The 110,644-nt window shown below is 41.1% G+C and overlaps 8 protein-coding genes, 2 long non-coding RNA genes and 1 pseudogene across 13 annotated transcripts in view; 9 read left to right on the top strand and 2 right to left on the bottom strand.

Moving 5' to 3' along the window:
* The first annotated feature begins 31,776 nt into the window (after nt 1-31,776).
* On the top strand, nt 31,777-37,869 carry LOC311251230 (annotated as a pseudogene). The gene is made up of 4 exons: nt 31,777-31,905; nt 36,827-36,938; nt 37,421-37,482; nt 37,641-37,869. The product of its transcript is annotated as an uncharacterized misc_RNA (transcript).
* Nucleotides 37,870-38,683: 814 nt separating this feature from the next.
* Nucleotides 38,684-55,689, top strand: LOC311251229 (uncharacterized protein). The gene is made up of 16 exons (XM_084343599.1): nt 38,684-38,764; nt 40,921-41,393; nt 41,519-41,710; nt 41,856-41,951; nt 44,714-44,947; nt 46,446-46,593; nt 48,340-48,366; nt 48,815-49,348; nt 50,803-50,863; nt 50,998-51,030; nt 51,914-52,892; nt 53,409-53,504; nt 53,596-53,853; nt 54,655-54,802; nt 54,914-54,940; nt 55,044-55,689. Exons 1-16 carry the CDS (start codon nt 38,758-38,760, stop codon nt 55,595-55,597), a joined length of 3,867 nt encoding a protein of 1,288 aa, XP_084199725.1. The 5' UTR covers nt 38,684-38,757; the 3' UTR covers nt 55,598-55,689.
* A 1,511-nt stretch (nt 55,690-57,200) lies between these two features.
* On the top strand, nt 57,201-60,925 carry LOC311251081 (E3 ubiquitin-protein ligase TRIM39-like). The gene is made up of 7 exons (XM_084343359.1): nt 57,201-57,273; nt 57,607-58,195; nt 58,274-58,369; nt 58,456-58,689; nt 59,060-59,207; nt 59,304-59,330; nt 59,423-60,925. Exons 2-7 carry the CDS (start codon nt 57,617-57,619, stop codon nt 59,971-59,973), a joined length of 1,635 nt encoding a protein of 544 aa, XP_084199485.1. The 5' UTR covers nt 57,201-57,273; nt 57,607-57,616; the 3' UTR covers nt 59,974-60,925.
* A 340-nt stretch (nt 60,926-61,265) lies between these two features.
* On the top strand, nt 61,266-65,448 carry LOC311251090 (E3 ubiquitin-protein ligase TRIM47-like). Its single transcript, XM_084343370.1, has 4 exons — nt 61,266-61,355; nt 62,588-63,163; nt 63,914-64,144; nt 64,268-65,448. Exons 2-4 carry the CDS (start codon nt 62,636-62,638, stop codon nt 64,295-64,297), a joined length of 789 nt encoding a protein of 262 aa, XP_084199496.1. The 5' UTR covers nt 61,266-61,355; nt 62,588-62,635; the 3' UTR covers nt 64,298-65,448.
* A 665-nt stretch (nt 65,449-66,113) lies between these two features.
* Nucleotides 66,114-70,417, top strand: LOC311251080 (E3 ubiquitin-protein ligase TRIM21-like). Its single transcript, XM_084343358.1, has 7 exons — nt 66,114-66,174; nt 67,366-67,934; nt 68,135-68,230; nt 68,457-68,690; nt 68,785-68,932; nt 69,180-69,206; nt 69,301-70,417. The coding sequence occupies exons 2-7, from the start codon at nt 67,368-67,370 to the stop codon at nt 69,864-69,866; spliced, it is 1,638 nt and encodes a 545-aa protein (XP_084199484.1). The 5' UTR covers nt 66,114-66,174; nt 67,366-67,367; the 3' UTR covers nt 69,867-70,417.
* A 649-nt stretch (nt 70,418-71,066) lies between these two features.
* Nucleotides 71,067-76,137, top strand: LOC311251089 (uncharacterized protein). The gene is made up of 5 exons (XM_084343369.1): nt 71,067-71,341; nt 73,250-73,419; nt 73,576-73,779; nt 73,937-74,215; nt 74,871-76,137. Exons 2-5 carry the CDS (start codon nt 73,263-73,265, stop codon nt 75,101-75,103), a joined length of 873 nt encoding a protein of 290 aa, XP_084199495.1. The 5' UTR covers nt 71,067-71,341; nt 73,250-73,262; the 3' UTR covers nt 75,104-76,137.
* A 2,602-nt stretch (nt 76,138-78,739) lies between these two features.
* On the top strand, nt 78,740-84,538 carry LOC311251076 (uncharacterized protein). The gene is made up of 12 exons (XM_084343354.1): nt 78,740-78,926; nt 79,488-79,725; nt 80,368-80,456; nt 80,824-80,896; nt 80,998-81,086; nt 81,315-81,419; nt 82,210-82,305; nt 82,392-82,495; nt 82,608-82,716; nt 82,784-82,928; nt 83,011-83,037; nt 83,644-84,538. The coding sequence occupies exons 1-12, from the start codon at nt 78,750-78,752 to the stop codon at nt 84,219-84,221; spliced, it is 1,830 nt and encodes a 609-aa protein (XP_084199480.1). The 5' UTR covers nt 78,740-78,749; the 3' UTR covers nt 84,222-84,538.
* A 3,261-nt stretch (nt 84,539-87,799) lies between these two features.
* On the top strand, nt 87,800-91,760 carry LOC311251197. Its single transcript, XR_014621368.1, has 3 exons — nt 87,800-87,877; nt 89,063-89,291; nt 90,825-91,760. It is a non-coding gene; the product is annotated as an uncharacterized lncRNA (long non-coding RNA).
* A 3,369-nt stretch (nt 91,761-95,129) lies between these two features.
* Nucleotides 95,130-97,612, top strand: LOC311251136 (B-type lectin plumieribetin-like). 3 transcript variants are annotated; one of them, XM_084343458.1, is made up of 3 exons: nt 95,130-95,210; nt 97,088-97,181; nt 97,298-97,612. In XM_084343458.1, the coding sequence occupies exons 2-3, from the start codon at nt 97,092-97,094 to the stop codon at nt 97,556-97,558; spliced, it is 351 nt and encodes a 116-aa protein (XP_084199584.1). In that variant the 5' UTR covers nt 95,130-95,210; nt 97,088-97,091; the 3' UTR covers nt 97,559-97,612. The 3 variants fall into 3 exon arrangements, with proteins under 3 accessions (XP_084199584.1, XP_084199585.1, XP_084199583.1); XM_084343459.1 differs by lacking the exon at nt 95,130-95,210 and adding an exon at nt 96,153-96,198; XM_084343457.1 differs by lacking the exon at nt 95,130-95,210 and adding an exon at nt 96,329-96,581.
* An 881-nt stretch (nt 97,613-98,493) lies between these two features.
* LOC311251421 (complement C1q-like protein 3) lies at nt 98,494-101,664 on the bottom strand. The gene is made up of 4 exons (XM_084343817.1): nt 101,652-101,664; nt 101,025-101,232; nt 100,635-100,766; nt 98,494-99,119 (listed from the first exon to the last, which is right to left on the bottom strand). The coding sequence occupies exons 2-4, from the start codon at nt 101,170-101,172 to the stop codon at nt 98,839-98,841; spliced, it is 561 nt and encodes a 186-aa protein (XP_084199943.1). The 5' UTR covers nt 101,173-101,232; nt 101,652-101,664; the 3' UTR covers nt 98,494-98,838.
* An 8,721-nt stretch (nt 101,665-110,385) lies between these two features.
* Nucleotides 110,386-110,644, bottom strand: part of LOC311251339 — a 7,407-nt gene continuing 7,148 nt past the window's right edge. The window contains exon 3 of the long non-coding RNA XR_014621373.1: nt 110,386-110,644. This exon is cut by the window's right edge and continues 1,440 nt beyond it. This is a non-coding gene — a long non-coding RNA (uncharacterized lncRNA).

Raw genomic sequence — 110,644 nt, 5'->3', positions numbered from 1 at the left:
TTCAGCTGACTGTCCATCAGCATGGGGGAAAATAATGATTTCATTTTGGGTGAATTTTTCCTTTAAGCTCTAAAGATGTGAAACTGTCGGTTGAAATCCACTTTTCTACAATATGATGTAGTTTGGGGACTGAATCAGAAGATTTATGTTTTAAATAGTGAAGTGGTTCATGTTAGAAAGAAGGAAGACAACTTGAAGTCGGCCGGATAACAGATCTAGATGTGATGCGCCCTTCCAGACACGACCACGGATGGATTACTGAGCAGCTTTACTGGGCACAAGCCCTCGGGCCAGAACGTATATCTGACTGTGACTGTTAATATTTCTTTGAGAAAGTCAGGACTAACACCTACATAAAGACACAAAAGTACCATTAAGAGACACAAAACGACTACGGGGAGGCACAAAACTGCCAAAACGAGACAGGAGGTGCACAAAGATGCATAAAACAACTAAAAAAAGACACAAAATAAACTACAGCGCTTGTCTCTTTTTAATCTGGGTGTTCTCCTCCTCTCTTTTCAACTACAATCTGCAGGTTAAACACAACAAAACCATAAACTAGTACAGACACTAAGGGATCCTGCGTATGAAGCTGCTGTGAACTGACAGAAAGTCCACATGTTAGAGGCCACCTGACCCGTCCGTTGATTATTTTCTTGATTAATCGATTCGTTGTTTGGTATAAAATGTCAGAAAATGGTGAAAAATGTCCTCAAATGTCTTGTTTTGTCCACAACCCGAAGATATTCAGTTTACTGTCATAGAGGAGTAAAGAAACCAGAAAAATATTAACAATTAAGAAGCTAAAATCAGAACATTTTAACTTGCTTCTCTGTCAAAAATGACTCAAACTGATTGATCAAATGTCAAAATAGTTGGCGATAATCTATTAATCGTTGCAGCTCTATCCGTGTCCCTCAGCTGTTCTTCTTAACTGCAAGAGAAATAATGTCAGCTGTAAAGACCACTGCAGTTTAACAAGGGTCTTCAGGCATCAACTAATTAATTATTTCCTAATTATCTGTACCTGGAGAGAGTTTACAGCAGCCAAGAGATCCCCAACCAGCAGCAGGCTGGGACTTCATTATCTCATGATCTCATGATGCAGCGGCGCCCTCTAGTGGAGACACATGTTCACCAACTCCTGCTGTAGATTACATGAACTATCAGTGGACACTGATAAGATTTAATTAAACAGCAGCACTGTTAATGTGTAAGTTAAGAACACATTGTTTAATTTCAGCAGAAAGGCTTGCACAAAACCGGATGTCATTGATATTTCTTCCAAAATAAAAGTGCTTTTAAGATAAAAAGTAGCAGATCTATGTAAATGCAATTAATATCACAGAAAGAACAGAAAAGACACCATTAATAACATTTTAGTAGACCTAAATGTCTTTTAAATGATAAAACTACACACACTCATGTCAGATTATGGACTAAAATGACGGATATTTTAAAATGAAATCATGTAAAACGCCAATTAATTAAGTAAGTTAAGACACATTTTTGATTTGTGTGGTTCATGAAATGCAGTCCAAGCTGAGTAAAGCAAGCAAAAAGAAACCGGATGTCATAGATCTTTCTTTCATAATAAAAGTGCCTTATAGACAAACAAAATTGGTAGGTCTTTAAAATGCAATTAAAATCGGAGAAAGGACAGAAAAGACAATATTATTAACAATTTCTACCGATTTTATCCTAGAAATATGAATTTCTGCACGCATGTTTCCATAAATTAGATTTATTTTGAAACTCCTGACAGGAAGTTGTGCGTTTATTATGCCGGTCTTCACTGAAGCAGGTAGTAGAAAAAATAAAATCACTATACTTTGATGGAAAAACATGAGCTCTGTTGCAGAATAGTTCAGGAAAAGATTTTAAAGAAAATCCACATAACCTGAAGTACATTTAAATGTATTTTAATGTGTTAATATACACACACTCATATCAGATTATGGACTAAATAGATGGATAGGGGATATTTTAAATTATATAATGGAAAACGGCAGTTAATTAAACAACGCTACTGTTAATTGTGTAAGTCAAAACACATATTTGCTTTGAGTGCAGTCCAAGCTGAGTGAAGCAAGCAAAAAAAAACCACCCTGGGTGTCTTTGAATGTTCTTTCAAAATAAGAGTACAAACACTATGGCTTTAGAGATTATAAAGAGGCAAATCTTTTGACTATCACAGAAAGAGTAGAAAAGACAAAATTATTAACATTTTATAGCAATTTAATCCTCAAAACACAAGTTTCTGTATGCTGTTTTCATTAACGTGATTTATTTTGGAAAAAAGCAAAAAAAAAAAAAAACGGGCGTCATTGAATTTCCTTTCAAAATAATAGTACAAATATTATAGAATTACACATTTTAAAGTGGCAGGTCTATAAAAAAATGCAATTAATGCATCAGAAAGAAAATGAACTATATTACTAACATTTTAGAGCGATTTTATCCACAAAATCTGATTTTCTGCATCCATAGTTTTTTAAAGTGTGTTTTACTTTGAAACTTGTGACAGGAAATCACATGTAAAGTATGCCTGTCTTCACTGAAGGGGGTTGTAAGAAATAAAATCACTCTACTTTGATCTAAAAACATGAGCTCTGTTGCAGAGAGGTTCAGAAAAAGATGTAAAGTAAATCCAGCTGACCGGAAGTAGACCTTAATGTCTTTTAATTTGGAAAACTACACACAGTAATGTCAGATTATGGACTGAATAGATGGATGTGGATATTTTAAAATGACATAATGAATTAAATAAATGTAAAACGCCAGTTAATTAAACAACACTACTGTTAATTGTGTAAGTTAAGTGTGGCCCCATCTTAGAAAAAAAATGCAGTCCAAGTTGAGTAAAGCTAGCAGAGAAGCTAGCACCAAAGACCGGATGTTGTTGATTTTCCTTTCAAGATAATAGTTCTTTGGCGATTAAAAACTAGCAGGAGTTAAGTAAATGCAATTGTATATCACTGAAACAACAGAAAAGACAATATTATTAACAATTTCGGCTCATTTTATCCTCGAAATATGAATTTCTGCATACATGGTTCGATAAATGTGTTTTATTTTGAAACTCGTGACAGGAAACCACACGTTAAGTACGCCCGTCTTCACTGAAGGGGGTTGTAGAAAATAAAATCACTCCACTTTGATCTGAAAACACAGACAGGTTCAGAAAAAGACAAAAAGTAAAAGTGCAGCTGACCGGAAGTAGACCTGAATGTCTTTTAATCTGTAAAAACTACACGCGCTCATGTCAGATTATGGACTGAATAGATGGATAGGGGATATTTTAAAATGACATAATGAATTAAATAAACGTGAAACGCCAATTAACACTATCCAGAGTGAAATGCTCCAGGGTTAGCCTTCTTATTATGTACCTATTAGCCTACATCCTTGTACTAGGGCAATAGTCTGCTCCCTGGTGACTGGTTGAGACTGAGTGGGCGAGACAGAAAGATAGAGAGAGAGAGAGAGAGAGAGAGAGAGAGAGAGAGAGAGATAAACCGCACCGTTACAGCCACTAACGCTTCCTTCCATCATCAGCACCGGAGGAGAGCTGAGCATCTCTGTACTGTCTGAACGCTGCGCGCCTCTCGGAGCCTCCACGGGCATCAACACTTGCTCTCATCCCCGCGTTCCCCTCCTCTCCACTCCGGGCTCCTCGTCCAGCCGCGCACTGCAGCACTCCTCCACGGCGTCCACGCTCCTGACAGAGGCTGACCGCGGAGAGAAGACTGTGAAGTCCACTTCTTCTTCTGCTTCTTCTGCTCCTTCTCCTTCTTCTTCTTCTTCTTCTTGCTGCAGAACTCCCTCCGTGCGCGTTTTCCAAGATGAGCGAGGTGAGTGAGTGAGTGAGTCAGTGCGTGGTGTTTAACGCGTGAATCATGGTTGGTGCTAAGTGCTTTTTTGGGGGAACAATTTGGCGCAGGCTACACGTGCAGTTGTTTGAGTTCATGTGCGCGCTGCAGCCCTCTCCACCTCCACCTCCACCTCCATCATACTGCACCTGTATGAAATTACCCGTGTCATTTCACTCCGGCAAGTCGAGCCTGTACTGTCATCTCTCTGCCCTCCCTCCCTCCCCGCATAAAAAAAAAACCCGCAACCAAGGTGCGGTGAAGCATCAGGACAGAATGTTTTAGCGCAGCGCTCTCGACTCTTGCTTGGCTTCGGTCCCAAGTCTGACAGAAGCACTGCTGCAATGAGAGGAGGCGAGCAGCAGCAGCAGCAGTGACACCAGCTCACATCGCCAGTGGGCACTGTGAACATCTGGTGGAGCATGAGGGTTTCCCCAAAGTAGGGTCCGGGGACCTCTCGGAGGCCTTGCCGGTGGGTTCCAGAGGGTCCAGAAAACTGCATTTATGACATTTAAAAGGATGATTTGTCGTTCGCTCCTCTTGCTGTACATTTTTCCAACGATATCCAGCTCTCGGCTGCGGTGAGCTTTAGTGTAAAGTAGTTTATTTCCCGCATGGGTTCCTCGCATAATAAAGTAGCTTTTCATGAGGGGTGTGAACGAGGCTGTGCCGACGGACACTGAGCTGTAACGTGTTGATCTGTTTCTATATTTTTCTTCCTCGAAATGTCAAAACTGAAAAAAAAAAACGTGTTAAAATATGTATTGAGTCTGGTTTGCGGGGGATTAATTCAGTTGTGTGCCGAAGCTCGCCGCCAGTGCGTTATCACAACAGGGATGTACTTGTAATCCTTAAGGTTTAACCTGCACGTTGACCCGATGGAGCAGCCTTTAATGTTCATTCGAGCTGACATCGTGTTTCTTTACGTTTGCACAGCCGCGTTATATAACCCACTGACTCGTACGGTATAGTGTGTCACGTCAGGGGGAGCAGCGGCGGCCGCTCGATCGATCGATTCCACGTCGATAAAAACGGCGTCTTGGAGCTCCCCGCGGAGAGATTATTCCCTCTCCCCAGTCGCAGAAGTAGAGCACGGCTCCGATGGGACTCCTCACTCTGTACATGTGCTGTGTTTCTGTTATGTTCCAGTCCTCGCTATGGCTGCAGATGGGAAGCGTCAGTGTCTTTTGATACGTAGCAGATGATGCCACGGTCTGCACACGGGGGGATTTGAAATGTAAACACAGGGAATGATAGATGGAACATCTGCCGGTCACTTCTGCAGCTCGATGGTAACTTCAAATGACTGCGGTGTGGACGCCCGAGCTCGGAGAGGCGGCCCGAGCCGGAGCCTGAGAGGGCAGGCTGACATAAATTTCGATTGCTTTCAGTTTGAGAGAAGTGCATTTACTAATGGAAGTGTGTGATACAATCTGGACATGTTTAGGGCCCGAATGACTGATTGAGGTGAATTAACAGCGACTCCCAAAACGACATATATCACCTTTTCCTAAATAATGTGACTGTTGAAGTTTACCACTGACAGGCGTACCGGGCCTTCATCCTACTGTCGGAGTTTGGTTACTTTTAAGCAAGAAAACTACTTGGTTAAGTTTAGGAAAACATGGTTTGGGTTAAAATAAATATGTTACTTACGTCAGTTCAGTTACAAATGTATGTACTTGACACACCGCTTTTACTTTTGGTTTCAAACTAGACAGAGTCTGGACTCTCCTGGATGAAAGTCTTGCGCTTGTTTAACCCGACGTCCCCCCTAAACCTACTTTTTTGCTCTTTGCACTACTTCACCTGACTTCCTTCTTTGCTGCCGTAATGATTTCTATGGCCACTAGAGGTTGCTGCCTGACACAAACGTCAATATGGGTCGTAAGAAGTCATGAAATGTCAGAAAATTGTCCAAAATGCCAACCAGTGTTTCCCAAAGCCAAAAATGTGCGATATCAGCCGATATATCGATAACCAACATGTTCTCGCTCCCAATTCGTCAAATACAGCAGCTTGGTTGGTGGTCAGCCTCACACTTGGACGCTCTACAAAGGGCTCCGCAGTGAAGTTAGCAATAATATGCAACATCCAAATACACATCGAAATAAGGCCTGCTGAGAACTATTTCACATATTATAACATCTTGTGACTTCAAGAAGTGAAGCTAGAGCGTTAAACTCAGAAGTGTGAGGCCAGGCTGCAGTTTTTTGACGCACTGGGAGTGAGAACGAGCTGCAATATCAGAATTTTAGTGAAGAGTTGCTGTTTATTCTTGACACTTGATAGTAAATCAATAACTTGTTTGTTTTTTGGGCTGTCTACTTGAAAAAAGTAATTTGAAGACATAAACTTGGGCTTTGGAAGCTAAAACAGACATTTTTCACTATTTTCAGACATTTTTAAGCAAACGAGTGATTGGTTAACGGAAAAACGAACATTCATTCATTCAAATCAATGATTAGTTACGTTGAAAATGGTTGAAAAATCAACTTTGACGCTACTTCTTGACATCACTCTGTTCCCTTCACGTGGTATTCGAAAAAGCAACATCAGCACCGAAGTCCATGTCATCCTTTTAAAAACGTCCATGTCGGCCTTAAGTGTTAAATCTTTAATACCATCTAAATGCAGCGCTCTACTGTACAGCCGCTGACTTGGAGGACCTACAGCGAACATGGTGGCCCCTCTCGCCGGCCTGTAATCTCTGGCGGCCGTCCATGCCGTCCCACTTCCACACGCACGTCCATTTGGACGGATACATGTTGAACCCGTGACCTCGTGCATTAGACTGCAGCCGTGGCACGCTCCCAAAGGATGAGTGTAAAAAGCATTTCATGTTTTTCTGTTCAATTTTAAACCCACATCCTCTGGCGCCGCATCATACCGACACATGTACAAGTTCACACAACGCAGACACAAAAAACGTCCACTCGTATGAAGACCGAGCAGGATGTGATTAAGGCACATTAACTCATACATGATATCTTGTCAGGCGCAAGTGTTTCACAATCAGCGTGGACGTTTAATAGCTCGTTTATTACCACGAGAACATCCCGCGGTAGGTTATCTTTAACATGCACTTCCTCCTCTTTTTAATTTGAAGACGGGAGAAGACGGGGGTGTGTGTCACAACTCCGCAGTGAATTCAGCCCGTGTGTGAGCTACATGCAGCCTCATTGAAGTAATGGCGATGAGCTATCGCGCTGCACCTACCCACCGCTTTGACAGACTGTCTCCTCCAGCTGAAATCTTGTCACCCACTGCCTCATTTCCTCCTCTTTTCTTTTCACGAGCTTCTATTCACACACCACAACCCCACCACCCCAACCCCCACCCTCGCCCTTTGCTTTTTTTTCTGTCTCTCTCTCCCTCTAAAGGCTTGACTGTATTCTCCTTAGCAACACCGAGACAGAGAGAGAGAGAGAGCGAGAGAGAGAGGGTATTAACACTTGCGTGCGCACATCCGGGAGCTAACATCTGCACAGCGTGAGGCGTAGAAGAAGTCGAAAAAGAGGAAGAGGGGGAGGAAACGCGGGGAGGCGATGCTTTTAATTTGTAGGAATATGAATGGAGTACGCAGAGTTTGGGCCCGTTATGTAATGTTTGGCTCCGGTTCCACTTTTGACATCTGTTTAGCTGGATTTTTCCCTCTCATCCCCACTCGCTCTCAAAAAGCAGGACGGGCATTAGGGAGAGAAAAATAAGATTTTTTTTTTTAATACTTTTAAAAATAAGGGCAGTAATCCACGACTGCCTTCGTGCACAGCGGAGCGCACAAACACACGCTCGCACACAGAGAAAGTGAGAGGAAGGTTGCTTTCTCATTATGCTGGTAATTATCACTTAGCAGGCTTACCCCCTCACAAAAAGCCACCCTATTCCAAGCAAGCTGGCAGGGGATAATTACCAGGGTCTGATGTGGCTCCGAGGCCAATCTGAAGCTAGTCGAGTAAAACTGAGAAAGCGCCGGTCCTTGTTTCTCTTTGTCAATCTGTCTCTCTCCATCTGTCAGTCCCTTCCACTTTCTCTGCATCTTCCCCTCTCCCTTCCCACCCCCGCCCTCCCCTCCAACTGAGATGCTACAGCATCTGGCATGTCTGGAAATCACTGGCTTTCCCCTTACTCCTTCATGGAGGTATAATCCTTTTATTTCTGTCTATAAATACATTTCTGCTGAGCTTTTAGAGGCTTTCTGCTTCCTCCCCCCCCCCCCTTTTCTGACAGCAAGTGCAGCACTAAGCTCAGTGTGTGTGTGTGTGTGTGTGTGGCTTAAGAAATGTGTGTGTTTTTCAAAAGGAGACGCCGTTGAGAGTTGAGCGGAGACAAGCGCACGCTGAGAAAAAGCGACGAGGAGAGGAGGTGTTTTTCTATTAAAGGAAACCTAAATATGTGCTTCCCTCTGCCTTTTAGCCTCTTGCTTTTCTCTCCCACCACCACTGCTCTTGTCCCCCCTCCTTTGGTCTTCTGCCCAATCACCTGCTTCCATTTCCCAATGGGGGTGAAGCCGTGAGTGTTTATCCGATATCAAACACCGAAATGTGAATATGTGAATGTTTGATGAAGGGGGATGCGTGCTTTGAATATCAATTGCAAATTACTTTGAAGATGTCAAAGCCGCCGATGAATTTTTTCCTACTCCTTAACCAGCAGCGCTTGTTCCTCTCAACAGGCACACGGACGCTTAGTGTCGTTTAAGAGGAAAACAAGTAGTCGAAAATGAATCCATACTCTGTAAACTGGGATTTGTCTTAATTTGTTTGAATTTTTCTGTGAAAATTGCGCCTCGTAAGTTTGTAAAGCCCAAAGAGACGTCTTCAGACTGCTTTTTCTGCCAAAAATCAAAAGATATCTTGTTCACTATCACATAAACTGCAAGAAAAACAGCAAATCCTCACTTTTGTGAAGCTGGAACCAGCAAACCTTCAAATTTTTTAGCGATGTGAGCGTTGTAAGATGGTCGTACCACTTTGGTTCATGGTGAGTTGTCTTAACAACTATTCATGTTCCCCAGAGGATGAACCCTCATGACTGTCGTGATCCTTTTAATTTCCATTAAGCACCACCAGTAGGTCAAAGCTTTCACCTGTCCAATAAAATATAACAACATCTACCAGAAAGGTAGAAAGTAATAATCTGAAAATATTGTACCTTCATATCCCCCTCAGGATGAACTATAATCGATTTGGTGAACCCCTTTTTATCCCACTTTTCCTTTTGTAAAACATCTGGTTTATGACTAAACACCTGCAAAACTAACAACATTCCCATCAGCCTCAGCTGAAGGCTGACTTTGTGTTTCATTATAATGAGCGAATGCTAGCATGCTAACACGCAAAACTGAGATGGTGTCGTCTGTCTGTCAATGGTGTTTTCGTAAACCTGAGTAGTTTTCTTGCTTAAACTGCAATAGTACGACAAAGGTCTGGTACGCCTGTCAGCAGTAAACTGCAACGATCATACAATTATACGACACATATTTATGTTTGTTGTTAGGCAGTGACCTCTAGTGGTTGTAGTAGTTGTTACAGCTGCAAAGGAGGAAGTGAGTAGAAGTCGTATAAAGACCAATAAGTCCATATAGGGAGTTGAAGTACAGGAGTTTCATCCAGGAGACCACTGTTTGAGTCAAGGTTGAGTTTGTTTTACTGTGTTTGTAACTTTGGTGCGTTTGTAATTCAAAACCGCAATGTTTTCTTAAAGCTAACCAAGTAGGGTTTTGTGCCTAAACCCACCCAGATGGTCTTTTTGGCTTAACCTAACCAAACTGCAAGTGTACAACAAACATCGGGGAAGCTATAGAAATGATGCCAGGCTGCCAGCCAGACCGGATCACCAGTCAGCTTTATTTTCCTTTGAGATTTCTTAGAGAGAGAAAATTGCAAAGTGAAAACAAAGTTTTGAGGAAACCAATCTATGGTGTCATAATTCTACAGCCATCACATCAACATTTACTCCACAATGATACTTTAAAGCGAAGAACTCAGTTTAAACAGTTATTACTTTATTGACCGTCCTTCCATCCCCAAACCAAATGCCAGATTGTTTATAACATTTTCTCAATAAAATCATGTTTTTCGCTGTAGTCAGCTGCATAAAACTGGATAAAACTGAGCTATTTGAAAATAAATTCAATAACAAAACAGAATATTTACTGTACTGTAGGTTCTGGTGCACTCACTCAGCGCTGCTTTATTATGTACTCTATAGAAAGTCCTCTCACACAAGACACCAGCCATTATCCCCAACTACCCCCAGGAATCATAACTATTTCTGAATTGCTCTCAACGCGCAGACCCACACCCACTGACTTATATAAAGCCATTAACTGGCATTGTGCTATTTTTAGTGGGCAGGTACAGCGTGTTTCAGCATGAAGAGATTGTTACGGCTCGAGAACAGAGGTTGAGGGGCGCTGAGCTGCAGAATTTAACAGATGGGAGGAATGGTCCACGGTTTTAAAAATGAAAGCGGCCACAAAGTCACTGGAGACACATGGGTGGGCAAATGTGCACCAAATCCAAGGCTTGTCTTTTTGCATTGTTCGAGGATTAAGTCTTAATGTTACAGCCTGACACAATTTTAATCATGTTCATATAATACATGTTGACGAACGGAGATTATAGATAATGTAAATGGACCTACGGTATTGCTCCGCACAGGTTAAGCTCTTGAGTTGGAGGTCGTCGAGCTTTGGAGCCCAAAGCACGTTGAGTAATTCAATGTAGGCATGATAAAGACGTAATCTTGTGAACATTTATAGGTTCTGTTCTGTTTATCTTTACAGCTCCAAGTCCAGCTGTAAGTCTAATTACATTAGCACCTAAAGTTCATTAGAACCTAAAGCCAATCAGAGTCTATTAGAATCTGTAATTAAGCTGTAAAAGCAGCCGTCTGAACGAACAGGAGTCCCGACTACACGGAGCATCCAGAGAGCTTAACAGCTTGGTCCACTTAATGTACAGTAAGAGCAGCTTTGAGCAGATGTTCGGCTCGTACAGTAGCACACACTCGGCACATCTGGCCGTCCGGCCGAACGCAGGCCGCTACACGAGTGTCCTCAGAGGAAGGATGGAGAAGAGGCGGAGGCGGAGGAGGACGGCGAGGGGGGAACACAGCGCAGATGAGGTGGAAACAACAACTGGGTGGGTGTAAAATTGAAGGGTAGAGTGCAGAAGAGGACAGAAGAGGAGATGAAAAGAGAGAAGAGCGTGAGTCCGCCCAGGCTAAAAACGTAAGCACTCATGGAAACTATAAGGTGGATGAAACCTCCCCTCGCTTGGTGTATGTTATGTAAGAGAAGATGTTAAAGGAGGCAGAGATGGATAGTCGTAGAAAAAATAAAAATCCCCGGCGAAAGCCTGGTTGCTTTTTTCCCTGCACAAAAAAAAAAGTAGCAATGTCGCCTCCCACGAATGACGCATCCCCCTCTGGAGCGATCGGTAATGAATCCAGTACGTCACCGTGTTCTGACACGTAATTATTGCATCCCCCCAGGGCTAGTTAGCACTTTTCTGGTACTCATTTATCTTTTAAGATAGTTTCCCCAAGACAACCTTCTAATATGATCATTATGTTGAGACGGAAAATATTGTTTTCTCATGCACGGCGCTAAACCGTCTCATAATGTCTTTATCGTCCCGTTGATGTTGCATAAGAGTGTAGTTGGAGGATGTTATGTTCATCACGGAGGCATTCCTGTTGGCTATTGAGAACTTCAAAATGATTGATTGAACTAATATCTGACCAATTACTCAACTGTCTGGCTTTAAACTGAGGTAGTTGGAAAAGTTACCTGTGATTTCTGCTCACTTTTTGTGTCAGAAATTGATTTTATAATGATACTGCGGCTATTTTGCATATTTTTCCACATTTTGTAGCATCTCAGAGTCGATCCTCTGGCGACCGTTAACAGATATCTGAGACTGCTCGGGGATTTTCCGACAGGGTTCATGTAATTACTGTTCAGACTATGAACATAGACACAAGGCTATCCTTTACCCATATAGTGTTGGCTATCAACTCTAAAGATCCCACGCTACTTCGCTAACATCATTAAACTACGTCTTTTGTTGTAAGCTAGTTAGCCTAGCTAGCTGGTACTGATTCTTACTTGACAATACTTTTTGTTCACATTTTATTCAACACATTGCTGAACCATTGTCAAGCTCCTGCGCACTCGTTTTTGTAGAGCATTATGCGCATAATGTTTTTTTTTAAGCTAGCACCAATCGAGACGTCAACACTTTGTATGTCGCACAGTAGTTTTATCGCTCTTAGACATGAAAAAATAGATATTTTGAGAGAACTATGTTGTTTGGCAACCATAATTGTGTTGTTTTGTTCTTAATTACCTTAAATGACATTGAGGTCATGTTCCTGCAGAGGTTAAATGCACTTATAGTATAGCATTGGACACCATTGCCATTAGTCGCCATTACAACCAAGACTAAACAAACAAAATATGATAAGGAAAACCATTAACAAGCAGATTGGTGCTAAAATAATTAGCTAATTAATCAATTAGTCTTTGATTATCAACTATGTCAATTTTCATCACGTTAATAATCCGTTTGTCATTTTTTAATCCAAAGCACACTCAAATTCTTTGGTTCCTGCTCCTCAACTGTAAATATTTGCTTGATTTTAACGTTTCCTGTGATGTTAAACATCCTAAATATCTTTGTGTTTTTCGAATTCTGAGAATCTTTCACTAGTTTCTGACTTTTAATAGACCAAATGATTAATAAGCTAATCAGGAAGATAACCAACCAATTAATCATCAGTGAAAATAAAAGTTAAGGCCGACAGACGAACAGAGATGATGCACCGTCGCCAAAGATAATGACCCCATATCCCCTCCACACACAAAAACAAAAACAGCTCCTTCAGGAATGAGTTTGTTTTCTACAACAGACAGGAACAGTAGGCTGGGGCTTTTTGATTTTAATCACCGCTGACAATTGCAGGCAGCTCTCTAGGACCTTATATAACTAATCTAATATTTATTATTCCAAGGCTCGGCGTTGAGTTCAGGGGGACGGTGGAGAAAAAAAAAGGGCCAGCGAGGAACGGATAAAGAAATGTGACAGAAGTGTGAGGAAAACAGTTCGGAGAGGTGTATACCCTGGAGGGAAACCTTGTTGTAAATGAAGTGCATCGCGTTGTGTGAGAGGAGGAGGACGAGGACGAGGAGGAGGAGGGGTGCGCATGTGTTTCTTGCTTCTGTATATGTGTGTACAGTAGGAGCGTGTGCGTCCATCTGGACTCCATTTACGCCAGCCGAGTGTTTTTTCTGAATAGACCGTGTTCGTTCCAATCTCCCTCACCGAGCCAGGCGGCGAGCTTATTTTTTTCATCACCTTCTTGCTACAATGCATGTCTCTTTCTCTCTATCTTCTTGCCTCCCTCTTCCTCCATATGTGTCTTTTCTCTCTCTCTATCACCTTCAGCGGCTCCCCAGGGCAGGCTGTTAAATGCTGCAATCTGTCTCTGTCTCCCATCCTTACCCTCCCCTCCCTCCCTCTTCTCCCTTTTCTCTCAGCTTTTTCTCCGAGGCTCGCTGTTCATGAATCACACCGCTAACTACTACATGTAAAAGAGGGAAATCCCTGACTAAAAGCACACGGTGGAGGGAGGGGGGGTTGGTGATGAGGACACATCACAAGAGAGGAGGAGGGGGGGGTAAAGCCAGCTAGTCATTTGTGATTAAGAAGGATTGAGTGGGAAGGACAATTGGGAAGAAGAAAGGATTGGACAAAAGGATGGAGAGATGATTATGAGAATATCGAGGTCGGAGGTCAGTTTTTAAATTCATTTCAGCCAATTCACAAAACTCATTTTTGGCGTCATTAGAAAGACGTCTTCAGAAGTGCTCAATTAGAAGCGAGTAAGAAATACTTTACTTCACATTAACAGTTACTTTCTTACAGGAAGCCGCGCCGCACAGTAACATTAATCCTCTGTCGATCACAGAGCAGCTTCACTGGAGCAAAAGGGGGTTAAGTGCCCTTCAAAACTAATGGCGGTGTGGGAGAGGGGGAAAGTGGTTCTTACACGTTATTTTCATGCAGGATTTCCCAGCAGGTCCGGGACGCCAAGACTGATGACCTTCGCAGCTGTCGCACGCCGGTTTCTTTAAGGCCACGGGGGTTTTAGTTTGTTTTTGTAAAAGAGAATTTAACCGACAGCCACTGTCAGCTGACCACTAACTGGAAAGAGTAAAGAGAGTGTGAGGACAAGAAGGGTGGTGAGGTTGTTAAGCACTTTTTCAAATCGGGCATGAAAATGACAGAAATGCCAAAGAAAAAGTTGCAATTTTGCAAAAATATGTATATGAAGTCCAACGAAACAGATGAAAAATGCCAGTACATGATGTCTAGATTACATACAAACTTTGCACTTTTAGCTAAAAAAGTTGTCGCAGTGCTTTGCTGCAAGTTGTGAGGGGAGGGCAGAAACAAGTCCTCTGGAGGAATAAACCTCCTGGAGTCGCATCGGACTCTGCTCTGATCAGGAGCAGTTTACTGACGGGAGGAGAGCTCAAAGATTTCTTTTTAACTTTTGGGATTTATCTTCACTCCTGTTTATCGACCTGACTGCAGCAGCGATCGATTTGGTGGAGACACATGTAGGAGACAGAAGCAGGAAGTGCAAAAGGTTACGTTTTATTTGGGATCGCAGCAACACGAGGATCAGGGGAACTCAGCAGGATCAGGGAAACCAGGGGAACGGATGACTTGACAAAGACTTTACTTAAGACTGGACTTAAATACAAACTACACTAATGAGAGGAGGAGGTGCAACAGGGCTGGGCTGCAGTGCAGGTGTGGAGGGAAGGCAGACTGAGGAGGAGCACGGGAGGGAAACAGCAAAAATACAGAAAACACATGAAACTGAAATGACAGGACCATGATTGGCTTAATGCTGGCAATTCCAGTTTTACATCCATCATTTAAAACTTTTTTAAAAAGCATCATGGTTGGGCCACGATAAGGTCCAGTGACACGATGCTGTTTTGGCAGATGCCTGAGCAGAGTTAAAAATACGGCTACTTCTTTCCTGCCCCCGGCTAAGAAGACGATAACTCAGACAAACAGTTCGATTCAGTTTAGATATTTAGTCTGCCAAAAGAGGAAGTGGTGCAGCGCGGAAGGATAAAGTACGCAAAACGTAAACACAATAAAACAGTTAGACAACCGGAGGCGTTTAAAGAGCTGGTACAACACCTGCAATACGAAACACAATGACGTCCAGGGGGAGTAAAGCTGCAACACTAAGAATATGGATGGATTTCTGCTGAATTGTAACTCCTCGGTCTCGCTTCCACTCATCTGCCATCCAATCCCATCTCACTGAGACTAGATGCCTGCTCACTCCTTCATGCAGCAGTCATTAACTGCAGATATACTCACTAGTATTCTGAATGAAAAGAAAACCCAGCACACGCTACGAGATAAAGAGCCGAGGAGGGATTAGAGGAGATGATGATGGAAATGTATCCCGACAGCCCCGATAGGTGCATTAGGTGAAAATGTAATTCTGAGCCACGTAATCAGGTTTTAACAATCTGCATTTCTTTCCCAGGTTCCCTTCAAATTAGCTTTATTGACGCTGTTTGTCATCTGCTGCCAAAAAAACATGTCTCCTCTCATTCATACAGATATTTCCTTCAATTTGTCACCCTCTCTGTTTGTTTTTCATACCTCCTCTCCATTTTCTCCAACACCTTCACCCATGATTATTTTTTTATCCTCGTGCTTTTTCAAGGCTGAATTCGGTCCTTCCCTCCCTCAGCTTATCAGGCTCGCTGTGGAGAGAGGATCCTTTCTGAGTAAAAGCCTGTTTTAATGCCTTCTTGGCTGAAAGCGTCTGCACTTCTCGCTGTGTGATGTGCGCTAATGCCGAAAACATACAGCCTCCCTCTGCCTCTCTGCAGTGTTTCACCCTCTTGCTGCAGACACACTCACTCATTTCTCTGCAGTCGTTCTCCTCTCTCTGCCTCGCCGTGTCTCTCCGGCGCTCTCTTTTTCTTTTTTGTTTCATCCCCTTGTTCTCGCCGCCTCGCTTCCTGTTGCACCTTTGCTCTTCATTATCATTTTCTGTCGTCTGTTGCCTTGATGTTTCGACATGACTGCGGTGGTGCGGTAATGATCTGTTTTTCTTTCTCCCCCTCAAATGTGTCTAAAGATTTCAGGAAAAAAAGTGTTATTGCTGCTGAAATAACCAGCCAGAGAAACTGCAGTTTAATTTTTTGGCTGGCAGCCCCAGTGAAACCCCTTTCTCTCTGGACAAAAAACCACTAATATCCACTAACATCTGACTTTTGTCTTCAATGGGAAAGGGTACAATCGGCATTTATTCTGGGGGGGAACGACTCTGCAGCAATCCCAGCTATATGTCGACTACATTCCTAATCAGTAGTGATGTAAATGTGATTGCTGGATGCCCCTTTTCCAGTGAGATGCTAGGGGTTCTCCATCCTTCTCCGTCAAAGCAGCACTTGAATATCGTTCGGTTCGGGCTGAGTTTGAAAGAAACCACCGGATCGTTATCACTGGCCTCCATGCTGCTTTCTGCTGTTCCCCTTTTCATGATGTTAAACGTGAAACACCAGAATAAAAAACATGCATAAATAATGTCGACACAGGTGTAAATATAAAACTATTCGTAGCTCGACTCTATTAAGCTGCATTGGTTTCAGGGTCCTGCAAGTATTGTGTCAAAAGGGGGGAAATGGCCTTTTCCCGCACTGTGTAGGAATATGGACGTTGTGCGGTTGAGGGAATGTAGTCCCAAAGGAAAGGCTGTCATAGCGTACACACATATATTTTTTAGGTGGGACTTGTTTAAGGTGGCTAACATACGTCTTGCTGCTGGTTTGGATTTAGCAGTGCGATGCTCTGCTTCATGCCGGCGCAGCTTCTCCACACAGTGGGAGGGCTGATGGTTATCTACTGCAGGTAATACACTGACTAGGGATAAGTTCCTCATACAAGCCCACATCAAAACACCCCAACTATCACTTTAAGGCCATTAAAAATAAGCTGTGAGGACTTAAAATTACACTCTTGATATACATAGTAAAACGCTGAGTTGTTCAGACACATTCACTCATTACATGTTTTTGTTTCTGTCCCAACTTGTTCTCTAACGCCTTGTCTCTACCTCTTTCTCCTTGCCTGTCATCTGAATTTCTTCTCTCCCGGCTCTTGGTCTCTCTCTCTCTCTCTCTCTCTCTCTCTCTCTCTATGCCTCTCACCCCGGTCGCCCTCTTTCCTCTACCAGACACAAACTGTATACACTTGCAGTCGCTGAACATTAGTTTTCTCCCCTGCCTGGCTTTTTCGAACGCGGGGCCCCCCTCCTCAGATTGACCCACTGGGTTTTCCTCTTGCACGTGTGCACACACACACATAAATCACACACATCATGCCCACAGACTGTAAGAGCGCAGAGAATACTCCCACGCACAGCGTCGGCACATCAGCACACACATGCGCACATGCATGCTTGTAGACATAGGTGCACGCACATAGACTCTGAGTTATTGGCAGGGCTGGAGTGACAGGCCTCTCTTCACCAACTCGTTCACGCTCTGCTGGAGATCGCGTTATGCTTGGGTCATTTGCTACGTGGATCATAAAGTGCAATAAGGACAGAGTTAAGCAGGGATAGATGCACATACACACACCTAAACTCGTTTGCACATTAATACGCGTGCAAACGCACACTTGGGACATGCGCAGACTTCGCCTCCCTTTTGTTTTTCCCTCCTTCTGACACGATATTGCATAATCGCAGAATCTGTCCGAATCTCTCTCCCCCTCTATGTCCGTGTCCGTCTCTGTCACTTTTCTTTCGCTCTCTCTCCTGTGTCGCTGACTCACACATCCGCAAGAGTAACACTAATAGTGTGGCGGCGAGAACGCAAGTAAAGCGTAAGAAGGACGGAAGGAGAAAGTAATGAAAGGAAAGGAAAGAGACACGAGAAGGAGCGCACGAAGAGAAGCTGTTAGAAGTATGACAGCTAATGGAGGTCTGAGTTAAAAATAACATTTTTAACAAGTCAAGTGTAGAAGGAAAAATTATCAAAGTTAAAAAACAGACAAGAGGAGAGAGTGTAACCTGGGGTTCACATCTTCTACTACAAAAAACAAAAGTGTATTCACTCATTTAGTCTATAATGGAGACATGAAGGCAGGTAGAAATGGTGCCAGGCTGCAGTCTAAAAAACAGCACATGTCCAGCAGACACAGAACCACGTTATCATTCAGAGTTCTGTTTCTGATCTCATCTCCACCAACCTCTGTCAGAAATATGTAGATTTTTAGCCTGTCTGCTGGCTAGTTGCTATCTTTTCCCGTCTTCCATTTTGGTGCCGGACAGGTTGCTTGCAGTGGGTTTGTTAACGGGGCTCTGTGTATCAATTTGAAGCAGTTTACGCGTATTAATCACTTTTTTATTTGCTATATGTGAGATGATTGTGAAATTACGTAAAAATTGAGACCTTCTCAGTGTCTCTTCGTTGCCTAGACAAGCGTGTGGACGATTTAAGTCCAAAGGATGTTCGCTCTCTCTGCAGGTCTTCTGCTGAAACAACCTTCAGGAAACAAAGTTGATGATAGCTCAACCAAAACAATGAAATTCTGGGCTATTAAAACCAAAACAATTAGCTGAAAGTAACTAAAATGCTCTGGAGACGTCACTGCAAGCGACACCTTTTACATCACATGGATCAATATTTTTTATATTCACAATGGGTAAAAAATTGATATGTGCAGCGTTGAGGAGATGAATAGGTCAGAAATGTTAATGCTAACATGCTAGCAAGTGACATTACGGGGAGATAACAACATTACTTGCCTAATTAGAGGGAAAACTAGACAAGAATGTAACGTGTGAAACAAATGGCTGAAAAACAAACTGTTTGTTGATGTTGAAATTAGATCACTTGTCATCTGGAGATGGTAGAGATGCTAGCCGTTGTTCGCCCCCTGCCTTGGCCTGTTTTTCCCACTCTTGACGGTAAACTTGTGGCGAATCTGGCGCGTGAAAAGGAAGCAGGAAAACCTGGCTCGCGCTCGCACTCATTCAGCAGTGAATGTGTCATTTTGAGTCCCTCACATTCATTTCAACAGTTCCAAGAAGACAGTCCTCTGCTTCTCATCAAGTCTGCCAGGAAGCGTGTCTGAGCAAAACATGAAACTCTCAGGCTGCACCGTTTGGCAGCATACTGTAACAGGACTGAGTACAGATTCGTCCACAGTGGGTGTGTAGGAGCTGCAGTATTTATTAAGACGATCGTGACACTTGGATGATTCGATTACGACTTTAAACGCATTCATTTGTCAATCAGGAAGTTGCTTGATTGTGCAGTATTTGCTTGCTCTTCAGTGTCTTTTGCAGGAAGTTCACAAAAAGTCCGTACGGTAATGTGACAGTATCATGTGTACAGTTATATTTACATGTTGCTCTTTCTCCTCTACAGCTGGCATCCACTAACTCTGCTAACAGCAGCCAGACGACTGCAGCTGACAACAAAGGTATGTCTGAGTCTTGTCTGCTTCCTCAATAATGAAGCCCAGCTGACTATCCCGAGAATCTTCTCATCCTTTTCTAATCAGAAGTAAATTTGGAAAACTTTTCAAACAACCCTTTAACAGTGGCATTCATTTTTTTTAGCAGACAACAACCTTGTTTGCGTCTTCAAGCATTTGTACTAATATCTTCTCTTAAACTCACAGCCTGTGAGTCTTTGGTTTATAGGCAAAGACAAGTTTTTAGAAAAGGTCCCAAGTCGTTAAATTACCGCCTTTATAATCGCTTGTATTAAATCATGCAAAAGGAGAGGTAAGAGGTAAAGTCTTAGTCTTGCTTGTCCTAGTTGGTTCATTATCAATCTCAGATCCTGTAGACGATGATTTGAGGCTTCTGGTGCAGCCAGCAGATATCTGGATAATGGATATTTGGGCTTCTGTATGAACAGATATCTCAGATACATTTTAAAACAGCTAATAACAACCTAAAATCATCATCAGATAATAGTTGATGGGTTCTAAGATTGCACTTCTAAAGTGAATTTCCCGTTCATTTACTGACATTTCAGAAAGTCTTTATATGAAGAGCTTTACGCCTGGAAGCAAGCCAGCCAACTACGAGATGAATCATGACCATAAAACACTTCATTCGGAGCAAAACATATGAAATTGGAAAATGGAAAGAAGGCAAAGGTACATAATTATTTAAAGAGTGAAGGAGTTAAGGAGCTTAAGCATCTCGAGGTTTTGTTCATGATTGATGGCAAAGTAGAGCGTGAAATGAACAGGCGATTTGGTGCAGGGGTGTCGTGGGGAAAAGGGAGCTGAGCTGAAGGGCGAAGCTCTCGATTTACCAGTCGATCTACGTTCCTACCATCACCTCTGGTCATGAGCTGTGGGTAGTGACCGAAAGAATGAGATCACAGATACAAGCAGCTGATGTTGAGTTTCCTCTGCTGCTCCTTTGCCTCCAAAGGAGCCAGCTAGGGTGGTTCGGATGCCTCCTGGGCGGCTTCCTTTGGAGGTTTTCCAGGCATTACCAATTGGGAGGAGACTCCGGGCAGACCCAGAACTTGCTGGAGGTATTATATACTGTATCTTATCTGGCCTGGGAACGCCTCGGGATTCCCCAGGAGGAGCTGGAAAGCGTTGCAGGGGAGGAGGACATCTGGAATACCTTGTTTAGCCTGCCGCCACCATGATTCAACCCCGGTTAAACGGGAGTGAATGGATGAAGGACCACTCATCCCATAGACCAACCACAGTCCTTTCCATTGGATAGTGGATCGTGTAGCACTTCAGAATAAATCATGTTTGATATCATACAGACTTGTGGCTTCGTACCATCGTTTCACAATCTCACAATCTCTATCTTGGATGGTCACAACATTATGGCTAATAATCAGCGTTCTCGATTCAAAATATAATGGGATTTTCACTTCTGAAACCTCATTGTTGAGCTCTGTAGAGATTAGTACAATAACACATCAGTCAAAGCTGTCGAGTTTTCATTTGTTGCCAGTCAATCCGCAATCTGGGGATTCAGAAACATCGCTGAATTGTCTGTAAGACGTGTGCAAGTGTTTCTCTTCCTCAACCCTTTTTTCTGTTTATCTCTGCCTCCTCCCCGCTCTCCGTCCTGCTCTCCCCCCTTTTGTGCCTCCACAATACAAGAAAGTTGACATTCTGTTTTTACAGAGGTCAGACCACTGATTTTCCATGAGCTAAGCAACCAAGACAAGGCAGTCTTTTGGCAGGAATCGCAGTGTGTCAGGCGGGAAAAGTTGGCTGCTGCTTAACTTTTGTGCAACGTTGCTCATCAATAACCAATTTCAGCACTGCAGAATTTACCATCTATCAATGCACCGCTGGCCTGGATCAGCCCGCAGGATGAGGTTGCTTGTCATTTGAGTACACAGTTTTTATTTCCCCACACATCCGTCTTTTTTAATACTTCATGAAACAACATTATAATCCTTACTTGTTACCTAAAATCTTGCAGCACTCCTCCGAACACGAAAGCTGCTGACTGTTTGTTTCTTGACTAACTTGTCTCGTCAACCAAGACATTTTTAGTTGGCTGAACATTTTCCATGGCCTTCTTTTTAGTTGAGAAAGAGCTGTTCCTTATAACTGGAAATTAACAGTGACATCTATGGTCCCAGAATAACCACAAAGGTCCTTTTGTCTTTAATAACACACACATGATCTTTTACATGACTGCACTCATCCACAGGATGTGTTGTTTGTTCATCCTCACAACTCTTGATGACAAACATGCAGTGTGGTTTTTAAAGCACAAAGACCATCAGCCCTCAGTTAGGAACATTTATAGCTTTTATCATCTCTATTTTCTTTGTCTTTGTCATCATTTTTGTAAGACTTGTGCAGTTTCAAACTGTTGACGATACCTCTTGTTAGCCCGGTATCACAAGACCTATTCCCAAATGTGATCAATCTGGAACCTCTGACTTCATTTTTGATGTCCAGACTAAAATACCTCTGAATGCAATTGGAAAGAGCAACAATCATAAATCTAAAGAGTAAAATCTGGATACAGTTTCAGAAGCCGAGCCCCATTCATTCCTTTCAAAGCTGCTCAGTGGCGCTTGAAGCCAAAAAAAAGGTTGACTTCCTGGGAATGAAAACAACCGGATCTTCTTCTTCAACCAAGCCAGCTAACTGCTGGTTTAGAGCCCAGCTCACATTTGATGCGAGCAAAGGGGCAAACATTAGTATCCGATGGCAAAGCAAATTTGCATCTTGGCTTTGCGTGGAGTTCAACATTGGTAAACATTGGCTAAGTTACAGCCACAACTACAAGTAAAGACGTTTGTGTAGTTGACCCCTCAACCAGACTACAAACCAGGTTCCTCACATCCTGTACTGTCCACTGTTGATTCTTTCAACTACCTGTAACAATCCTATGTTTTGTCAAGAAGAAAATTGATTGGGATTTGCTAATAGGCTTGAATATTGACAGATTGACTTTTGACTTCCTGTCCACTCTGCTGTGTATTAACCTCCACCCTTTACCCTCCTCCCATCCAGAGAAGGCAACGGCAGCGAAGCCTCAGGAACAGGAGGAGGAGGTCGACATCGACCTGGAGGCGCCGGAGACGGAGAAGGCAGCGCTCGCCATCCAGAACCAGTTCAGACGTTTCCAGAAGAAAAAGAAGTAGAGTGACTGATTATGAAAGAAAATGATACGATAAAAAAAGAAAAAAAAAAAGAAAAAACGTTCCGCAGATGTACAGAAATACAGTAAATGATTGAGATGAGTGGTTTGGGGGTGGGGGTGATGGAGCGGGGATTTGAATTGTTCAGGATTTATTGTGATATTATGCAAAGTGTCATGAAACGCCTTTTTGCATGAGAGATCGGCTGATATCAAGAATGAGGAAGATGGAAGGGACGAGAAAGAGGGAAAAGATGAGAAGAAAAGGTGGAGATTTGGAATTTATAATCTAGCATGACGAAATACTGTAACCTCCCGTCACCAAATTAACCTTTGCAAACGTCCCTACATATCACCCATGTGTCCCTCGATGCTCCCGGACATGCGACCCCTTAATCCCTTGTCCTCGCTGAACCTCCAGATGCACACAAGCAGAAGGAAGTGCTTAAAAACAGATAAACACTTGTCTCTGCTGACTGACAGAACAAGCACACGTCCTTCAACGTAGATGAAACAGGAACGCACAAAAAGAAGAGAAGCACACTCTCCAGTTTCCAGGTTCTTTTATTTCCGCCTCCTTCGGCGTCACGAGCTTTCTTTCATTCTCTGTCTCCCTCTGCAAGGATGAAAATAACACCGAGTAACTGTCTCAGGTGTAAAATCACCTCTGTATCGCCTCCCGTGTAGGCCAGATATTGGATCGCCTCAGCCGGTCTGATCTCACAGGTGACGGAGGTGGTGGTCATGGAAACTGGCTGCCAACTCGCTCGGTCAGAGGCAATCTGCCGCAGGCGAGATCAATATGTGTCATGCTCACACGAGTCGTTAGCGCCTCTCTCACGCATTACACCCGATGATTGACACATTAGTGATCATCATGTGTTTATGCGTCTCCATCCTTCAACGGCCCCTCAGTGATACCCGATGCTGATTAATATCAATGAGCGTCGGACGACCTGGTGGAGATTCGTTCAAACACTCACGCCCACTCAGTTTAAAACACATATTCAAGTGGTTTTAATGAAGTATGTGTTACTAGAGCTGAAGAGCTTTCAGTGGTGGCTCCCGCTGTCAGTGACATTCACCCAGGACAGGGTGTAATAACAAATAATTCTCGCTGTTTGTTTTAATTCGATTAACAACTAACAACGGCAGAGCTTGGGAACAGGAAGAGAAGTCCGGGAATGTGAGATAATCTTGATTGAAACCATGATTGTGGACTGAGCTTCTGGGTCTGAGAAGTAAAGCCAATGCAGGAGAGCCGTAAACCTGCATTCTTTCTAGTAGCCAGCAGGGGCAACTCCACTGGTTTCAGAAAGACATCCGATTGTATTGAAGACTATGAGAAAATGACCCTACTTCTTACTTAGTTTACTACCTCAGTAAACAGTTTCCTGATGATTTTATGGTCTCAATCTTTAGTTTTAAGTCTTCTTCAATACATGACGATGTTAATTTTGTAAATTACGGTACAATTTTGAGTAAAATAGATGATAAAGGAGGATATGCTTCAGGGCGTGGCTACCCTTTTGATTGACAAGGTGCTATCAGGGTGCGTCCTTTAGTTCTCAGTCAGATCCTCTTGTCCAAATATGATCACTTCTAGCTCCAAAAACCTTCACGGTTTTCAGAGTAAGACCTGAACCTGGCTTCTCGTTTCTAGCTGCTGACCCTCCATTTTGGTGGGTGAAATTATATCTGTAACTGGCTATCTAGCTGTACTGTAGCTAGCTAAGGTTAGCTCCATGAGTTGAAAGCCTGTAAAAGTGTTTTAAATGTGCACTTCATACATAATATCGAGCAGATGCCAGGCCTGAAGCCGCCGATATAGAATGACGTATGCTCGTCTATGCTGGCATGACATTGCTTCTCCGGCCTTAAGTCACATTTAGGACTTCTACACAGAGAGAGCTCTCGACCATGCTTGGTGTTGGGTTACTCAGTGCCCCAGTAGGTAACTTAAACCTCTGCATCCTTAAATAAACACTTGATAATGATTCGGAGCAGATGCCAGCCGTGAACCTGAGCCCTGTCACCTTTAGATCAGACGGACAGAAAGAAAGAGAGACACTGCAGCTGTCGGACAGAGACGGAAAGAAAGACGCCGAACTAAGAGAATGAAAACTGAACCAAAACACTTCTTCTTGTTTGTCAGATTTGCAGCATTACATATGAAGCACACTGTACAAATGAATGATTCCTTCAATATACACAAACTGTACATATTTTGGGACGCACATGCACACACCCACTCCTTCTCCATCCATGTCCCCCCTTCCCCCGCCCCCTTCGATGTATGTAGCACACTGAACTGCTTCTGAAAAGCCAGACTTACTCTCCATCGCTTTAATAATAATCTCACTAATTACTAGAATTATTATTGGAATGTAACCTCTTTTCTATATCGAGGACAGGAAGCGGTTGCACAAAAAAAAAAAAACGCAGCCAGCACAAGCCAGCCGCCAATCGCCGCCCGCTCGCTCTTCTCTGTCATTGTCCGACTGTTCCCTTCCTTCACAGTGTCGAGGAGATTTGTCGATGACATCACCTGAGTTTGATATCAAACCCCTTTTTTTTCACCTCTTAACTGGATTTGACACGGTTTTTCAAATAATTACCTGACGTACACTTAGTAATACGGATTTAGGCGGATTTGACTTGGCAGGCATTTTGAATAGACACCTCAAGTAAAAAATGTTAAATCTGCGTGGGCCTATCCAGTGGAGATACGTTTGTGCCGGAGCTGATAGGATTAACAAGTTAGAAAACAGCTCAGATAAGCTTACCGGACACCACTGAGATTCAGCCTCCTTTATGTACCTGCACCTGCCCCCTTTATGTCCAGCTGTTACACATCACTCACACTGTACACTTACAGTAAACAGTGTTACACGCCTGTCAGCAGGTAGTGCATATTTCTCTGAGTGAAGACCTACTTTTTTCAACACCCTTCTTACTATAAGTGATGTGTTCCGACAAAGGTCGAGGACATGTGGTAAATTCAAATAAGGAGTTATGGGAGACGCAATGTCCTGCTACGAACCACAGTCCGAAGTAAATTAAACTCAATGGAGCAGAATACATATGTAAGCTTGGTGATCGACCTGCATAGTTTGAGTTCATACAAATTGTGTTTCAGTCGATGCAAAAACTATTTTGAATGAAAAAAGCAATGATAATGAGACAATCAGATTTTGAAAATCACATTTAAGGAGCTTCTATTATCAAGTTTTCCCTCAAATTATTTAATGTTAATGTGAAATATCAAATCAAATATCACATTTTGTCAATCTGTGATGCTTGACTCCCCATGAAAACAAACAACAAACACATTTTTAAAGGAGCTATATGTACGAATTGGCCCCCAGTTGAAATTACACTCCAAACAAATAGGGGGCAGCATGTCACCTGGAAATTGTACCAGACGAGGAAATGTGCAGTCCCTTCCATCGGTCTTTCTTTCGACAAACCACTTGCGTAGCAAACATTTCATCACTGTCGGTAATGTTATACAATTAGCTACCTTTTTAAGCTATCGCTAAATAGCTAACATTAGCAGGCGAGAAGAAATGTCTCTGAAGGCAACGTCGATGTTAACTCTTGTTTTTGCGCTTATTTCTATCGCTACTTTCTTTGCCGCCGAACGTGGTTTCTTGTCGAGGGTGAGTGGTTAGAATACGAGGTAGAGGCTAGCTGGTTAGCACGCTAACTTTAGTAGATATCTCTGCAACATCCTAAATAGACGTCTTTGATATATTATTTCTTCACATTCTGTTGATGATTTTAGTTACGTTTTAAATATTTTAAACAAAAATTCTTACATATAGCTGCTTTAAAGACAACATGCAACATCTTTGATAATACACAGCTGGTGCTGCATATGAAAGGGGAAGTTGAACTGTTCCAGATCCATGTAATTGAAAACAGAGTCTGTGTCTGGAGGCCATAAATAGCTACCTGTCAGAAGCAAAAGAAGCTCAATGTTGCTCCACCAAGCTGGTCATTTCAATGTGAAATGTGTCTTGTGATAAGCCTCGTGGATTTGAGGCTGTTAGATCACCCCGCCGGTTAGATAAAGGTGACCTGCAATTGAAAGGTCACCTCGCGAGAGTGTCTGCGGCCATGTTTCTTATGGCACCGACGAAGATCTTTCTCTTTTACTCTTACTTGTAGTTGCGTATGATTGGTGCAAATTAAATGTCTTAACCCTAAATGTCATTTTCAAAGGGGAGAAAGGAGTTTGATACGAATTCAGCATGAAATGGGAAGCCGATAAAGCCATCACAGTTGGTCAGTCACGAGTTTGCATGTCGTCAAAAATCTAAAATACAGTTTGAATCTCCTAATCCTGTCCACATATGACTTTTTACTACTATCAAGCAGGGATATCACTTCTTTCTTTGCGATATCACAACAGCCAATACCTTTACCGACTCAATAGTTGCTTCTCTTAAACAGCTAATTAACCCCTTATAAGCCATTTTTGTGTGGATGCACTTTGCGAATGTAGCGACAGCTATCACATGACGGATGCTGCTACTTGTAGATCTGTCGAGGCATCGTATCACAACCTGATTTACATCTTCTCTAATATCTGGAACAGAGTTTTTCATTTGAAACCTTCAGCTCCCCCGTCGTACTAAACCGCACCGCATTACATCACATAAGGACGCTGTTTTTTTTTTCTTTATTTCCGTCTTTCTTTGTCAACGCTGTTGTGTTTTCACTTTGCTTTGTTAGCCTGACCTCATTTCACTTCTCCCCCCCCCCCCCCGAAGGCAACAGAACGAGGGGTTCGGCGAGCACAGCATGGCCGCCGTGAATGAGTGGAAAGGATGGGTGGAATAAAGAGCTTGTCTCACTGCTGTGATCATGAATGGAGCAAAGCAGCGTATAGTTTGTGCAAGACGGCTTAAGTGAAGTCCCCACATCCTCCTTAAAAACCTCTTGACGTCACGGCAGACAAGAGCTTGGCAAACAGCGGCCAGGGTTTTTTTTTTGTACATACCATTTATACACTGCGGCGTCTGTGCAGTGTCTCCCTAAATCCATGCTTGCTAGCGTAATACTCTCCTCTGCCTGTATATGTTTATCTACATCCACTTCTTCTTATGCTTGACAAGAATATACTTGATAGTGAAAAGTAATCGGTGCGGTACGCCAACAGTGGATATTTGGGCGCAGCTTTACAGCCTAGAAATGACATCAAAGCCATACTTTAGAGAACAAAAACATGTATATTTAGATAATCTCTTCTTGTGCATCCCTTCTGTTATGTTGTCTGTGGTGCAGCAGTCAAGCAGCCCAGAAGAAATCCAGTGCATCCCGCTGTAAACAAAAAGAAAGCATGCAAAGTAGGGTTTTAGTTTGTGTTTGAGATGATTGTACGGTCACAATGTGGCGTCGAGGCGTGGGCTCACCCTTCACAGCGTGGCCAATCAGTGACCACTGTCCTTTCAGGGAGGCATCTGCCAATCAGGAAGCTCTACAGGGCCCCATCCCACATCCCACCAATCTTCTTACTGCCTCATCATTTCTTCTACCATGACGATTGATGCTTTATTTATTGCTGGTTAATCCAATTATGTTTCTATAATTTATGTGGATACCTTATACGTTGTTGTTGTTGTGAACTCCTCCGAAACTTGTTTTGTTGTGTTCCTGATGTGAAGGCATGTGAAATCCATATTTGTATGTTTTAGGCTATAAATTCCCTCTGTGTATTTTGACATTTCAGTCTATGATGTGTTGTTGGACTTTCCAAAATGGTGGCTAAGGTGAGAATGCACAAGAACACTCCCTGTACTGTGTTTTCTGCACTAAATAAAATTTGCTGCATATTGCTTTGAAATCTACACACTTTGTCTCTGTCTGTTTTGTCAAATTACCTGCAATAAACAGTAAACAGTAATAATGAAGGGCTCTTATTGGGACAGATAAACATGCACCATCTCTGTAGGTGTTAAAGTTTTAAAAGTCAGCAGCCCGTCAGTTAAGCGAATAGGCAATCAGCATATAATGTACAACCATTTTAAGATAGAACCATATCAAGCTAACAAACTAGCATGAACAAAGTCTTGCCAACTCACTAATATAATGTCTAGGTGTTTCAGTAGAGCATCAAACATCAAAATTTTATTAAATGGTGACACATAAGCTTATTTGAGCAGATATGAGCTTCGATGCCCGGCCTAGAGCCTACAACAGCCAATGAGTGATCATGTAGAGAAGTGACTCACTCTCTCTTCTCTTGAGCCGCTAACACACCAACCTCCAGATGACTTATGCATCATGTAGCCAATGAGATTTCAAATCTAGCAATATATAGTTTATATTAGGTTTTAGAGCCCTGAACTTGAACGTTTTGCTTTTTGAAAAGGCTGTTTTTCCACCTCAACTCTTGATTTTGACTATTTCATATGTACAAAGTTAGTGTAAATAAGGAAATAAAGACCTATCATGAGATTTCTGCCAAGTGCCTAAATATTAAGTATCATTTTCTGTGATATTGTTATTAAATTTGAACTTGGATCATGTAAGACTATAAGATGTGGACCCACTGTGTCGTCTGCAGGCTTATTTTTGCATTAAAAAAGCAGGCAAGAGAAATATTTAAATAATTTAGTGTGTTAAACCTCCTATAGATTAATGCCAGAAGCACTTACAAAGCCGAGAGCTTGAGGGGAAAAAATCAGCTTATAACCTTTTAAAAAAGCCCCAAACCAAGCCTGTAGTCCAAGTGGTTCAACAACAGCACTGAATTTACTTTGGGCGAGCCTGGGATAGGCTTTTAGGATCATTTATCATACATTTTCCAGGAATCAGAACAGGTTAAATCAATCTGAATGTCGAGCTGCCAAAGTAATCTCAATTTCTCGAAGAATGTCCTTCTGACCGGCACCCTTCGGGGGCTGCTACGAGGGTCCCCGCAGGAGCTGGTTTCAATCTAGTCCCCTCTGGGTGCTGTTCCAGTTCAAACAGGCTCGCGGGTGACACGACAGCACACGGCTACTTCATTACGCTGCTGGAATTTAGGAATTTGGAGCACTCAATTATGCACAGGGTAAATAGGCCGCTTTGTCTTTGCATATCCCCTTGACACACATGAACGTATGTGCATGTCATACCACAGGGGTCAGGGAGGTCTCGCATGTTTCAGTGGTCCCATCCAGGCATAAATAGATTTGTGTTGCCTTAAAGTGACATAAGGCTTTTGTGTGGGGTAACATCATAGGTCACGTTGCTTCCAAGAGGCACAGAAACAAAACTGGCCTGTGGCCGATACAACTTATTAACTGAAGGGTCTTAAAGGTCTTAAAGGTTCAGTATGTAGTTATGGGAGGGGGCGTTTTAATCAGTAGAGAAAGATCTAAGATCACAAACTAAATAAACAAACTGTCTTTGTTTTCATGACTGAATACACAAACTGACCTTAAAGGACGACACACTTTCATACTGTTTTACTTTGTTTATATGTGGCGGACCCTGCCACCTTTCTAGCTTCAAACAGTGTAATGGGGACCTTATTTTCTTCTGAGAACAGACAACAAAAATAAATATTTGTTTGTATTATTACCTCATTAATGTTGTAAATATTAAAATTCTGAGTTTGAATTTCTCCTCCAAAACTACATAGTGCTCCTTAAAAGGAGTTAAAGATTGTTGAAGATTAATTAGAGAACGCCTCGATGGTTGAAAGGCTCGAAACAACAAGTTGTTCAAACCATATCAAGACCCGCTGGAGAGGTTTGAAGGCAGCTTCTAACGTTACAAAGCTAAAAAGTCAAAAACATCAAAAGTCATTCTGACCCAGACAGACTTCTGGATGATCTAATGGCGAACATGACTTGCTACGGTGCAGATGTGGGGTTGTAGGATAGCTCGCCTGAGGCTCCTGCTCCTAATAGCACAGCTGCATTATGGTAAGCTGAATCTTGACAGCTAACGTCAGAACATCAGCTAGCGTTAGCTCTGACAGACGGAAACCGAATGCTGAATGTTATATTTCTGGCAGATAAGCGGCGGAAACACTTCATGCATGTCAAGAAAATTATATCCTGATTAACGGCTTGGGGCATGTAAACACGTCTATTTTTAGCGTCCATGTAAACATTTAAGTTTGAATCTCTAATCAGACTTAGTTTAATCAGATTAAATAAATATTGTCCATGTAGATGCAGTTAGCGGACGCTACATGGACTTCCTTCAGATTGAGGTGTTTACATTACGCATTTTTATTCTGATTGGCTGTTTATTCTGATTATTACGGGAATATTAGGGTCCATTAAAGTTGTTTAGGTTGAGAGGATGTGTTGAACATGTTGTCCAGTGCTAATCAGACATCATATATATGCACAGGAAACTTCTACTTCAGATTGTGAGCAGGAATCTTAAACCTAACCCTGCGGTGGTGTCTGCTTTCCATTGATTCCTTATTGAAAGTTTCCCTCTCTTGGAAATCAGTTCTTCCTGTAGAGGATCAACTTTCAGGCTCGAAGATCAATATCCCATTCTGTCGATTTCCCAGTGAAAGATCAATAAAGTTTCACAGTGGTCGTAACGGTCGAAGGTCAAAGGTCTCAAAATAGAGACGGAGACGCCTGCAGTCACTTTAAAGTCTCATTTTACGTCAATTAGCTGTTTTTCTCCGGGTGTAACTGATAATGTGAGTAAAATGAAACTCATCAGCATCGGAGGCTTTATAGACCAGACGAAGGATTTGCGATAAATCCATGTTATCCCAGAGGGTTTTTGAGCGTGTCTTATGTTAAGACATACTGTAAGGGGTCAGAGGTCATCCTGCTTGTTCATGGAGCTTAAAGATAATTTAAGAGAGGCATGTTTCATCCACACTGAGTCTGCCTTCAGTTATGTTTGGATAAGTTCCTCAGATGAAGTATAATGAAAAGAAAACAGAGATCCCTCAGCTCTTGGCTGCCTTCAGCCTCAACTGATCAAAGAAAATCCTGCTGCTTAAAAGAATCATTATTTTCTACGTTTCTATTTTATGTTATGTCAGTTATGATTTAAATATGGGATTTCATATGTTTACTGAACCACACGACCTTCAGCCTCAAAATGTCGAGCGTGATAACAGGATGAGAAGACGTGCCTTGTGTCTTTCATTGCATTTCAGCGTCTTTATTAAGACATATGCGGAGAATAGCTCAAATTACAAAAGATGAGGGCGGACGAGATCAGATCAGACGGTATCAGATTAGATCAGATCACATCTGAAGGCGGAAGGAAAGAAAAGCGAACGCTGCTGCTGTCAACGGCAGCGCTGCGCGAGCTGTTTGAGCGGAGTATGGTCGGAAAGGAAATCCTGTGTTGGCCCAGATGCACCAGCTTTCATGTCTCAATTACATTTTTTAAAAAAAACATGCGAGTCATCATCAGGGCAACAAAAGACATGTGATGCATGAAAAGGTATTACCTGATACGGATGTCATACAGACATTACAGTGAAAGGATTCACTGGAGGACATGGAGATTCACATCCCTCATCCAGACACACACACACACACACACACACACACAGCAGGCTGCAACAGGCAGCAGGAGCTGAGAGAACGGAGCGGTCCACAAATTGAGTGCTGCATGTGAATGAAGCACTGCAGTGTTGTAGCTTGTCACCAGCTGCTCGAGTCTGTGCGGTGAAGCTACAGGAACTGAAAGCACACGATGGTCACACTTATTCTGAGTGATGGGGGAGAAAATATAGCTTTTCGATGGGTCTTTGGATAAAAATAGAAATGTTTCTAGAGCAGTGTAGAAAAGTGGTTGTATCGCATGCGACCGCTGGGATGGTTTCGGCGTTTCCACCGTTGTTTTATCAGCCGGGTTATGATGTCACTGTTGTCTGCAAACAACAGATACGTTCAAGGTTGACCACTTGTACCAAACGTGGCATATCACATCCACATTAAATGCTTATTAGCGTACTTTCACATCAGGAGGTGGAGGGGATGGAGACAGTGTTTTTAAGGACACCTGGGGACATTTCCCGACGTTTTTGTGGCATCAAAAGCAGATGTTTTAATAAGGAGATTCGCAACATTTCCAGCTGTTTCAGGGGCAACCACAACCAGCAATTTTTCATGGTAAGTCAGATAATCTCTATGCGTGATTGTGGCAGCCAAAACAGGTATTTTAAGCCAAACCGTGATGTTTTCCTAACCCTAACCCCTGAGTGATTTTGGACCGTAAGGTAACCAGAGCATAAGCAGAAATAGGAAATTCAACCTCAATTATCAAAGTTGCAACATAAACTTATCAGTGGCTCTGCAGAAATGTACTTGGATTGTGTTTTATTCTACACATTAACTGTAAAAGCAGCGGACAGAGCCATTGTGACGTCACACATACGTTTCTAAAGAGCAAGAATGAAGCTCAAAGTAGGTGTTAGTTAGTTACGCAAGCCCGCGTAACTGGCAGCTACCAAGCTAACCGTGTTGACGCATACAGTAATAAGAGGTAAATTTTGCCTTAGATGATTTTGGCAAACTCAACTCCTTGGTGTTTATTCCTCCAAAAGCTCCAGGCTCTGCCCACAGCCGTCAACAGGTTGAAAACATGTTTATTTCTGCTGTAAAGTTCGGCATTTTATCGTGAGCTCTTCAGAGGATTGACTCGCTTTTGGAGTCGACGTCACGTGGCCATTCAAGAAACTGCAGTTTTTGGTACTTTATTATTCAGCCCTCGAGGTTGTCGCTTGGCTCCACAGTAATACAGCTGCATACATTCACTCTAGCATACAACAACAGTCTTTGCAAGGCAGACTGCCTATTCTATGTGTATTTATGTCTGTCTTTCTCAGAAAACCCTCTGCTGCACCAGAGGTGATGGATTGTAACATTTAAAGAAACAGTGTTTGGAATAAAAACAAAAAAGGAGAGAGAAATGTAAGAAGGTGAAGTCTATACCGAGTCTTGTTACTTTATTTGGTGCAGTCTCTACTGTGTACAAAATGTCGAATGTGATGACAAACGCCAAAATCAACAGAAGCAGGAGTCGTGCAGTGATTTAATGGTTCTGTTGAATTAGAGGAGAAAGTCATGGGTTCATTTTTCTTCTCAGGGGCCCCCGATCTCCCAATTATTTTCTTTTTAGACCTTAAAGGCTCATGAAGACGATGGGTCAACATTGAGACTTGAAAGCTTTCTAGCTTTCTATTACTTTGATACTTCATTAGCAGTAAACAGGTACAAACAAGGCAGATGGTGATATTATTAGCCTAGTTTTGAAGGTATGTGGTCATAAAAAGGACTGGACTAGGGACATTTTGAGCTGACGGTGATGAAAAGCTTAAGGAATATATCAACATTTCAGGAAACACACTTATTTGATACCACTAATGATCAGCCAACTTCATCTTACTGGCCGCCACAGACTGTGGATCAAACATTCATAGTATAAAGAGACATAATTGACCTAGTTTGCAAGTGTCGTGTCTTTTAAAGGGGTATTTTTCAAAGCATACCCTGCTTTATCGTCTTTTTTTCTCCAAACGGGAACGTAATATACAAATTGAACATCATGATGCGATGAAGAAGACTTGAAACTAGAGCTTGAGACCATAAACTCGTCAGGAAACAGTTTACCGAGGTAGAAAATCAAGTCAGAATTAGGGTCAATTTCTCATAAGCTTACATACAATTTGACTTCTGTCTTCAAAACCAGTGGAATCGCCACCTGCTGGCCACAAGAAAGAAAGCAGTTTAGCTAAAAATAAATGAATGTATTTATTAATTTCCTGACAGACTCCTGACTCAGCGTGAATGAGTAAGTGCACTGATGTAGAGCCAGTGAAGCACTACACGGTTGGATCAGTTGTTAATGGTATTGACGCTGATGTAATTTACGTGTTACGTCACTGGTTAACAAATCAGCTGTGCCACAACACTCCTATGGAACAATCAATCATTCAATCTGCACCAATACTCTTACATAAGCATTCAGAAACAGCAGCAGCAGTGGGGTCGGTTGAGTCTTCACAAACACCTTCTCAAGTTTGAGGCATGGGACGATCAGTGCCGCTTCACCTCCCCTAAAAAGTCCAAAGAGAACATCCCAACTGGGATTTTCCTTTCGTCTCCAGGAGTTATTAGAGGTGCTAATGCAACACGATTACCCCATTGAGAAAATGCCACACGATCAGATCCAGAGGACGTCGTTTTCAGCTGTGGGTTTTTGTCCTCCGGTTGCCGGGGGCACAGCGAGGTTATCAGTAACATAGAGAGCGTGACACTATCCGCACAGACTATCAGTAATGCTCAGCAGCGCTACCGTATCCCCCTCCAAGGAGGTGAGAGCAGCGATACCCTCTCTAAGAAACCAGAGAGCATCGGAAGAGGGGGAGAACGCAGAGGAAGCAACATGCTGAGACGGGAGGAAACTATATGGAGAGCGAGCTGACTGTCTGCAGGAAAGGGTGTGCAACTGTGTTCATTCGCAGGCGGGGTGTCTGTCAGAGTACTTCGGCGTGTGACATGAAAGAGGGAGACGGGGGTGCAAGCATGGGGGAGTTTAGAGTGAGAGGTGTGTGGAAAGGAAAAGAAAAGGGGGGAAGGGGAGGAGGGTTCAAGACAGGAAAAACACAGTGCAGTCTGGCTTCCAGCAGAGACTCGGGTTGCAGGGAAGGAGAGAGAGAGAAAAAAAACAGGAAGCAAAGAGAGAGACAGCAAAAGGAGAAGGGTAAAGCTTCTATTTATAAACCTGCAAGAGAACCTCTGGATTGGGTTGTGGAAAATAAAACAGAAAAGGGGGGAGTCCAAAAAGAAAAAAAGATGAGAGAGATGGATGGACACGAAGAAGAGCTGGAGGGGAAGCCGGAGTCGCCGGTGGATGGGGGGGGGGAGAGAGGAAGAGGAAGGTGGTGGAGGGGGGGAGGAAGAATACATTTACCTTGACTGACACTGCGACAGGGAGAGAAAGCAGAATCCCCCACTCCAAGAAACTGTAGCTCCATAACATCATGCGACACAATCTCTGCAGTGAGTTTTGCTGTAGGGGCTCCGGCTGAATGTATATCACAGCATGCATGTCCACGTGCACACACACACACGCACCAACACACACACCTAGACGCCTTTTTCAGCGTTAAATTAAACTAGTTTGCAAAATGCTGAAACAAATTTCACGTGGAGCAAAATAAGGTAAGAACCTGAGGAGAATGAAGACATAGGAGACGATCAATAAGGTGCTGCGTGATGAATAGAGATGCAGTGACATTTGCAGGATCAATAGCGTCTCAGAGACCCCGGACGTGTGGTCATTTTTAGAAACCGAACCCCGTCTTTAACGTCTCACTGACATCAACGCTGTCAATACGCTGCAGTGCAAAGGAATCAATCTTTTGGAGAGGCCGGTGGGTGGTGGATCTGAGGCTCATAAATCACAGCCGAGGACCAGAAATTGAAGAATCTGTAACATGACGTACGCTGCAAAAGTATCAGACAGTATCTGCAGTGTGTAATGGTTTCCTTTTGATTTTAGGGGAATAACCCACAGCCTGGTGTGTAGGGTGAAAATGCAACATGAATGTAAAGTGAAGCTGGTGTTCCCTCAGTGTCAGCTCAAGGCCGCCCACTAGTGGTGGAGATGACGCGCTGCAGCTTCTTACACATTTAATGTTGGTGTCTGCATTAAGGGGAGAGACTACAGGTGAAAACATTATTTTTAATGCGCTGTTCAATTATGATTATGAGCTATTTTGCTTACGTAACATTTCTTCTTTTAGACTCTTGGAAGAATGAAAGAAAATATTAAAAATGCACATTTAGGTGTGAAAATCAGTTAGATGATGCATCAGTTGCGTATTTAAACAATTCCAGGAAACTTGTAATGAATAAAACAGTTGTCTTAAAGGTGCATTGTGTAGTTTTGGAGCAGAAACTCAACAATATTAATGAGGAAAGACAACATCGCCCTCATGCAGGTCGCTGCAGGAAGAATCGAATCTTGTCTTTTTTATGTGAATGGATGAAAGTTTAAGTGATACGCTCACGACAATATCTGCCAGGTTGTATCTCTGTGATAAAAATGAGCAGTTATGTTTCACGATGCTTCTCAGAATATATTTCCCCCCTCCCCTATACAGAGTCTCACCTTTAGCATGTAGCATGTTAGCGAGTATGATCATTTCAGCACGCTGACAGCAACTTTAAAGCCAGAAACAACCATGACTCTGTTTCCCGTTCAACCGAGCCTACACACTTCTGTCAACGCAGATCTGGTCGAGCCTCCCCGTTAGCAAAGTGGATGTCTTGGGTTGTATACGGACATCTTTGATCAATGCGAGAGAGTTCATCAACGTGGAGATCGAAGCTCGGTCAGCCATCGGTAAGTTTGAAGCAAAGTCACATGAGAAATGATCTGGAAGACGATGGAAGATGAGTTCATGGTTTGGGTCGTTCCCTGCCTCTTGCCTCGTGTGCCGGCATCAATGCAAAGAGGGTTAAAACTCAAACTAGAGGTTCATGAAGAAGCGATCAACTTTCCTGACTCTGTCATTGACAGCCTGACGGGTGGAAGGTTATTTGATGATAACGCACAATTTTAAAAAACAAGATGATAAACTATGTTGTCACGATTCGAACACTACAGGCGATTTAATAAATGGAGCTATCTTTTATTCATTTAACCATTCGGCCATTTATCATTTATCACATCATAAGCATCATTCATCACGTCACTTATTATGGTCTGTGTTCCCCCACAGAGCTTAAGGAAGTGCAGAAATGTGCAGGTTTGTCACTTTTCACATCTCAAGTTGGATGTTTTTTAATGGATCTTGTCCTGAATATGGACTATCGACTCTGCAGGACCCTGGCTAATTGTCTCTGAAGATGGGAAAGAAGTCAGGCAGTCTCCGAAGAAGCAAAAGGTGCCAACAAGGTTCATGGAAAATCACTTTTGCTGTCGCCACACCGGCACTGCTGGGCTAAAAGACAAATCCAGCCGGGTTCTGGGAGTCGCTGCCGGCAATTTGAAGGAGAAGGGAGAAGATCACTCCCTCCCCAGAGAGCGGCCTGTGGACTGTAGGTCACAGGGATGGAGGCCAGTATTTTGTGTGCAACGCTGTCTCCTCCTCCCCAGAGGACCGGGGTGTTTGTGGATGACGAGGAGAGACGGGTTTCATTTTTTAACTTGGAGGCCTTCACCTTCACAAAGTGCAAAGTCACTGTTAGGGTCTGCCCCACTGTTTGATCTGTGTTTGGTGAAAGAGAAGAAGGAGGTGGCTCCTCTGAAAATTATGATGGTAGAGAAGTGATAGAGCTTCGTCACATCAAGCAAAGGTCACAGTTATCAATATGTAATCAGATATAGACAGAAATCAAGTGTTCAGCATGCTCAGAGGAGTACTACTGCATATGTGGGAAACAAGTGGTATCAAGCCTTTTGTGGCTCCAGAGGAGGCTGCATGTAATCTGATAAACTGCCTACAGTGATGTTACTCAATGACAACGTTGCATTGTGGGTACTTTCTAATAAAAGACACAATCACCTAAAAATAACATTTTAGTGAGAGATATGAGACTCCCATTGGCAACTTACAAACATCAACACCTGGTATTCAGCATCTTTCTACTTATTCTTGAAGTTACATTGAAGATGGTGCAAGAGCAAGTGATTAAAGGCTCACTCCGCCTATTTTAAACACTAAAGTGTGGTGTGAATGTAGTTTAAAGCCAATGTAACATCGCACTGCTACACTGTTGGAAACGTTATGGGCAGTTTTTTTATTCCATGCATTCTTCTTCCTTTTAAAAACTACATTACCCACAATGCACTTTCATCACACTGTCTATAAAACTTTCTGGAGGGCAAGAATTTACAGTGATTGTCGTTTTAGGATGAGACAACCACAGCAAAACTTTTAACTCACCTACAACTGCAGTTTTACATACAACAACACAGCCATGGAAATCAGTGTGTGTGTGCGTGTGTGTGAGTGTGTGTGTGTGTGTGCATGTGTATGTGTGTGTGCATGTGTGTGGTAACAATGGGAGGGCATGTGTGGAGCTGTCTGGGTGTGTCACACTGAGAGTGGGAGGGGCCACGTCCAGTTTCAGGAAGAGTTGCAGCACCTGTCGGCTTGTGACTCAAAGCAAAGTACATGAAGTGAAGGACCCGAGCGGCTCCACGTCAGAGGACAAACATGCAGAGTGAGTTCTTCTTTATCTTTATGTGTTTTATCACCTCTTCTTTTGACCCTGGGACACATTTTGTTTCCTTAAAACTTATTGTTGTTGAGCTTTGGTTCAATAAGTTCAGTCGAAGAACAACAAACAGTGAAATGAGCCAACTTCTCTTAGTGACAGTGGAGCGCATGTGTCTGTTTGTTTGTCTGAGATAAAAAAGGTTAAAATCTGGTATTTTATAATGAACTGCTGTCGTTATTTGAGCTGACTTGATGTCCTGAAATGATGCTACACTGGTTTAATCTGTGTAACCTGTGAAAATAAAGGGATATAAAGAAAGACAGACTAATAAATCTAATAACCCTGATTAACATTAGCACATTCAATCCCAAAAATATCATTAAAAAATACATTTTTCATGTATAAATACTGATCCTGTGACACGTACTTCCCGAGGCCTATCAGCAGTGGCTGTGGGAGTTTTGTTTTCTTTTAAACCTGACGCAGGTGCCGTCAGGTGGAAGGTCCTGAGTTTCTGCATTCCTCAGATAGTTACTCACCCGCCGCTGAACAGAGCGACACTCTTAAACACACTTCCTGCTCTTGTGATAAGAAAGGTTTTGTGTTCACTTGTACTAAATATCAAATCACTTTTGGGGAATTTGGGGAAGCAAAGGTTGTTTTCTCATCGTGCACCTCCCACTTGGTCTCGGTAACATTTGGAAATGTGTGTTTCTGTTTGTTCACACTCACTTATCACCTCCACAAGTGTAGTTTAAGATTACAAGTGGGAGTCACCGTGTCTTTGCTCTCTTCTCTTGATCCCCACGCTCAGCTACATTCACAGACCGGACAAAAATGCGTTAATTATCAGGAGCTTCACACCCAGGAATCCCAATATTTCCTCTTTAAAATTGAGCAGGGAGATGTGGGAGGAGGTTCGGAGATGTGAGGGTGCTGTAACAAAATGTGGGAGAGCATCAGTGGCGGACTCAGGATGTTTGAGGGGCAAAGGGCGAAGGAAATAGAAAAGGGCACCAGCGTTCAGGAAGCCAGGACATATTTTTAGCGAAGAGTGGGCACTTCACTGTGTTTCCACTGCTGGAAGGGCACCATAGAGAGCACTTCATCATGTTTTATCTCCCATGAGGGCATCCAAGAGGGGGACTTTCACAGCATGGGGGCACCAGGAGGGGCGATTCCCACTTCCTTTGTTTCAGTGTCTACAACAATAGTGCGCTGCAAATCCTTCACGACTATATTCAGCTGAAAACAGTATAAGACGAGATACTTCATGTCCAAACTGATAAACTTTGATGCCTTCAGCACACAAGACGAGAAGAACCACAGCATCCTAACGTTTTTGGAGCATAAACTACCTCTCCACTTTCTAATTTAACCAAAACACAGCTAGATTTTGAAGATTTTACAGCTCGTCATGGAAGATTTTTCATGTCGCGATACTAAACAACCTACGGTAAATACTTTGTCTCATCTTCTCTGTGACTGGGCAACACAGACAAAGATACACATCCTCAGCCTAGTTGTCTCTGTAACATCAATTCAAGATTTTTACTTCTTTCTCATTGAACACAAATGTTTCTCTTCACATTGTAAGCATTGGATGAGTAACCGAGTAGTTTAAAGGGACACCATGTCACTGTTCGCCTCCATCCGACAGCCAACGAGGCATTTTTTTGTCGAATCTCATATCACGTCTTTTGCAAGTGAACTGCTAAACTGCTGTCCTGAGGGCAGTTTCACAGCATTTCACACTCCACTTCCTGTGACATGTGATCTTAGTTACTCATACATAACGTAAAGGTGTTAACAGTGGCGAGAGATGCCGACGGCCAAACAAGTCCTGCAGTCTTGTCTTAGTATGTCTTGATATGTGGAAACACACATGTGGAATAAAACCAGTCACACGTGAGTATTTGTAGTTCACATGTGAAAAAAAGCCAATTAATTGTGAAAATGTCCAGTTTGCATGTAATATTATTTTATTATCACTTTAAAAATGTTAGTTAAGATGTGAAATAAACAATCACGTGAGAAAATATTCAAAATATGGAAATATAAATATTGAATTTGTGATTTTCGCGTGCTGCCTATAAAAGAAATACCTAAAGACCTGTGCATCTAAGCTCTATCATGTCTCTCCTCCCTCTTTCCTCCAGACATAAACTCCCCGGGGAGCCGGGTCCTCTCTGAGGAGCAGTTCACCTGCTCCATCTGTCTGGAGGTGTTCGTGGAGCCCGTCTCCACGCCCTGCGGCCACAGCTTCTGCAAGGCCTGCCTGCAGGGCTACTGGACCCACAGCAAGAAGTTCGTCTGCCCCATGTGCAAGAAGAGCTACTCCAAAAGGCCCGAGATGAGCGTCAACAGGGTCCTGGCAGAGATCTCCACCCAGTTCCAGGGGCTGGTGATGGCCGGAGGAGCCGAGGGAGGTGGGTCCTTGTCACGGGGATCCACGCTGAACCTGAGCTCAGACTCAGGCCAGGGGAGCGCCACAGGGCAGGACACCGGGGAGTTTGCCCGGCAAGGGGATGTTCCCTGTGACGCCTGCATCGGGAGGAAGTTAAAGGCGCTCAAGTCTTGTGTGAACTGTCCCGGGTCGTTCTGTGAGACGCACCTCAGGCATCATAAAAAGGTCAGTTTTTCTGCTTTTTGACGATTATTGCAAGGTAATAAAAATGTTTGCTTTATCCTTAGCAAGATTACCTGCCGACACATGGTGACCTGAGTTGTTACCCATGGCTGTCCTCCTCCCTGCAGGTGAAGTCTCTGATATCTCATCGTCTGATTGAACCCACCTTCCACCTGGAGGACAAGATCTGCAAGAAACACGAACGTCTTCTGGAGGTCTACTGCCGCACGGACCACATCTGCATCTGCACGGCCTGCGCCGAGGCCACGCACAAGTCCCACGACATCGTCTCCACCGACCACGAGTGGAAGAAGAAGACGGTGAGCTGCGGCCGCTGTTTGTTAACTGATGTTAGAAGGCAAATGGCGATGATTGATTTTTGAAGGGCTTTCATGTGATTTTCATGGTATTAAACTGTGTCTTTATTGATTTCTGTGAGCCACAACCCTGATTTTCTTCTCACAGAGCAATCTGAGTAAGAAGAGGTCCGAGCTCAAACATCTGATCAAGGAGAGGGCAAAGAAGCTGGAGGAGATCAAACAATCCATCAAGGTCATCAAGGTGAGTCGGCTGAAGTCTAGTAGAGGACTTGAATGTGTGTTATTAGAGTCCAGGAAACACGGGTGACAGAACACAGCATGTTTGAAAGTTTTGGTGTCGACTTTCAGCTGTTAAAGTATCAGATCAGTGAAGAAACAGCTTTTTCTTTGCTAATGTGGTGAGTTAAGAGTTAAAACCAACCACACAAGAGTATGTGACTGTAGGAAAAGTTGTTTAAGTTGGAAGGAAGTGTGCTCCGTGATGATAAAATGACTGTTTGTTTTTGCAAATGGAGTTTGGCGAGCGGCTGTTTCTGTTTTGTCTGTCTTTCACATAATTGTCTATCTCTGTAGGGATCAGTTCCAAAAATGTTGTCTGCATAACAATCCGAGCGCGTCACTGGCAAAAACAAGCACTTCAGTGAGACGTACAATTACCTGGTGCCCCTTACAGCCTGTTTCATGTCTCATGGCTGCAGCACTGGATCATTTTCAAAACTTGTTGTCCTCACTAGTCACTGGGAAAAAAAGGGCTCAGGTTGAAAACACTGAGTTTACCCTTACAAACCATTGTATTTCTTGTTTTATTGGAAAGCTTTTTGGTTATCTTCTTTGAGCTGAACACATCGGTCTTCTGGATGAAATCAATACTTTGTGCCAAGTTGTCATGTAGTTGATTTTAAATGCTGCGTGTCATGTGTTTTATTGTCTGTCCGGCTGTATTGTGGTTGTCCCATTATGTGCTGCATGTTAAATATTTGTCCAGTCTTCTCTAATGTGCTGAAGCTTAAAGCTTTATTTGCACTTGCGAGCAGCACTCCGATCCAGGCGAGCACACAGGAGCCCTGTGACGTGACACACAGCTGATAATGGGATAATATTTCACTTAAAGTCACTTTCATTTTATCTTATTTTGCTTGTCTTTCTTTAGCCAGGAAGGTCCCAGAGATACGATAAAGAAACAGAACATTTCACATTGATCAGCAACTGTAAAGATGATGGATTTCTGAAAACCTGGAGGGACGCTGATCCATATTTCAGAGTAAAACAACAACATAGTTGATAACCTGTAACTTTCTGTTAGCCCCAAGCTAACGTTAGCTTCCTAGCTGACAATAGTGTTCGACAGTTACACGATACAATAGTAAAGGGGTGGAAAAAATACATTCTAATATATCAACACACGTTTTCAACGCTTGAAGGGAAACTACAACGTTAGCTTAGAAGTGGTTGAATGCTAACGTTAGCGAACGTGTTACCAAATATATTGTTTTACATTGAAATATGGCCCGATGTCCCTCCAGGTGTACACTATCCACCATCTTTTCAGTTGATGATCATCTGATGAAGTGGTGTTACGTAAATGGAAAATGGATGCCGTGTGGATATGGTGCATTTACATTTCCCTTTATAATAAAACCTGTAAAACATTTGGTTGCCGACATCTCTGTCATGCTTCTCGTGCTCTGTGGTTTTGAAGAGCGCCGGCAGGTAATTCAATTTGTTTACTCTGGAGAACTCGGATCCACGTCTGTGGTCGTCCGACCGGTGTGACCGGCGTAAACCTCCAGTCTCTACACCCTGTTTCTAGCTGCTTCCTCATTACATTACCTGCCTTTGTTCATTTAAATTAAAGGATTGTAATTGAAGCCGTAACACAAAAATGGCGTTGTGGTTTTGAACGGTTTTCCCATGACAATCCAATGAGTGATATGAGTTTGTCGAACCCTTGAAATTAAACTCAACTACGCTAAAATAAACTTTAAGTTTGTAAGTAAAGTTTATTCTCATTGGAAGACGTCCCAGGTTCAGTGCAGCTCTCATGGTTTCCTGCTTTGTGACATTTTTGTCTACTTTTTTAAAAACAGTAAGGATTCAGTTACTAGATCGTTTGTGTTTTGTACACACACACACACACACATGCATGTTGCTGTATATGCAGGTTCAACTGATAGACTTGGAGATAAAGACAATGATTCATCACTGGATCCTTTTGAATTTCTGAGATAGAAAACATACACTTACACAACTTTTCATACATCGGAATTACACTTTAATTTCGCTTGTAAGCTGTAAAATAAAAACCAACAACTGGAGACTGGAAAAACCCATGCAGGGTTAGTCTGAGATTAAAAGCTTTGGTGGTTTCTTTCACTTGGCTGCAGACGGACGTAACCGGTTGGTCGAGTTGTACAAGCAGCAGTCAGACACGCTGAGAGCCACCCGGGAAATCATCTGTAGCATTTCACAGGCTGATTATGTTGGACTCAAGGCAAGTTTATTTATATCACACCCGAAACAACAAGCCAACTCAAATAGTAGAGAGAATTCCAACTTAATGTCGGCTTTGAACCCTCTCAAGTCCTTGAGGAAAAGGGGAGACACAAGCTTTTTCCATTGAGTGAATGCCCGTCTGGTCCCTCTTGTTTAACCTCGGTTTCTGTCTCTCTTCCTCTTCGTCTTCTTTGCCTCCTCCATCAGTGAAATTATTTTTCTTTTGCAACAACTCTGCCTGTTCCACTGTTACAAAAAAAGATCTTCCTGTCTCGGTTGTGTGCTTCCATTGTGCTGTAATTAAAGCCTTGATTTATCTGGGAAACATCCAGCCTGGCGTCAGACAGAGAATCATGGTAAAAACAAGGCTTATAGGGAACATCTAAACGTTGATAGTGTTATTTTTCTACAACTGTTACACTATGCAATCAATATTTAATTTATAATAATAAAAAAAAGTTAAGTAAACAACACAGATTTGCTCTTTGTCTGGACTCTCTCCTTTTGCAGTCGAGCGCTCAGAGGGAGTTGGAGGAGAGCTGGCAGGTGTACGCGGAGCTGCAGCGCATGGTGGAGCAGAGTCAGGCGGAGCTGGTGGAGGTGATCGCCACAAGGCAACGCGACGCCGAGCGCCACGCGCAGGAACTGGCCCGAGGCCTGGAGAACGAACTCAGCCAGCTGAGGAGGAGGAGCAACGAGCTGGAGGCCTACGCACAGACGCACGACAAAGTGGTCTTCCTGCAGGTAGGACGGGATCTCAAGTCGTGAAGATCAAATGTTTTCATGATCAGATGGTATATTTAGCTGCGATTAATAGGTGCAATATGTAAGAATTGGTCACCTGTTGATTTCAATTAGGTGGCATAACATCACCAGAGTAACCGCTAACTGCTGCTAACTGTCGCTGTCGTTAGCTAGTTGGCTCAGTTAGCCATGCAGCTAGCTGTTTAACAGCTGACTCTGCTCGGACTGGAAGCTCGGAGCACCAAGCTAGTGTTGGTGTTGTTTACTATCAGACTAGCAAAGGGGCTAACTAGTTAGCATGCTAACTTCAATCGACGTCTTTGACTAAAATTCTTACATAATGCACCTTTAAAGAACATTTTAACATTTCAAATAAAAACTGGGTTGTAATTTTTCAGTAATGATTGTTGTTTATCCTGAGTTTTTGTTCCTTAACCGCAGGAAACGATGCAAGGTGCTTTTCAAATTTCAAAATATATACATTCGGCTGTTTGCTCTCCTCCACAGCGCCCCACTTTTCTCCAGCTCTTGATGCCGTTCTTCCGATTCTTTCATTACGATTAATCATCAATATTTCACACGAGGAACACATTCCAGCTGTAATTTTAAAAATGCATGCTGGCATTTCAAGGGTGACTTCATTAGTTTCCAGCGTGTAGCCTACATACACAAAACACACTTAATATGCATTTAGGACACAGCAAGGGAGCTAATTAGTTAAAATGCTACGGCCTTGAGACGTAGCAGTGTAGGCTTACACACAGGGATGAAAATCTGAAAGATATCTACATTAACAGAATCATTTTAACAGCCAGGCTGGAACAATATATATATATATATTTTTAAAATCTCCTTCTTCTATCATCATTAATTATCTGAATAATAAAACACCCAATTATCTCCATGGTTGCAGCAGCTGTAGTTGTTCTGAGATTTGTGACACGACATCAAACGCCTGTAAGAAGAAGAGAGCCAGCTGTTATGAAAGATCCCCCTTGTGCATTCATCCTGGACTGTTTACGCAGATAAAATGTTGATTTTTTTTCTCTCATGAAAGACGTCTTTGAAGCTTTTGAATTTTTCTGGATGGTGTGAGGCGAGGCAAAGGCGCACAGTCACAAAAAACCAGAACAGAAGTTGAGAGTATGCAGACGGATGCATTCACGGTTCTGTGTCTGTCAGTCTTCTGATAAGAATTCACTTATCTGGACAAAGTCCCGCATGAGTGCTCTTTGATTTTTCTGTCAAAGTGATGATGTGCAAAGTGTTCTGTGATGGTCAGAGATAAATCTGCACTCCGTCAAGATTATTTCACCCCATAGAGCTGTTTAAATCAGCGCTGAATGTACAATTGTTTCTGACTTGCCTGCAGCGACCCATCGGTGTCACATTCGATGAGGCCTGCTCACTCCAAAGACCGTGTTCCCCCCGAGGCGTCATTATATTTTAATTTCATCTCACCTTGCATAATCTTGCATTCTTCCATTTCCATTTGCAGAACCTGACGACGCTGGCGCCCCCGCCCGAGCCCACTGATTGGTCGGCGGTCAGCATCAACACCGACCTCTACCTGGGAACCATCCGCTCCTCCGTCAGCAACCTCATCGACAAGTTCCAGGATGAGCTCAAACGGCTGTATGGGAAAGGTACCCGAAGCTGATTCTTCTCTCTGTTCTGCAAAAACATTCACTAATAATATAAGTAAATAAACAGGAATTTATCACATATTAATATTATCACATTATGACTGATATACAGGCCTGGACAAAATAAAAGAAAAACCTTGTTGTTATGCAGACACATTCAACAATACCACAAGAGTATAGCTGCAAACATTTGAATTAAACATTTTATTTTGTTAACGCAACAATAACTAAATGTCATAAGGTTTGTATAGGTAGTAGTACAGAACAAGTATGTACTTTGTTAACGCAACAATAACTAAATGTCATAAGGTTCGTATAGGTAGTAGTACAGAACAAGTATGTACTTTGTTAACGCAACAATAACTAAATGTCATAAGGTTCGTATAGGTAGTAGTACAGAACAAGCATGTACTTTGTTAACGCAACAATAACTAAATGTCATAAGGTTCGTATAGGTAGTAGTACAGAACAAGCATGTATTTTGTTACCGCAACAATAACTAAATGTCATAAGGTTTGTATAGGTAGTAGTATAGAACAAGCATGTACTTTGTTAACGCAACAATAACTAAATGTCATAAGGTTTCTATAGGTAGTCGTACAGAACAAGCATGAATATGAAAATTATAAAATTGTTGTTTTTCAATAATAAAATGGTAATATTTTTGTGGTATGTATTTAAAAATGTATGACTTAAAATATTTTTGCTTTTATTATTTTGGAATATATATTAGTATATAATATCTTATATGTTAAGTACAGTATATTAAATACATACATATATTTTTGAAAAATATATGGAAAAACAACAATAACTGGTATATTTGTCAATAGAGAATTTTTCATTTAATATTTTCAGTAATACATCATCTGTACGTTATTAGATATATATATATTCAGTAAGATAATAATATGAAGGTGTCACTTATATCAAACATGAGCCTGTGATACCTCTTCATATCAGTGTAATCTGTAAAAACAAGGTGAAAATATTGTCATAGCCTAACCCTTTTAATGACATAAATAATGAAAAAAAAACCTAGAATGTTAATATAATAATAATATATTAATATATGTCCTTTGCTATTGTACTGGATTGTTCGGCGTTTGGTGTGACACTGTACATTTTATACTCATAAATAGTCCTCTTTGAAATGAGATACACCAACATGTTCTGTACCCTTTCAAAATAAAAGTAAGTAAACTAAGCTATACCCCAACAACTTTCTGTGCACTTTGCCGTCACTATCAGTTGTAAATGGGCAACATTCAAGCAGCTGTGCTGGGTGTGTGGACAGACTCTGCAGACTTACACTAAAATCCACCCACTCTTATTCAATACCGTCTACACTTCCTGTTCAAAATCCAAAACAGTGATATGTAGGTCACTGTTCGAGAGCTTTGAAATAGAAAAGTGACTCATCATTGCACCAACCACAAACCCCCACCACCACACTCACACATTCACACACACACAAGATGGTGGGACAGATGGAGATGGTGTTGATGGCACAGTTCATCCACTTGGAGAGGCAGCAGCGGAGAGAGAGAGAGAGAGAGAGCTGACTGACAGCAGCACATGTTTGCAGCATTTACAGCTCTGGATTAGATCGACATGTTTACCACCCACACGTGCCATCTGCTTTGACTTTGACTCTGTAGCTGAATGATTTGCTCACTTGGTCTCTCTCTGTCTTTCTTTTTGTCTATGTCTTACTCTCTCTCTCTCTCTCTCTCGTTCCCTCAGAGCTCCGGAAGGTCCAGAACTATTCAAGTGAGTACGACTTTATAATGTCTGCTTGATGCTCAGCAGGAGTCTTGACTTTCTTGCGTGAGATTTTAGAGGAGCGGAGGAGTTTTTTGACAATCTCGAGCAGTCCGACAAAGCTTTGATACGATGTTCTGTTCTACGAATGGTCCACAAGATGGTGCCACATCTTCAGAGCACAGACAGGCTCAGTCTGAGGGCTTGCGGCCAACTGAAGAGTGTCAAATTACCAAAGTTTATTCATCGAAGTTGATAAAAGAAACTCTTATCTCAAGCTCAATTCTGCGGCTGTTTTCTTATACCAATTTCCGATGAACCCGTATCACTTTGAGGCAACTTCTGCTTAGTTTTAAAAACCATCCACTTCCAGTTGAAGCCCTGTCCCATTAATTTGCTGAACAGATGCAGATGAAACTCTCCTCCAAACATCTCATTCTGCTCTGCCTCTCTCCAGGTGAGGTAATATTAGATCCTGGAACAGCCCAGAGGCACCTGGTTGTGTCCGAAGACGGTCGCCAGGTGAGATACGAAGAGCGTAAGGTCTCCCACTCCGAGAGTCCCAAGCGCTTCAGCCCGGCCCTCTTCGTCCTGGGCCGAGAGGGTCTGAGCTCGGGGCGCCACTACTGGGAGGTGGACACGGCCCGCAAGACGGCCTGGACGCTCGGCGTGGCGAGCGGCTCGGCCCGCCGCAAGGGTGAGATCAAGCTGAGCCCCGAGGGGGGATACTGGTGCCTGTGGCTGAAGAACGGGGAGGTGAAGGCCTTGACGTCGACTCGCCTGCCTCTCATGCTGCAGTCCGTACCCAGCAAAGTGGGAATCTTCATGGATTATGAAGGAGGCCAGGTCTCTTTCTACGACGTGAAGGCCCGTCTGCACCTCTACACCTTCGTCCATACGTTTAACGAGAGCCTGTACCCAATCTTCAGCCCCTGTCTCTGCCAGGAGGGGAAGAACACATCTCCTCTCATTATAACCCCTGTTAAACACATCTGAAAGTTTGGTTGAGAATGGGTCATTTTGTCCTTTATTTGGTCTGAAAATGTCACATTTTCCTCTCAGGGATCAGACTTCAGGACATTTACTTGTTTGCAAAGCACTTTACCTCAAACAACTTGAACACATTAAAGTAAAAATGAAGTTTTGCATACCGAGACTACCCACTACAACACTTTGTCATCACATGGACATGTTATTGCGTTCCTTCTAACAAAATCAGGATCCACACAGGTCCAGTAAAGGCTGCTGACCCACAGAGGGACTGCTTGGAAGTAATAAAATGAAAGCAAGCATTGTTTTTCCAGTGTGTTTGGGCCAATATGTAGGATTGACTTACAGAGAAATGTATTTACACTTTGGTTCCTCATGAGTTGACAATAGTTATTTTTGTACTGTATATTCTCATCTCAGATCTACAGAAGAGGATTCGGGCCATTGACTCCTTGAACTGGAAACATCCCGAACTGGTACAGAATTATGACTTTAAACTCATTTTGATTTTAATCTGAATTATGAGAAAAAAGTCAGTTAAATCTATATTACATTGGCCCTAATCCTCTTTTGTACAAATTGTATATAAAGAAAACGAAATGGATGTTTTGCTGTATGACACGTTGACCTGCGGTTCAGTCGGATGTGTTCAGGAAGTAGTTGCGTTCAAATGATTCTTCACTTCTGGCACTTTCCTTGCTATCTAAGTCTTTGTCTAACTGTATCTATGAGGCTTGAGATTAAAGTAATGAAGTAAAACAGATGTAAATGTACTGTGTTTAGGCTGCAGGGGGAGGCAAATGAGAGATGTTTGCACATACTGTCAGAATAACATTGTTTGCAATGGGCATTTTTTACAGTTTAATGTGGAACCAGAATTTATTCGAGGGTCATGAAACCTCGCTCTGTATTTTTATATCAAACTTTTGCTTTTGTACCTTTTTTTTCTGAACTTGTTCAATAAAGATCAGTCACAAATAATAACACAAGTCCACTGCCACATACTTTCTTTTCTACTGGTGAGTGAGGGATTTGTCTTTAAGCTCGTTCCAAAGGGTTTGGCTCTTGAACGCAGGGCCGGATTTAACGGATAGATGACACTCGGGCAGTATGTCATTTTTGGGGCCCCCTGTACCCACCTATTCTGATCATTGTTAAACAAAATGATTTAAATGCCACATGATTACAATTATTCTCATTAATTATTAATTTCTTTAATATGAGAAAGGTAAAGCTAACGTTGAGTTTGTTTTTAAAAAAAGAATAAATTTAAAAACATTTAAATAAACTTAAAGATCAGAGGTTTTTTGGACTTTATATTGGACTATATATTTTAAAATATTATTTCCCCCTGTCGGAGCCCCCTAGTGGCAAGGAGGCCACCGGGGGAACAAAAGTAAAGTTTTGTATAACTTTATCGAACTGTGATATCCCCTCCCTGTTTGACCCAAGCAGGACTTGGACCCCCTCCTCTTAAAGCTGTTCCTCCTGAAGCTCTGAGGCTGATGGCCGAGGGGTATAAATTTGTATCTGGGGTAAAAAGAGATGGGGGGGAGGTAGGGGGGTATATTTTGGGTTTGAGGTGTGTGTGTGTGTGTGTGTGTTAGCTGGTTGGAGGTGGCAGTGGTTACAGCCTGTCTCATGTGTCAGTGTACAGAGGAGCCTCGAGGCAGCTGCTCTCTGGTGAGTGCCCCCATATCTCTGCTTTTTTCTATCCCTCCTCGTCCTCTCCTGCATTTTCATTTCTATAACTGTCACATCTGCTTCTCTGTGCACCAGCAGGTCTCTTAGGGGAGCGTTGTTAGTACTTTTTTCTATTACTGTTTGGCTGCCTAAGAGCTGTGACCTCCGATCAGGACTTTTTCTGGTGCAGTCTGTTCAGTACAGATTCAAAATAAACTCGAGAAAAGACTTCAGTCAAAGCTGAAAGTTTCTCATTTATTTTTAGGTGTTTTCCGTGTCAATATAACTCAGTTTGGAGTGGGGGAGCAGTGCAAGACAGATCCCTGGTCAGACCAATATTTTTGGAAAGATGTTAATCTGCTCTGCCGTGAATACCTAGGCCTCAAGCAGAGAGCCGCCGGTGGTAAAAGTGAAACAGCTTCACAGACGCTCAGTCAGTGTTCAAGCCAATTAAGACAAGCATGATATATTTAGCATGAAGTTCAAGGAAAGATGCAAATGTCATGTGTTTGAAATCAGAGAAAATTCAAGGGCTGAATCAACAGGAATTAGATTTGTAGTAGCTGATATTAGCAAGTTTAGTTGCCTACGATACAGCACCTAGATTTAATATCAGATGTATCTTCAGCTCAAGAAACTTAAAAAAGAATTAAACAAACAAAAATATAAGCTCACAGTCTGACAACACTCCCCCTAAAGACTTACAGGGGCTCATTTATTAATTAAAAAAAAGAAAAAGACTAAAAGTTATGACCAAATATTTTCAAATCTTTGTCTTGAATGTAATAAATGAGCCCCGTCATGCTTCGCTCAGTAGATTTGCATGAACATGACCCCAAATAAAGTCACGCCATCTAACCCCTCACAAACCCCAATATCACAGCAGGTCTGATTCCCCGTTCAGAGGCTGGTTTCATGCGCTGAAAATGACCCTGCCTCTCCGCCGTGCAGGAATGGCCACCACTGGGAACCTCTCCGAAGAGCAGGTGCACTGCTCCATCTGTCTCGACGTCTTCACCAACCCCGTGTCCATCCCCTGCGGACACAACTTCTGCCAGAGCTGCATCCTGGGATACTGGAAAACCAGCCCCTTGTACCAGTGTCCTATGTGTAAGAAGTCTTTCCACAAAAGGCCGGATATCAGCATCAACACCGTCCTGAGGGAGATCGCAGAGCAGTTCAAGGAGATCAGGGTTTGGAGCGTCGAAGGGAAAGTGAGCGGGGAGGAGGAAGACAGGGCTGAAAAGAGGTGGACGATGGAGAGGAGGAAGAAGGAGGATGAGGAGAGGCTTCTGGAGGCTGATCAGAGGCAGCAGCTCGTGGAGGAGCTGAAGCAGAAACAAGAGGACGACAAGAGAAAGAAGGAGAAACAAGAGGAGTTACCACCGCTGATCCCACATGTGTCATCACCCAAGACCTCTGGTCCGCCGTCACCCCAGGCCTCAGCTCAGGAGCTGCCTCCACTGCCTCAAACATCACCCCCACCATCGCCTCAAGTCCCTCCTTCTCCAGCTCCTCAGCCCTCACCTTCACCTCTCTCCTCCTCACTCCTACCTCTGTCCTGGGAGGAGGTGCTCTGCGATGTCTGTCTGGGGGACGGCAGGCCCAAAGCGCTCAAGTCCTGCCTCGTGTGTCTGACTTCCTACTGCGAGGAGCACCTGAAGTCTCACTCGACCAGGTTCACCAAGCACAAGCTGATCGAGCCCGTCGCCAACATGGCGGACAGGATGTGTCCGAAGCACGAGAGGCTCCTGGAGCTGTTCTGCAAGAAGGACCAGACGTGCGTGTGCGTGCTCTGCACGGAGACGGACCACCGGGCGCACTACACCGTCCCCGTGGAGAGGGAATGGATGGAGAAAAAGGTGAGAGGGAGCAAATCCAAGATCAAATATCTGATGTTTAGCTCTTCGTCAGAGGTGGAGCAGCTCTCATACAGTCAAAGAACATTTAAATAGTGAGTTACACCTTTCATGTGCATACGGATCAACCCAACTGCCAGAGTAAATGCTTATGGTCTGATTAGGTTTAGGCACAAAAACCACTTTAATAAACTATGTTACTCTTGAGTTATACAATAATGCTGTTGGCCTTGTTGTCAAAGAAAACAGACTATTGACTTTACAAGACTGAACCTCTAAACTGAATCTATATGCACCCTGCAAACCTTTAGTTCAAGGGCTGTACACATGTCTTAGGTTTTAATCCAAGCCAGATAATATGCTTCATCATAAAGGTAATTTCCTACCGGGAGCATATGTGTATTCATGTCAACACATTTTGTCGGCAATGGCAGATGTTTCTGTCTCTCAAACTACGAAAAGAGAAAGTAAAGCTCAAGTCATCATGTTTATGTCATCAGCCTTGTTTGTGTCGTGCAGGCGCAGCTGAAGAGGACAGAAATAGACGTCCAGCAGATGATCCAGGACAGAGTGAAAAAGGTGGAGGAGATCAAACAGTGTCTGGAGCTAAACAGAGTGAGTCCTCCCGTCAGATTAAATATAGACTTTAAAATGCTAATGCCATCAGTAAAAACTATGTTCACACAAAGATTATCATGCATCACAGATGTGTGCATTTCGTCTGTGTTTTCAGGCCAGCGCTCAGAGAGAGATCGAGGAAAGCATGCGGGTCTTCTCGGAGCTGGTGCGCTCCATCCAGAGGACTCAGGCCGAGCTGGTTCTGTCCATCGAGGAGAAGCAGAGGCAGACGGAGAGGTGGGCCGACGGCTTCGTCTCTGAGCTGGAGCAGGAGATCGCCGAGCTGAAGAGGAGGAACACGGACCTGGAGAACGTGGCTCGGACCGACCACATTCACTTCTTAAAGGTCAGAGAGGACATTTTGATTCATGGTTGGGGATCACGTTAAAGTTAAATACACATTTGCTATTTATTTTGGAGATTTATGGTGTGGATCTTAATATTTTGTCTTGTTCATGCAAGTCGTAACACTTCTGCGAGAGCTTCTCTAATTAAAAAGGTGCTATATGTAAGAAATGGGCACCTGTAAAGTTCATACTCAAAACAAAAAGGGGGGCAGCACATGACCAGAGTAACCGCTAGTTAGCTTAGTTAGCTGTGCAGCTAGCGGTTTAGACATAGATGTCATAATGTCAAAACTGCCATTTCTCCACATTTTCTTGGTGATTTTAGTTAATTTTAGATTGTTTTCAACTAAAACGCACCCTCTTGTTTTCACTGCAAAGAGGAGAACTATGTCCATATTTTTTTCTCTTCACTGTCTTAATAAAGGGTATAATCATGGTAAAATGAACTAGTCCTTTGGCTTTTCCTGCACCATCTGCTTTGGCAGGAACATCACAGACCTTTGACATGTTTTGTGCTGCAACCACAGTGCCCTCTTCCTGTTCTGAAGTGTAATGCAACCCAAAAGCACAATTAAAAACACTTTAACCACCTTCCAATCTGTTTTCTTTAAATAGAATAAATAAATAAATCATATAATTTATGTGATGTTACAATCAGAAATAGTTTAAAGAGGGCTCAATAAAAAAGAGCTTCCTGATGATGATTACTTAAAGATTTTTAAATAAATGATTACAGCCTTTCTAAATTTAAGTAAACTAACTTGTTTCTGAGTCATTTCTTGTGCTCTGTCTCTCTGAAGAACTTCCCAGCCCTGATCACTCCCCCTACTGTCAAAGACTGGTCTGAGACCAGTGTTCCCACCGACACCTGTGTCGGCATGATCAGGAGATCGGTGTCCAAACTGGAGGCAACATTAAATGAAATGATTGAAAAACTTGCTGATAGTGGTAGGATTTCCCTAAACCTTCCAGAATCTTTTATGTTTCTGTTCATTTTAAATTTACCACCATAACCTGGACAAAGTATCTCAACAGTGTTTTGTCTTTTGTTTTTCACAGAGATCAAAAAGATTCTGAAATACGCAGGTAAACTTTCCCTTTTGTTGCATTTGTTTTCACTTCACAATCTCAAAACTCCAACAGAATAAATCCTTCATTTGTTAATTCGTGCTTCATTGTGTTTCTGCAGTGGACGTCACTCTGGACCCTGACTCAGCCAACCCTTGGTTGCAGCTTTCCCAGGACAGACGTCAGGTGAGACACCTGGGTGCGTGGCAGGACCTCCCGGACCACGCTGAGCGCTTTGACACAGTGGTCATCGTCCTGGGCCGCGAGGGCTTCACCTCAGGTAGACATTACTGGGAGGTCCAGGTTGGGGACAAGGACGACTGGTACCTGGGCGTGGCCAGGTCTTCGGTCAACAGAAAAGGCAGGATCGCTGTCAGCATGACCCAGGGCTACTGGGCTCTGGCCATGAAGAAAGGTCAGGGATACCGAGTGTCAACATCCCCTCCAACACTGCTCCCCCTCGACCCAAAGCCCAAGCGAGTGGGTGTGTACGTGGACTACGAGGAGGGGCAAGTGTCCTTTTACGACGTGAAGGCTCGGACCCATATTTACACTTTCAAAGACACGTTCACGGAGAAGATCTTGCCCTTTTTCTACTTGTACTGCTGCGACAAAGCCTCTGATACCATTGTGATTTGTCCAGTGAATGAGAAAAGCCTGATCAAGCAAAGCTAATGAAAAGTTTGACGAGAAAACACTGAAAGTCTCTATGAAAGTGGAAAAATTTTGTTGTAGCTGTACCTGTTTGGATTAAATCTTGAATTGTATGTGTTGTGTTTTGTTAAGTTATGTGTAGCTCTACAAATGTATAATTATTGTACTGTACACCTAATGTATTCATATCAGCTCATGAAAGTTTCGGACTTGAATGTACTGTAGGGTTGGGTACCGTTCACGTTTTAACCAGAACCTGGAATGTGGTGGGCCTCCCTTTATCTAATGTTAACTTTCTTTTTGGGGGTTGCATAGTCTCACTTTCTCTTTTGTTACTTTCTCAGTGAGACGTGCTGTCAGTCAGTTCAGCAAAGATTGGTTTAATGTGAATTGATACTCGGTTGTACTGACGTGATTTGGTTGATACCCTTAAAAAGTACAGAGCTTGGTACCAAACCCTACTTGAATGGATAGTTATGCTTATTCACTTTCTTGCCAAGGGTTGGTTAGGAGGATGTACCTCCCTTATGTTTATTTGCTAAAGGCTAAAGGTAGCAAGTGGTTAGCTCAGCTTATCATGAATATTCAGAGCAAGGAGAGCAAAGCTAACCTGTCAAGATGTAAAAAACATAAATAAAACAGCACCTCTAAAACTCACTTTGGAAAATCAGCTTTTTTTTAAAAAACAGCTTCTTGTTAAGGGTTAGATATTAAATTGATGGCACTCTTATGTCTGTATGGTAATATATGGCTGATTATCTTAGCTTAGCATAGCATCAAGACTTGAAACCAAGGTGAACCAAGCCCTCAGAAAGTGTGCAAGGCTTTGACACCAACTTTCGTAGTGGCCAAACTGTGTAATTACAGTGTCACATGTACACTGCATTCATTTTTTTATCCATTCAAGTTAGCTGAGTGCTAAACAGGAAGCTGGTCGGCTCGGTCGGCAGAAGTCTCTAGTGTGCACGCTCTATGATCCCCACAATGTGGAATATCTGGTAATTTTAGAACCGGTGAGTCAAGCAATGTTGGCTTCATGTGCACTGAGCCGCTTTCATAGGAATGAAAGCCTCTGACACTGTATCCAGATTTTATGTAACGTCCTGTAATTTGAACAGAAACGTCAGAAATGTTCAAAAAGATTTGTTTTTTGTAAACAAACATGATAAAAATGAGCTGTGCTAGCTGCTACAACCTGTTTTCAGCCCTTATGTGAGGCTAAGCTAAGCTAACCTAGCCTGCTGCTGGTTGTAGATTCATATTTACCTTACAGACACGAGTCTCCCTGTAAACCCTCATCAAGAACACAAAACAAGGGTGCTTCTGAAACTGAATTTCCCTAAATGCATGACATTCTTAGTCTTTAGAACTGTTTTCATGATTGCATGTTGATTTTAATTAGCAGTGATTGATGCTTCAACGGTTCTCTGTTGAATAGAGGTGTGTTCATGATTTATAACAATAAATCTCCTCTCAACTGCTCACATTACTTCTGGCTTCATGATCTTTTAGGAAGTGCTTTTAAGTTTCATTTCAGCTGAATGCTGTCACATGACCGCAACCACTGCAGCGAGAGGAGCTGCCTCAGCCTCTCAGGGCTCGTCTCGAGATGATGAGTGTTCAATTGTTTGTTGTGCCACAATTACTTCGCTGGTCCGGCATGCGAGAGACAGTTTAGGACTCCGGAAAATTTACAGGTGAGTCAGTTTTCAACTAATTTGTTAGTTTGTTTTTGGTAGGTTGCGTTTTTTTGTTGTTGTTGTTTGTTAAAATACAGAACTTTAAAGGTTTTATGCAGAATTAAGAAGTGCAAGCTGATTCATGTGAATATGACTCATCGGGCGGGTCAGGTTAGCATTGTAAACAGACTAAAAATAGACTTGATTTCAAAGTCTTATATAACTTTTTGGTTTTTGGCTTCTTTTTTTTCGCAATATTTGTAACACTTTTCAGTGAAAAGGCAAAAACATGATGTTAAAAGTGGGATAGAACAGATAAAATAACCATATAAACATAATTTTCTCCCACAGAGATTTCATAATGTCATCATTCAACGTCCTTGCTTCCTTGCCGAATAATCACTTCCAATGTTCGATCTGTCTGAACGTCTTCACCGACCCGGTCACCACACCTTGTGGTCACAACTTCTGCAAGACCTGCCTCAGCGAGCACTGGGACCAGAGCGATTTGTGCCACTGCCCGACGTGTAATAAAAGATTTCACGTGAGGCCTGAGATCTCCACAAACCTGGTCATCGAGGAGATTTCCGTCCAAATAAAGAAGAGGAAAGTTGAGACGCCCGAAAGAGCTGATTTACCGTGGCAGGTGACGTGTGACGTGTGCACAGAAACGAAGTTCAAGGCCTTGAAGTCCTGCCTTGTGTGCCTGACGTCGTACTGCGAAGACCACCTGGAGCCTCACCAAAGAGTCCCCTCCCTGGCCAGACACAAGCTGATCGACCCAGTGGAGAACCTGGAGGAGAGGATCTGTGTGAAGCATGAGCGCCTCCTGGAGCTTTTCTGCAGGGATGAACAGGTGTGCATCTGCCTGCTGTGCAGTGAGACTGACCACAAACACCACCAGACGGTGCCGGTTGAAGAAGAAGGGGCTCAACAGAAAGTAAGAGATTATTTTGTTAAATAAAACGCTAAATAAAAGATTGACTGGCTCACTCACGTTTTTCTTGATATATTTTAGGAAAATATTGAGACCAAGAAGGCAAAGATCAAAATGATGATTGAGGACAGAATGGAAAAGATAAAGGAATTTACAGACGCTTCTGAAATGAGCAAAGTGAGTACCTGGAAGTTTTTTAGTGTATTATTTTACACTTTAATATAAATCTGTACTGAACATGTGATATTATTTTTTTTTTTTAGAACAAAGCAAAGAAAGAGATTGATGAGAGCGATAAGCTCTTCAATACTCTGATGAATCGCGTACAAGTGGCACAAGCTAAACTAAAATCCAACATCGACGAGAAGCTCAGAAAATCCCAAGAGAAAGACGAAGCGATGATTGACGAGCTGCAGGAGGAAATCTCTGAGCTTCAGAGGAGGCACTGCGAGCTGGAGGAGCTTTCGCAAAGTGACGACCACCTCTACCTCCTGCTGGTTAGTCGACACATTACACGGCACATTACTTGTCACTCTTTACCCTCCTTTTGCATCTTTACCTCAACTCACTCAGCTTCAGATTAAATGCAAAGAAGAGAGACACAAGGATAGATCACAGCAATGCACACAGCAGTAGTCAATTTGATGTGGTAAATAAATGGGAACCCATCAATTTGAGGGTCATTAGGGCAAAATATATGTGAAATAAGAGGAATAAGATGCTGCTAATTAAATAAAATTTGCTCAAAGGCCAAAAATGCTGCCAGTAGTCGAGTAGATTTTCATCGCCAGCAGCAAAACTGGCCTGCAGTACTAATGTACTGTAGCCCTTTGCCACTAACAATCATGTGTTTGTGAATCATTCCAGACTTTGCAGGCCCTGCGTACCATATCACTCGCCAAGAACTGGTCTCAGATCGGGGTTTACTCAGACCTGTGTATCCAGTCAGTGCGGAGAGTCATGACTCATCTCGTGTCCACTTTTCAAGCAGAACTTGAAACTCTGACGGGAAAGGGTAAATATCTGCTGCACTCACTTCATCAGTGGAGACGTCTTTGCTTTATGTGGGATGTTTTCTGTAACTGTGGTGTCGTGTTTTTACTTCTTACAGAGCTGACCAGGATGAGACAATATAAAGGTGAGATTAAAAACACTTTCAATTAACCGTTTGGGCTGTTTAATTTCAGTTTCTCTAAAGACGAGAGCTTTAACTTAACTTTGTTTTCTCAGAGTCAGTCACCTTTGACCCAGACAATGCTGGTTCCTGCCTTGTGGTGACTGAAAAGGGGAAACGTTTGAAGTACGACAAAAATTCTGATGAGTTGGACCTCTTCGCGAGGTTCGACGGTCCCATGATCTTGGGGGAGAAGGGCTTCACCTCTGGACGCCACTACTGGGAAGTCAGAGTCGGCCTGAGAACCAACTGGGATGTCGGTGTCGCCAAAGAATCGGCATCCAGATCAGGGAACTCCTACCTGAAAAAAGAAACTGGCTTCTTCGCTTTACAAAAAAGGGGAGGTGATTATGAAGTTTTTTCACCATCCTACAAAGTCCTCCACCTCAGTCCTAGGCCAAGGATGCTAGGAGTGTATCTGGACTATAATGAGGGCAGAGTCTCTTTCTATGATGTGGATAGGAAGTTGCACCTTCACTCTTTCACAGGAAAGTCTTTCACAGAGCCGATGTTCCCGTACTTCTATCTGTACAGCCGGGCCAAGAAACCAGAGGCTTTGGTTATTGAATGGTCGTTAGGAGCGTTGAAACAGTTTGTGGGAAAGTAACGGTCAGCTGACCAAACAGTGAAGCTGCTGTACGCCAGTATAGAGGCTTTGTAACAGAAACACAAAGGCTATAAGCATCACAGACGACTGACAGTCATCAACTACTGAGCCCTGTACCATCGTAACATTGTGATCAGAGAGAGAAAAAGTAGGGTGTCCCCTCAGAGTTGCTGCGAGGCAGGAGTTGTTTGGCGTTTGCGACATATGAGAGAAAAACTTAAATGAAGTTTGTTGCTGGTAAATGCTCTTATGTTTATTATTTTCTTATTTAAACAGTTAGGTCAACCCAAGACAATTGATGTAAGTGTGTTTCTGTCAATCGTGCCATTGGTATTTGCATTTTCTCAGCTGAGCTTCCTCTGTAGATCTTTGATTCGAGCTTCTGAGGCTAAAAACAGCAAACACCAGACATCGTTATATGCCAGTGTTTCAGACATTGCCCAACCCTAGTATGCAAAACTCACCAGCCTTTACTAGAGTAAGTTTATTCCAATTTCTCTCATAATATTGAAGAGTTAAGAGTCTATACAACTGCCTAAAAACAAAGATTTTGGAACGAGAGGTAGATTTGTTGTTATGACAGCGGCTTGAAAATAAGAGCGAATGATAAAGCTAATCAGAGTCAGTTAAGTTTAACTTACTGACAGATTTTCTTACAATAAAAGTAATTAAACGACATGACTACAGAGCTACAAAGTACTTTGAATGAGCGATGTTATTTGTGATTTCCACCTCTAATATTACTATTCTTTCTTTACATACTGTACAGTAGCCTGTAACTAATGTAGCTGTAATGACGATAACGATTTGCTCCCCAGCCTTGGAAGCAGCGCCAGGTCACTACTGTGCAAATGATAAACAGAGCGACACTGTTTACGTCATTCCCTACATTTTAAGTGTTGTGTTGTGGTTTTGGAAAGACACCACCCACCAAACTCTTGCCTCTCTTACCGCTGCCCCTTTTTAAATGAATGCAAAGGGCTCGTTATCAGGTGAAGGTATGCGTAACTACAGTATGTTATTAGTTATTTTTGCAATTCTGTCATGACATTTATTGTCTTTATCCTTTAAAATAAAAGTGGAATGTGGTGTTGACGTGTGTGCCGTGTTATTGCTGTACTACAATTGAGTGGTTTTGTTGACCTTTTTTGGAGCTGGAGCTGATTTGCTGTTGTTTGAAAAAACTCATACACACCTGCTTTATCAGGTGTGTATGAGTTTATGAGCATCCAGGAAATGACAGAGTCTAACAGGGCCGTCCTCTTTCCCAGCAATGAATGGTGTGTCGCAACTGTACAGAAGGGGGAGGTAACAAACGATTAGAGTGTAACACAACACTGTCAGAGCCTCGAGAGAGACAAGCTGGAAGTAGCACAAGAAAGGTATGTGAGTTTCACATTATACTCAGTATTTTCAAGTAAAGTTTGGATTATTGTGGTTGATTTTTAGTCAAATGGAAATGACGAGCGGTGAGCTGATGGTTAAACTAGAACTTTACTCTTTGTTGTTTACAGCTGTTGTATGTTATGAGTCATTTTCATCATTAGTCACTCTGGACATTCAGATTCATGTGGCAAAACAGAGATCCAAAGCCAGAAATATATATTTTTACTGTATACTGAATATACATCTGACAAATGTAGCAATAATCAGCATATTGAATTAATCTTTAACCAATACAGTATGACAGTGAATTCTTGATTCTGATTGGCCCGGGGATGTGCAATATTTTCAAATGACCACATGGCCTCTGACGTAGTATCATCGTCATTGTACTGTACAAACAGTATAGTTCTGAGGTACATTTCCTGCTTCTTTATACTTCTTTATACTTCCACTCCACTGCATTCTGGGGACAAATATTATAGTTTGTACTTCACTATATTCATTTGATAACTTTAGTTACTAGTTACTTCGCAGATTACATGCTGTATTAGAGCCAAAGTAGCGCATTTTTAAATAGATTGATCTGATAATCAGTCGACACAGAGTATGTATAAAGATGTAAATATATGTATAATTTACTTTTACTTAACTACATCAAATATCAGACACTTTAAGACATTTGCTGAAGTATGAGAAGTTTGACTTTAGGTACATTTTACATTTTGTGGCTCAATACACTACACGTAACACACTGTATTGGGACTCAAAACTGAACACAGGAAAAAAAATGATGGAGGATTGTTATATGTTTTCTATATTGGCTGATTTATTAACATTTATTACACTGTATACTGTGTAATCTACCCTCTATCCCTCCTGTGTTACCTTTGGACCTTGATAAGGATATATATAACCTCTGAAAACAGCTGCAACCTGCTTCCGTGTGTCTTAACAGTGTCATTGTTTAATAACACAATCACCATTAATCATTATTAGATCTTTGTATATTTTTTTTCCTGGCCTTCGAGAGAGTTGATTGATCGCTCTGATGCGTTACATTTTTGATATTTTGACCATGTCTGAAAAAACAAAGACTGAGACAGAAATGTTTGTCTTGTGCAGCTGGTTTGGTTCCTGCAAACAAAGAAAAAACGAGTACAGTAATTAATATGTATTTTAATTCAAGTCTTTGTTTTTTGTACAGATAAATAATGTAAAACAACCAAAGGAAAACGCCATCGTCTATGCATGCGGATACCACACCAAAACAGACCTGATGTCAGAGCCTCCTCAGTGCTGCATCTGTCTGGATGAGTTCAGCAGCCCTGCCTCCCTCCCCTGTGGACACTGCTTCTGCCTGGCCTGTATAGGAGAGTACTGGAGGATCCATGGGGCCTGTCAGTGCCCCCTCTGCAAGGCCTTTTACCCCACCAGGCCGCAGCTGAAAACAGACCAAACATTACATGCTGGCGCTCCGCACGAGGAAGCAACTGTGCCTTTAAAAGCCGGAGAGGTTCCCTGTGACTTCTGCCCGGCAAAGCGCAGAGCAGTCAAGTCCTGCCTCGAGTGCATGGCCTCGTATTGTGCAGCTCATCTGGAGCCACACTACCGGAATGAAGACCTTGGGCGCCATCTTCTGATCAGTGTGGTGAAGAACCTGGAGGACTCTGTGTGCAGGCTGCATGGGAGGCAGTTGAACAGGTTCTGTAGGAGTGATCAAACATGCATTTGTGCCATGTGTGCCGAGACAGAGCACAGGGGCCATCACATTATCTCTATCAACAAGGAAGCTGCAAAGAAGAAGGTAAAGTCTGATAGAAGCACCACACCAGGAACCTTTAAAGAGTTGAGTTAGTTTGTGTGCAACACTGAAGCCTATTGCTTTTCATAGACACAGATTTTTATTATCTTTGGACTCTGTACCTCATTGGTAGATTGATAATTTAGCTAAATCCAAAAAATACTGTTTAGCTAAACAGCTAACAGTAGTTTAGCATTGGCTGCTGAAACCTAACATGGTCGGGTATGAAAAGTACTTTGTTTGCAAAGTTTATGTATATTCAGTTTCTCTTTAGGTCATATTGTGTTTGACCACTTCATTAAGTGGGAGGGAAAACAAAAGAATGTGGAAAGAGGATATAAACAACATTTCTCTGTAAGCTACAACTCTTAGAGAGCATGTGGTCTTGATTGTGAGAAACAAAAGCAAAAACCACTGACATGACCAAAGTATTTCATTTATGTCCTCATTTAATCACATATTTACACAAATTTACCAAAATTAAGTCAACAATCATCGCAAAAAGAAAACAAATATTACGTCTTTGAGGAGGAAAAGAGAAACTTGCATGGATGCATGTGGGAAGAAAGTAAAAGCAGGTCTGTTTTGCGTCAGCTGTCAAAGGAATACAAGAGCAAATTGGCATCAGTGATGGGTTGTGGTCGGGTCTGCAACATGCTTCAGGATTCTAACACAGAGAGAACAATACAACAATAGCATTGAAGATGTGTCCCTCATTTCCTAAACTTCTCCTGACGCAATGTTTTTCCACAGGTTAAGCTAAAACGTGTGAGGACAAAACTTCAGCAAGCCATTCAAGACAGACTGATTAAAGTGGAGAAAATCAAGCTGTCTGTCGACCTCAACGGAGAAAATCCAAGACAAACATGGGCTCAAACTAAAGAACGTATCAGGCATTTGGAAGAAGAAATCTCTGAGCTGCAAACGAGAAAAGCTGAGCTGGAGCAGCTCTTACAGACTGACGACAGCGTCTACTTCCTACAGGTGTGTCGTGGTCGAAAGATTCAGTCAGTATTTGTCAAATAAAATATTGAATATTGATTTTTGTTTCAAATAAGACACCACAACAACCATTGATCCATTCCATTCTGTCTTTTGTCTCAACAGAGATTTCTACACACTGCTTCATCCTGTTGATGACCACCTTCAGGGGATTGCATTGGGGAAGAAGGCCCCGGTTAATGGATTAAGAGCAGGGGACTTTGAGACTATCACTGCCCATGGCATCTTTCGACCATCCAACCTGACCAGTTGGACTACCGCAAGAGGAGGGGGGGTAGTTAGCCATGCTAATCCAGCGTGGTTTTAAGTCTGCTCCAGGCAGATTTTTGGTCACAGGAAAATTAAATGGACAAACAGGACTCAGGCGGGCTAAACAGAACGGGTGGACTCCGTGTTTACATCATTGATGCTTGGTGCTCACACACACACTATCAAAATTGATGGACAGTGTTCCCCAAATGTCGAACTTGTGATATAAAGATGTGACCATATTATTGTCACCATCTTGTTGCTGCTGTTTACATTTGCAAATTAACGCAAATTAAAAAAAAATGCACTACAAAATGTTTTCAGGGGTGCACATGTTTTCATGTATACACAGAAATCACTGTATATCTGTTATGTGTTAGTGTGGCATTAAGAAAATTACAAATCTTCATTTTTGTTATGCAACCCTGTGTTGTATAATGGTAAATAAATCACATTGAACCTTAGATGTGTCAAATCAAATATAAGGAAGATGTAACAAGTCCACCTATAAGCACCTATAAAGCTCAATAATTGAATTGAAAATGAAATAAACGAATTGTCGCTCTTACAAATATTTTTCTACGGAATCAACGAACCAGGTGTAAAGTGTTAATTAGTGAGCTTTACAGGTGCTGGTAGGAAAGTGTTGTTACCTTTGAACAGAGCTAGACTAGCAGTTTCCCAGCGTTACTTCTCTTAGTGCTAAGCTAAGCTAATAGGTTGCTGGTTGTGGCCTTATGTTTAACAGGTAGATGACAGTTGTGTTGGTCAACAGATTTATTTGATTGTATCCCTGTTAAACTGCAACTATTTAGTAGTTTTAAAGTTTTATTTTTATTTAAAACTCAATTGTGTGCAAATAAATGATTAACGATGATTTTTTCAGATTTAAAAAAACTCTAAACCTCAAGAACGACGATGATTGTTTCAGACAGAATATATTGAATGAATGTAATTTATGTCTGGATGGACAATGTATTTCAGTGTAAATGTTTATGATATGTCTTTTCTTGTCATTTTTTTGGTTGAATGAATACAATATCAAACCATAAACACTGTAATAATACAACAAAATAAAGTGTATTTTTGAGAAAAAAATAACATAAATCAATATATATATATATATATATATATTTCTTTTTGTTATACTGTTGCCTGGAAATGAAATGAGAAACTAAAAATTAAACCTTTGGCTGCAGGTCAAACATCAACATTGAGCAATAGACAGATTGGCACAACCACAGTGAGTTTCTCGTTAAACCGGTTGGCAAGTTCAATATTTGATCTGTGGCGTGTTCGAGTGTAGAATTTACATTTATTCAAGTACGATTTACGAGTTTGATGTATTTATACTTGCAACTTTATACTTCCACTCCATTTTACTGCATAATGAGTTATTTTCCTTTGATACTTAGATAAGACTTTGAATGCAGGACTCCTATGTACACAGTAGTGGTTTCGATACTTTTAGTCATGAATCTAAAACCCCCCTCCACCCTTGGATCTGTGCAAACTTGCGCAACGTTCAACACACCCTGCAGCGCACAAACAGATGATTTGCTTACGCATTTGCATGCTGACATGTCTTTTACAAGGAAGTGGCTGGCAGAGGTTTTGACCAGAAATGAAACTTAACAGAGGGAGGAAGGCCCAGAGGAAGGACACACACTAGGTGGGAGGAGAGGGAGGGAAACAGAGAGGGAGAGGGAGAGGGAGAGAGAGACAGAAGCCTGTGAGATAAGGAGCATTTCAATCGCTGAAAGGTAATATCATACTCCACATTTAAGTGTTTTCTCATCATATTACTTTTCATGAATCTGTTTCGGGTAATGGGAATGAAGTGTTTGATCATTTTTACCATCTGCTGACCACCTGTTAATAGCAGTAGCTCCTCTTCTATCATAGTGTGCAGCACCTGATTTTAAAGTATGCTTAATCAAACCCCACTGTTATCACATGTGGTGTTTCAGGGTTTTTATCTATCTGATTATTCGGGGAAATGTTTGTTCCTTAAGTCTCGACGCTTCGTAACTTTCTGCTATTGGGATATAACACACACACACACACACACACACACACACACACCCACACACACACACACACACACACACACACACACCCACACCCACACACACACGCCCAAGGCTGAATTATCCAGCTGGTGCAATACCTCAGAGTATTTATTTTTCCATGTTGTAAACCTGTGTCCTGAGCTCTGCTGTCAGTGGAGTCTCTTTTAATGATTAGATTACTATCCAGATACAGCATGTGTACAACAGCATTGTCTCTTGAAGATGCAACAGGGGTTAAACATTTATGTGAAGGCAGGGGTGCTGATATTAATTCACTCATCTTTACTTGTAATTTTCAAATTGGACATGGCATAGTGGCTGTTTTGAAAACATATTGTACTGTAGTTGAAAACATTTTCCTCACTCAAAGAACAGAATCCTGAATGGAAAAGGTTCTGAAATTTAAAAATCACATACGTGAACTTGACTTATGGTCTTATACTGGATATGAACAGCAGTCTCCTGGATGAAAGTCAATCATCCACCCCGACCAACCTCCTCCAGGACTTGTTGCTCTTTGTTCTAGTTCACCAGATTTCCACCTAAAAAAGAAACGTAAATATGAGTCTTAATAAGCTGTTTTCACAGTCGACCTATATGTCATTTTTTTGATGAGGCTGGGCTTGCCATCTCTGGCTTAACTGACTTTTATATTCAGAATGCTTTGAGTGGTCCACCTCCTCTCTTAGAACGTCTCTTATTCAGTTCACTGACTATTATTCTTGTGTACTTGTGCTGCTGTTGTTGCACGAAATCAGTTATTTGTTGAACATTTAGACAAATATTTGAGTGAAAGGCAAACATGTCTGCAGTACACTTAGAACTTCCATGAGTAACCTCATGGTGCTCTCTCTCTCTCTCTCTCTCTCTCTCTCTCAGCAGATATGGCCTCAGCTCAAGTATCACCCGGAGAGACCTGCACGCTGGAGAAGCATCTAACATGCTCCATCTGCATGGAGCCATTTGTGGATCCTGTCACTACAGGATGTGGCCACTCCTTTTGTAAGGACTGCCTGGACCGCAGCTTTAGGTTAAATGTCAGTAATTGCCCCCTATGCAAGGAGCATCAAAGCAAAACTCCAAACGTGAACATCGTCCTGAGAACCATTGTCGAACAGATGATGAAGGCCCAAGAGAATGAGTACACTGGAGCGCCCGGCGAGGTGGCCTGTGACATTTGCACAGAGCGAAAGCTGAAGGCTACGAAGTCCTGCCTCGTGTGTCTTGCCTCGTATTGTCCGACCCACCTGGAGAATCATTCATCAACTAAAAGGCTGAAGGGCCACAAGTTGGTGGGACCTGTGGAGAACTTGGATGAGAGGGCTTGTCTGCAGCATGGACGCCCCTTGGAGCTGTACAGTAAGAAGAAGGAGACATGCATTTGTGTAAGCTGTATGGATGAAGGTCAGGAGGAGGTTGTTTCAACTGAGGATGCATGGAAGAAGAAGAAGGTGAATTAACTTCTTGATTTTAGTCATACAGTGTTGTATATTTACCTGAATCCTTTGTAAAATAAGGGAAACATTGTTAGATTTGCAAACACACACAAATAACAAGATCAATGTGTACTGTATAAAGATCGCACATCGTGTGGATGAAAATGAGATTGTTTGAAGCTGGGATACTGACTTGCTTTTTATGTTTACTACAGGCTAAGCTGGAAAGCACCAAGACAGAGCTGCAAGAGAAAGTTAAGAAGAGAAGAAAACAGGTGGATGAGATTAATGCATCTCTTAAGAGCTGCACGGTAAGCTTCAAGAGAGACCAGTCCAGTCTGTCAAAGTCAAAAATCCCGCTTGAATTGTGCCATGAACTACAAATAAGATGTTTGTCAATTTAAAAGATCATTTTCAATAAAGTCGCTGTTTGTCGTAATTTAAGTAAAATACCATCTAGTTCTGTGTGCCCCTAATGAGACAGAAAAAAGGAGGTCAATACCAAATGGATAATGCTTGCTTGTCTTCCAATTTCAGGAGCAGATGGAGAATGAGTGGTGGGATATTGAGACCGTATTCGCAGCTGTGGTTCACATCGTGGAGAAAGCCCATGCAATTGCTCATCAGCCACTGAAGGACAGGAGGCAGGCTGTGGAGAAAGAGGCAAAGGACCTCATAGAGGAGTTGGAAGCCGAGATCAGCAGGCTTGGGAAGACCATCTCTGAGTTGGATGATATCGCTGCGCTTGAGGATCACATCCATTTCCTGCAGGTGAGAGGACAGCACCAATTTTCAGATGATTTTTAACAGATGAAGAGCCGTGTTGCCTTTTTGATCAATTTCTTTATCTTTTTCCCTGCTTTAGAGTTACCCAAGTCTTCAAGACATGGACAACGTTAAAGACTGGACAGAGGTAGAGTTTGACACGTCACTGACTTTTGGCACCATGAGACGAACCACAACCGCTTTGCTGGAAGAAATTCAACAGGAACTGGAGAAGCTGACCTCCATTGGTAAGAGTTCTGTCCAGTGTTGTCGTTAAGTCCATCTAAACCGAGACCAGCTCATGACCAAGACTTTGAGGGGTTGAGACCAAGACGAGAGAAAGACCAAAGCAGGGCGAGACCCAGTTGAGACCAAGATGGATCTCAGAGTTGGAAACAATTTATTGATCCCTGAGTGGAAAACTTGAGTACAACAACACTACATCACAGCTAATGTTGACTTAACTGATCTAAATCCATTTTCTTCACTTCACAGAACTTCAAAGGGTTCCAAAGTTTACTGGTATGTGAAATAATCTGCTTCTTCCTGATGATGTCTTTCAAATAGCAGACTTTTGTGTTCAGATCTTGTAATAATTTCAACCTGTAACCAACAGTGGATGTTAAGCTGGATCCAACCACTGCGCACAAACACCTTGTTCTCTCTGATGACGGTAAGGAAGTTAAGGACGGAGGAGAGGACAAGGAAGGAGATAATGGTCCGGAGAGGTTTGATCTGTTTGCCAGCGTCCTGGGGCTCAACAAGTTGACCTCTGGGAAGTCCTACTGGGAGGTGGAGGTCAGCAACAAGACCGGATGGGATGTTGGTGTAGCAAGAGACGACGCAAACCGCAAAGGGCCACTCTCCCTCAACCCAGATAATGGTTACTGGGTTATTGTACATTATGAGGATAAAAAGTACGCAGCCCTGACAGCTCCGCCAGTTCGTCTTTCCCTGAAAGAGAAACCTAAGAAGGTTGGCGTGTTCGTGGATTACGATGAAGGTCTTGTGTCCTTCTACGATGTGACAACTCGGTCTCACATCTACTCGTTCACTGAGTGTTCGTTCAATGCCAAGATCTTCCCTTATTTCAGTCCGCACGGAAAACAAGATGAGAAAAACACTGATCCTTTGATTATTTCTGCTGTGAAACAATGCGAGCAGGACATGGACATGTCATAAAGAATGTGTTTGAGTTTGTGGATGAGAGGGTATCAAATTTTGGCAGTTCAAAAGTTGTGTTTGGTAGGATGTGGAGGGAGAAAATCAACAATTCAACAATCATGTCCCATATTATGACTTTTTACATTGTAATTATGACTTTTTATCTCGTCATTTTGGCTTTTTATCTCACCATTATGACTTTTATTTCATAGTTTTGTTTTTATTTCATCTGTTTATCTCACAATTATGATTTTCCAAATGGATTTTTTTTTTAACAAGTCTAAGTTTTCATTAATGTTTTTTCTTTCACTGGCAGAAATAGCTTCCTTGCAAACTGATTATTAAAATCGTTAGTCATTATTTTAACAGATAACTAATCAATTAATTGTTGCTGCTCCGTGTAGGATGTGCAATATGTAAAATGTTAATTTCTTGGCAAGTTGGTAGATTTTAACCCTACTCTTGGTTGCTGGTTATAAAGATAATGGGGGAAAATCAGCTTATGTCCTCTCGGTATTAAAAAAAGTGTATGTGTGTCTGTGTGTGTGTTTGCATAGGATGGAGCCTGATTGTTTTCAAAATATGCTGTTACTTTTGTATTTTTTTTACTTTTTTATTTCAAAATCTAATTAAAAGTGATCTCTTCAAATTACAGCTGGTTTGTTTCTTCTTTCTAAAATGTCTGTGACTTTGTTAATCCACCATTTGAACAGCATTGCGGTCACAACATGTCTCGACTGAACTGATACTGTTAAGATATATTAATTTGCACTATTGTGTATTAATAAAATCACTATGCACTATTCAACTGCATTATCACGAGTTGTACTGTACGGTGATAGATGTGTGTGGAGCAAGCATGGGCCCCATTGTATGCAGGGTTAACATGTTAACTGCCTTTGTCTAGATAACAAGTTTGTGTGTTCACATGGTGACCTTGGGGTGACAAGTATCAGCCTGTGGTTAGAGATGAAGCCAATGTTTAGATCTGCAAAAGCCTGTCGTCAGAGGAACTCAAACTAGTAGTCTCTCAACAGCGGCAAGGTCTTCGCGGATTGGAGGAATCGTGTTGCCAAGGGGCTGGGACCAGCCCGTGCACCAACGAAGGGTGAGCTAGGTTAAAAAGCACAGCTCCTCCCCACCTGTCTAACCAATGAGAAGTTACATCTGTAAAGGGAAATATGTATCTTTTTCTGGGCGATGGGTTGCAGAGTAACAGCTGACTGTGGTTTGTCAAACAGAGAAGGTCCTTGATCAAGCTTTTGTTTAATGATACAATTCTAAATAAATGATAAAACGGTACGTCGTAGTGTGTCTTCTCTCAAATAAACGAACAAGCTGACAATAGCAGTGCAGTGAGTAGTTCAGGGCAGTCGGGAGGAAAGGGGGATGGGCACATTTTTTGGGAAGTGAAACTGAGGCAGAAAAAGTTAAATTACACATCTGAGTGGCAGAGAGGAACTTGTCCACAGAGCACAGAGGAAGACCACACGGTAAGAAAAACATTTCTCTTCGTCTTTTTAATATTAATTAACATCGAGTACAGATTACAAGCTTTTAAAGTCAGTGTCAAAAGTTCACACTACTGTCTTAGCCCGGAACTCTCCCTCCTCTTCGGTTTTGAGAGCTGGCCGAGGAAAAGGCCTCGATATCTAACACGCTAAATATAGTCGCAAACGTCTGGTTTTTATCATGCAAGAGTTTATAAAGGACTGCACAATAATAGTCTATTGTTTCTATCAGAATACACAGAACAAATGTCCTCGCTAAACTGTAGTGTATTATAACCATATAACCATAAGTAAGTAGTTAGTGGTTAATGACAACTGGTAATAAGCACTGAGATGTTAAAGACTCTAATTGAAACATAATTTTTTTTTAAAATGCAGTACGAAGAATGATCAAAGCTAATGTGATATATTCAGAGGTAAACTTGTTTTTAAAAAGAGCTGAGTCACTAAGAGCTGATGATGTATTCTGAGGAAAGTACCTGTTTTTTTTAAGTAACCAAACTCAGAGAGTACAAGCTATTGGTGTTAGGAACTGAACTGTCTCTGTATAGAGTGCGTTTCCTGTAAGTGCATCTGGTTTTAACTGACAAAAACAAGTTTTATAGATAAGCAAGACACACCCAAACATATGTGTTATGTGTGGGTGAATTATGGGTCAAGCACTGAGACTTCCTGTTATTGCATGCAGAACAGTGCCTTAATTGTACAAGCATTAATCTCTGTGTGCAAGCATGAAAATGTTATCTCAAATAGTATGAAAGGTTTCACAATTAGCTTATACAAATATAAAAGTAGGTTAATTAGCCCATTCATTAGTTATGTCTGTTAATAAGCACAAAAATATGGAAGCTCCATACAGTCATGGGTTCAAACAATTTCTTCCATTTTCCGGTGATAACGAGTTCAATTTTATATGTTTTTTTGAGATCACAACTTTTTTATGTCCAAATCACGAAATAACAAATGTTGTGCAATGTTTTTCTTTTCTTTTGTGTAATATTTCTTTTTCAATTGTGAAATCTAATAAACAAAGTGGAGAAAAAATAAATAGTGAATTGGGAATGTAAAAGTACATAAGAGTCCAACCTGGGTGCCGTTCCCCACCTCTCTTACTTTAAGCCTTCCCAAAAGGCTGTCGTCAAGCTCTGATTGGCTGGGAGGGCAATGCCCCAGGCTGCTTCCACTCATTAATTAGTCAGGGAGTCAGTCTCCCCACCCTGCGCACAGGTGATCTGAATCCACTGCAATCAGTCCACAGGGATTTTGACAGTCAGCCCAAAACAAAAGAAGATAGCAAGTCTTAAACAATGGGACTGCTGCAGTGTAGGCCTGCAGCGAACGTTTGTATACATTGTCGATTAATCTGTTCAATAATCCAAAACTGTAATATTCAATCAGTTTCTACATTGCAGTCCAATTATCCAGGTTGAGTGAAATGATAGAGAAAAAGCAGTTTGTCCAGCTGCCAATGCCTCATAAAATAAAATACATGAAATACATTAAAAGAGTGTGAACAGATAAGAAAAAAAACTCAAGATAAATACATAAATACAATATGAAGGTATGAACGGATACACACACGCAAACACCCATTAATTTATGTCCAACAGTGCACTCTTTCAAGACTCAAACATATAAGAAACAGTCACACTGTGAGCAACACCATGACACCATAGTGCAACGCCATCCTGATCAGTAGCAGTAGTTTTGAAGCATGATATACCACGTGTATGTATGGTCAAACTTTATTATTACGAGCACCTGCCTCTTAACGGATCGAGTGAAGTGCAACTTTTCACCTCAGCTAGCACGTGCTACCTGATGCAAGAGAAAATGAAGAGCCGCTGCATTCTCTGTAGAGCAACATGTGTTGTAATGTGTTTTGTGCAGACAAACACCAGACATGGGCCACTGCGTTTACCGCGGCGGCTGGGCCAAGGTGACGAATCGCACACCGCAGGGTGAGAGGGTTGAAGAGCATTACTACATGAGGGGGAATGGTGGATGGGAATACAATCAAACGGGCCTCTATCTGGATGACTACACCTCTGACTACACTGGTGGGTTTTGCACAAATATACCTGATCACGCATTATGTTCTTTCCTCATATTGCCACAAACAACTTTACTGTTTATTTTTATTTTCGCCTAAAGGTTTAAATTCTTCCAAAAAATGGATCAGATTAAAATCATCTCTTCAATTATGTGTCAAACAGACGACTATTCAGACAGATGCCGTCGGGATTGCCACTGCGGCTGGTCCAAAGTGACGACTTACCAAGGCCTGAGAACTCACCAGGGGAAGAAGGGATGCACTTGGAAGGGTGTGAGGGTTGAAGAGCGTGACCAGCATTATTACGGGAGGGGGAATGGTGGATATCCATACAATCAAAATGACCCTTGTCTGGATGACTACATTGGTGAGTTTTGCACAAATAATGCCTGATTACGCATTATGTTATTTCCTCTTATTGCCAAAAAACAACTTAAGTATTCAGTTTTATTTTCACCTAAAGGTTTTAAATCTTCCAAAAATGTGTGAGATTAAAATCACCTCTTCAATTATGCTTCAAACAGACTACGATCCAGACAGATGGCTTCGGTATTGCCACTGCGGCTGGCACAAAGTGACGACTTACCAAGGCCTGAGAACTCACCAGGGGAAGAAGGGATGCACTCCGAAGGGAATAAGGATCCCAGAGAGCGAGCAGGCCTACTGGAAGAGGCAGTGGGAAATGAAGCAAAGAAATTATCAGCCGGCGGTGAGGGTTGAAGAGCGTGACCAGTATTACAGTGAGGAGAATGAGGACTTACCATACAACCTCTGGCTGCACGACTACAACTTTAACGAGACTGGTGAGTTTTGCACACACAGTATGTTCAATCCTCTTATTGCCACAAACAAAAAGGAAATTCAGTCATTATCCACTCAGCCCCCCGCAGATAGAGGGTCAGGTGAAGTTTTGTAGTCGACAAAACATTACTGGACTTTTACAGAAAAACAGCATTGCAGCAGTTTAGGAGAACCTAAACAACAGAAGTAGACGGAGACTTGTTTTAAATCGTAAAAAAACAACTTGAAGAAATCCTGCGTGACCCAATTCTCATGAACCCCTGAGATCCCAAATTGATTTGTGAAGCATTATTTGCACCCTTTTTGGAAACCAAAAGCCTCAAGTGGCCATCCGAGGAACTGCAGTTTTTGGTACTTCTGCATCGGCTTCATTTCTCAGCCATGGAGGTAACCACTTCATTACACCGGTCTGGTTGTTTTTTAACGTTTTTAAACAAGATTTTTTAAACAGAATGCTGCAGCACTGTTTTGCTGTGAAGTTTCGGAAAGGTTTTGCGGACTATAAATCTTCACCGGACTTTTCAGTGGCATAGGGGCGAACAGATAATGACTGAATTCTCATTTTTCGATTAACTGTTCCTTTCAAAGCTAACATTATTTATCAGTTTTATTTTCAGCTAAAGATTAAAATCACCTCTTCAATTATGTTTCAAACAGACTACAACTCAGACAGATGGCTTCGGTATTGCCACTGCGGCTGGTCCAAAGTGACGACTTACCAAGACCTGAGAACTCACCAGGGGAAGACGGGATGCACTCCGAAGGGAAGAAGGATCCCAGAGAGCGAGCAGGCCTACTGGAAGAGTCAGTGGGAAATGAAGCAAGGATATTATCAGCCGGCTAAGAGTATGGCTGTCAGGAGGTCTGGCTTTCACATGAGGGAGATTTAGGGCAACTGGTCAAAGTTTAGTTAGCTGTCAGAGCTTGTGCGCCTCAATTTCAACCCACTTATCAAAACTGTATTGGATGTGTGAGGGAAATTCTCTAATGTCCCTTTGTTATTTTGATATGATATTCTTGCATATGAAACTTAACAAGTATAGAAGATGTGTTGAGAGTGAAAACATTGTGTCTATGGGCCTCCCATGGTTTATGTCCTGTGACAGCTTTATGGTTGCAGACTATGTGTGATAGAGAGGGTTGAAAAACGTAACATAGCTAAGACAACAGACTCTTGTCCAAGAAATTCAAGCAGTCCAAGGAGTTCATCCTGAAGAGTATTTTTGTGACCTTTCTGTGTAACCTTTCCTGTGTATATGTGTTCTGACAAAGGTTGATGTATGGACCATTAATTATGGGATGTACGTGTATGTTAAATTTATGTTAACCTGTGGAGAAAGTGGAGATAATGGGAGTGTTATTCTAAGTGGTCAAGATGTAACCTTATTAACTATAACTCATTCTCCCCCTATTGTCACTGCAAAAATCATATATTTCATATATATTTCTTCCTTTGAAAAAAAAATCTATTGTCTAGTATCTATTTCTTTATTTTACTAGTCCTTAATTCACTCATAGTGGTGGCGATGATACAATAACAATAGTAATCGATTATTTTTTCCTTTTCATTGTTACATTTGTTTGTTGTGGTAATTTTTGCTTCTATTTTAATTTACTCTCCCCTTCAGTTTGACTTATGATACTTTTACTATTATCATTACTATTATTATTATTGTTGTTATTATTCTCTATTGGAATAATATTGATAACATGTGTTTTACTACTCACCAGCACTGCTGCAAGCACTATTATTACTCCCCTATATTCATGCACTAGCTAACATGCATATTTTGTAAAAGAAAAAAAAGTATGTATTTCTTTATTTATCTTTTATTATTCATTACTTGTTATTTCTCTCATCTTTTCATTATCACATTTGTTTATTTGGTAATTATTGCTTCTATTTAAAATAAAAAAATGTTCTCTCTCCTTTAATTTTATTTTACAGTGGCACTATTCACCTTCCATACATTCAGCTCATACGTTATTCATGAAAATTAAATGACTTCAGATAAACAATCTTAGACCCTGTACTATTGTACGCCGTTCTGGTAGCATATTTAACATACTGTATTCAATACCAAGAGTATTGCATTATTACTCAATACACTTTTACACAATACACTGTGACATCTTCCATCAGGAAGGTGTTGCTCAATAAGATCAAATTACTGTCTGTGTGGAGCAAATATTGGCAGAGCTCAGGATGGTTTTGTGTGAAACGAAACTGAAACAGTTCAGGGTGGAGTGGTAAAAAGACTGCAGGAGAGACAGACCACACAGAGGAGCACCGAGGTGAGGCAGCGACAGGTAGGCTGCTGGAGATCTACTTTATTTTTATTTTTAGGCTCTTTGTGATGTTGACTACAATTATAAGGCAACATAACAAAAACCAGGACACAGGTTAGATGATTTATTTCCCTGGTGAAGGAGGAGATAATATAAAAAAAATGCCTTTGTAAGAAATTGTTTCCGTTCTTAGAGAGTTTAATGTTATTTGAGGTCAGCTGATTATCTTAACTTATATTTTATCAATAAGAGCATGTCAGCAATGTTACCTATAGTGTAGTAGGTTATGTAACAGTGACACTCTATGACTGACAGTACAAACAAATCGTACTATACATCTACTTCCTGACAGAGAGGTAACTGTTGTTAACCTGAGGTTTCAGGGCGTGTGCTAAATAAAGTGTGTGTGTGTGTGTGTGTGTGTGTGTGTGTGTGTGTGTGTGTGTGTGTGTGTGTGTGTGTGTGAAGCAAACTTTCAACTTGCTCTTTATTGGCCGTCAGACAAAAAAAAGTTTCCTCTCTATTATTTTCACAACTTGTTCTACTGCATGTGAGTTCATGTTAACTCCTGTCCAAACAGTCTGAGTGTCATTAAAATCAATGGTTGTATCAGACAGTTCAAAGTGCAAACACAGACAGTAGTACTTTTTTTAAAGGAGCAGTTCATCCCAAAAAGAAAATTCAGTCATTATCTACTCATCTACATGCTGATGTGAAAGTCGAGTGAAGCTTCGTAGTACACAAAACATTTCTGGAGCTTCACAGTAAAAACAGCGTTGCAGCTTTCTCCTGGGGACTTGTTTTAAAATGGCTCCATACAGCTCGTCTGGCAAAATCCCAAATTGATTTAAAAGAAATGTTATCTACAAATTTGACAAACATCCAGCTCATGCACGCACTTTAGACCGGGTGTAAATAACATTTTGTCAAATCGATTTGGGATCTTCATGAGACTTGGGTTACATGGAGCTGTATGGAGCCATTTTTCATCTATATATTTATTTTACTATTTAAAACAGGTCCCCATCTACTTCAGTTGTTTAGGAGAATCCTGCAACATTGTTTTGCTGTGAAGATCCAGAAACATTTTGTGGACTTCACCCAACTTTCCATCAAAAGAATAAGTTACTGATACTGAAGGTATATTTTACATTTTGGGCAAACTTATTCTTTAAGATTAAGAATACAGGCAATATGTATATATATATATATATATATATATATATAGATAGATAGATAGATAGATAGATAGATAGATAGATAGATAGATAGATAATATGGAATATATGTATATATATTGTTTTTATATATGTTTTTATTATTACCACATATAACAGAACTACAATTGTACAATAATATAACAAACTGTCTTTCTATATGATGTCATATCATTCCTATACTATATCTCATGTCTATTTATTAGTTTTTCTTCTATATTCATATAGTCCTATATGCTACAGTTAAACATACTCCTATGTATTGTTTTAATATAGTTTTCCATATTATGCTTGATTAAATTAAACTATAAACCTTATGATCATTTCTATCATTCTTTTTCTAAGGTTTATTTCCTCTTCTAGTTTTTCGATACAGTACACACAGTTTCAATCATGTGTATTCAAATTCGCAGCAGGAAGTAGTCGATACTGTACCATGTACTCAATACCACTAGAGGGCGACTAATCACTGTCTAATATGAGTCCCACATATCCATGTTGCATACAGATCTGTCAGTAGTCATAAATCATCACTGATATTAAGGTTAAACTATGACTTAAAGAATTAAATAGCAGCAAATGGGCATTTTACACAAGATTTAAGAAGAAAAAGTGAACTTTAACATCTTATAATTGGGTTTTAATTTCTTTGTAAAATCTCCTTCCCTGGAGATTAAACCTCGCAACATGTTTTCCATGGAGTCAAAACAAAGTATGTTCATATTCAAAAGAGTGTACTTCCCACCTTTCTAATTATTTGCTCAAAAAGTGACTAAATGTGCACAGGGAAAGCAACTTATGACATTGAACCTTTAACTCAAAGCCTGCTGTGGAAACTGTCGCAAATAATTTCTTTCCGCTCCAAAAACTCTGATTTGATGCTTTTCACACACAATCCTGAATCCTGAACTTACTGACAAGCAATTGTCGCCTCTACAGCTGTGGAGTAAGTGCTTTCCTAAATATGTTGCTAAAAATGGATAAAAATGTGCATCTGACCCCTGCAGATCAGGTCACCACCACGTCAGACATGAGCCTCCAGGTTTGCGGCTGCTGCGGCTGGTCCAAGGTCACGACCTACCATGGCCTGAGAGTTCACCAGGGGAAGATGGGGTGCACGCCAAAGGGGATGAGGATCCCTGAGAGTGAACAGTTCAGAATCAACAGTTACATTCCTAAACCGACCTTCACGGGACCTCCAATCAAAGTAAACAAGCCTCCGAATGAGCTGTATCTATATCTATTGAACCATCCTAAATCATGTATCTGTATCTGTTCTCGGAGTGGGCGGAGCTTAAACTGGATGTGGGTAGTGCTTAAACCAGAAGCGAGTTTGGCTAACCTAAAATTGATTTGGGGTTATCAGCCGTTCCTATATTCATTATTTATTAGAAATGTACTTAGCAGAATCAGACAACTTTTTAATTTTCCCTCTCCGTTCCTATTGGTTGGAGCTGCTGTCCCAAAGACAGCGTTAGCAACTTGGTGATTTGACCTAGAAATCCTGATCTCAGAGGAATGAAAAGGCAGATTAAAACACAAGGTTTTATTACTAAGGAGGTGGGTGTACTTACTGATCTAGTAGACAGAATGGCAGTTTCGGACTATCTCGAGTCCCGGTAGTAAGAGGGACCGCATATTAACAGGGTGCCACACTTTGTCATCTTCCTTACCTCCGATACTCGTTTCAGCTGAGTTCTCGCTCAGCTCTGTGCGTTAATGCATTTGCATTTGCAAATGGATAAAAATGTGCATCTGACCCCTGCAGATAACCACCACGTCAGACACGAGCCTCCAGGTTTGCCACTGCGGCTGGTCCAAAGTCACGACCTACCATGGCCTGAGAGTTCACCAGGGGAAGATGGGGTGCACGCCAAAGGGGATGAGGATCCCTGAGAGTGAACAGTCCCGAGTCAACAGTTATGTTCCTAAACCGACCTTCATGGGACCTCCAATCAAAGTACACGAGCCTCCGATTGATATCTCCACCCCCTCAGTCAAATCTTGTGAGTATTACACAACCAAAGATGTGCTGATTTGCAAAGATGATACTTGTTGTACAGACAGGATGAAGTGCATTTAAAGAGCGGTTTAGTCCAAACTCAAAAATACATATATTTCCTCTGAGCTTGGCTCCCCCGGCTGCATGTCGAAGTATCCTCGAGCCAGATACTGAACCCAAAGTGCTCCTGATGAGCAGTTGGCACCTTGCATGGCAGCCTCCGCTGTGTGTGTGTGAATGGGTGAATGTGACAAGTGTTGTAGAAATGCAAGCCCATTTACCATTTACTTTTTTGCTAGCTGAGTGCCATCTGGTTTCATTATATTCAAAAGAAGGCAGACATCTCTAAAGTCGATATTTCCAAAACTCAGCAACTCATATCAAAACAATCTGGATGGCTAAATAGCCCTAATGGGAAGAGGAAAATATGTGTTTTTGATTTTTGAGGCGTGTTATCCCTTTAAGGAGAATCTAGTCAGTATTTTCACTCCAGTATTGATGTTAACTCGATATAACTTCCCAGCACACTGAACCACAATTCAGTTTGCCCCATTTAACTACTGATTATAACTTGGTTCTCAGTGGTTTTACGGCTTCAAAAGATGGCAAATACTTGAAATAAAGGATGTTTCCTTTTTAATTTCAGATGGTGAACGGAACACACGGAAAAATATACTTGAAGAAACTCTCCAAAAGGACAACGCACCAATTAACAGAACTCCCGTTAAGACGAAGGTATTTTTAAGCATAAATAAGACATGATATTGGTTTGAGTGAGTGCACAATTGTTAGTATCTGTATCTATTCAACCATCCTAAATCATGTATCTGTATCTGTCCTCGGAATGGGCGGAGCTTAAACTGGATGTGGGTGGTGCTTAAACCGGGAGTGAGTTTGGCTAACCTGAAATTGATTTGGGTTTATCAGCTGTTGCTATATTCATTATTTATTAGAAATGTATTTAGCAGAGTTCTCGCTCAACTCTGTGCGTGAATGCATTTGTATTCGTAAGTGTCATGTAAATATTGAGTAACTGGGACAAGATGGCAAAGCTTTGTTGAGTAAAACCCATAAAATCTAGTCCTCCCCTTTTCTCTGACAGCCTTCCCTGATGTCACTGACGCAGACCTTCGGCAGCCAAGGAAGTCCTGCAGAGAGGGAGATAAACAATTCACGTATGCTCTTTATAATTCATAACAGGACCAGAACAGAAATAACAAGAGGAAACAATTCGAAGCAGCTTCATTTGACAGTCACCAATCTTCTTTCTCTGCAGTGTTTCAAACTCTGCAGCCGTATTATCCAACTGCCACCAGAGTTTGCCGAGCCCTTGATTTCAACACCGGGCCACAGCAGATACAACAGGTTCTTGACTTGATTAAATGTTCTGCTGGAGAGCGAATCCACTTTCTATCCTGAAATCCTCTTCGTTAAATTTCCAATTTGTGAGAAAGTTGATTGTTGAGTCTTATTCCCAGTTCGTCAAATACTGCTTTGGGTTGGTAGGTCGGTTGGCCACCATCTCAAAGCAACAGTATCTGACCAGTTGGGAAACACAAAGTCCGGCTGACACTGACTTCTTTCATCCTTTAGGTGGGGCATGTCTGGAATATCCCAACGACCACAGCTCAGGATACAGTAGTCCAAATAAATGAGGAAGAGAAGGAGAAAGAGAGGGAGGCTCAAAGACTACTCAAGGTACTAAACTTTTCATAATACAGATTCATGTTTTTATCTAAAACTGGCATTGTGACTCAAGGGATCAAGTGTCAGTCTACTGTCAGTCAGTCCAGCACTTTGGTTCAGACTGAGGTACCTCAACAACAAATGGATCGCCATGAAATTTGGTGCAGAACCTGAATAGTTGGGTCAGCTCCAGCATTTCCGTGATCATTTGAAGCAGAGGTTTGTCACCTTTGAAGGTTAAAAAAGTAATATAGCCCCCATACCCCTTGTGAAAATGAAGGCAAACTTCATGAGAGCCCCAAATTCAAAATGGCTGCCGTTGACTAAGTTAGAAATGTCTTTTTTAAACAGTTTATTCTACAATGCTGTACAGCACATGGACTTCTTGGGTCCAGGAATTCCTGATTGCTATCATTTTGATAATACCATCGACTAAGTTAGCAATGATCCTGACCCTAACTTAACGACTTTGTAAGGACATTCTCAAACCGAGTTTAAAAGCCTGCAACTCCCGTCCAGTTAGTTAGAACTGAAGAAGCCTCTTGGATGAGACGTGAAATGGCTTCATGAAACTGAAACACGTCCAGTTTCCTACGATACAGCACTTAGAATTACCATGACCTGGATGACTGAGAACCTTCATCAACATCTAATTCCCAGGTGTTAGCATAAACTAAGCATGTTACCTTTGCTGTTAATAACTACTTTCCCTATCTGCAGTCTTGCATAGCCGCTGGCGCTGCCTGTGCCTTGACATGTGTGCTTACTGATATTAACCAATGATTATTAGTCTTTATTCAAGGAAAGGCAAGACAGGACGAGGGCTGATTTACAGCAGAAAATTCAGTGGAGAGAACAAAAGATGACTGAAGTCAGATCATCTGTTAAAGCCAACACAGTAAGCTGCAGCAGATTTTTAAGTTTTTGATTCTGGTTTTGATGAAGGCTTTCTTTAAAATCCTCACTGTCCGTTACTCCTTTCAGGGCAGCTTGGATGCTGAATCGCAGGAGATCAACAGTGTGTTCAGAGAGGTGATGGGAGTCGTGGAGGACGCTTGGCGGAAAGCCCTTCGACCTCTGGAGGAGAGGTCGGTCATGTGCGGCTCAGATTATCTATGAGTTTCCTGGGGAGGTTACTGGGGAAGTTATGGTATCGCACAATTTCTTAAAATTTACCAACATCTTGTTTGGTATTTTTAGGAAACACAGCGTAGAGAGAGAAGCACAAGAGCTGGTCCAGACGCTGCAAAACGAAATCCACAAACTCAGAAAGACCATTGATGAGCTGGACCAGAACCCAGACTTACAGGTGAGGTGACTGATTATTAGAATCCATTCCACTTGTTTTCTTCTTCTTCTAACACGTTCCCACACAGGTTTCTCCTCTAAAGGGCGTGGATGAATCTCGAGATTGGAGGAATGTAACGGTCGACGGTTCATTCTCCCCCGGCACACTGAGAAGCACAACATCAAACATGATGGAAAAGATTCAGCAGAAATTGGAAAAACTCTCTTCTGTCGGTGAGTTCTTCTTAATGTTGTCAAGTTTCGTATTTAATATAAAGCCAAGTATTATAATATAATTTCTCTTTTTTTTCCACAGAACTGAAGAGGGCTACTACATTTGCAGGTGTGTTTCTTTCATTTCTAAAAATGTGACTTTTTTTAACAGTAAAAAATGGCGATTGTTCTAATTTTGATTCTTGAATATCAGACTGTATATTGTATAGATACTTTTAAAGCTGCAATATGTAAGAATTTTTGTTGAAAACATTACAAATCAACAGCATGTAAACGATTTTGAAGTTACGTCTATTTATTGTGTTGCAGAGATATCTACTAAAGTTAGCAAGCTTACCAGCTCGCCACAGCCCGTCCCAGTCCAAAGCTTCTGAGCTAGCGGTATAAACACCAACAGTCCCCCAATCCTCCAAGCTCTCCAGTCTAGACTTGCTAGCTGCAAGGCTAACTGAGCTATCTAGCACATTTGGTAGCAGTTAGCGGTGATGCTGGTGATATGCTGCCCCCTATTTGTTTTGAGTATAACTTCAACAGGTTGTCGGTTCTTACATATTGCACCTTTAACATAAAGACATCACAAAGGAAGGTATAATCGTTTTTTACAATGACCACATTATCAAGCTTCGAGGACATTTGACGTCATCTGAAAGGTCTGTTTGTGTTGTGCACCATGGTCCTGTTTCCATCGTTCTATTTATTCTCTGTTCAACTGCAGTGGATGTAAAGCTGGACCCAACCACTGCACACAGACACCTTGTTCTTTCTCCTGATGGAAAGGAAGTGAAAGATGGAGATCAGGACCAGAAAGTTCCCGTCGATCCAGGGAGGTTTGACATGTTTGGTAGCATCCTGGGGCTCAACAGGTTGACGTCTGGGAGGTCCTACTGGGAGGTGGAAGTCACCCGCAAGACCGGGTGGGACCTGGGTGTCGCAAGACGCCACGCAAACCGCAAGGGGGAGCTCTCGCTGACCCCTGATAATGGTTACTGGGTAACTGTACATTATAAAGGTGAAAAGTACGCAGCCCTGACAGCTCCCCCCGTCAGCCTCTCCCTGAAAGGGAAACCTCAGAAGGTGGGAGTGTTTGTGGATTATGATGAAGGCCTTGTGTCCTTCTACGATGTGACGGCTCAATCTCACATCTACTCGTTTACTCAGTGTTCGTTTGGGGGTGAGATTTCCCCATATTTCAGTCCACATCCCCATCAAAATGGGAAAAACTCAGAGCCTCTCATTATCTCTGCTGTGAAAAAAAAAAAAGTAGTCACCTTTGGTGAGGCCAAAGCTTTTTGAATCCATAGACCGGATACATGAAAGTATCCTCGTCCCAATGAGAATATACTGTAAACTTAAATTTTTCTGTTGCAATATTATATCAAATGTTTGTATGGGTATCAATTTAATTCATGTTATTTTTTTTGTTTCACGTGTCATGTTATTATCTGGGTCATGTGATTGGCTGTTGCTACAACTGATGAAGACCTAGTGGTTCAAACACGTTGTCTTTTTTAATGATTTAGTAACAATAATAATGGCTTTTTTTACATTTCCTTTTTATATTTGGGGTGTATATTCTAAATCTATTTTTTAAAAACAAAACATTTACTGATGAGAGGAGAGCTCAGAGATCACTTGAAAGGATTTATCTTCACACCTGTTTATCAGCCTGACTGCAGCAGCGATCTGCTGAGGACACCTCTGGTGTCTGATACTGTAATGCTGACTTCTGACTGGAGCTTGAGGGGAAAAACCCTCTAGTGTTTTATTGTCTTGTCTTATCTCATGTTTTGTTATTTAATGAGTTCATAAATGTTTGTCCATAAAGTTGTTGTACTGGTTTTCTATGTTCAGTCGGTTCTGTTATGCTTCAGCTTAATCACAGTTATTTCCCCAAAGTTAATATTTCTTGCTGGATCAACAAGATGTTTTACTGGTATATAATGTAAACTTTGTAACAAACAAAAGTTTATAAAGAGACAAAATTGGAAACACATCCACAATGAGCCCATTATTTGCTGATCTTTCAATATAGTTGTCTCATTTTCATGCATCTACTTCCTAATTTCTCCGCCATCTCTGTCCGCTCGGCCTCCTTAAAGATGAACGGTTCCTCAATTTCGCTTTTTTAATCACGTTGACTTCTCTCACAATGCTATGACAGGATCATGAAATGATGAAACTTAAGCTTTTATTTCTTCCCTTTATCTGTCAGCGTCATTTTCTGTTTAAGCAACCCTCTTACTGATGGAGAGTTTCTACAGTTCCTCCTAATGCAACAAGCCTCAAAATTGATCAGTTTTTAAAGGGAGTCTTGGGACTTTCTCCCCTCAATAAAACGTTGTCTTCTGTTATAAATTTAGCGTAAATGGTTGGAACAGTGTGTTCAAACAGCTGTTGGGAGGTAAGACGCACTTTAGACAGTAAAACGGACAGGCTGGCCCAACTTAATGGATTGCATTTAATGCTGAATTTACAGAAAGGCTTAAATGATCTAAAATTTGCTGTAGCCGTTTTGCAAAGTTTCTTAAGTTGATTCTTGCGCAACAACTTTTACAAAGACACGATTTGTTAAGGGAGTCTGGTTCAATCCTTAGTTGAAAAAAGCTTTATATAAAAGTTTAAGCTCCTTTATTTATTCATGCAGAAGCTTACAGCAGTAATCAAATCAATCAGATATCACAATGTCACATCAGCAAAATCACACAACCGTACTCCTTCCTTATCTTCTCAAATGCAGTTCTACTCACAACCTCCTTGGTTGTTGAACAGGCTGGATGAGAAGAAAAAAGCAGTCGAAAGATGTCCAAAATCTGCAACATACTGTAGATTCCCTGAGAGGTTTGAATTTGTCCCGAAGCACCGCTAGCAACAGCTGAGCCCCTATCTTCTTCTCAACTCAGGGTTGATCCTGCCAACTGCCGCTGAACAAAAGTGTCCATCCTTCAAAGTCCTTTCAGTCTCTGCAGTACAATCCCGTTGCAATCGATGCTCTCTCTCTAAAGCCGACTGAGGGGAGCCACAGATATATCCCCTTTCCAACGAACAAGAGCTTATAAGAGGCTAAATAGTGATCACACACGCTATGAGCCGATCTTTTGCTGGTCAGTTGACCTAGTTGTCTTGTCTTGACTGATGTCGTTCCCAGTTTCTCAGTCATCTGCGTCCACTCGGCCTCCTTGGTCACATCCATCAGCAGTTTCATATCCTTAAACTGTACCATGATCAACAGAGGGTCACGTGCACGGTTCCTCAATTTCGACTTTCTTAATGACACACACTACTCCTGTCAAATTTACAACACAACCATATAAATCAATATCGAGTAAAACACATAGTCTCAGGGTTATATGCTGATTTAATAAACAGGATTGTATTCGTTACCTTTTTTTTTCTTTTTCTGTTTGATTTTCACACTGTTTTTATGCTCCAGACGTCAATTGACGCCAAGCAGTGTAGACTATGGAGACCCAAACATGAACTCTCCCCCGTGTGGATGTTTTGTAGTTTCAGAGGGAGACAACACAATTGCAATTTGCAAAAACATGTTCCACAAGGATTCAGATGATGAGGGGAAAACGTCTACGAGTTTCAACACAACTAATCCTATTACAGCTGTGGAAAAGATCATGCGTCTTTGCTCACTAAGTCTTTGAAAGATTTATGAACGTTTTTTGAAATAAACCTGTAAAATGATCTGCTATCTTATTGTATCGGCCATGAGACGCAGGTAATTATCAGTTATTGGTAAGGTTGAAAAAAATCCTCATCATGTATCAGAAGTTGTAACCAGGGGCCTTCATTTCTCAGAACAAGAATAGACTGTTGACTTTCAGAAGAAAGTCCTTTTTTTTCTGGTCATTTTAGACTAAAACCAAACCCACAAATGCTGAAGCTTCAGATACTCAACTAGCCTCAGGAAGGCCTTACACCGGCCCTGGTTTGTCCTGACGCTGCATCTTATCATGTCTGACTTGCTGCGTATGTGTTTTTCACGTGTGAGCCCATCCCCATGGTTTCACACCTTGTTACCAAGAAAAGTACACTCCCTCATTCAACAGAAATTGTTGTTTTTGTAAACATATTGACATTACACACGTTTGCTGTACTATAACTGGCTGTAAAAAGTGTTGGGTTCAACATTGATTGATTGATTCAACTCTATACAATTATTTATATATATATATATATATATATATATATATATATATATATATATATATATATATATATTTATATTGGAGACCATAAACAAACAAACCAACAAAAGAATAGTGCATATGAAAACAATTTATTCTAATTACATGTTTGAAAAGGAACGGGTTAGAGTCTATTTGCTCTGTTCTTGGAGGGGAGTAGTGTATAATGTTGTATGAGATCTTCAGTTTCTTGGCTTTTTCTTGCATGGAATAGCCTTTTTTTCAGAACAAGAACAAATAGACTCGCAAGTTTCTGAAGAAAGTTATTTTTACTGGCCATTTTGAGACTAAAATCAATCCCACAAATGCTGAAGCCTCAGATACTCAACAAGCCTCAGGAAGGCCGATTATATTGCTTCTTTAATCAGCACGACGTTAGACGTTAGTGCACACACATTGGACAGCTGATTTGGTAATCTTGCATGTCCCTAACCGGCCCTGGTTTGTCCTGACGGTGCATCTTATCATGTCTGACTTGCTGCGTATGTGTTTTTCACGTGTGAGCCCATCCCCATGGTTTCACACCTTACTATCAAGAAACGTGCGCTTTCTCATTCAGCAGAAATAGTTGTTTTTTTGTCAACACAGCACATAATTTTGCTGTATTGTAATTGGCTGCTAACTTTGGTTGTGATCAGATGTCCATGAGACAAGAGGAGGTATGTAAAGGGGACATTCACTTCAGGCTTCTATCAGAGACTTCAACATCAGCTGGTATCGATCGGCTCCAGACTGACACAGCAACAGAGTAAGGTGAGAAAATCTCTCTAAGTCTGTCTAAATTTTATTTTTGGATAATTTACTTTTTATTCAAAAATGACTCAATTGTTTTTATTTATAAATTTTAATTTATTTTTTTATTTAAAATATGTGGTAAACTGCAATGAGTTAGACTATAGACTAATGTTGAGTTAGTTACTCCGCTCTAATAAGAGGCAGATAACGTCAGACTGAGTCAAGTTGAGCCAGCACGTTTATGGTAATCTAAGTTAGCCAGCTGCATTTCTTTTAGGGCCACGTTTGACACACTGGGATCTTGAGACTATCTCGAGATGAGGTTCTGGCCCTTAATTTTATTTGAAAAACATGATTAGCTCATACTATTTCAGAAAGACAGCCATCTAATAAGTAAAACCTCCTCAACTGTTAGTTTAAACTTTTACTACAGTTTAAATTGGAGTTTAAAGTTTTGGTGCAACAGACATGAAATTAATCTAGGTAAAGAGTAAAAACTTAATTGAGGTTTTTATTTAATCTTTCTTTTGCTGCAAAATAATGCAAAGTTAAAAATGACTTAATCAGGCCTAAGACTTAATCCTTGTTGGTGCTACGCAGCCTAAAACTGGGGATTCTCCATTACCACGTGTTTCAACGTGTGTCTTTAACTGATGATGCACTTGTTGTGAGTGGATAACGTCTAAAGGCAGCCAGCTGATCCGTGGCTGTGACTTGCATTGAAAGCAGCAGCTGTAAATGCTCTTCTTCCCTGCAGCGTTATTATTATCGAAGAATCGTCACTGACAAACTTCTGCTAATAGAAAGCGGACAATGTAAGACTATGTTGAGCATGAGAACTGATCTTAAATTAATTTCATCATTGTTGGTGCAACCCAGTCAAAATTATTAGAAAAGTTTCCTCATCATAAGGCCTGCTTTTCAATCCTTATTTACCAGTGGTATTACAGATATGAAGAAATAACACTTTTGATGGGACCACACCAGATTAAACCACAGTTATCTGAAAAAAGCCAAAGACCAAAGACTGTATATAAAATATTAAAAACCCTGTCATCTTAAAAAGTTTCAGGCCAGTGTGATAATGATTTATTCATCACTCCTTTTTTGCAGTAATTGCATGTAAAGTACCGACACATTATTAATGTTAATGTTGTTGTGAACAACGCATTTATCAGCTCTAAATCTCTTTTCTCACTCTAGACATAATGAACGTCGTTCTCCTGACTGCCATGGTCTTCACTGTCGCCCTCGTTCACGGGGCGCAAGAGGAGATTCCTTCCAGCCACCAAATGACCCTCGGCCAATTAGTCGTTAAGAAAAAAATGGTGCCCTGTCAGCAGGAGAGCAAGAGCGATTCACACTTCGCATTTGTCAAGAGACACATCCTGCAGGCGAAATTTGACAGAAATTCTGCAGATGAATGGGCAAAGTAAGTTAAAAGTTTAGATGAATTATTTCCTCTTGAAAGAACCAGTAATTATTGCTTTATTGCCATCAAACAGCTAAACAACCTATTGTAGAAATAATGACAGGCAGCAGGTAGATTGGTACGTAACTACATCTTCATATATTGGACAGCTTGATAATATTCAACAACTACTCTTTGTACCATTTTGTCCTTAACAAAACAAAATAAAAATTGAAATTCCCCCAAACCACCACAAAGCAGAGTAGTATGTATTATGGACAAGTGAACCCGTTAACTCACTCACTCTCAGCTGACTCCGTGGTGATCAGAGGTGGCTGAACAAAGATGAACCAGACCTGACGGGGTTCTGAAAGATGGTAGAGAGAGAGAGAGACGAGATTTAAAATTAAATGACAGATTCAGATGATCAGATATTCTGGAAATAAAAGAGATTTCCATGGATTATATACTCACAAAGTCATAATGTCATTGTCTTGTCTCTTCTTTTTCTCAATTTCTCCACAGCTTCCTTGCGTTTCTTCTCCATTTTAACATGCTATCCATGGCATGACTAACTGATTGATTGATTGATTGATTGATTGATTGATTGATTGATTGATTGACAGCGAGGCCCAAGGGGGAGAGGGCCTTGGCTGTGATTGGTCCAGCCCAGTCTATCATGAATAATGGGCTGATCTACCTGTTTTATTGGCCAATCAGTCAACAAAAGTAAATAAATAGATAAATAAATAAAAAATAAAAATAAAAAATAAATAAAAGGTCGTTTTCCCAAAAGACCTGCTAGCACATCGGGCTAATGCCCAGTATGCCAGATGGCCAGTCCAGCAGTGGTGTGGACCAAAATAACCTCACAGACCATTTATAGAACAATTTGTCCCATAAGATTATGGAACATCATGAAGTATATTAAACTTGAGTTAAAAGCAATTTCACTGTTAACAAACAGTAGTTGTAAACCAATTATGAAGCAATTGTAAAGGTTTATAAACATCTGTTACAACTTAAATAATGTTCATTGATGAACTACACAAGTGTTACTGGATGAGGATAAGTGAAGTCAACAGTTGCTTGCAGCTAGACTTGGATAGAATGTCTACTTTTGTGAAGGTAAGACCCTGCCTCTGATTGGCTTACCCTAACATTTCACTGTAACCAACCATCTCTCCTGATGCTGAAGCTAACCAACCAACAAAGGCAAAGAGTACGAGCCAATCAGCAGCAGAGTAGTATTAGATTAGAGTAGCATCGTAGAGTACGTTGCCTGATTTTATATTTGGATGGGCAGGATTTACTTCTTGCGTGAGCAGAGAGAATGTTCACACTTTGCTTTCAGTGATGCATTATGGTTCATGTATATTATTTTCTGTATGAAAAAAAAAAAAAAAAACAGATTTAAAAACTCATCCAGTGAGAAATTAGCTACATATTTGTAAAAACCCATAATCAACAGCAGGAGCATGTAACACTGTGACAGCTAAAAGTTGGACTGAAACGTCAATACTTAAGCAGTAAAACACTGATCTCATTACACAGGTACCTGGTCAAGGAGAATCTCTGCGGCAGGGAGAAAGTGCAGTCCTTCATCGAGGCCACACTGGATCAAGTTAAGGAGATCTGCACTAAAAATGGCCGGTATGTGTCTGATAACTTGTGCATCAGCACCTCATCTATGAATGTGTATGACATTGAATCAAAAATGAATAAAGTGGATTGCACAGCCAAAAATGCACCACCTAAGCCACAAAAAGTGATTGTAGCATGTAATAAAGTTGGAAAGGAATGCCTCCCCGTCCATTATCAGAGATACGAGAATCAAAGTCCAACAAATGAACCCTGCACAAAAAAATTGGAGGGTTAGTTCATCCTTGTTTCCAGCTGTCAGGCTAATTATTCCCTGACATCTGAAGTTTCTATCAAGCTTTGCTAAATAAATGATCTTTGCTCCTGAGAATATAAAAGAATATGGACATTCCTTCTTGTTCTTTAGCCACACGTTCTGTCAGATGCATCTTAAAGCCTGCTTCAACAACATTTTGTGAGATGAGTATGATGTTGTAAGAAAGGATTGTAGGAGAGAAATGACTTTCCTCATGATTGTAACAAAGAGACAACTATGAATTTAATTTTAAACATCATGTACTGTGACGAGGTTTCCTTTTAAAAGGTGCAATATGTGAGAATTATAGTTTTAAACATTAAAATAACTAAATTTATCAGCAGAATGTGAAGAAACAACAGTTCTGACATTGTGTCAAAGACGTCTCTGTATTGTGTTGAAGAGATATCTACGAAAGTTAGCATGCTAACAAGCTAACAGTAGCTACAGTTCTGACTGTATTACAAGAACACAGTTAGCAGTTGTTCTGGTGATATGCTGCCCCCTATTGGTTGTTCATATGAATTCAAGGAGGCCGATTCTCACGTATTGCACCTTTAAGCTGAAGTTAATTTACAACCTTGTTAAACATGTATGCTTACAGGATAACTACCGTTTTTTACAACCTGGACCTTTTTTCTAGCAAAATATATGATCATTTACTCACCAGATAACTTTGGTGTCATTTGGAGTCGTTCGGACGAAATTAGATCCAGCGTAGCGCCGATATATCCATATAATGCGAAAGACGGGGCAGCGACACACAGCCTCTATATAACGCATTATTTGCCACAAAACTAGTTCATTTCACCAATATTTTGTCATGATATGCTAGCACTATTCCCCTCTGAGTCCGGGCTCGTCCGTTATCAACATCCGGGGTCAAACTAGCAGTAGCAGCTACAGGTAAACAAGCCGGGCTGTTGCGGCTGCGCGCGCAGCTCAGAGACGACATCTTCCAGGTCAGAGGTAGTAGATCAACCTACAGACCCTGGATGTTGACAATAGACGAGCCCAGACTCAGAGGGGAATACCACTAGCGTATCGTAACAAAATATTGGTGAAATGAACTAGTTTCGTGGCAGATAATGCTCATAAAGGCTGCGCTTCGGTGCCCCGTCACTCGCATTATATGGATATATCGGCGCTACACCGGATCTAATTTCGTCCGAACAACGCCAAATGACACCAAAGTTATCTGGTGAGTAAATGATCATATATTTTGCTAGAAATAAGGTCCAGGTTGTAAAAAACGGTAGTTATCCTTTAACTGTTTGTTTGAAACTTAATTGTTATCCTGCTTGTTTTGCTTTGCATATTATTAAATTGATGCCTTAAAGCTGCTTTGATCAATCTTTGAAACATTAAAATCAAATGAATCAAATTTGAACTTCAAATGTTTTTTCCTGTTTATCACACGTGCAGTAAGAAAATGTCTATTAACAAACATATTTTGTGATTCACATGTTGCTCTACATGTATCTCTGAGTTGCTGTTTTTTCCTTTCATGATAAAATAAAACAATGTTTGACATCACATTTGTTGTTGTAACTGACCATCATCATCATCATCATCATCATCATCACACCACTGAATAATACCTGCAGGTCTCTGATTTTATATTGCGTTTCAGTCTTTTTTCTGTATGTGTTGTAGGAACTAGATGAACTGCAGCTCTGTAGTAGTTTTGTGCACGTGCAGGTGATTGTGTGCAGTATTTTTGCATTATCTTACTAGAAGCCCTGGCTGACACGTCTATCTTAGCATTTGCATTCGGTCTTATCAACAGAAGCCTGACAACTTCACAGTAGCTCTCCATGAAAGGGTACTCATTTACTGAAGCAGGAGTTGGTTCACAATAAAAGACAAGAACATGATGTAGAATAGAGACACAATACAAGAGTTATAAATAAAACACACTGGAGTTTAAATGTGTCCGCACTGAAGATGAAAATAAAGCCACTTGACTGTTTCATTAGACTTGATGATTCATATTATCTGTAATAGCAATCAGTTGTTTATATTGTGACAAAAGTTTTAAAACTTGACATATTCCAAGTCTTACTCATGATATCTCATATGTGGAGGAACAACAACGCGACTTAAAGAAAACAAATGAATGAGAAACACAAAAAACAGTTCAATAAACTCAAAATAATGAGATGAAGACAATGACAATGTTTACTTTATAATACTGACATTTGCTGATTTTCTTTCTTGTGTTTTGAGTCAACTTGCAAATGGAAAACTGACAATGACTTGATTACAGACATCCAACATCAGTTCTCTACGAGTTGTTAAGGGCTTAAATGCTAAAAATCTTTAGTTTTTATTTCTACACAAAGAAACACCTCGGCTGTGTAACAGTTTAATATCCATAATATTAAAAGCCTGTAGGCCTATATATTTAATGCTTCATTCGCTAATATTATAATATTATTTATTTCCATAGTGAGAAAAAGTGTCAGGCAGCCATATAAACTAAACTACAATAATAATGTTCATAAAGAGGGCGAGAGATAGAGTGAGTGTGTGTGAGGATGTGGGATGTCAGATCTTTACTCTGGTTTTATTATCTATTGAAATGAACTGATGGCGTGAAGAAGGCTGCTTCATGCAAAGAGATTTGCATTCAGCCTTGTGACTGTCGGCTGAGTGAAGATATGTTACAAACCGAGGTAGAAGTTATCCGACGGGAGGATATCTGATCGGAGGAGGCAGTGTGAGTCGTGAGCTGTAAATGGCGACTGCATCGCGCCCAGTACAGTAATGACTTTGAACAACGAGTTAACAAAACTCTAAAACTCTCTTTTTTTCTCTCATTCTGGACAAGATGAACATCCTCCTCCTGATCACCGTCACATTCACCCTTGACCTTGTTCATGGGTACAATGAAAGTCCTTGTCGGAGCAACGATCACAACAATACATACAGCAATTCTAACATATTTCAACTTGAAGCTAAAGCAAATTTACACACGATAAATTAAAACAAGGACGTCATCACTTTTTCGTGTCTGTTGTTTGGTGCTGTGGATTTAGATGATGACATCTTTGCTCAGAACAGCTGACTGCTAGAAATGACCACTTTCTCATCCACACAGTCACGTGATCAGTTCAGACATCTTTATTCTAAAAGGGACATTCTTGTTTGTGCAACAATCAGATTGTCATTGAGGTGTTTTCTTAAATTGTTCTCAAGTTTCATTTTTATCATTTAAGAGATTTTATTGTTCACATTTCACAATGAAACATGTTAGAAATCTAAATATTACTATTGCTATTGCTCTTATCATTAATGACAAGTAGTTTCTAGTGGTATATATATTATATGTGGACACTTTTTAATCACTTCTGCTTCTACAGTGGCTGTTTTCTCAGTTTGTTTTATCACCACATCCACTTCTCTGTAACAAGTTCATCATCATGTGAAGAATAACTGATGTTTCTTCTTCTGTGTCTGTCTGAATGCTACAAACGTTATATTAAATTGGCAGCATGCTGTTCCTGTTATGTCTGTAATGTCTCCTATTGATAATTATATTTTGTGTTGCACATGTTACTATTACCACATCATGCTTTACCGAGCAAGACGAGTGTCTCTGATTAATAGTTTTTCCTTTCATAATAAAATAAAACAGTGTTTGACATCACATTTGTTGTTGTAACTGACCATCATCATCATCAATACACACCACTGAATAATACCTGCAGGTATCTGACTCTATAATGTGTTTCAGGCTTTTTTCTGTATGTGTTGTAGGAACTAGATGAACTGCAGCTCTGCAGTAGTTTTGTGCACGTGCAGGTGATTGTTTGCAGTATTTTTGCATTATCTTACTAGAAGCCCTGGCTGACACGTCTACCTTAGCACTTGCATTTGGTTTTATAAACAAACGTCTGACAGCTTAAAAGCAGCTCTCCATGAAGGGGCACTCATTTACAGGCGCAGGAGTTGGTTGGTGTCAGCAAGTCTATCAAGTTAATCCTCTGCAAAAATATCACAGCAACATTGACAGTACAGCAGCTGGCTGATCAGAACAGGTGAGGAAACTTTGCTTATTGACAAAAAAATGTTTTATTATATTTTATAATATTTATTACTGTATTAGATTGTGTTTTTTTTGTCTATGTGGAAGTCTTTCTGTCAACCTACTGACTCTTTTTTGTGACGCTCCATTTTCTAAGCTCTAAACATTTTTTTCATCAGTGTAACTGAGTGAAAAAAATAAAATATTTCAAGAGGAAAGTAAAGCTCATTTTTCTAAGTGTTTGCTTTTGAAATACTCATTTTGACCATGAGAGGCTTCATATGAACATTGTGGAGACTGGGGAAACTGGCGACGCAGAGGTGGTAAATAAAATTAAAGTCAGATTGTAGAAATTAAACATAAGGGCATTATTTTACACATAATGATGATAATTATAGATCCAGGTTGTCATAAACATTCAAACCAGCAATGTAACTTGCACTTCTGTATTTATATCATATTATATATATATATATATATATATATATACACACACACACACACACACACACACACACACACACACACATATATATATATATATATATATATACAGCCTATGAATGATATGGGAAAGCTATGGAGTATTAACAGTAATACACTTTAACTGCACTTTAACACTGATATAAACTTTAACAAATGTGGCCAGATCATAAAGGAGACGACCGGACACAATAAAATAATTTTGTGGGTTTGTTTATTCCTCAACTGTACTTATAATATAGTGACACAGACAACAGTAGTGGCTGTCTCTTTCTGTAAACAGAAAATAAGCAAAATACACATTTCTAGCCACTCTCGGTACAATGTTCTTACAATATACACCATGACCACACATATGCAAATATCTGTTAACAAAATGCATTTTTATCATGCTTTTCCATCAACTCAGAGTATGCTTTAATAAAAAAAAATGGATTCACTCACTTCTAATGTGCAGTTTGAGAAACTTGCCTCACACCTGACGCAGCTCAGACTCGGCTTCCTCTCCCCTCTGCGAGGTACATCAACACAAAATAACACAGTTTCATAAAATAAACAATGCCTGGCGACAGAACGGTCCTAATCACGATTTCAACTACATATTTATGGCGTCTTACGCTGACCCGCTGCCGTATCAGGTCTGCTCTCAGCACGGAGGGAACAACGCAAACACACTCCTCACCGACCCTCGGCGACGAACAAACAGCTACACTCTCCGGTCACCAGCTCGACCAGCCTCTCCTCTATGGACCGTGTAACTTAATCCCACGGAGTTTACGTTTTATTAAGTTATCCGAGCTTACTCGCACAGGTGACACGCACACACCGTCGCCATTGTTCATGTCGTGTTACTACCCTGCGCTTCTTAAAGTGACATGACACTCAATAAAATACACCACAGGTACTGAAAACACTGTCACCTCTGTTCACCTGGCTACACAAACATAAACTGTGACACAATAAACCAAAGGCTTACAACTACCCTTTATTTATAAAGGGGATGGAAAACTAATAGCATTTTAACTGACATACAAGCAGGGAAAACACAGCCGACAGGTTAAAATAACACCTGAACAGGCCTGAAGTTAACTTTCCAAATGTCCCTGATGAATTTAAGGTGGGAGCAGCATTTACTTACGTCGACTCAGCTATTTACTGATTATTAACTCACCTCTCGACCCCGACTCTGCCTTTGCCCCCTTGAAGGAGTCGTTGCTGGTTACTGTTAAATATGTGCATGAAGTTTGTGATAGGTGCATTAGGTTTACTTTTAGTGTAAACAAAAGGACAACAAAGGTAATCACTGGTGGTGCACAACTGAATTGGCTACACAACTCCCAAAATGTATGACTTATTATAATTTCAGTGTTTTACAGAGATACAACACATGTTTTCTTTTTGTTGCAGGATCATGAGCAGGAACTTCTTGTCCAAAAATGATGAGCTCTGCAGGGGAGACTTCCTGATCTCCAACAATAGGGAGTATAAGGCTATTTTCCAGGTGAGTAACTCAGAATATGCATGCATTATTCATGTGCACTGGTTGATGTAAAAGTAAATGCAAAAAGAAGAGAATAGGTGTTTGGGAAGAGTCAAATGTCTCTTTGTGCCCTGCAGGACGATGGTAACTTTGTTGTCTACGGCTGGCGCCCTCTGTGGGCGTCAGACACATGCGGATCAGATGCTGTCCGCCTGTGCATGCAGGCTGACTGCAACCTGGTCATGTACAACAAGGATGACGTAGCCAGGTGGCACACTAACTCCGCCAAACCCAGCTGTAACATGTGCCGTCTTCACCTGACCAATGACGGCAACCTGGTGCTGCACAGGGAGAGTCAGGAGATCTGGAACTCAACTTGCTCCAAAGGCATGAAGTGATGTTTGTAATCATCTTATGTTAACCGAGATAAAATAAAAGAGAATCTAACAATGCATGAATTAGTTTTTTTTGTTCTCTTTGTATTGAGCTATGATGAGATTAAAGTATGTCTCTGCTGTGTAACATATCAAGTTAATACGCTGTGTGATTTTAGCCACGTTTTTAATTAAGTAAAAACAAACAAACAAACAAAGAAAACATGATGAATCAGGAGACTCGCTCTAACACACTACTTTCATCGTTTGTCTTATAGTTTAGACTTGTTTTGTTTCATTTAATAATTATTCAGTAATAATGCACAAAAAGCTTCATGAACTCTACAATAAAATCCTTAATTCTTTAACGTTACCTTTATTCCTGAGATCCTTTATCTGGTTTTCACTGTTGTTCAGCCTGGTTTCACTGTCTGTCAGCCTGTTTTCACTGTCCTTCAGCCTGGTTTCCATAGCTCTAAGTTTTTCTGTCATGGCACCAAACTCTTTCAGGAGATCACACATGTCAGGATAGCATGACCCTTTCTCAATATTTCCTTCTGTTACAGCAATATTGCCATCATCCTGGGCCAGAACCAAGCCACAAAACAGCAAAACAAACCACAAAATTGTGAAATTCATCTTCCAAGTTGATTCACGATGGCTCAGTCACTTAAACTCTGACTGATGTGATCCCTCTGGCTGCTGTTATGGTGTTTTTAATGATGACCTGTTAATTTTCAACGGGAGGAGCAATGAGGAAATAATTATACATTACAGGAAACCATTTTTATCAGTCTTGCAGAGTTCAAAGATTAAAAATGTGTACAGCACAAAGAAATGTAAAAAGAAACAATAAATGAAAACCAAACACCCAAACAATGTGGTGGGAGCAACGTTATCTGCTTTATTTAATTGTTTTCAACAAAATTTACACCTTTACAGTGTGAAGAGTTAAATGGATCATGTTATTCTGGGCCAGAATCATTATGTAATCTCTGCTGTTCTGTAGTTTAGTCCTGATCTTTTAATATTTAACATCTCATTGGACACGTGGTTTATTATCTCATTGTTAAGTATCTGTTGTTCAACTCTTTCATTTAAGCTCAGTGGAAGAGCAATGAGGTAATAAATGTCTTTGTTTTTCAAGTTCATTAGCAGGGCACCATTCAACAACATGAAAATCCAACAACAAAACAATGTAGTAGGAGCAACTATATCTGCTTTAATTCACTGTTTTCAACATAATTGTCAACTTTAGAGTGTGAAGAGTTAAATGAAGAACTGAGATACAGAGCATCGGTTTTTCACATTTGAGAAACCAGAAAACCGCTGAAAGTTGTTTGATGGTCAGATCCCCAAACATGACAGTTTGCAGGCAGTCGCACATACACTCTGTCTCCCTGCTGCAGCTGCAGGAACACTGCGTTTCCTCCATTATCAGCTGTGTCAGAGTCTGACTTGTGATCAGTGGTCGCGATCATGAGTTGATTGTTCTTGAACAGGTACAGCTTTGCATCGTGTTCTCCTCCGGCATGATAGAAGACGGTAAAGTAGTAAACACCTGCAACAGGTGCAACAAAGACACCTGTGGAAACAACAGGGTGTTGGTCACATTTAATCTTCTTCTTTTGATTTCAACTGAGAACTCAAATCACGAATCATCTGCAGTCATCAGTGTTTTGCTTTATTTAATTACATAATACAAAATCAATAAATAATAGTTTTTAACCTTCTATTTTTTTTTTAATTGATAGGCATTTGTACTGTGGGTTACATTTTGGCCATTGTTTAACTTTGTGTACATTGTTTAGTTAGGCTTTTTTTGGAGGGTACATTGTGTGTCACAGGGCTTTCTGTAAATGTTATTGTACAGTGCTTTATTGGTTGGGAATTGAAAGGTTAAGGCATTAGCATATTTAACTGTTGCCTATGGAGTTTAAAATCAAAGACTTTGTTTAGATGCCTACCCTAAAAGTTTTGTTGTTAATTGCGGATCTTTTTTTTTTTTTTTTTTTTTCAAAACAAGTGCAAAAACAGGCATCTTATTTAACTGTGAAGGGTTGTTAAAAGTTCCCATAAGTCATACGTGTGTACAAGTGAAGATACTGTGTAAAATATTACTTTGGTAAAAGTGAACGTCATCCATACTGCCGTGGCAACTGAAAATCAGTCGCTTGTCTAGTGCAGATGAGAGTTGGTCAAAACAATAAGTTTGACACAATATTTCATTTCTAGAAGTTTGAGTTGATTGCAAGCAAGAGTCACTCATCAGCAGTGCATAGATGATGACTGAAGAAAGGCAGTGTCTCCTCACCCTCTATAATAGCAAAAAAAACCAATACACACAATTGCAGCAGTCACAAGGTTACATCTGGACTCACTTAAAATAACACTGCCACTTCTCCACATCCAAATTAGGTTAAACATGAATTTAACATACATACATTCCATAGTTTATGTGTCCTACATCAACCATTGTCAGAACACAAATACACAAGAGAGGTTACACAGAAGAGGATACACGAACACCCTTCTGGATGAATTCGTTAACCAAGTTTCTATTTAGGTTAGTTTTCACAGCCTTATACCATATATGTTCTGCAACATATAACTGTCAATTGACAGAAACCATGCAGGAGACCCACAAACACAAGTTTTCACCCTACACACATATTACTATTTGATAAGTTTCATGCAAGAATAATGTATCAAAATAAAGGAACTTTAGAGAATTTCCCTCACAATAGCAATAGTACTTGAGTTAAAGTGTCAAATTACTAAAAAGTACGATATTTGCCTCCAAAATGTCATGGAGTGGCAGTTTAAAGTAGCAGAAAAATGGAAATACTCCATGGAAATAAGTAACGTACAAGTGCCTCAAAATTGTGCTTAAGTACAGTACTTGAGTAAATATATTTAGTCACATTCATCACTGCCATCATGCTCTCATCCACTGAAATGGAATCTGGATTTCTGTCTACCATCTGCCTCAGTCTTTACACTTAAAACCAGTTTAAGTTGAGTTTTGATTAACACTTTGTTTAAAAACTCTCATTAACACAGATGCAGAAGAAAACATGTAGGTGACTGTGAGTGTTACCTGTGGATTGATTGTAGGCATCACCAATGTTGGTAATCACTGTTCTGTAGATTAAAGTTGTGTCCGTGTTGAAGGGTCCGATGTCTCTGTCTCCGTCTCCTTTTGCTGCACTGAATATCACCTTAGTTTTTTCTGTGTAAAACAAAAACATTTGGACCATTACTTTATAAAATGTTTTCAGAGTGCGTCAGTAGTTTCTTTGTAATGAAGACAGAGTTCTACATCATGGGACTAATGACGTGCCTGTCAGGAGACTCGCTCTATCACGCTACTTTCATCGTTTGTCTTATAGTTTAGACTTGTTTTGTTTCATATAATAATTATTCAGTAATAATGCACACAAAAAGCTTCATGAACGCTACAATAAAATCCTTAATTATTTAACGTTACCTTTATTCCTAAGATCCGTTATCTGGTTTTCACTGTCCTTCAGCCTGGTTTCACTGTCCGTCAGCCTGGTTTCACTGTCCTTCAGCCTGGTTTCCATAGCTCTAAGTTTTTCTGTCATGGCACCCAACTCTTTCAGGAGATCACACATGTCAGGATGGCACCGCTGTACTTCAATATTTCCTTCTGTTCCAGCAGTATTACCATCAACCTGGGTCAGAACCAAGCCACACAACAGCAAAGCAACCCATAAAATGGTGAAATTCATCTTCAAAGTTGATTCACGATCACTCAGTCACCTAAACTCTGACTGATTTGATCCCTCTGGCTGATTTTATGTTGATTTATAGTAACCTGTTAATATTTAACATCCCATTTCACAAGTGGCTTTTTACTGGAAAAAACATTTCATCGATCCTTACTGCGGGTTCAAAGATTGAAAATGTTTGTTTTTCACTTACAAGGCGAGTTCATTATAAAGCACATTTCAACAACATGGTGTCACGGTGATGCTGTGGCACCCCTTTCCCTCCTCCCTTCTCGCTCACCTGCTCCTTTCCCTCTGTGTGTGTGTGTGTGTGTGTGTGTGTGTGTGTGTGTGTGTGTGTGTGTGGCAGCAGAGAGTCACACCTGCAGACCGTCAGCTCATCAACTTCTGCTATTTAACCCTGGTCTCTCCTCCCTTTCGGTGCCAGATTGTTCCGGTATGGTGATTATATCGGTGTTGCTTGCTATTTTGTTCAGCTATCTTTGAAAGTATTTCCTAGTGTTGAGATTTCTCTCGTGCCTATGCTGCAGTGTTTTTCCCTGTCTGGGCTACGTCTCATGCTCGTGTTTTGTTTCCCTCATGTGCAGAACCTCCAGCGCCTCTTCGTTCTGCTTCCTGCTCCACTGGCTCACTTGAATTCCCTCCACGCTGCCACCAGACAACCCTGCCCGTCTGCCCTCCTCGTCCACTACTTCCTCAAGAACTCTGCCCTGTAATAGATTCCTTTAAACCTGATTTCCAGCCTCCCGTCTTTGCATTTTGGGTCTAGACCAAAATCCCATCGTAACACACGGCAATTCAAACAGGTTCATATCAGCCACAAAAAGCACTAAGACGAGTTATAAAAGATACACAGGTCCTACTGTACTGTAGCATATGAATCAGCGAATGATAAACAACTGAAGTTACACTATTACACCTTTTCTTACTTAGAACCGCAAGAATATTTCACTTTAATTTTATGTTATAATCATTTAACAAAATCTAACGGGCTGTCTTGATTGTGACGGCACAAGCACCAATCACTTCTGACTCCGTCTGCCCTACTGCACATCACTGAAGAGTTAAATGAATCATGCTATTCTGGGCCAGACTCAAGATGTAAAGCATCAAAACAAACCATAAAAATGGTAATCTATGCTGTTCTGTTGTTTAGTCCTGATCTTTTAATATTTAACATCTCATTGGACACGTGGTTTATTATCTCATTGTGAAGTATCTGTTGTTCAACTCTTTCATTTAAGCTCAGTGGAAGAGCAATGAGGTAATACTAATACATTTACTGCCAAAATCTTTTTTATCAATCTTTATTTAATTTTGGGCTAGAAGATTACATATGTCTTTGTTTTTCAAATCTTACAAGGCGAGTTCATTAGCAGGGCACCATTCAACAACATGAAAATTCAAAGAGCCTCATAGAAGACACAAAAGGCTATCAGACAAGTTACAAGAGTAACACAAGGAAACCAACAACAAAACACTGTAGTGGGAGCAACTATATCTGCTTTATTTCATTGTTTTCAACATAATTGTCAACTTTACAGTGTGAAGAGTTAAATGAAGCTTTGTATAAAGAAGACTTGTGTCATTTTCAGACTATTTCTGTTTCATCAGCTTTTAAAATACAATGCTGACAGATGCATGTATGTAATGATCTCAGATTGTTACATTCATCTTTAAGCAGTAATGGATAGATATAGAGAGCATCAGTTTTTCACATTTGAGAAACCAGAAAACCACTGAAAGTTGTATGATCGTTGTATCCCCAAACATGACAGTTTGCAGCCAGTTGCACAAACACTCTGTCTCCCTGCCGCAGCTGCAGGAACACTGCGTTTCCTCCATTATCAGCTCTGTCGGAGTCTGACTTGTGATCATGGGTCATGATCATGAGTTGACTGTTCTTGAACAGTAACAGCTTTGCCGGGCGTTCTCCTCCGGCATGATAGAAGATGGTAAAGTAGTAAACACCTGCAACAGGTGCAACGAAGACGCCTGTGGAAACAACAGGGTGTTGCTCACATTTTTTCTTCCTTGTTTGATTTCAACTGAGAACTCAAATCACAAATCATCTGCATTTTAAAACCAAATAAATTAATTAAAAAAAAAAGTTTATTCAATCATTCAATTCGATCTGTCAAATGAAAAATTACAAAACGAGTGAGAATTTTGTTTATTCGTTTTTTTCTGTATCTACCAAAGACTGAAAAAAGAGGTTTGTTTTCCCATCGTGGCTGCCTGTTTGGAGCAGCAGCCACAGACCTGCTGCTGTCAGAGGGGAACTGGCTGAAGTTTAAAACTACAGAAAGCCCTTTTCGCAATTTGGCTTCAGAAAGTGAGATGAGGTAGCAAGAGCGTCTGTGATTATAAATCTTTAAGATTATTGGGCTCTTAGGCTCTTAACATTTATTAATAAACTTCAGCATCCACTATCTCACAGACAGCAGAAGTCACATAGAAGTTAGCCTCAGGGCTTTCAGCCAGAAAGCCATTCAAACATGGTTAATGTAGTGAAGGATGTATTTTAACCCAATACATCATGTTTTCCTAAAACTAACTTGTAGCCCGTTTGTTGGCAACTTAGCTGCAACAGCTGCAGGGTCAGCAGTAACTACTCCAGACAGCCAAAAAAAAAACACAAAAGGCCAATCAGACGGGAACTAGGGTGGGTCTTGTGAGAGGTCAGGACAGCTGTCTGGCTAGTGATTTGAGTGGTGATGGAGAGGGATGGCAGGTTAACAAGGAGGAAGCATTTTGGTCATTTTGCTAACAAGGGGAATGGCATACTCCTCCCCCCATGATCAATTTCATTATAATTTTTAGGAATATCTTTCTTTATTCAGTCACTGTAAACATTAATGCTTTGTGTAAACAATCTTAATGATACTGATGCAGAAGTAAACATTTGGTGACTGTGAGTGTTACCTGTGGATTGATTGTAGGCATTACCAATGTTGGTAATCACTGTTCTGTAGATTAAAGTTGTGTCCGTGTTGAAGGGTCCGATGGCTCCTGCTGTTCCAACTACTGCACTGAATATCACCTTGGCTATTTCTGTGTGAAACAAAACATTTTGATCACATTTGTTGTGGTGGGTTTGGAGGACTTGTTTTCTTACATTTTCCATTACAATACACAAAATACTTAATTAATACATTAATAAAGTCTTTACATTTTATTTTACCTTTGTTCCTCAATTCCACAATCTGGGTTTCACTGTCCTTCAGCCTGTTTTCCATAGCTCTAAGTTTTTCTGTCATGGCACCAAACTCTTTCAGGAGATCACACATGTCAGGTTGGCACCGCTGTACTTCAATATTTCCTTCTGTTCCAGCTGTATTACCATCAACCTGGGCCAGAACCAAGCCACACAACAGCAAAGCAACCCCTAAAATGGTGAAATTCATCTTCCAAGTTGATTCACGATCGCTCAGTCACCTAAACTCTGACTGATTTGATCCCTCTGGCTGATTTTATGTTGTTTTATAACAACCTGTTAATATTTAACATCCCATTTCACAAGTGGCTTTTTACTGGAAAAACCATTTCATCGATTCTTACTGCGGGTTCAAAGATTGAAAATGTCTGTTTTTCACTGATCTTACATGTCGAGTTCATTAGTAAAGCACATTTCAACAACATGGTGTCACGGTGATGCTGTGGCAGTCGAAATCATTCTGTCGTTTTTGTTCCCTGTGTGTGTGTGTGTGTGTGTGTGTGTGTGTGTGTGTGTGCGTGTGTGTGTGTGTGTGTGTGTGTGTGTATTTGTGTATTTGTGTGGGAGGGGGTGGGTGGGTGTGGGGTGGCAGCAGAGTCACACCTGCAGATCGTCAGCTCATCAACTTCTGCTATTTAACCCTGGTCTCTCCTCCAGTCCGGTGCCAGATTGTCCCGTCCAGTATGGTGATTATATCGGTGTTGCTTGCTATTTTGTTTAGCTATCTTTGAAAGTATTTTCTAGTGTTGAGATTTCTCTCTTGCCTATGCTGCAGTGTTTTTCCCTGTCTGGGCTACGTCTCATGCTCGTGTTTTGTTTCCCTCATGTGCAAAAATCTAACGAGCTGTCTTGATTGTGACAGCACAAGCACCAATCACTTCTGACTCCGTCTGCCCTACTGCACATCTCTGGCCTTGTTTATTCTGCCAGCCTGAACCTTTGCCTGTGTACTAGTTTGATCAGTCTTCCCCTGACCTCTGCCTGCTAATGTTTGCCTCTGATTAATTTTTATTTTTTTCTTTACGGGATTAAAACTGACAATGACCTTTCCTGTAATCTGACTGTGTGTGATGACACACAGTCAGATTACAGGAAAGGTCATTGTGGTCTGTGCCACAGTCATTACAGTTGCCTCTGTATAAACTGCACATTGATCAAACTCCTGTACTGCTTCAGCACAGCAGATGTGCTGTTTGATGGTCAGTTACGACAACAAACGTGATGTCAAATATTGTTTTATTTTATCATGAAAGGAAAAACAGCTGCACAGAGACACTAATCACATGATGTCATAATAGTAACATGTGCAACACAAAATATGTTTAGTAATAGGAGACATTTTCTCATCACTCATGTAATAGACAGGAACAGCGTGCTGCCAACTGCACCTTTAAAATGGAAACCTCACCACAGTAGATAATGTTAAATACAGGACAACTGAAATTGTGTAAATAAATTGTACTTTAATCCTCAGTTGTCTCTTCATGTCATGTGTGTTGTGAAAGGCTTTAAGATGTATCTGACAGAATGTGTGGCTAAAGAACAAGATCAATGATCAATATTTTTATATTCTCATAAGCAGAAATCATTTAATCATTGCTTGATTGAAACTTTACACGCCAGGGAATTATTAGCCTGACAGCTGGAAACAAGGGTGAACTAACTCACAATGATGTGGATCAACTGCAGCGTTGACTTGTCGGACTTTGATTGTTGTATTTCTGATAATGGACAGGGAGGCACAGGTTGTTAATGTTATCACACGCTACAACCACTTCATGTTGGCGAGGTGTTAGACTTATAACGTTGCAATGCCCGTTCACCACTTCGGATTCAACATCATATACAGTCATGCTTGAGTCGCTGATGCACAGGTTACTGCTCACACGCCGGCCACCATTACGGCAGATCCGCTGAACTGTACTCTCTGAGGCGTCGATGAAGGACTGAACTGGAACTCTGCCACAGAGTCCCTTCTCCTGTAGGTAGCTGTGTAATGAGATCATTGTTTAACTGCATAGTATTGACATTGTTTATGTCCAACTTTCAGCTGTCACAGTGTTACATGTTTGTGCTTATAACTATGGGCGTTTTCAAACCTATAGCCGTACAATCATAGAAACTGTTGGTATATGTTACAACTATTAAATTGAACATCTGTCGTCAAGAGTGGGCTGGTCCGTCTGGACCGCAGAACCGGCCTACTTAAAGTACTGAGAGAGGTGGCCAACTGCCTTGATGGGATGGTGACATGGCCCCCACCACTTAAAGGTTCGAAACTGGGCCCCACAAACCCAAGAACCCAAGAACCCAAGAACCCGTGTCAATCGTAGGTAGCTTGGATTCATCAATCCAAAGTTGCTCTCTGGGTAAATGTAGCTAGCAAGCTGAAGTCCCACAAACATGGTCAGGCCTGTTCAACTTCTTCATAAGAGGAGCCAGATCGAAAATAAAGGCAGGTGCCGAGGGGCCGGACCTTTAGATTACCGATTGAATGCATTTGTTATTCTGTGATTTGGAGATAAATAATAGCTACTCGTGATCCTGAGAAATAAAATTGAACTCGAAAACAGAACGGGAAAACAGAAGGAATAATATGTTTGACCCATGACCATATATGGCTTCCATATTTTTGTACTTATTGACAGACATAACTAATGAATGGGCTTATTAACTTACTAACAAAATTCAAGGGTCACACTGAGGTTGTTAAAGGGCCGCATTTGAGAAACAAACTTTGAACCGCACAAGTTTGAAAACGCCCTAAATTTCCCAACCGTTCAATATGTGAAACTATAGTTCTGTATAAATCTACCTGCTGCCATCATTATTTCCAGCAGAGGTTGTTTGACGACAAGAAATTGAATGTGGCCCACTGATAACACACAGCTGGTGCTGTTTGAACCTGAGTGCTCTTGTGTTGTCACTACCACATCACATAGATGCTAGTTAAACATAGCACTGAACTGTAGGATTGAGTTAAATTAAATGGCAAATAAAGCAACAATTATTGGTTCTTTCTAAAGGAAATAATTGATCTAAACTTTAAACTCACCTTGCCCATGAATCTTTAGAACTTCTGTTCAAGTTATTGTTGTTCAGGATGTGTTTGTGGACAAATTTGTTGTAAGCATTGTTGTCTCTTGCTGGCTGACAGGGCTGTGAAGGAAGGAATCCGAAGATGTAATTATATAATCTGAAAGTATAAGAAGACTGTCCTTGCCCCCCGAGATCGAGGGCTATAGCGAAGATGATGGCAGTCAGGAGAGCGACATTCATTATGTCTAGAGTGAGAAAAGAGATTTAGCTTCATTAATGCGTTGTTCACAACAACATTAACATCAACACCAATAATGTGTCTCTACTAAATAAGACTTTACCATCAGCACAAAAGGAGTGATAAATAAATAATTATCACAATAACCTAAAACGTTTGAAGATGAATGACTGATTTAATCTAATAATAGTTAAATCAGTTTAGATTTGAATTTCCAGACATACAGTAGCAGCAGTGTGTGTTCACGAGCATTACCTCTGTATGTAGTTCTCCGTCCTGATTGGATAAAGTGGGCGGGGATACAAGATTATCTCTTCTAGTGCCTGAGCAGGTGGAGAGGAGACAGAGGTTACTGACCAAACACTACATACAGAGCTCTGTAACACTTGTTTTAATCAGTAAATATCACTAATAGCAGCCTGAAGAAAGATTACATTTAAACCTTTCTTTAAACCTCACTTTAGTTCAGGAGTGACTTAACGTGAGTCCTGGTTTTACAATGGTTAGTTTTGAATTGAGCGCTGCTTAATTTTAAATCTGGATTTAAACCTTGTTTTGCAAAACTCTGATTACAACTAATCTTAAACTAATGCCACACAGCTTTGGTGCAACACAATATAAAGTTAAACCTTGATTAAATCTGGTTTAAGAAGCTGATTCCTTGTTAGTGCAACACAACCTTAGTCTACAATTATGCATCAGCCCATCATTTCTTTAAAACGGTGCGGTAGTGTAGCAGTGAATAAGCTCTTTTTATTAATTTAATGTTTTGTGATTTGTGATCCATCTACTATCATCTGGACCTGACACACTGTAGAGGCTAACTGGTTGCAGGTTTTCTCTATACAGACACACAGAACAATGGAGTAATTTCACAGCAGTTAGTAATATTAATATGGCAAAAATGTAATTTAGACAGATGCAGAGAAGGTTTCTCACCGTCCTCTCTTGCGTTGTCAGTCTGGAGTCGATCAGCACTCTCTGACAGAAGCCTAAGGTTTCTTTCTTTCTTTATAAATCTCTTCTTGTCTTGTGAACGACGATGAATGATCACAACCCAGAAAGTTATCAGCCAACTGAAATACTGCAAACTTGTGTAACGTCCACATGTTGACGAAAACTAACTGCATCTTGTGAATGAGGAAGCAAACTTCTCTTGGCAGCTATGGATGAAACTGTGAGGATGGGCACAAGAAAAACAAGAACAACACATAAGCACTACATCACTGTGAGACGTGATAAGATGCAGCGTAACGACATGAAAGAGTCACTTTCCACCAGGTTATTGTTTCTTGAATCAGCCCATAAAATTCAGTCTGGGGTCTTGGGGTTGCCCTTAAATATGCCTGTCCTTTCCTGATTAGAAGAAAATCACCATGATTTTAGCTGGGATAGATAATTCTATTCTAATTTTTAGTACATTTTATTATTTTTTATATGTAAATATTAGCATGTTAGCTCAATAGCTTCCAGGTCATGTGATCAATTGACTCAAAATCAGTGTGGGATCATGTAACTACACTGGCTGCATGAGATACGCCTCTTGTTTTTACGTTTTACATCTCTAAATATTTTTTAGTAATTTTTATTATTTTTTATATGTAAATATCAGCATGTTAGCTCAATAGCTTCCAGGTCATGTGACCAATCGACTCAAAATCAGTGTGGGATCATGTAACTACACTGGCTGCATGAGATACGCCTCTTGTTTTTACATTTTGAACCTCTAAATATTTTTTTATTATTTTTTATATGTAAATATTAGCATGTTAGCTCAATAGCTTCCAGGTCATGTGACCAATTGACTGAAAATCATGTTGGGATCATGTAACTACACCGGCTGCATGAGATACGCCTGTTGTTTTTACGTTTTACATCTCTCTTTACATCTGTGTTGTCTTCTCATTTCAGAGGGCCCCATGCCTGCCTTTGCCTTGTGCCCCAAATTTCTTAAATCCGCCACTGTCTCCCTCTGTTAATTTAGTCCTATTTCGTTAACCTCTCTCACTGATTTGGTAATGAAAATGAAACCCTCAACCTGTCCTTTAGGTTTTCTCCCTATAAAATGTCTGAAGGATTTTTTTTATCACAGTTTTAAAAGCTCCTGTTGGTAAGATAGTTTTCAGTCTCATTGTCAACTCGTCAAATACTGACGCTTTGCGATTGTAGGTTGGGTTGGCCGCCATCCAGAAGTGTCAGTATTTGATGAGTTAGGAATGACACTCAACTATGATCAACCATCTTATCATTAGGAGCTTTACTGTAAATACCACTCTGGTTCAACCACTTTTGAAAAAAGGCCACGTCTTGAGTCCACTGACTACAATTTTAAACCCATTTCTCAGTCTTGTGAACGACGATGAATGATCACAACCCAGAAAGTTAACAGCCAATTGAAATGCTCCACACTTGTGTTACGTCCACATGTTGATGAAAACCAACTGCATCTTGTAAATGAGGAAGCGCACTTTTCTTGGCAGCTAGGGATGAAACTGTGAGGACGGGTACAAGAAAAACAAGATGGGTCAGTCATTGATTAAACTCCTGTACCGCTTCAGCACAGCAGAGGGGGCTGTTTGATGGTCAGTTACGACAACAAATGTGATGTCAAACATTGTTTTATTTTATCATGAAAGGACAAACAGCTAAACAGAGACACTAATCTTGCTTGGTTAAACATGATGTCATCATAGTAACATGTGCAACACAAAATAGGTTTAGTTATAGGAGACATTTTCTCATCACACATATAATAAACAGGAACAGCATGCTGCCAATTTAATATAACGTTTGTAGTATTCAGACGGACACAGAAGAAGAAACATCAGTTATTCTTCACATGATGATGAACTTGTTACAGA

The sequence above is a fragment of the Pagrus pagrus genome, assembly GCF_965226575.1.
Source record: "Pagrus pagrus genome assembly, chromosome: 22".
NCBI lineage: Eukaryota > Metazoa > Chordata > Actinopteri > Spariformes > Sparidae > Pagrus > Pagrus pagrus.
The sequence above is the reverse complement of the archived record's forward strand: the minus strand, read 5'-3'. Positions and strand labels throughout refer to the sequence as shown.

Excerpts from the sequence above, each read along its gene's own strand:
- LOC311251229 (XM_084343599.1), top strand. Across the intron at positions 52,893-53,408 it reads GGGAATGGATGGAGAAAAAG|GCGCAGCTGAAGAGGACAGA; the intron begins GTGAGAGGGAGC and ends TGTGTCGTGCAG. Across the intron at positions 53,854-54,654 it reads ACCACATTCACTTCTTAAAG|AACTTCCCAGCCCTGATCAC; the intron begins GTCAGAGAGGAC and ends GTCTCTCTGAAG.
- LOC311251081 (XM_084343359.1), top strand. The coding sequence starts at position 57,617 with ATGTCATCATTCAACGTCCTTGCTTCCTTGCCGAATAATCACTTCCAA. Across the intron at positions 59,208-59,303 it reads TGAAACTCTGACGGGAAAGG|AGCTGACCAGGATGAGACAA; the intron begins GTAAATATCTGC and ends TACTTCTTACAG. Across the intron at positions 59,331-59,422 it reads CAGGATGAGACAATATAAAG|AGTCAGTCACCTTTGACCCA; the intron begins GTGAGATTAAAA and ends TTGTTTTCTCAG.
- LOC311251090 (XM_084343370.1), top strand. The coding sequence starts at position 62,636 with ATGTCAGAGCCTCCTCAGTGCTGCATCTGTCTGGATGAGTTCAGCAGC. Across the intron at positions 63,164-63,913 it reads AGGAAGCTGCAAAGAAGAAG|GTTAAGCTAAAACGTGTGAG; the intron begins GTAAAGTCTGAT and ends GTTTTTCCACAG. Across the intron at positions 64,145-64,267 it reads ACAGCGTCTACTTCCTACAG|AGATTTCTACACACTGCTTC; the intron begins GTGTGTCGTGGT and ends TTGTCTCAACAG.
- LOC311251080 (XM_084343358.1), top strand. The coding sequence starts at position 67,368 with ATGGCCTCAGCTCAAGTATCACCCGGAGAGACCTGCACGCTGGAGAAG. Across the intron at positions 68,231-68,456 it reads CATCTCTTAAGAGCTGCACG|GAGCAGATGGAGAATGAGTG; the intron begins GTAAGCTTCAAG and ends TTCCAATTTCAG. Across the intron at positions 69,207-69,300 it reads AAGGGTTCCAAAGTTTACTG|TGGATGTTAAGCTGGATCCA; the intron begins GTATGTGAAATA and ends TGTAACCAACAG.
- LOC311251089 (XM_084343369.1), top strand. The coding sequence starts at position 73,263 with ATGGGCCACTGCGTTTACCGCGGCGGCTGGGCCAAGGTGACGAATCGC. Across the intron at positions 73,420-73,575 it reads CTACACCTCTGACTACACTG|ACGACTATTCAGACAGATGC; the intron begins GTGGGTTTTGCA and ends TGTGTCAAACAG. Across the intron at positions 74,216-74,870 it reads CTACAACTTTAACGAGACTG|ACTACAACTCAGACAGATGG; the intron begins GTGAGTTTTGCA and ends TGTTTCAAACAG.
- LOC311251076 (XM_084343354.1), top strand. The coding sequence starts at position 78,750 with ATGAGCCTCCAGGTTTGCGGCTGCTGCGGCTGGTCCAAGGTCACGACC. Across the intron at positions 80,457-80,823 it reads GAACTCCCGTTAAGACGAAG|CCTTCCCTGATGTCACTGAC; the intron begins GTATTTTTAAGC and ends TTTCTCTGACAG. Across the intron at positions 81,420-82,209 it reads AGGCTCAAAGACTACTCAAG|GAAAGGCAAGACAGGACGAG; the intron begins GTACTAAACTTT and ends TCTTTATTCAAG.
- LOC311251136 (XM_084343457.1), top strand. The coding sequence starts at position 96,556 with ATGACACTCAATAAAATACACCACAG. Across the intron at positions 96,582-97,087 it reads CTCAATAAAATACACCACAG|GATCATGAGCAGGAACTTCT; the intron begins GTACTGAAAACA and ends TTTTTGTTGCAG. Across the intron at positions 97,182-97,297 it reads AGTATAAGGCTATTTTCCAG|GACGATGGTAACTTTGTTGT; the intron begins GTGAGTAACTCA and ends TGTGCCCTGCAG.
- LOC311251421 (XM_084343817.1), bottom strand. The coding sequence starts at position 101,172 with ATGTGTGATCTCCTGAAAGAGTTGGGTGCCATGACAGAAAAACTTAGA. Across the intron at positions 100,767-101,024 it reads AACGGATCTTAGGAATAAAG|AAAAAACTAAGGTGATATTC; the intron begins GTAACGTTAAAT and ends TGTTTTACACAG. Across the intron at positions 99,120-100,634 it reads TGCCTACAATCAATCCACAG|GTGTCTTTGTTGCACCTGTT; the intron begins GTAACACTCACA and ends TTGTTTCCACAG.